We start from the raw sequence: 144,179 nt of genomic DNA, 5'->3' as shown, positions 1-144,179 counted from the left end.
CTGGCTCCTAGATACCGGGACTCTGCTCCCAGTTTGCCAAGCCTCAGCTCAATCCTGCAGCCCGCCAGTGACAACCAAGTTCTCGTCTGATTGGATTTCCTTTTTTCACAGCTCTCTGCTGTCTTTGGTATTGGTACAGTTAGTGGTTTCTGACACACGTAGCACTGTTTAGGCTTAGTTAGTTGGTATTTGCTGACCTCTGCACAGTCGCCGTTTCCTGCTCTCTCCCGCGCCAACCTTTTTCATCGCCCATGCCCCTGCCTCCACACAGCCCAGCCCACCCCCAGAACTACTTATTGAGGCCTCTGGGTGGCTCCAACAGTAGCACAGTGACCCTGGTCTCTGGGCCTGGCTTCTCAATACCGGGACTCTGCTCCCAGGTCGCCAAGACCCCAGCTTCATCCAGCGGCCCTCCCGCTGCAATCAAGGTCTCGCCTGCTCTCTGCTGTGTTTGGTTTTGGTACAGTTAGTGGTTTTCTTGCACACTTAGCACTAGTAGGACTTAGTCGACCCACTCTCTCCTGCCTTTTTCACCGCAAATGCCCCTGTCTCCTGCAAAGCTGCCCCCATCCCAGGAGTACTTATGGAGGCCACTGCGAGGCTGCTCCATCGGTGAGCTAAAGGCAAGACCGTCTGCACCCATCCGTGCCTGTACTGCACCCAGAGCCAGGACCACTGGCCCTTACAACATCCACAGCTACACCACCAAGGACCTCCTGTCCCTGGACCCCAGACACTGTAACAAAAACTGCATCAGTCCCTCACTGCACTCAACCAAAGGGCCCTTCACCTGTCGCTATTGCCACTTTACTTTCCGCACAAGACTGCCAGACTACACCAGACCCTGCGCGAGCAAGGCCATGCCCACCCAACACCTCTCCAGTACATCCTGATCAGCGCTGGTTACCTCTGCAGGCCCTCGTTAGAAGTCTGGGACACCATCACCACCCTTGCTCCTGATGTGGATTTTATTAGCGAAACATGGCTTTGCCCCACTGTGAACCCTAACATCACCCTCACCGGCTAAAAGATGATACACAAAGACAGCTCAAACAAACACGGTGGAGGCATTGCCATAATCTTCAATTAAATCATCTGATGCACCATCACCACTGACGTCCTCACACCTCTCATGGTACACCTGAACTTCCAACTCCATGCAGATGCCAAGACCACAGTAAGAGATCCAGACCAGCCTTCTACAGCGCCATCCCCTACATCATCGCCCCCCCCAGCCATAAATTCCTAGCACTACATCCTGCTTGGTGACCTCATGTTCCACATCAACTACCCCAAAGGTGCCAACACTGCTGCCCTCCTAGAGAACCTCAAAAACCACTGGACTCGCCCAACTAGTCACCACACCCAAGCAAAAAGCCAGACACACAGCCAACGCCATCTTCTCCTCCAGCGACACAGTCAAGTTCACCCACACCACAGAGATCACCTGGACGGACCACGCTATCATCCACTTTACCTTCTCAGGCAGAAATCAACACACACCAACCATGGCCCACAAGATCACCCACCACAGATGGGGAAAAATGACTAAGACTCAATGGACCCAATCCCTGAGCACTTCACAAACCGAAATCTCTGCAGAACTCATCCAAGCCATCCGGAACTTCACCACCTGGATCACCAACTGCGCCGACGAAGTTGCCCCATTGAAACCAGCCAAACCCATAGAAACGAGACAGCTGGTACACTCGAGCTTCAAACCACCAAGCACAGTTGGTACCAACTCGAGAAGGCATGGCAAACTTCCAAAGATTCTGCTGTCAAAGCCACCTACACGGCAGCCCTCAACGAACACCACTGGCACATCAGGGAAGCAAAGAGAGCAGCCACCACCAACCGCATTAACTCTGCAGCAAACCACATGAAGGAACTGTTTAAGATTGTCAAGGATTTGGCTAACCATCCCACCACAAAGACCTCCATCCACCCCTCCCAGGAACTCTGTGACTCCCTCTCAGACTACTTCCACAACAAGATAACCACAATCTACAACAACTTCAACCCCCAACCCTCAGCTACGAGCCCTGACAACCACAAGGGACCACAAAACAGCAACTGTATGTTCACCACCTGGTCCCCGCTCACCGCGTAGACCACCCTCTCTATCATGATGCCCATCCAGTCCACAGCTCCCACTGACCCCGGCCCCCACCATCTCTTCAACCTGGGCACAAACCCAATCAGCACAGAACTCACCAACATCCTCAACACCTCTATCTCCACAGCAGCCCTCCCAGACTATTGGAAATACGGAGAGGTCAGACCCTCCTGAAAAAGCCCTCGCTGACCTCAGCAACCTCAAAACCTACCGTCCAAACGCCCTACTTCCTTTCCTGGCCAAAGTACTTGAGAAGGCAATCAACAGACAGCTCACCAAATTCCTGAAACTCAAACAATTCCTCGACCCATCACAATCAGGATTTCGTGCAAACCACAGCACTGAGGCCTTTTTTATTACCACCACAGACGACATCAGGGCCATACTCGACCAAGGACACTACACAGCCCTGAGCCTCTCGACCTCTCAGCAACATTCAATACCATCTCCCACCATACCCTCATTGATGGACTTCACACCATTGGCATACAGCAAGACGCCCTCAAGTGGACCACCTCCTTTCTATCAGTATTAACACAGAGCATCCGACTGCCTCCCTTCTCCTCCGTACCCAAGGACTTCACCTATGGTGTACCGCAAGGATCCTCCCTCTGCCCCACCCTGTTCCACATTTACATGACCCCCCTCACAAACATCATCAGATTCCAGGGCCTCAACATAATCTCCAACGCGGATAACATTTAACTTATCCTCTCCCTAACTGAGGACTCAACCAACGCCAAAACGAACTTCCGCACCGCCATGACAGACATAGCAAAATGGATGAGAGACAAGCTCAACTCCGAAAAAACAGAAATACTTATCCTTGGTTTGAACGCCTCCATAGAGGACCACAGCTGGTGGCCAGTAGAACTCAAACCCATGCCAACACCAACAACCCAGGCACACAGCTTCGGCATCACCCTCGATAGCCAACTGACAATGAAACAACAAATCAACACAGTTGCCTCCTTAATGCTTCCACAACCGCTGCATGCTCTGTAAGATGTTCAGATCCCTATCAAAACCAGAAACACTGCTCCAGAAGCCCTCATATCCAGCCACCTTGACTACTGCAACACTCTATACACCAGACTCCCTATTCAACTCATCAGAAGACTACAAAACACACAGAACACCGAAGTCAGCCTCATCCTGGACCTACCCAAACTGACTCACATCACTCCGCACCTCAGACACCTCCACTGGTTCCCCATCCAGAAGAGATGTCAGTTCAAGCTCCTCACACACGCCTAAAAGGCAATACAAAATCATGGACCATCTTACTTCAACCACCGGCTGAATTTCAACCAACCTGAAATACACCTGTGCTATGCCGCACTCGCTCCAGCACACTCCCTTCATCTGCCACAGCCGTACCAGAGGCCGTTAGTTCTCCTACACAGCAGCTAAGACCTAGAACTCCCTACCAATTCACCTCTGGACAGCTTCCTCCCTCCCTGACAGATTCCAGAAAAAACTCAAGATCTAGCTTTTAGACATGGCACAAAAGCACCCAGGGACCCTCAGCTGTGACAGCGCATGCTCTACAAATAAACTGATTGATTGAACTTCACTAGTATGGGTGCCTGCATCCGAGGGAGTGCGTAAACACTGAGCAGAGTAATATTAATTCTACCTCAGAAGCCCTGGACCCCCACTTATCTTCCCTGAGGGTCAATCCATGTGTACAGCACTTGGAACGGTGGTGTCCTTTTAGCAATATGGCTACAACCCAGGAACCAGTAGTAAACCCTGCATATGCCAGGCTACCCAGGAATCAGGAATGCGTCCCTAGTAGGTGAGTCCACTGAAGGAGGACAATGTCTGACCAAAGATGATGGATATATTGCACTACTAGCACATGTGTGACCTTGCTCCCCAGCCCATTAATATTTCATGTTAGGACCGAATAGTGTGATGCGGGAAAGGGCTTAAAGTGTGCTATCAGTAAGACTTAGTACAGCATTCTTATGTGAGCCTACAATTAATCCAGTAATGATGTTCCTGTTTGAGATTACCTCTGCAACATAGTGGGACAACACACTCAAAAGTCAACTGAACTTTGTCTGGTTCCCCCACCATAAGCATACAATCCCATTCTATAAACAACTACTCATGTGGCAGGGTTGAGAGTTCTGTCACCTATCCCCCCTCCTCTAAAAACCCCAACAACTACCCCAAAATCACCTAAGAACCATTAGACACTCCTGTGCAGTCTTGCCCACTGAGTGCTACCTGCATGCACCAAGAGCTCTTCAAGTGTCACCCAATGAAGGGGGAGGTGTCAAGCCCCATTCTGAGGCCTCCCAAGCTAGCATTCCAGTCCTCCACCATCTGTATGTCCAGCACCACTTGGCACCTCTGACATTCCAGTGTCTGTTTCCAGTATCAAAGGAGGAGTATCTAAACGTTGATAATCTCCATCATCCGTGTTGCAGGGGGTCTTGTCTTCCCCTGATTTCTTGTGAGTGCATGTGCTGCACACGAGGGGGCAAACCTCCCTCCTAGCTTTTGTTTCCCCCACCGCTGGTGTGGATCACCCATCGATAGTGTGGTGCCCCTGCCAGTCAGCCTATTCCATGACTTCTTTCATTTAACTATGTGCCAGCTCTTGGGGCGAGCCACTTCTGGTTGTCAGTCAGGCTAAGCTGTTCACTCATCAGTGTCAACTGGGGTCTTTCCTCCAGCCACTGCCAGGCCTTCTAGGGAGATTGAAAATTGAAGACCCTGCCCTGGAAGAATACTTTGAGCTTGCCCAGGAATAGTAGCATATATGGCAGGTGAGGGTTCAGAGTTTGGATTTGACTGCATCATAAGGTCACCTTTATTTCTGTACCTCTCAAGAGTAGTCAGGGAAGAGCATGATCATGGAAATATCATATTTAATAGGTAATTTCTGACTGGACACCCTCTGAATAATGTCTCTTTCCTAAGAATATTACAATTGGTATACAATCAGCCGCAGAGAGGCTCGGGCACCGGCCCACCACCCAGGCTCCTGTAGGCTCTTTCAATCACTAGGTGAGTGGAGAAGTTAGCTGGTGAAAAAGAGGAGATGAGTCATTGATCAAGGAAAGATAACATGTCTTCCTTTTTGGTTCCTTCAGGGAACCTCACCAGGTGCAGGTTGGTCCTTTAAGTTCTGTTTTCCACGCCATCAACTCTCCAGGCCAAGCCCTTTGTGATCCCTGTGATTGTAGAGACCTTCAATCAAAGAGTTTGAAATGCCAACTCCAAGTCTGAGATTCTACCCTCTGCAGTGGTCACCCTTTCCATCACATTGCACAGATCCTGTTGGATGAGGGACACCTCAGAGCGTACTTCTCCAGTTTTCATTTCTAAGGGATCTCTAGACGTCTATATCTCTGCCGGTAGTGCTGCATTGTCTAGCATTCCATGGGGGTCACCTGAGTCATCCACTTGAGTCCCAACCACCCACATGTACTTGTATATTTTCCCTTGTCAGGAGGGTCATGACTCTTTATCCCTCGCCATCAGGATCTCTTCTACCCCTTCCATGTGTTCTCAGCACTAGCTGCACCTGGGCTCCTACCAGACATTGCTGTATTCACAGTCAGACTGGAGGGTGGGAGGTGAAAGGCAACTTCCAGTCCCACTGTTCTCAATGTGTTATGGGCTGAGGATGTTGTCATCAGACCAATCACTCTCAGCTCTCCATCCTGCCTCCCCCTCACTGTGCGATTGCTTCCCTTCTCCGGAGGTGCAGCCACCTGTCTCTCCAGGACTCACCCCAAAAAATCCCAGTTCTCCTGATGGGGTCAACCATGATCTTCTCTCCAGCAGGCATCACCACATGTGGCCTGGGCCACGTAATGCTCACTGTGTGGTGGGCAGAACCCAGAAGCCACCGGTCCCCGGGCGGCACTCCAGGCTTGCTCAGCCCTTTCATGGGTGACAATGGAGAGAGAGATGGGGACACTCTCCCCAAGGCCCCCTTGTCGGTTTGGGACTCACCCCGTCCAGGGCAGATCCTCCTGATGGGCCCCGCCTTAAGCTCCTTTCACCATCTGGTGGCCTGCATCCAGATGCCTTTGGACTACAGGCAGTGCTCCAGCCTCATTTGGCCCTTTCATGGGGTTTGTTGGTGGGGGGGAGGTGAGTGAGAGAGATGGGGGAGGCAAAGGACTCTCTCCCTACCAGCCTCCTAGCATGCTCCCTGGTGCCCGCTCAGGGTCTCATCCTGTCCAGGCGCCATCTTGACATCACATTCAGGCTCTGTGCATGGCCCCAGGTCACTCAATCTTGGTCAGAGCGAGGGGTCGGGGTTCCCATTTTTGTCTCAGACTGTGCCCGGCAGCCATCCAAGCAGATTGCATTGGTTTCTAGGGCTGGATGGGTCCATTTGGCAGCAGGATATTTCAGAATCAGTGAAGATGGACACCCAGAGGCTGAGTTTAGCCCACCATCTTGTTCCAGGACACTAAATCGTGTTCTAATCTTGACATATTTGTTGTGCATTTAAAGACAGAGGACAAATGTCAAGCTTTGTCTTCGATGGAGTTTGGTGTTTACTTTTCTTTCTTTGACTTCAAGGTGAGAGGGTTTATGTGACAATCATGCTAGTTTTTGGGGATGTGCTTGAAGAAGGTTATACAATGTTGTTTTTCCTAGTCCACAAGACAATGTACACGGTTGTAAGTGAACTGTGCATATATTTCTGAATAGTTTGGAATTATAAAAGCACAAATGAAGCTCCTTTTTGTGGTAATTCTAAAGTGTGGTGGAAACAAATATTTTAGGATCAAAGCAAAACAATACACTGGGTGATTTAATTTCCACACATCATATGTGTGCTGTACACTCTTCTTTGTACCACTCCATTCTACGCCAGTGCGCTATGCCAATCCACTCTAAGATACTCTAATCTTCTTTGCACTCAATACCACTCTACTCTACACCACCGTACTCTCTGTGCACCACTTCACTCTATTCTGAAACAATTTACTCTGTGCTACTGCACTCTGCATCATTCCACTCTACTCTGTGCCAGTGCACTCTACTCTGCACAACTTCATTTTACAGTGATGCACTCTACACAACTTTACTCAAAACCAATGCACTGTATGCCAATCTACTCTGCACTACTGCATTCTATGCCACTATACTCTACTCTGCAACACTTTATGGCACTGCATTATATGCCACTCCATTTTATTTTTCACAACTGCACTCTACGCCATATCTCTCTATGTCACTCTGCACTGCACTACTCTATGCCACTGCACTCCAAGCCACTCTACTCTACACCACTGCACTCTGTTACAGTCTACTCTGCAACATTGAGCTCTTTACCACTGAACTCTACGCCACTCTACTCACTGCCACACTACACCACAGCACTGTACTCTACACCACTCTACTCCAATGCACTCTATGTCACAACACTCTATGCCACAATACTGTACCCTGTATTACTCCACTCTACTCTGTACCACTCCATTTTACACCAGTCCATTTTACTCCAATGCACTCTACACCACCTTACTCAAAACCAATGCACTCTATGACACTCTACTCTCCCAAAAATATTTTTATACCATTCTACTCTACTTTGCACCACTCAATGCTATACAACTCTACTGCACTCTACATCAATGCACTGTACACCACTACACTGTATGCCACTCTACTATGCATCTCTCCACTGTACGCCACTGCACTCTATGCCAATCCGCTCTAAGCCCCTCTAATCTACTCTGTGACCTTCACTTTAGGACACTGCATTCTAGGCCACTGCACTCCACTCTGAAACAATCTACTCTATGCCACTCCACTCTACTCCACTCTATGAAACTGCAATCAACCCTTCACAACTACACTACACTCTATTTCACACCGTGGCGTTCTACACCACTGCAGTCTATGCCAATGCACACTACACCACTTTACTCAAAACCAATAGAGTGCTGTGCACTCCCCCTCCATGCTCGTCAGAGCCCGTGGCCCTGCCCCTCTTACAATAAAATGCTAATAAACATAGTTTATTATTGTTTTATCATAAAAGTTTGTCTGGGGGGCGACGCTCCGCCACCTTAGCGAAAGAGCCGCGTCTGACTTTATCCACTACACTCTAGGCCACTCTATGACAATCCACTTTACGATACTGCACTCTATGACTTTCTACTCCACTCTACAACACTGTACTCAATGCTATGCCACAGTACAACACAACTTCACTCTACGACGCTCTAATCAACTCCTTCTTTGCCAGTCCATGCCACTTCATTCCACTCTATTATACGATACATTGCAACACTCTACTCCACTCCATTCTATGACATTCTATGCCACTCCACTCTATGCCACTCAATTATACAACTCTCTACTTCACTGTATGCCACTCTACCCTAAGACAATCTACTCCACTTTGCGTCACTCAACTCTATAACACTCTACTCCATACTATGCAACATCCATGTCGCCACTTTGCTCTGCACCACTCCACAATACTCTATGTCACTCCACTCCACAACACTCTACTCCACTCTATGCCACTCAACTCTACCCCACTCCATGCCCTTCTACTCTACTCCACTCCCTCCACGACACTCTGAGACACTCTATACCATTCCACACCACTCCATGACACTCTACTTCCCTCCACTCTACTCCACGTCACTCAATTCTCTGCCACTGCATTACTCCAATCCACACTATTCTCTTTTACCACACAAACTTTTAGCCAATCGGTACAGCAGCATCAATGCTGGTGTACAACAAGGCTAAAACATATTGACTAAGCCAATAGCTCTTTCATAGGCGAGACCTATTGGCTTTGCCAATGCTTGCTACACAAGTGCTCACGGTCTGTAACATGACACGAAAAGAGAGATCTTGAGGCATAAGCGACCATAAAGCGAAGCATAAAAAAACTGTAGGTTGGGGCCAGAGGGTGGTTTTCAGAAGTCGGGTGGGTTATTAGATTTTCGGACAATGCAGTCCTGAAGCCAAACATGCGAACAACACAAAATGTAGTGACAGGCACGTGCTCGATTCACTGCTGTGGAGAAGTACTGCTCCAGCCGTGACAGGTCATGACTCAGGGGGGTATTTACGATGTTCTTTTCATAAGTACGTGCAAAATGCGTTTTTAGCCAACGATTTCTGTGAAAAGATGGTATACATAAACAGGATAGTGCATGTTCTAAATGAATATTAAGGAAATCTTTGATTACAACATTTCCTGGGCACCTTCAGTCCTTACCTCTGTGAGAGAGGGAGTTAGGCGTGTCAGATTCTCTTTTACTACAAGGTGGGGGCTGCTGAAATCCGAGCAATGAGGCAAAGACTAGCCCTGGGCGACCGCCTTTTGTTAACAGAGTTAACGAATTAGTTGGCTGAGCTTCTGAACCCAAGGAATTTAAAGAAGAGCAATGGGGCCCTTGTCAACTTTGACCTCTTCGTCAAGGGCACCGAGCACTTCCTGGGAGGAAAACCGGCTCCGCTGGCAAGGCCAACTGCCAAGAACATAAACGTTGAGCTGGAGTGCGGATGCACCCAGATCCTCCTGAACGAGTCGCCTTGCTTGTTGCCTTTTCTTCTATCTGCACTATGGCTTTCTTCACAACACCGGGTGACTGCTGTGCTCGAGTGCCCCGCCCTTCTATTGTTGCACCCAGAACACTGATAGAGTCATTCACTGAGGATGCTGCAGGCAAGGCAAGTGCTCAGCACAGTACATCTTTTACCGGTTCCATGGTCTCCTCCAGCTGGGACAACTCTTCTAAAGGCGGTAGTTTTGGTCGCTGGCTTGGCAGCGAATCCTCCTCCATCTTTGAAAACAGGAGTAGGCAGACCATGCAAAATCTCAACGAACGACTGGCCAGTTACCTAGACAAGGTGCACAACCTGGAGCAATCCAACGCAGAGCTGGAACACAAGATTCTCGAGCGGTACGACAAGCAGGGAGCATCTGCATCCATCGCTGCTCAACGGAACCATGGCCACTTCTACAAAACCATTGAGGAGCTGCGAGCTAAGGTATAGTGTGGCATGCAGGAAGTATGGCTCATGTAGCTGTAGAACTTCCATTGTTCAACAATCTTCCCAGCTTTTTGGTGGAAGTTACACCACCAGGGACCAACTGTTAGACGGAAAAATGTGAGTGTCAGCAGTGAACATGTACTAATCTGACTGTGCTGGTATTCACTTTGTAAAAAGGGCGGTGAAGATTGTGTCCTACATTGTTTTGTGGTGAAGTATTAGCTTCACAGGAGCATGTGTTTGCAAACACGTGTTAAGATACATGATAGGATGGCGGTCAACAGATATGTGCACATTGGTGTAGGCCTGAAATGTCTCATGAGAATGATGTCACAGGATATGAGCTATCACGCTGTGCTAGCCATGTTCACCGCATGAGTTACAGAAACTGCAAGGTAGACAGTCATGAGGGAGAGGTATGCAAGATCACTTATGCTCATAAATAGATGGTGAAAACAGGGATCTTGTGAGGAAAAGAATTGAAAAAAAGTATTGATTTTTACATATATACTCACCTACACATAGCATGAATAAAATGTGAAAAAGCTATGAAACTGTGTTCACCTCTACTGAGAGCGACCTAACTCTCTTCACAGTTTGTCTTCCATTTCTAACTAGATTACAGGGTTGGTGTGATACCTCCTGGATTTTCGCTGTGTGCTTCCGGAAAAAAACTGTATGTGAAGTATTCCGCCTTTGTACATTTATGGGTGAGAACGCATGCATGAGAGTAGGTGAACTGAACAGCACACACCTACAACCAACTCATGTATGGGGGTATTCATCATTAACATTATGCAGGCAGTTTCTTACTCTGGAAACACTAGTAAAACTACAGCTTTGAACGGTGGCACTGAAAGCGTGTTCTTAACGAGGGAAAAGATTACCCTATGCAAAAGATATAAGAAAATAACTTGCTTTGCAACATTCTGCCATGCCTGCTACTATGGGCTTACTATCAATAAAACAATTCATTGGAATACACAAGGACAGGAACACAAATGTTGTGGTTTTATGTGGATACTCCGTTACAGTTTTTGTGAACTGATAAAACCTCATACATTTGTGTAAATAGTTAATGTGAATCTATCATGTATTGATGTTTGCAGTTTTTTTCTAAATCCGGCCACCTACGTATATATTCATATTGAGTCTCTAACCCTCTGCACCAGTCTTTATGTAACTTGTAGTCAGGAGATCTCCCTAGATTTTTTAGAAGCTCATAGATACATTTGTAAGAGAAGATTTTATTTCACTGCACATGTTTAACACATTCAACCACTTAAGTTCGAATAAGATTGATGTGAAAGCCCACGTTGAGAGCACTATGCACATTCCTATGCTCAGGCAAAATATTGCTTACACTGGTGTATTCCTGCGTAATTTGTGGCATTTCACATTAAGGTTGCTACGCAAAAAGCCCGAGATTATGTCATTATTCCACCTTAGGGAGCTGAGATGTTAACTGGGTAACTAAATAGGGCACATAGAACATAAGCGGCTACTGCTCTAGTCACAAAAAACCTTTGTGCTGTGTTTTTTGGAGCAAGATACATTCTCAAATCTAAAATGAACATGTCTCACATCCAAAAGGTACGCAAGGATGCACTTTATGTTAGAGAATCAAAATAACGTGGGGATGCAATTTGCTCTTAAAATTGCACAAAATGGCTATTTGGAATTTCCTGCCATTAATCTTTATTGGAACACTGGAATGTTGAGAAATGGCACAAGGGAGTGGTTCGTGGAAAACAATAGCTTTTACAGCCTTGTGCTCCATCATTTCAGAGTTTGTTTTTCTTGCTCTCTATTTTTATTTTAGAGGATTCTACCTTCAGCGGGTGGAATGTTCTAATAGCTTTATAGTTATTATTGTACCAGTTGTTAAAGGCCCTCGATCTGGTTTTAAACCCTGGCTTGGAGCTCAGTACTATAAATGGAGTCCAGGGACTTGAACAACCATTTTAGCCTTCCGAAAAAGCTATAATCTTATATTAGGGCAACAGAATGTCAGTTGCTCATTTAAGACAATGAAGTAGGGTAGGGCCAAAAAATAGATGGTATCATTCCAAAGTATGCCTTTCTGTTTCTCAGGTTGTAGTTTAGAACATTCTATCCCCAGTGAGTGGAATGTTCTAATAGCATTGGTGTGCTTCTGTCTTGGACTATATCCATTGTTAAAGGCCCCGACCCTCGTTAAATGCTCTTGCCTGTGACTTGGGCCTAAAACGTGGTGCCAGGGCCTTTAACCCCTGTTATAGCCCTCGGCAGCATTCTATAATGCTGTAGTCAGCATTTGTTTTTAAAGTAAGCCCTCTTTTTAATATTTTTAAAATTGGAATTTCTATCGTTAGGACACTTTTAGGAGAAATGTGCTTTAACCAATTGAGTGAAGCAGAAAATGTGCACGTGTAATGTGTTTATTGCATCATGACATGAAAAAATAGTTTTTCATTTTTACATTTTGATTTAACGATGAGGTCCAAACCAGAAGACTACAGGTTTAACGACTATAAGGTAAAGAAATGTTAAATGCATAAATGCTCAGAAAGTATTTAAGGTAATAGGAGCCTGTTCCTCAATCGGACACAAAGAGTCCCAGCTATAAACAGTTTCTCCTAAAATGTAAACATGCTATGTTGATAGAGAGCCATACCAAAGCATAACCCCAGCGATGCATATATTCCTGTCATGCAAAATTACATTGCAGGCCACCACATATTACATCAGATCACTTAGCACTGCATCATATAATATCTCCTACCATGGGGTAACATAGCAACTTTTAGCAAAGTGTAACATCTCTCTGCATAGTATTGTATCATATATCTTCTCACAGAGTGAAATTGTTCATATCTCATTCCATTACATCACATTATATAACATAGTATCACGTCACATCAAATTTCTTAGAATAGTATCTCACTGAATTGCATCTCTTGGTTTAACATCACATTTCTCACACTGCATTGCATCACAAAAAATTGCATCACATCTCTTACCATATTATTTCATAAAATCACATAACATCTCTTGGCAAAGTATCATATTACGTATCCCATCATATTATCAAATCATGCATCATCACGTCCCATCTTTTAGAATTCCACCCCAACTAAGAACATAGCATCTCTCATCATACCATAACATTACATGACGTAGCATCCACAGTGAGACATTGCATCACATCTCATAGAAAATCGCTCATTTTCACACAACATCTTAGGTCCAGGAGGCCTTGGCCTGGATTCGTGGATTCTGCTGATGGCTTCTGCTTCAGACTTAACTGGTTGACCTCCTTTTCATTTGGTGCTTAAAGGACTACATTCTGGTCATCTTTGCTTTGGCTCAGGGGTCTTGTGCTGGTCCCATGCCATGCGAGCTCTGTTCTTTGGTACCTTGCATAGGTACAAGCAGGTTTGTCAGCGGTTTTTGAAAAGTCTGGGGCAAAAACGTAAGGCAGAGTTCTCTGGGGGCCTCTCCCATTTTTGGCAGAAGCACTTGGTAAAATGTGATACTATGCTAATAGATGCAGCACAATGTGGCTATTACTTACTGGTGATGTTCACTGTTCAGATTATCCATCCTAGTCCCAGTCCTTGATGTGCCCACCTCCTCTCAAGGCCCACGTGACCTAGCAAAAAATGTCCCTGCATCTGGCCTTCCCGCAAGCCCCTCATTCTTACCAAGGAAATAAAGTAGGAGTGGGCGGAACTCCTGTTCCAAACTCTACTTGATAAAGGAAGGAGACGAAAGGATTTAAGAACTAGAAAGATTAACGGTATTCAGAGTAAAGATTACAGCCAAGTAATGACATAGAGCTGTACCACATTGTCAATGTTATTGCATTTACGTACTGCTTTGGAGCCTATAGTGTGGTGTTAAATTTGGTACAGTCTGGTGTTAAGTACTGTTACCTTACCCGAGTATGAAGATACATGTGGATTAAAATGGCGTTCTCTGTGTGTATAGCAGAGCAATGCAGAAGCATAACATAGCTAGTGAGTGTGATGAAGACTGTCTAAAATGGCTGTGCAGGTCATTGCATAGCAATGGAAAGCCATTATTGGGCTTGTGCATAATAGAGGGGTGGGCTATCTTTGGGGAATTGTCCCATGTGGTCCCATTGTAGTGCATGGAGTGGTAGACACAAGTGACTTGGGTGAAGCATATCATGCCTGCTTGAGGCTGTACTTTGAGTTAGTTTCAATTACAAATCTTGCCCTAGAACATTAGTTGAATGTAGCAGGGTCGCTTAGTCGTCTGTGATCATCAGTCCTCTAAATAAAATGAGCTGGGTTAAATTACATAAGGTGCAACTCTATTAATATGTCCATAGAGGAATGGCTATATTGCTGAGTGGGGGCATTTCATGGCTTATATTACGGGGGTTACAAACTAGTATGGGAATAAACATTCAAAGTGTATGTTTTGGAATTAAATAATCAATATGGGATTATTAATTAATCTTTAATGTGATGCAAAAGCACATGTGGTCACTAGGTTCCTTATATGATATGAAGTAAATTCTGAGGTTTGGCTGTCAGGATGTAGAAGTATAATCTTCCAATTTATGACTTCCATATTGATATTGAGATTCAAAGCTGCCTCTTTGAACAAATGGTTTGCCTTTAATTATTGGATTGTATTTTCCACTTAATGAAGGATGGTCCTGTCCCATATAGAACACAATGGGTGATGCAGAGGCCCTTGCAAGAGGTTCATTCACAACTTGTAGCCTATGAAACAAGGATTGAAGTTCATAAATACAGAGGTCATTGAGGTAGGACAGATCTGATAACACTAAGGGCATCATGTGTCCCAGGTGTCTCTGCAGTTGAGTATTTCTGTTGTCCTTATCCAGCATTTAGTGTCAGATGTTTTCTGGTCATCCAGTCAGGAAAGGTTGAGTGACAGGATCTGAATGTAGCACAGCTGACATCTGATATCCAGTTTCAGCAGTAATTGAATGTTGTCTGCATACTTGTGAAAGATTAGGCAGAATGATTCAATTCAATAGGGCAGAGTTATGAAGTAAAGAGTAAACTTGATTGAAGCAATCATAGAGGCCTGTGGAATGCCACGTTTTTTTTAGATTTAAGATGAGGTGAGTGGTGAAGTTCAGTCTGTATCTCTTTTAAGGGGTGGGAGGAAATTCATTCTATTGCCTTTACATGAATCCTGATGTCTAAGAGGTATCTAAAGATAGTGTGGTGACAAACTGCATCACAAACAGCAGAGAGGTCCAGAGGTAACAGGCTGGCAGTTCCATTCTTCTTCACTTGAGTGTTCAGGGCTTCCCTTGTGTGACAATGGAATATTCTATTCTGTGGCACAAGCCAAAGGCACCTGGAAATCATCTTGAAGCTTCTGGCCCTTAACATAGTTGATAAGTTGAATGCATGAATTGTCTTATCATTTTACCCAAGAATAGTCCATTGGCAGTTGGTCTGTAGTTGTCTTTGTTGTTTGGATTGAGCATGGACTTCTTTAGAATAGTATTGATGTGTAACATGTGTTAGAAATGGGTCTTTGGTTGCCAGTCAGGTTACCATCTGTTCAAGCAAGGACCCTCACTCTAGAGAGAATCACTCTCAGCTAACCCCTGCTTACCCCCTTGGTAGCTTGGCAGAGCAGTAGGTTTAACTTCAGAGTGCTAGGTGTAAAGTATTTGTATCAACACACACAGTAACTTAATTAAAACACTACAAAATGACACAACACAACAAAAATCCGACATACACAAGTCAAGTTATGAATTTTTAAAGATTAAACTAAAAAATAGCGCTTAGAAGCACAAAATGCTTCGATGAGGTGTTAACAGGGCGTCGTGAAGGAGTAGTTCCCAAGAAGCCGACACCAGTGGCGCCGGACACGGAGTCGCGTAGACCCCCAATTACACTACCTTTGGTGAAGAGTGGAAACAAGTTGATGCGCGAAGTCGGGGATCGCAGCGTCTGTGCGAAATGTTGAATCCGAGCACTTCGAGTGGCGTCGGTCACGACGTGGTGTGGAGACTTCCACGGAGTTGCAGACTTCAGCGGGTCTGCAGCGGCGTCGGGCCTGTGAAGGTTGTCGCGTTCCAGCGAAGATCACGGAGTCAGTTGCAGGCGGCGTCACCGGATTCAGCAGCGGCGTCGGTCCGAAGTCATCCAAAGTCGATTTCCTTTAATTTCCACCAGCTTTCCTTTCAAGGGCCCAGGGACTGGATAGGGCACCACTTGTCAGAGCAGGAATCTCTCCAGAGACTCCAGGTGCTGGCAGAGAGACGTCTTTGCTGTCCCTGAGACTTCAAACAACAGGAGGCAAGCTTTAAATCAAGCCCTTGGAGATTTCTTCACAAGATGGAAGGCACACAGATTCCAGTCTTTGCCCTCTTACTATGGCAGAAGAAGCAACTGCAGGATAGCTCCACAAAGCACAGTCACAGGCAGGGCAGCACTTTTCCTCGGCTCTTCAGCTCTTCTCCAGGCAGAGGTTCCTCTTGTTTCCAGAAGTGTTCTAAAGTCTATGGTTTTGGGTGCCCTTCTTTTATCCAATTTCTCCTTTGAAGTAGGCCTGCTTCAAAGTAAAGCCTCTTTTGAATGTGAAATCCTTCCTTTCCCAGGCCAGGCCCCAGACACTCACCAGGGGGTCGGAGACGGTATTGTGTGAGGACAGGCACAGCCCTTTCAGGTGTAAGTGACCACTCCTCCCCTCCCACCTAGCACAGATAGCTCATCAGGAAATGCAGACTACACCCCAGCTCCTTTTGTGTCACTGTCTAGTGTGAGGTGCAACCAGCCCAACTGTCAAACTGACCCAGACAGGGAATCCACAAACAGGGAGAGTCATAGAAATGGTATAAGCAAGAAAATGCTCACTTTCTAAAAGTGGCATTTTCAAACGTACAATCTTAAAATCAACTTTACTAAAAGATGTATTTTTAAATTGTCAGCTCAGAGACCCCAAACTCCACATGTTCATCCACTCCCAAAGGGAATCTACACTTTAATCAGATTTAAAGGTAGCCCCCATGTTAATCTATGAGAGGGACAGGCCTTGCAACAGTGAAAAACAATTTAGCAATATTTAACTGTTAGGACATATAAAGGGATAGGTAACAGAACTCTCAACCCTGGCACATGAGTAGTTGTTTATAGAATGGGATTGTATGCTTATGGTGGGGGAACCAAGCTAAGTTCAGTTGACTTTTGAGTGTATTGTCCCACTATGTTGCAGAGGTAATCTCAAACAGGAACATCCTTACTGGATTCATTGTATGCACACATAAGAATGCTGTACTAAGTCTTACCGATAGCACACTTTAAGCCCTTTCCCGCATCACACTATTCGGTCCTAACATTAAATGTTAATGGGCTGGGGAGCAAGGTCACACATGGGCTAGTAGTGCAATATTTCCATCATCTTTGGTCAAACATTGTCCTCCTTCAGTGGACTCACCTACTGGGGACGCATTCCTGATTCCTGGGTAGCCTGGCATATGCAGGGTTTACTACTGGTTCTTGGGTTGTAGCCATATTGCTAAAAGGACACCACCATTCCAAGTCTGTGCACATGGATTAACCCTCAGGGAAGATAAGTGGGGGTCCAGGGCTTCTGAGGTAGAATTAATATTACTCTGCTCAGTGTTTACGCACTCCCTCGGCTGCAGGCACCCACACTAGTGAAGATCAATCAATCAGTTTATTTGTAGAGCATGCGCTGTCACAGCTGAGGGTCCCCGGGTGCTTTTTTGCAATGTCTAAAAGCTAGATCTTGAGTTTTTTCTGGAACTCTGTCAGGGAGGGAGGGAGCTGTCCAGAGGTGAATTGGTAGGGAGTTTCAGGTCTTAGCTGCTGTGTAGGAGAACGAACGGCCTCTGGTACAGCTGTGGCAGATGAAGGGAGTGTGATGGAGCGAGTGCGGCATTGCACAGGTGTATTTCAGGTTGGTTGAAATTCAGCTGGTGGTTGAAGTAAGATGGTCCATAATTGTGTAGTGCCTTTTAGGCGTGTGTGAGGAGCTTGAACTGACATCTCTTCTGGATGGGGAACCAGTGGAGGTCTCTGACGTGGGTAGTGATGTGAGTCAGTTTGGGTAGGTCCAGGATGAGGCTGACTTTGTGTTCTGTGTTTTTTGTAGTCTTCTGATGAGTTGAATGGGAGTCTGGTGTATAGAGCGTTGCAGTAGTCAAGGTGGCTGGATATGAGGGCTTCTGGGGTGGTGTTTCTGGTTTCGATGGGGATCTGAAGTTCTTACAGAGCATGCAGCGGTTGTGGAAGCATGAGGAGGCAACTGTGTTGATTTGTTGTTTCATTGTCAGTTGGTTATCGAGGGTGATGCCAAAGTTGTGTGCCTGGGTTGTTGGTGTTGGCATTGGTTTGAGTTCTGCTGGCCACCAGCTGTGGTCCTCTATGAAGGCGTTCTAACCAAGGATCAGTATTTCTGTTTTTTCGGAGTTGAGCTTGTCTCTCATCCATTTTGCTATGTCTGTCATGGCGCTGCGGAAGTTTGTTTTGGCGTTGGTTGAGTCCTCAGTTAGGGAGAGGATAAGTTAAATGTTATCCGCGTTGGAGATTATGTTGAGGCCCTGGAATCTGATGATGTTTGTGAGGGGGGTCATGTAAATGTGGAACAGGGTGGGGCAAAGGGAGGATCCTTGAGGTACACCGTAGGTGAAGTCCTTGGGTACGGAGGAGAAGGGAGGCAGTCGGATGCTCTTTGTTAATACTGATAGAAAGGAGGTGGTCCACTTGAGGGCGTCTTGCTGTATGCCAATGGTGTGAAGTCCGTCAATGAGGGTATGGTGGGAGATGGTATTGAATGTTGCTAAGAGGTCGAGAGGCTCAGGGCTGTGTAGTGTCCGTGGTCGAGTATGGCCGTGATGTCGTCTGTGGTGGTGATAAACATGGTCTCAGTGCTGTGGTTTGCACGAAATCCTGATTGTGATGGGTCGAGGAATTGTTTGAGTTTCAGGAATTTGGTGAGCTGTCTGTTGATTGTCTTCTCGAGTACTTTAGCCAGGAAAGGAAGTAGGGCATTTGGACGGTAGTTTTTGAGGTTGCTGAGGTCAGCGAGGACTTTTTCAGGAGGGTCTGACCTCTCCGTATTTCCATTAGTCTGGGAGGGCTGCTCTGGAGATGGAGGTGTTGAGGATGTTAGTGAGTTCTGTGCTGATTGGGTTTGTGCCCAGGTTGAAGAGATGGTGGGGGCCGGGGTCAGTGGGAGCTGTGGACTGGATGGACATCATGATGGAGAGGGTGGTCTACGCGGTGAGCGGGGACCAGGTGGTAAACATACAGTTGCTGTTTTGTGCTCCCTTGTGGTTGTCAGGACTGGTAGCTGAGGGTTGGGGGTTGAAGCAGATTGCATTGGTTTCTAGGGCTGGATGGGTCCATTTGGCAGCAGGATATTTCAGAATCAGTGAGGATGGACACCCAGAGGGTGAGTTTAGCCCACCATCTTGTTCCAGGACACTAAATCATGTTCTAATCTTGACATATTTGTTGTGCATTTAAAAACAGAGGTCAAATGTCAAGCTTTGTCTTCTATGGAGTTTGATGTTTACTTTTCTTTCTCTGACTTCAAGGTGAGAGGATGTATGTGACAATCATGCTAGTTTTGGGGGATGTGCTTGAAGAAGGTTATACAATGTCGTTTTTCCTAGTCCACAAGACAATGTACATGGTTGTAAGTGAACTGTGCATATATTTCTGAATAGTTTGGAATTATAAAAGCACAAATGAAGCTCCTTTTTGTGGTAATTCTGAAGTGTGGTGGAAACAAATATTTTAGGATCAAAGCAAAACAATACACTGGGTGATGTAATTTCCACACATCATATGTGTGCTGTACACTCTTCTTTGTAACACTCCATTATATGCCAGTGCGCTATGCCAATCCACTCTAAGATACTCTAATCTTCTTTGCACTCAATACCACTCTACTCTACGCCACCGTACTCTCTGTGCACCGCTTCACTCTATTCTGAAACAATTTACTCTGTGCTACTGCACTCTGCATCATTCCACTCTACTCTGTGCCAGTGAACTCTACTCTGCACAACTTCATTCTACAGTGATGCACTCTACACAACTTTACTCAAAACCAATGCACTGTATGCCAATCTACTCTGCACTACCACATTCTATGCCACTATACTCTACTCTGCAACACTTTATGACACTGCATTATATGCCACTGCATTCTATGCCACTACACTCTACGTCACTGCACTCTATGCCACTCCATTTTATTTTTCACCACTGCACTCTACGCCATATCTCTCTATGTCACTCTGCACTGCACTACTCTATGCCACTGCACTCCACGCCACTCTACTCTACACCACTGCACTCTGTCACAGTCTACTCTGCAACATTGAGCTCTTTACCACTGAACTCTACGCCAATCTACTCACTGCCACACTACACCACAGCACTCTACTCTACACCACTCTACTCCAATGCACTCTATGTCACAACACTCTATGCCACAATACTGTACCCTGTATTACTCCACTCTACTCTGTACCACTCCATTTTACACCAGTCCATTTTACTCCAATGCACTCTACACCACCTTACTCAAAACCAATGCACTCTATGCCACTCTACTCTCCCAAAAATATTTTTTTACCATTCTACTCTACTTTGCACAACTCAATGCTATACAACTCTACTGCACTCTACATCAATGCACTGTACACCACTACACTGTATGCCACTCTACTATGCATCTCTCCACTGTACGCCACTGCACTCTATGCCAATCCGCTCTAAGCCACTCTAATCTACTCTGTGACCTTCACTTTAGGACACCGCATTCTATGCCACTGCACTCCACTCTGAAACAATCTACTCTATGCCACTCCACTCTACTCCACTCTATGAAACTGCAATCAACCCTGCACAACTACACTACACTCTATTTCACACCGTGGCGTTCTACACCACTGCAGTCTATGCCAATGCACACTACACCACTTTACTCAAAACCAATACAGTGCTGTGCACTCCCCCTCCATGCTCGCCACAGCCCGTGGTCCTGCCCCTCTTAAAATAAAATGCTAATAAACATAGTTTATTATTGTTTTATCATAAAAGTTTGGCTGGGGGGCGACGCTCCGTCACCTTAGCGAAAGAGCTGCATCTGACTTTATCCACTACACTCTAGGCCACTCTATGACAATCCACTTTACGATACTGCACTCTATGACTTTCTACTCCACTCTACAATACTGTACTCCATGCTATGCCACAGTACAACACAACTTCACTCTACGATGCTCTAATCAACTCCTTCTTTACCAGTCCATGCCACTTCATTCCACTCTATTATACGATTCACTGCAACACTCTACTCCACTCCATTCTATGACATTCTATGCCACTCCACTTTATGCCACTCAATTATACAACTCTCTACTTCAGTGTATGCCACTCCACCCTAAGACAATCTACTCCACTCTGCCTCACTCAACTCTATAACACTCTACTCCATACTATGCAACATCCATGTCGCCACTCTGCTCTGCACCACTCCACAATACTCTATGTCACTCCACTCCACAACACTCTACTCCACTCTATGCCACTCAACTCTACCCCACTCCATGCCCTTCTACTCTACTCCACTCCCTCCACGACACTCTGAGACACTCTATACCATTCCACACCACTCCATGACACTCTACTTCCCTCCACTCGACTCCACGCCACTCAACTCTCTGCCACTGCATTACTCCAATCCACACTATTCTCTTTTACCACACAAACTTTTAGCCAATCGGTACAGCAGCATCAATGCTGGTGTACAACAAGGCTAAAACATATTGACAAAGCCAATAGCTCTTTCATAGGCGAGACCTATTGGCTTTGCCAATGCTTGTTACACAAGTGCACACGGTCTGTAACATGACACGAAAAGAGAGATCTTGAGGCATAAGCGACCATAAAGCGAAGCATAAAAAAACTGTAGGTTGGGGCCAGAGGGTGGTTTTCAGAAGTTGGGTGAGTTATTAGATTTTCGGACAATGCAGTCCTGAAGCCAAACATGCGAACAACACAAAATGTAGTGACAGGCACGTGCTCGATTCACTGCTGTGGAGAAGTACAGCTCCAGCCTTGACAGGTCATGACTCAGGGGGGTATTTACGATGTTCTTTTCAGAAGTACGTGCAAAATGCGTTTTTAGCCAACGGTTTCTGTGAAAATGTGGTATACATAAACAGGATAGTGCATGTTCTAAATGAATATTAAGGAAATCTTTGATTACAAAATTTCCTGGGCACCTTCAGTCCTTACTTCTGTGAGAGAGGGAGTTAGGCGTGTCAGATTCTCTTTTACTACAAGGTGCGGACTGCTGAAATCCGAGCAATGAGGCAAAGACTAGCCCTGGGCGACCGCCTTTTGTTAACAGAGTTAAAGAATTAGTTGGCTGAGCTTCTGCACCCAAGGAATTTAAAGAAGAGCAATGGGGCCCTTGTCAACTTTGACCTCTTCGTCAAGGGCACAGAGCACTTCCTGGAAGGGAAACCGGCTCCACTGGCAACGCCCACTGCCAAGAACATAAACGTTGAGCTGGAGTGCGGATGCACCCAGATCCTCCTGAACGTGTCTCCTTGCTTGTTGCCTTTCTTATATCTTCTCTGCACTATGGCTTTCTTCACTACACCGGGTGACTACTGTGCTGGAGTGCCCTGCCCTTCTATTGTTGCACCCAGAACACTGATAGAGTCATTCACTGAGGATGCTGCAGGCAAGGCAAGTGCTCAGCACAGTACATCTTGTACCGGTTCCATGGTCTCCTCCAGCTGGGACAACTCTTCTAAAGGCGGTAGTTTTGGTCTCTGGCTTGACAGCGAATCCTCCACCATCTTTGAAAACAGGAGTAGGCAGACCATGCAAAATCTCAACGAACGACTGGCCAGTTACCTAGACAAGGTGCACAACCTGGAGCAATCCAACGCAGAGCTGGAACGCAAGATTCTCGAGCAGTACGACAAGCAGGGAGCATCTGCATCCATCGCTGCTCAACGGAACCATGGCCACTTCTACAAAACCATTGAGGAGCTGCGAGCTAAGGTATAGTGTGGCATGCAGGAAGTATGGCTCATGTAGCTGTAGAACTTCCATTGTTCAACAATCTTCCCAGCTTTTTCATGGAAGATACACCACCAGGGACTAACTGTTAGACGGAAAAATTTGAGTGTCAGCAGTGAACATGTACTAATCTGACTGTGCTGGTATTCACTTTGTAAAAAGGGCGGGGAAGATTGTGTCCTACATTGTTTTGTGGTGAAGTATTAGCTTCACAGGAGCACGTGTTTGCAAACACGTGTTAAGATACATGATAGGATGTCGGTCAAGAGATATGTGCACATTGGTGTAGGCCTGAAATGTCTCATGAGAATGATGTCACAGGATATGAGCTATCACGCTGTGCTAGCCATGTTCACCGCATGAGTTACAGAAACTGCAAGGTAGACAGTCATGAGGGAGAGGTATGCAAGATCACTTATGCTCATAAATAGATGGTGAAAACAGGGATCTTGTGAGGAAAAGAATTGAAAAAAAGTATTGATTTTTACATGGATACTCACCTACACATAGCATGAATAAAATGTGAAAAAGCTATGAAACTGTGTTCACCTCTACTGAGAGCGACCTAACTCTCTTCACAGTTTGTCTTCCATTTCTAACTAGATTACAGGGTTGGTGTGATACCTCCTGGATTTTCGCTGTGTGCTTCCGGAAAAAAACTGTATGTGAAGTATTCCGCCTTTGTACATTTATGGGTGAGAACGCATGCATGAGAGTAGGTGAACTGAACAGCACACACCTACAACCAACTCATGTATGGGGGTATTCATCATTAACATTATGCAGGTAGTTTCTTACTCTGGATACACAAGTAAAACTACAGCTTTGAACGGTGGCACTGAAAACGTGTTCTTAATGAGGGAAAAGATTACCCTATGCAAAAGATATAAGAAAATAACTTGCTTTGCAACATTCTGCCATGCCTGCTACTATGGGCTTACTATCAATAAAACAATTCATTGGAATACACAAGGACAGGAACACAAATGTTGTGGTTTTATGTGGATACTCCGTTACAGTTTTTGTGAACTGATAAAACCTCATACATTTGTGTAAATAGTTAATGTGAATCTATCATGTATTGATGTTTGCAGTTTTTTTCTAAATCCGGCCACCTACGTATATATTCGTATTGAGTCTCTAACCCTCTGCACCAGTTTTTATGTAACTTGTAGTCAGGAGATCTCCCTAGATTTTTTAGAAGCTCATAGATACATTTGTAAGAGAAGATTGTATTTCACTGCACATGTTTAAACACATTCCACCACTTAAGTTCGAATAAGATTGATGTGAAAGCCCACGTTGAGAGCATTCTGTACATAGGCTCAGGCAAAATGTTGCTTACACTGGTGTATTCCTGCGTAATTTGTGGCATTTCACATTAAGGTTGCTACGGAAAAAGCCCGAGATTATGTCATTATGCCACCTTAGGTAGCTGAGATGTTAGCTTGGTAACTAAATAGGGCACATAGAACATAAGCGGCTACTGCTCTAGTCACGCAAAACCTTTGTGCTGTGTTTTTTGGAGCAAGATGCATTCTCAAATCTAAAATGAACATGTCTCACCTGACATCCAAAAGGAACGCAAGGATGCACGTTATGCTAGAGAAACAAAATAACGTGGGGATGCAATTTGCACTTAAACATTGCACAAAATGGCTATTTGGAATTTCCGGCCATTAATCTTTATTGGAACACTGGAATGTTGAGAAATGGCACAAGGGAGTGGTTCGTGGAAAACAATAGCTTTTACAGCCTTGTGCTCCATCATTTCAGAGTTTGTTTTTCTTGCTCTCTATTTTTATTTTAGAGGATTCTACCTTCAGCGGGTGGAATGTTCTAATAGCTTTATAGTTATTCTTGTACCAGTTGTTAAAGGCCCTCATTCTGGTTTTAAACCCTGGCTTGGGGCTCAGTACTATAAATGGAGTCCAGGGACTTGAACAACCATTTTAGCCTTCCGAAAAAGCTATAATCTTATATTAGGGCAACAGAATGTCAGTTGCTCATTTAAGACAATGAAGTAGCGTAGGGACAAAAAATAGATGGTATCATTCCAAAGTATGCCTTTCTGTTTCTCAGGTTGTAGTTTAGAACATTCTATCCCCAGTCAGTGGAATGTTCTAATAGCATCGGTGTGCTTCTGTCTTGGACTATATCCATTGTTAAAGGCCCCGACCCTCGTTAAATGCTCTTGCCTGTGATTTGGGCCTAAAACGTGGTGCCAGGGCCTTTAACCACTGTTATAGCCCTCGCCAGCATTCTATAATGCTGTATTCCGCATTTGTTTTTAAAGTAAGCCCTCTTTTCAATATTTTTAAAATTGGAATTTCTATAGTTAAGCCACTGTTATGAGAAATGTACTTTAACCAATTGAGTGAAGCAGAAAATGTGCACGTGTAATGTGTTTATTGAATCATGACATGAAAAAATAGTTTTTCATATTTACATTTTGATTTAACGATGAGGTCCAAACCAGAAGACTACAGATTTACAAGCTATAAGGTAAAGAAATTTTAAATGCATAAATGCTCAGAAAATATTTATGGTAATACGAGCATGTTCCTCAATCGGACACAAAGAGTCCCAGCTATAAACAGTTTCTCCTAAAATGTAAACATGCTATGTTGATAGAGAGCCATACCAAAGCATAACCCCAGCGATGCATATATTCCTGTCATACAAAATTACATTGCAGGCCACCACATATTACATCAGATGAGATCACTTACCACTGCGTCATATAATATCTCCTACCATGGGATAACACAGCAACTTTTAGCAAAGCGTAACATCTCTCTGAATAGTATTGTATCATATATCTTCTCACAGAGTGAAATTGGTCATATCTCATTCCATTACATCACATTATATTACGTAGTATCACGTCACATCAAATTTCTTAGAATAGTATCTCACTGAATTGCATCTCTTGGTTTAACATCACATTTTTCACACTGCATTGCATCACAAAAAATTGCATCACATCTCTTACCATATTATTTCATAAAATCACATAACATCTCTTGGCAAAGTATCATATTACGTATCCCATCATATTATCAAATCATGCATCATCACGTCCCATCTTTTAGAATTCCACCCCAACTAAGAACATAGCATCTCTCATCATACCATAACATTACATGACGTAGCATCCACAGTGAGACATTGCATCACATCTCATAGAAAATCGTTCTTTTCACACATCATCTTGGGTGCAGGGGGCCTTGGCCTGGATTCATGGGTTCTGCTGATGGCTTCTGCTTCAGACTTCACTGGTTGACCTCCTTTTCATTTGGTGCTTAAAGGACTGCATTCTGGTCATCTTTGCTTTGGCTCAGGGGTCTTGTGCTGGTCCCATGCCATGCGAGCTCTGTTCTTTGGTACCTTGCACAGGTACAAGCAGGTTTGTCAGAGGTTTTTGAAAAGTCTGGGGCAAAAACGTAAGGCAGAGTCCTCTGGATGCCTCTCCCATTTTTGGCAGAAGCACTTGGTAAAATGTGATACTATGCTAATAGATGCAGCGCAATGTGGCAATTACTTACTGGTGATGTTTACTGCTCAGATTATCCATCCTAGTCCCAGTCCTTGATGTGTCCACCTCCTCTCAAGGCCCACGTGACCTAGCAAAAAATGTCCCTGCATCTGGCCTTCCCGCAAGCCCCTCGTTCAAGTACGAGTGGGCGGAACTCCTGTTCCAAACTCTACTTGATAAAGGAAGGAGAGGAAAGGATTTAAGAACTAGAAAGATTAACGGTATTCAGAGTAAAGATTACAGCCAAGTAATGACATAGAGCTGTACCACATTGTCGATGTTATTGCATTTACGTACTGCTTTGGAGCCTATAGTGTGGTGTTAAATTTGGTACAGTCTGGTGTTAAGTACTGTTACCTTACCCGAGTATGAAGATACATGTGGATAAAAATGGCGTTCTCTGTGTGTATAGCAGAGCAATGCAGAAGCATAACATAGCTAGTGAGTGTGTCGAAGACTGTCTAAAATGGCTGTGCAGGTCATTGCATAGCAATGAAAAGCCATTATTAGGCTTGTGCATAATAGAGGGGTGGGCTATCTTTGGGGAATTGTCCCATGTGGTCCCATTGTAGTGCATGGAGTGGTAGACACAAGTGACTTGGGTGAAGCATATCATGCCTGCTTGAGGTTGTACTTTGAGTTAGTTTCCATTACAAATCTTGCCCTAGAACATTGGTGGAATGTAGCAGGGTCGCTTAGTCGTCTGTGATCATCAGTCCTCTAAATAAAAGGAGTTGGGTTAAAATACGTACGGTACAACTCTAATAATATGTCCATAGAGGAATGGCTATATTGCTGAGTAGGGACATTTCATGGCTTATACTACGGGGGTCACAAACTAGTATGGGAATAAACATTAAAAGTGTATGTTTTGGAATTAAATAATCAATATGGGATTATTAATTAGTCTTTAATGTGATGCAAAAGCACAGGTGGTCACTAGGTTCCTTATATGATATGAAGTAAATTCTGGGGTTTGGCTGTCAGGATGTAGAAGTATAATCTTCCAATTCATGACTTCCATATTGATATTGAGATTCAAAGCTGCCTCTTTGAACAAATGGTTTGCCTTTAATTATTGGATTGTATTTTCCACTTAATGAAGGATGGTCCTGTCCCATATAGAACACAATGGGTGATGCAGAGGCCCTTGCAAGAGGTTCATTCACAACTTGTAGCCTATGAAACAAGGATTGAAGTTCATAAATACAGAGGTCATTGAGGTAGGACAGATCTGATAACACTAAGGGCATCATGTGTCCCAGGTGTCTCTGCAGTTGAGTATTTCTGTTGTCCTTATCCAGCATTTAGTGTCAGATGTTTTCTGGTCATCCAGTCAGGAAAGGTTGAGTGACAGGATCTGAATGTAGCACAGCTGACATCTGATATTCAGTTTCAGCAGTAATTGAATGTTGTCTGCATACTTGTGAAAGATTAGGAAGAATGATTCAATTCAATAGGGCAGAGTTATGAAGTAAAGAGTAAATTTGATTGAAGCAATCATAGAGGCCTGTGGAATGCCACGTTGTTTTTAGATGTAAGATGATGTGAGGGGTGAAGTTCAGTCTGTATCTCTTTTAAGGGGTGGGAGGAAATTAATTCTAATGCCTTTACATGAATCCTGATGTCTAAGAGGTATCTAAAGATAGTGTGGTGACAAACTGCATCACAAACAGCAGAGAGGTCCAGAGGTAACAGGCTGGCAGTTCCATTCTTCTTCACTTGAGTGTTCAGGGCTTCCCTTGTGTGACAATGGAATATTCTATTCTGTGGCACAGGCTAAAGGCACCTGGAAATCATCTTGAAGCTTCTGGCCCTTAACATAGTTGATAAGTTGAATGCATGAATCGTCTTATCATTTTACCCAAGAATAGTCCATTGGCAGTTGGTCTGTAGTTGTCTTGGGTGTTTGGATTGAGCATTGACTTCTTTAGAATAGTATTGATGTGTAACATGTGTTAGAAATGGGGTCTTTGGTTGCCAGTCAGGTTACCATCTGTTCAAGCAAGGACCCTCACTCTAGAGAGAATCACTCTCAGCTAACCCCTGCTTACCCCCTTGGTAGCTTGGCAGAGCAGTAGGTTTAACTTCAGAGTGCTAGGTGTAAAGTATTTGTATCAACACACACAGTAACTTAATTAAAACACTACAAAATGACACAACACAACAAAAATCTGACATACACAAGTCAAGTTATGAATTTTTAAAGATTAAACTAAAAAATAGCGCTTAGAAGCACAAAATGCTTCGATGAGGTGTTAACACGGCGTTGTGAAGGAGTAGTTCTCAACAAGCCGACACCAGTGGCGCCGGACATGGAGTCGCGTAGACCCCCAATTACAGTACCTTTGGTGAAGAGTGGAAACAAGTTGATGCGCGAAGTCGGGGATCAGCGGGGCTGCAGCGGCGTCGGGCCTGCGAAGGTTGTCGCGTTCCAGCGAAGATCACAGAGTCAGTTGCAGGCGCCGTCACCGGATTCAGCAGCGGCGTCGGTCCGAAGTCATCCAAAGTCGATTTCCTTTCATTTCCACCAGCTTTCCTTTCAAGGGCCCAGGGACTGGATAGGGCACCACTTGTCAGAGCAGGAATCTCTCCAGAGACTCCAGGTGCTGGCAGAGAGACGTCTTTGCTGTCCCTGAGACTTCAAACAACAGGAGGCAAGCTTTAAATCAAGCCCTTGGAGATTTCTTCACAAGATGGAAGGCACACAGAGTCCAGTCTTTGCCCTCTTACTCTGGCAGAAGAAGCAACTGCAGGATAGCTCCACAAAGCACAGTCACAGGCAGGGCAGCACTTCTCCTCAGCTCTTCAGCTCTTCTCCAGGCAGAGGTTCCTCTTGTTTCCAGAAGTGTTTTAAAGTCTATGGTTTTGGGTGCCCTTCTTATATCCAATTTCTCCTTTGAAGTAGGCCTGCTTCAAAGTAAAGCCTCTTTTGAATGTGAAATCCTGCCTTTCCCAGGCCAGGCCCCAGACACTCACCAGGGGGTCGGAGACGGTATTGTGTGAGGACAGGCACAGCCCTTTCAGGTGTAAGTGACCACTCATCCCCTCCCTCCTAGCACATATGGCTCATCAGGAAATGCAGACTACACCCCAGCTCCTTTTGTGTCACTGTCTAGTGTGAGGTGCAACCAGCCCAACTGTCAAACTGACCCAGACAGGGAATCCACAAACAGGGAGAGTCACAGAAATGGTATAAGCAAGAAAATGCTCACTTTCTAAAAGTGGCATTTTCAAACGTACAATCTTAAAATCAACTTTACTAAAAGATGTATTTTTAAATTGTCAGCTCAGAGATCCCCAAACTCCACATGTTCATCCACTCCCAAAGGGAATCTACACTTTAATCAGATTTAAAGGTAGCCCCCATGTTAATCTATGAGAGGGACAGGCCTTGCAACAGTGAAAAACAATTTAGCAATATTTCACTGTTAGGACATATAAAGGGATAGGTAACAGAACTCTCAACCCTGGCACATGAGTAGTTGTTTATAGAATGGGATTGTATGCTTATGGTGGGGGAACCAGGCAAAGTTCAGTTGACTTTTGAGTGTGTTGTCCCACTATGTTGCAGAGGTAATCTCAAACAGGAACATCCTTACTGGATTCATTGTATGCACACATAAGAATGCTGTACTAAGTCTTACCGATAGCACACTTTAAGCCCTTTCCCGCATCACACTATTCGGTCATAACATGAAATGTTAATGGGCTGGGGAGCAAGGTCACACATGGGCTAGTAGTGCAATATATCCATCACCTTTGGTCAGACATTGTCCTCCTTCAGTGGACTCACCTACTGGGGACGCATTCCTGATTCCTGGGTAGCCTGGCATATGCAGGGTTTACTACTGGTTCCTGGGTTGTAGCCATATTGCTAAAAGGACACCACCATTCCAAGTCTGTGCACATGGATTAACCCTCAGGGAAAATAAGTGGGGGTCCAGGGCTTCTGAGGTAGAATTAATATTACTCTGCTCAGTGTTTACGCACTCCCTCGGCTGCAGGCACCCACACTAGTGAAGAGCAATCAATCAGTTTATTTGTATAGCATGCGCTGTCACAGCTGAGGGTCCCCGGGTGCTTTTGTGCAATGCCTAAAAGCTAGATCTTGAGTTTTTTCTGGAACTCTGTCAGGGAGGGAGGGAGCTGTCCAGAGGTGAATTGGTAGGGAGTTCCAAGTCTTAGCTGCTGTGTAGGAGAACGAACGGCCTCTGGTACAGCTGTGGCAGATGAAGGGAGTGTGATGGAGCGAGTGCGGCATAGCACAGGTGTATTTCAGGTTGTTTGAAATTCAGCTGGTGGTTGAAGTAAGATGGTCCATAATTGTGTTGTGCCTTTTAGGTGTGTGTGAGGAGCTTGAACTGACATCTCTTCTGGATGGGGAACCAGTGGAGGTGTCTGACGTGGGGAGTGATGTGAGTCAGTTTGGGTAGGTCCAGGATGAGGCTGACTTCGTGTTCTGTGTGTTTTGTAGTCTTCTGATGAGTTGAATGGGAGTCTGGTGTATAGAGAATTGCAGTAGTCAAGGTGGCTGGATATGAGGGCTTCTGGGGTGGTGTTTCTGGTTTCGATGGGGATCTGAAGTTCTTACAGAGCATGCAGCGGTTGTGGAAGCATGAGGAGGCAACTGTGTTGATTTGTTGTTTCATTGTCAGTTGGTTATCGAGGGTGATGCCAAAGTTGTGTGCCTGGGTTGTTGGTCTTGGCATGGGTTTGAGTTCTGCTGGCCACCAGCTGTGGTCCTCTATGAAGGCGTTCTAACCAAGGATCAGTATTTCTGTTTTTTCGGAGTTGAGCTTGTCTCTCATCCATTTTGCTATGTCTGTCATGGCGATGCAGACGTTTGTTTTGGCGTTGGTTGAGTCCTCAGTTAGGGAGAGGATAAGTTAAATGTTATCCGCGTTGGAGATTATGTTGAGGCCCTGGAATCTGATGATATTTGTGAGGGGGGTCATGTAAATGTGGAACAGGGTGGGGCAGAGGGAGGATCCTTGAGGTACACCGTAGGTGAAGTCCTTGGGTACAGAGGAGAAGGGAGGCAGTCGGATGCTCTTTGTTAATACTGATAGAAAGGAGGTGGTCCACTTGAGGGCGTCTTGCTGTATGCCAATGGTGTGAAGTCCGTCAATGAGGGTATGGTGGGAGATGGTATCGAATGTTGCTAAGAGGTCGGGAGGCTCATGGCTGTGTAGTGTCCGTGGTCGAGTATGGCCCTGATGTCGTCTGTGGTGGTGATAAACATGGTCTCAGTGCTGTGGTTTGCACGAAATCCTGATTGTGATGGGTCGAGGAATTGTTTGAGTTTCAGGAATTTGGTGAGCTGTCTGTTGATTGCCTTCTCGAGTACTTTAGCCAGGAAAGGAGGTAGGGCATTTGGGCGGTAGTTTTTGAGGTTGCTGAGGTCAGCGAGGACTTTTTCAGGAGGGTCTGACCTCTCTGTATTTCCAATAGTCTGGGAGGGCTGCTCTGGAGATGGAGGTGTTGAGGATGTTAGTGAGTTCTGTGCTGATTGGGTTTGTGCCCAGGTTGAAGAGATGGTGCGGGCCGGGGTCAGTGGGAGCTGTGGACTGGATGGACATCATGATGGAGAGGGTGATCTACACGGTGAGCGGGGACCAGGTGGTAAACATACAGTTGCTGTTTTGTGGTCCCTTGTAGTTGTCAGGACTGGTAGCTGAGGGTTGGGGGTTGAAGCAGATTGCATTGGTTTCTAGGGCTGGATGGGTCCATTTGGCAGCAGGATATTTCAGAATCAGTGAGGATGGACACCCAGAGGCTGAGTTTAGCCCACCATCTTGTTCCAGGACACTAAATCGTGTTCTAATCTTGACATATTTGTTGTGCATTTAAAAACAGAGGTCAAATGTCAAGCTTTGTCTTCCATGGAGTTTGATGTTTACTTTTCTTTCTCTGACTTCAAGGTGAGAGGATGTATGTGACAATCATGCTAGTTTTGGGGGATGTGCTTGAAGAAGGTTATACAATGTTGTTTTTCCTAGTCCACAAGACAATGTACACGGTTGTAAGTGAACTGTGCATATATTTCTGAATAGTTTGGAATTATAAAAGCACAAATGAAGCTCCTTTTTGTGGTAATTCTGAAGTGTGGTGGAAACAAATATTTTAGGATCAAAGCAAAACAATACAATGGGTGATGTAATTTCCACACATCATATGTGTGCTGTACACTCTTCTTTGTACCACTCCATTCTATGCCAGTGCGCTATGCCAATCCACTCTAAGATACTCTAATCTTCTTTGCACTCAATACCACTCTACTCTACGCCACCGTACTCTCTGTGCACCACTTCACTCTATTCTGAAACAATTTACTCTGTGCTACTGCACTCTGCATCATTCCACTCTACTCTGTGCCAGTGCACTCTACTCTGCACAACTTCATTCTACAGTGATGCACTCTACACAACTTTCCTCAAAACCAATGCACTGTATGCCAATCTACTCTGCACTACCACATTCTATGCCACTATACTCTACTCTTTATGACACTGCATTATATGCCACTGCATTCTATGCCACTACACTCTACGTCACTGCACTCTATGCCACTCCTTTTTATTTTTCACCACTGCACTCTACGCCATATCTCTCTATGTCACTCTGCACTGCACTACTCTATGTCACTGCACTCCACGCCACTCTACTCTACACCACTGCACTCTGTCACAGTCTACTCTGCAACATTGAGCTCTTTACCACAGAACTCTACGGCACTCTACTCACTGCCACACTACACCACAGCACTCTACTCTACACCACTCTACTCCAATGCACTCTATGTCACAACACTCTATGCCACAATACTGTACCCTGTATTACTCCACTCTACTCTGTACCACTCCATTTTACACCAGTCCATTTTACTCCAATGCACTCTACATCACCTTACTCAAAACCAATGCACTCTATGCCACTCTACTCTCCCAAAAATATTTTTTTACCATTCTACTCTACTTTGCACCACTCAATGCTATACAACTCTACTGCACTCTACATCAATGCACTGTACACCACTACACTGTATGCCACTCTACTATGCATCTCTCCACTGTACGTCACTGCACTCTATGCCAATCCGCTCTAAGCCACTCTAATCTACTCTGTGACCTTCACTTTACGACACCGCATTCTATGCCACTGCACTCCACTCTGAAACAATCTACTCTATGCCACTCCACTCTACTCCACTCTATGAAACTGCAATCAACCCTGCACAACTACACTACACTTCATTTCACACCGTGGCGTTCTACACCACTGCAGTCTATGCCAATGCACACTACACCACTTTACTCAAAACCAATACAGTGCTGTGCACTCCCCCTCCATGCTCGTCACAGCCAGTGGCCCTGCCCCTCTTAAAATAATATGCTAATAAACATAGTTTATTATTGTTTTATCATAAAAGTTTGGCTGGGGGGCGACGCTCCGCCACCTTAGCGAAAGAGCCGCATCTGACTTTATCCACTACACTCTAGGCCACTCTATAACAATCCACTTTACGATACTGCACTCTATGACTTTCTACTCCACTCTACAACACTGTACTCCATGCTATGCCACAGTACAACACAACTTCACTCTACGACGCTCTAATCAACTCCTTCTTTACCAGTCCATGCCACTTCATTCCACTCTATTATACGATACACTGCAACACTCTACTCCACTCCATTCTATGACATTCTATGCCACTCCACTTCATGCCACTCAATTATACAACTCTCTACTTCACTGCATGCCACTCCACCCTAAGACAATCTACTCCACTCTGCGTCACTCAACTCTATAACACTCTACTCCATACTATGCAACATCCATGTCGCCACTCTGCTCTGCACCACTCCACAATACTCTATGTAACTCCACTCCACAACACTCTACTCCACTCTATGCCACTCAGCTCTACCCCACTCCACGCCCTTCTACTCTACTCCACTCCCTCCACGACACTCTGAGACACTCTATACCATTCCACACCACTCCATGACACTCTACTTCCCTCCAATCGACTCCACGCCACTCAACTCTCTGCCACTGCATTACTCCAATCCACACTATTCTCTTTTACCACACAAACTTTTAGCCAATCGGTACAGCAGCATCAATGCTGCTGTACAACAAGGCTAAAACATATTGACAAAGCCAATAGCTCTTTAATAGGCGAGACCTATTGGCTTTGCCAATGATTGTTACACAAGTGCACACGGTCTGTAACATGACACGAAAAGAGAGATCTTGAGGCATAAGCGACCATAAAGCGAAGCATAAAAAAACTGTAGGTTGCGGCCAGAGGGTGCTTTTCAGAAGTCGGGTGAGTTATTAGATTTTCGGACAATGCAGTCCTGAAGCCAAACATACGAACAACACAAAATGTAGTGACAGGCACGTGCTCGATTCACTGCTGTGGAGAAGTACTGCTCCAGCTTTGACAGGTCATGAGTCAGGGGGGTATTTACGATGTTCTTTTCAGAAGTACGTGCAAAATGCGTTTTTAGCCAACGATTTCTGTGAAAAGGTGGTATACATAAACAGGATAGTGCATGTTCTAAATGAATGTTAAGGGAATCTTTGATTACAAAATTTCCTGGGCACCTTCAGTCCTTACCTCTGTGAGAGAGGGAGTTAGGCGTGTCAGATTCTCTTTTACTACAAGGTGGGGGCTGCTGAAATCCGAGCAATGAGGCAAAGACTAGCCCTGGGCGACCGCCTTTTGTTAACAGAGTTAAAGAATTAGTTGGCTGAGCTTCTGCACCCAAGGAATTTAAAGAAGAGCAATGGGGCCCTTGTCAACTTTGACCTCTTCGTCAAGGGCACAGAGCACTTCCTGGGAAGGAAACCGGCTCCACTGGCAACGCCCACTGCCAAGAACATAAACGTTGAGCTGGAGTGCGGATGCACCCAGATCCTCCTGAACGTGTCGCCTTGCTTGTTGCCTTTCTTATATCTTCTCTGCACTATGGCTTTCTTCACTACACCTGGTGACTGCTGTGTTGAAATGTCCTGCACTTCTATTGTTGCACCCGGAATACTGATAGAGTCATTAATTGAGGATGCTGCAGGCAAGGCAAGTGCTCAGCACAGTACATCTTGTACCGGTTCCATGGTCTCCTCCAGCTGGGACAACTCTTCTAAAGGCGGTAGTTTTGGTCTCTGGCTTGACAGCGAATCCTCCTCCATTTTTGAAAACAGGAGTAGGCAGACCATGCAAAATCTCAACGAACGACTGGCCAGTTACCTAGACAAGGTGCACAACCTGGAGCAATCCAACGCAGAGCTGGAACACAAGATTCTCGAGTGGTACAACAAGCAGGGAGCATCTGCATCCATCGCTGCTCAACGGAACCATGGCCACTTCTACAAAACCATTGAGGAGCTGAGAGCTAAGGTATAGTGTGGCATGCAGGAAGTATGGCTCATGTAGCTGTAGAACGTCCATTGTTCAACAATCTTCCCAGCTTTTTGGTGAAAGATACACCACCAGGGACCAACTGTTAGACGGAAAAATTTGAGTGTCAGCAGTGAACATGTACTAATCTGACTGTGCTGGTATTCACTTTGTAAAAAGGGCGGTGAAGATTGTGTCCTACATTGTTTTGTGGTGAAGTATTAGCTTCACAGGAGCACATGTTTGCAAACACGTGTTAAGGTACATGATAGGATGGCGGTCAAGAGATATGTGCACATTGGTGTAGGCCTGAAATGTCTCATGAGAATGATGTCACAGGATATGAGCTATTGCGCTGCGCTAGCCATGTTCACCGCATGAGTTACAGAAACTGCAAGGTAGACAGTCGTGAGGGAGAGGTATGCAAGATCATTTATGCTCATGAATAGATGGTGAAAACAGGGATCTTGTGAGGAAAAGAATTGAAAAAATGTATTGATTTTTACATGGATACTCACCTACACATAGCATGAATAAAATGTGAAAAAGCTATGAAACTTTGTTCACCTCTACTGAGAGCGACCTAACTCTCTTCACAGTTTGTCTTCCATTTCTGACTAGATTACAGGGTTGGTGTGATACCTCCTGGATTTTCGGTGTGTGCTTCCGGAAAAAACTGTATGTGAAGTATTCCGCCTTTGTACATTTATGGGTGAGAACGCATGCATGAGAGTAGGTGAACTGAACAGCACACACCTACAACCAACTCATGTATGGGGGTATTCATCATTAACATTATGCAGGCAGTTTCTTACTCTGGAAACACTAGTAAAACTACAGCTTTGAACGGTGGCACTGAAAGCGTGTTCTTAACGAGGGAAAAGATTACCCTATGCAAAAGATATAAGAAAATAACTTGCTTTGCAACATTCTGCCATGCCTGCTACTATGGGCTTACTATCAATAAAACAATTCATTGGAATACACAAGGACAGGAACACAAATGTTGTGGTTTTATGTGGATACTCCGTTACAGTTTTTGTGAACTGATAAAACCTCATACATTTGTGTAAATAGTTAATGTGAATCTATCATGTATTGATGTTTGCAGTTTTTTTCTAAATCCGGCCACCTACGTATATATTCATATTGAGTCTCTAACCCTCTGCACCAGTCTTTATGTAACCTGTAGTCAGGAGGTCTCCCTAGATTTTTTAGAAGCTCATAGATACATTTGTAAGAGAAGATTTTATTTCACTGCACATGTTTAAACACATTCAAACACTTAAGTTCGAATAAGATTGATGTGAAAGCCCACATTGAGAGCATTCTGTACATTCCTAGGCTCAGGCAAAATGTTGCTTACACTGGTGTATTCCTGCGTAATTTGTGGCATTTCACATTAAGGTTGCTACGCAAAAAGCCCGAGATTATGTCATTATGCCACCTTAGGTAGCTGAGATGTTAGCTGGGTAACTAAATAGGGCACATAGAACATAAGCGGCTACTGCTCTAGTCACACAAAACCTTTGTGCTGTGTTTTTTGGAGCAAGATGCATTCTCAAATCTAAAATGAACATGTCTCACCTGACATCCAAAAGGAACGCAAGGATGCACTTCATGCTAGAGAAACAAAATACCGTGGGGATGCAATTTGCACTTAAACATTGCACAAAATGGCTATTTGGAATTTCCGGCCATTAATCTTTATTAGAACACTGGAATGTTGAGAGCGGCATTATGCCCAAGGGAGTGGTTCATGGAAAACAATAGCTTTTACAGGCTTGTGCTCCATCATTTCAGAGTTTGTTTTTCTTGCTCTCTATTTTTATTTTAGAGGATTCTACCTTCAGCGGGTGGAATGTTCTAATAGCTTTATAGTTATTCTTGTACCAGTTATTAAAGGCCCTCAATCTGTTTTTAAACCCTGGCTTGGGGCTCAGGACTATAAATAGAGTCCAGGGACTTGAACAACCATTTTAGCCTTCCGAAAAAGCTATAATCTTATATTAGGGCAACAGAATGTCAGTTGCTCATTTAAGACAATGAAGTAGCGTAGGGCCAAAAAATAGATGGTATCATTCCAAAGTATGCCTTTCTGTTTCTCAGGTTGTAGGTTAGAACATTCTATCCCCAGTGAGTGGAATGTTCTAATAGCATCGTTGTGCTTCTGTCTTGGACTATATCCATTGTTAAAGGCCCCGACCCTCGTTAAATGCTCTTGCCTGTGACTTGGGCCTAAAACGTGGTGCCAGGGCCTTTAACCACTGTTATAGCCCTCGCCAGCATTCTATAATGCTGTATTCCGCATTTGTTTTTAAAGTAAGCCCTCTTTTCAATATTTTTAAAATTGGAATTTCTACAGTTAAGCCACTGTTATGAGAAATGTGCTTTAACCAATTGAGTGAAGCAGAAAATGTGCACGTGTAATGTGTTTATTGCATCATGACATGAAAAAATAGTTTTTCATTTTTACATTTTGATTTAACGATGAGGTCCAAACCAGTAGACTACAGATTTACAAGCTATAAGGTAAAGAAATGTTAAATGCATAAATGCTCAGAAAATATTTAAGGTAATACAAGCATGTTCCTCAATCGGACACAAAGAGTCCCAGCTATAAACAGTTTCTCCCCAAATGTAAACATGCTATGTTGATAGAGGTCCTTACCAAAGCATAACCCCAGCGATGCATATATTCCTGTCATACAAAATTACATTGCAGGCCACATATTACATCAGATGAGATCACTTACCACTGCGTCATATAATATCTCCTACCATGGGATAACACAGCAACTTTTAGCAAAGCGTAACATCTCTCTGAATAGTATTGTATCATATATCTTCTCACAGAGTGAAATTGGTCATATCTCATTCCATTACATCACATTATATTACGTAGTATCATGTCATATCAAATTTCTTAGAATAGTATCTCACTGAATTGCATCTCTTGGTTTAACATCACATTTTTCACACTGCATTGCATCACAAAAAATTGCATCACATCACTTACCATATGATTTCATAAAATCACATAACATCTCTTGGCAAAGTATCATATTACGTATCCCATCATATTATCAAATCATGCATCATCACGTCCCATCTTTTAGAATTCCACCCCAACTAAGAACATAGCATCTCTCAGCATACCATAACATTACATGACGTAGCATCCACAGTGAGACATTGCATCACATCTCATAGAAAATCGTTCTTTTCACACAACATCTTGGGTGCAGGAGGCCTTGGCCTGGATTCATGGCTTCTGCTGATGGCTTCTGCTTCAGACTTCACTGGTTGACCTCCTTTTCATTTGGTGCTTAAAGGACTGCATTCTAGTCATCTTTGCTTTGGCTCAGGGGTCTTGTGCTGGTCCCATGCCATGCGAGCTCTTTTCTTTGGTACCTTGCACAGGTACAAGCAGGTTTGTCAGAGGTTTTTGAAAAGTCTGGGGCAAAAACGTAAGGCAGAGTCCTCTGGATGCCTCTCCCATTTTTGGCAGAAGCACTTGGTAAAATGTGATACTATGCTAATAGATGCAGCGCAATGTGGCAATTACTTACTGGTGATGTTTACTGCTCAGATTATCCATCCTAGTCCCAGTCCTTGATGTGTCCACCTCCTCTCAAGGCCCACGTGACCTAGCAAAAAATGTCCCTGCATCTGGCCTACCCGCAAGCCCCTCCTTCTTACCAGGGAAATAAAGTACGAGTGGGCAGAACTCCTGTTTCAAACTCTACTTGATAAAGGAAGGAGAGGAAAGGATTTAAGAACTAGAAAGAATAACGGTATTCAGAGTAAAGATTACAGCCAATTAATGACATAGAGCTGTACCACATTGTCGATGTTATTGCATTTACGTACTGCTTTGGAGCCTATAGTGTGGTGTTAAATTTGGTACAGTCAAGTGTTAAGTACTGTTACCTTACCCGAGTATGAAGATACATGTGGATAAAAATGGCGTTCTCTGTGTGTATATCAGAGCAATGCAGAAGCATAACATAGCTAGTGAGTGTGATGAAGACTGTCTAAAATGGCTGTGCAGGTCATTGCATAGCAATGGAAAGCCAGTATTGGGCTTGTGCATAATAGAGGGGTGGGCTATCATAGGGGAATTGTCCCATGTGGTCCCATTGTAGTGCATGGAGTGGTAGACACAAGTGACTTGGGTGAAGCATATCATGCCTGCTTGAGGCTGTACTTTGAGTTAGTTTCAATTACAAATCTTGCCCTAGAACATTGGTGGAATGTAGCAGAGTCGCTTAGTCGTCTATAACCATCAGTCCTATAAATAAAAGGAGTTGGGTTAAATTACGTAGGGTGCAACTCTATTAATATGTCCATAGAGGAATGGCTATATTGCTGACCATGTATAGAGATGCCCGAAATTTCTCTTGTTCCGTGTAAGCGTTTGTAATGCGTCGCAAATGGATAGTCTGGGTTGTTATTCTTAATGGCCCTAATATAAATCATCTTGAAGCTTCTGGCCCTTAACATAGTTGATAAGTTGAATGCATGAATCGCCTTATCATTTTACCCAACAATAGTCCATTGGCAGTTGGTCTGTAGCTGTCTTGGTTGTTTGGATTGAGCATGGACTTCTTTAGAATAGTATTGATGTGTAACATGTTTGTGTTATGTTAATAACTTTTCTCAACGCAGGATGTTGATAGTGGTTAAAATTTCCATGGGGTGTATGAGGAGTGATAAAACTACTTGAACATGCCTGGGTTCAGTGGGTGATCCTGAGTTATGAGTGGAGAAGTTGTACAGCATGAAAATGGTTTTGGTCACCTGAAGACAGAATAGGAAGATGTCATGGACAGAAGGCATAGTTGGAGCCCATAGCTGAGGCTCAGAGGTGTTCACGCTGATTTGTGCAATAGTGAGGTGGGGTTCTAGGATGTGGTACAAGAGTATAGTTGGCAGACTATCATGTGGCACAAGTATTATGTCCTAAATATTGTTTGGAAAATAGTGCCACATTGGGCTTAATTATCGAAAATATATATCCAATGTGGCAATATTTTTATAAATTATATTAAGAACATGATCTTTATATCAGATGCTTTTTCTTTATATGATATACATAGAACTGATTCAATTCAGAAGCATTTTTATCAAAGTGATCGGCCATGTTGGTCATAAATGTTGAGTAGAGATGGGTACAGTGATGCATGCTTCTGGGTTTTAAAATGCTGACATGATCATAAATATATTCTGTGAAAGGCAGTAGAAAATAACGGGACAGGAAGTGTAATTTTTCTTAGCATTGTAGGTGATACTCTTGATAGGTACTAGTTGTATAGTGTTTGTCTGCTGGTTCTAGGCTGCTTTTCCAATTCCATTCCAGAATGTGGGTCTTTGATTTGAGCGTCGAGTGATATTTAATTAACTATTTCAGGAAATGGTATTTAGGTGATTCCCCTAATGTTTGAGTGGTATCAGGAAGTTTAAAGCATTTGTGATTCATCAACAGAAGGAAATAATTGTATTTTATGTTGAGCCAGATGTTTGTTATGTTTTGTCCAACTTCTCCAGAGATTTATTAGTCTCTAGCAGCTCACAGCATTCCAACTGGATTCTGCTGTTAGTGATCTTATTAGTACACAGAGCCTTTATTAAAGGTAAGCGAAAGAAGAATTGTATGTCATAGTGGTCAGGCAAATGGATAAGCAAGGGTAAGGAGGATCTAATTGGAGAAAATAATTTAACTGTAAGTAAGTGTGAGAAATCGATTCGTTGGTTGAGGGGAGTGTGAGCCCTTCATAAGCAACAGCCACAATTCTTGTCAGGGTGGACCACAAAAAGTCACTGAATAACTTGTGCTTCACCCTTGGGTAGCTTGGCATAAACGTGCTCAGGTTTAAATTAGAGGCATTTTGTAAAGTATTTATACATCACACAAGCAGTGGTAAAGTGGACCCAATACACAAGAGAAAGAACCCCACACAAAATCTGAAAAGTAGAGTAAAATGTAATACATTATTTGACACAAAAGCAATAAAAATCCAATTAGTGTAACAGGAGATATGCAGTTTCAAAGAATTAGGTAAGTATAGCATTTAAAACCACAAATGCCACTCACGGTTATCTGGTTGTGCTAGACTGGGGAAGAGTCATAAGTTCAGTCCAACCACAATGGATTGCTATTCTGATATAGGGACCAGGTTAGCCCTGCTAAAAAAGTTACCTTTTCGAAATCTGACACAAAGAGTTCAGTTCAGGGTAAAGGAGACCACAAGAAGCAAGGAGAGCATTGCAGATGGTTGTCGCTGTAGCACGGAGACCAGGCCAGACGCTGCAAATGGTCATCTCCGTAGTGCGAAGATCCTTTCAGGTGTTGCAGGTGTGGATGGTCTTTGCTTGCACCTCGTGTTGGCGGTCACCACAAGCTGTCGATGCTGACTGAAGTGCAGATCTTGCTTTGCCGATTGTAGTTGATGGTTGCTGTAGCGCAAAAAGTTGGGTTCAGCAGAGTTTCACATTGATGGTCAAAATTGTGGCGTGAATGGACCCATTTACAGGTGCAAAAAGCCCAAAACATCAGGATGTCTGATTTGTAGTCAGAGATCTTCTCTCTTATGCCAACCAAGGGCCATGAACCTGGGGAGGCACATCTTGAGGATTAGGGGCTCACTCTTGCCGGGACCAGCTGCGCTGAGTCTAGCTGTAACATGTCAGCTGGACAGTTGGAGGGAGGCCTCTGGAGTTTGTTATGTCCATTTAGCTCTGAACAGGAGGTCAGTCAGGTGACACTTGGATTATCTTCAGGTAGCCTGGGATAAAGGGAGCCGGTCTATCTTCCTTCTCAAACAGCAGCAGCCCTCAAGGAGGAGGGCAGTCTTCTGGCAGCAGAGCAGTCCTTCCTCCATAGTATCCACAGGTCGAGGAGTGCCTGAAGAGTTGGTCTGAGGGTCATATATGGTGCCAGCATTGAAGTGGGAGAAACTTCTACACTTACCTCGACATCTGCTTCTGGAATTGTCTTCCTTTCTTTGACCTAGTTCAAGATTGTCTTGAGTCACAAATGGCTAGTGTGAAGTGCTTTGTATGTGTGCTGAGGCAGCTCCTTTGAAGTGCAAGTGTGGTAGGTGGCAGATCCACCCCTCCCATCAGGTCAGGATGACCCAGCCTGAAAATATTCAGACACACTTTTTGATACTGCCTGGGAGGACACAAGGCTAACTGTCAGCTACACCTAGTGATGATGTGACACGGAATATAGGCTGCAGGCACCAAAACATTAGAACAAGACAAAGGCTATCACTCATTAGATGTAATAAGGTAACCCAATGTTATCCTATGGGAGAGCTGGGTCTTTAAGAGATTTTTAGTACCAAAACATGTCAAATGTGAAAGTACATGTCCAAAGTATTAAATACCTTGCATCCTATCCTATGGGCTGTTTGGAGCCTACCTTAGGAATGACTTATAGGTAGTAAAAAGAAGACTTTAGGCCTGGAAAAAAGGTCTGTTGTGTCAGTTGGAAGTGGCAGTTTAAAACTGCGCAGAGGCTGCAATGGCAGGCTTGAGACGTGTTTAAAAAGGCTACTTAAGTTGACAGAGTAATAAGCAGTAACATTTAAATCACAGGCCCTGGGTACATGTAGTACCACTTTATTAGGGACTTATTCATGACTTAAATTTGCCAATTGAGTGTAAGCCATTTTCACCATGTTAGTGGGAGAGAGCACAAGCAATTTACCACTGGTTAGCAGTGGTAAATTGTGCAGAGTCCTAGGGTCCCAAAAATGAATTCAGCAAAACAGGAGGAGTGAAGACTAAACGTTTGGGGGAAAACGGCAGCAAGGATGTCAGTTCTAACAGTAAGCATAATAAGTCCAGGTAAAGAGACATGCTGGTGTTGGTTAAGGGATTCAAGAGAGGGATGGATAGAGGTTGACATGCGGTGGTCTCGGATATGAAGATGATGTTCAGTGAGAGGTGGCAAACCACTACTGATGATTGGGAAGAACTGCTCCCGTCATAGAAATGTTTTGCATTCAGGGACAGATCGGACAGGGAGTTGAGAGCTGAGAATGTGCTCACTCTGCTATTAGGCTCACAGTTCCTTCACCTGAAAATCCAGGCTGGATACCTGGGGAGGGCTTTAAGTAGGTGGAGAGGAAGTGAACCTCGAACATACCACTTCAAGGAGCTTGTGATGCTGAACGATGGCTAGTAAAATATACCGGCCGTGTGTTTACGTTTTGCTGTTCTGAAATGGCCAAGAGCTGGTGGGTTAACAAATTGTGTGTACAATTGTCAGAATTATTTTGTAACATTGCTATTACTCTTCTTTTGCTCTCTACTAGTAAATCTCAAATAATTTAGGCAACTCCCAAACACCTTTTAGTTGATTTTTGTTATGTGTTTGCTTTTTTTAGGTTTATGTTTCAGAAGGGAAAAATAAAATCTGTTTCACAGCTTTTCATAATATTTTTACTGGTCTGGATTTAAAAATACATGCTAGTAAAAACTGGGCCAGGTAGCAACATTTACCCTAGTGTGAGGGGGCATAAGACAGGTGACCACGCCCCCCTCACCAGAGTGGAGATAGGTCAAGTGGTCCCCCTCACTCTGACTCAGTGGATGCAATTCAATTCTAGGACCAACCCAGTTATTCTTATTTTTTTCCTATCAAACCAGGGAATGGAGGGAAGTTTTCCTTGCTTACATTAGGCCCCATTGCACCCTTGTAATTCAGTGCACTTGCTCATGTTGGTGTTGTACCAACATATCAGTCCAACATGATCCTAGTTTGGTGGACCACCGACATACGTGGCGGCGGGAATTCCAGAATTCTAGAATCCTCACTTATGCTCCCCTATATTATTGGTTAACTTAGGAGTGCAATGTTGGACCTTGTTGAAGTGCGTTCCGTTCGCCATTCTCAAAGGTGTTTAAAGGTTTCAGTAAGCGCATTAGTGCTTTATGCTAATGCATCGGGTTAGAAATTTAAAGACCTTTTTTTTAGCCTTTCATTCCATGGAAAATGCTTTCCCTTGAAAACCATTTTGTTGCACACACTGCTGGTAAAATTTGGGAAGATTGCTTTGACTTTCTCAAATCTCAAATCTTAAATCTTGTACTCTAGAACTACACATTTCCATTGTATCTCTCTCATACATTCAGCATCTAGGAATTGTTGTGCAAACCTCGAATCCCATTGACTATGTCACCGTGACCATAGAAACACTCACATCTCACACAGTTATTCAACAGGTCTTGCAAATAAAAAAAAATCCAAATCCATAAAAAACATGACTCTGCCCAGGCCTACTGGTACGTGTGTTTGTTGATATAGTGCAGATATAGGACCAAGGGTGCGCTGTCAGTTTCCTTAGTGGGGATGCTGAATCAATGTTACATCCCTGAAGTCATTCGGATAGTTAAATATCCAAATGTTACACAAAGAATACGTGTATTAAAAGAGTCATGCCCTTGAGCCAGAAAATAGTAGGGGAGCTAGGGTTCATTTTGGAACAAACTGTCCCCAACAAATGGCTAAAGCATGATGCGGTAGGGTACCGTCATTGAGAAATAGCAAATTTTTCATTGAAATGGCCTTCAAAAATTAGACATGTAGGGCCATATTTACAAGGAGCTTGCGCCACGGCATCATTTTTTATGGCACAGCGCATTCAGTGCTCCATATATACAAAGTGACGCATGCACCACCTTTCTCTTCCGTGTGTAATTTTTTACCTGCATTACAACCGGCTGCAGCAGATTGAGTTAATCACATGCAAGGTAGGAATTCCCTCTAAAAATCCCACTCAGAACTGATGCATCCATATTTACAAGTGATGCATTCTGTTAAATGTCCAAAATGTTTTAAAATTCCTATGCCTGCTTAACCCAGGTGTAAACATGACTCAGTGGCTTTTCATTAGTAATCTGAGCAGCTGAAGACAACTGTTAACTCAATAAAAGCAATAGTTAAAGGCCTCGTTCCCACTTGTTCTCTTCCTGACCTGCTACAAGGTTCTTTTGAGTACTGCTTCACTTCCTGGCCCCCTACTTCCAGCGTCCTGGTGTATAGAAGCAAAGGACGTTATCATTCTAAGGGGGCGATTAAGAAATTCATGAAGCGGAGGTACAGAAACTACTGGGAATGAAATCACCAATTCCAGGGGGTAATTGTACCTTGAACCATGCAACTACGAGTTGTAGTCCAAAGAAGCGGAAATAACCACGTGAGCATAACATTGCAGGGTCATGTTACACCTAATTATCCCAGAGTGTTTGTGTGTGCAGTACACCCCCCAGATGTATTGTGGTTTTACCAGATGCAGACTCCCACCTGCTAAGAATACGTCCAGTTTTGCTAGGAGTAATTCTGGGTCAGGTAACGCTGGACCTGGAGGGTGCATCCGGACAGGCCAGGCTCCTGGGATGCTGGAGTGAGCCTTGCATGCCCTGTCTTGTTATATGAGGAGACCAGGCATGGATTGATTGCTGCTGGTGCCATGATCCTCCACCCAGAGATGCTGCAGTTTTAGTGAGTGAGAAATAGCACCAAGTAAAACCGGGTCCGGTAACACCAGACCACTTGGTGATCGGGCGGTATGACCCAGGAGAGACCGCCATACCTGACTTGTAACCAGGCTCTACATAGGGAAGACTGGCAAAAATAAATGGCCTAGGGCCATATGTACGAACACAATTTCCCATAGACACAGAATGGGTAAAAACCATTGCTACATCTGGCCCCTAGTTCCCCACTCTAAAGGCCTGGTCTCGCTTTTCCATCGGAAGCCTTGCAATGGCCTACCTCGCAGTATGCCACGTGCTGGTCCAAAACGTCAGAGTGGGCTGGTTTTAGTGCCAACACAGGCTAATTATGTGGCATCTGCAATTTAGGGTTCGAGTAGCTGATATTCGGGGTGTAGATGGTCTGTCAATGGGTACAGTAACATTGCATCGCAAATGCCTATTTAAGATCCAACAGAAGAATCCGCTGAAATTGTCTGATGCGTATTTTAATAGTTCAACGTGTTTAGTCTTTCGGAAGAAACAAACAAATTAATCGAAAACGCTGAATATTTTAATGTCGATTGAGGTACGTTATTGATGATGATCCTTCAAACTGTTCAAGTACTGGACTAAGCTCAAATGTATGAAACATTGCAATTTAAAAAGAATAAAGTGAGGAAGGGAATTAAAATATGCAGTTATCTTTATGGATGTGCAAAGTTGCTGCTAGCATGGTCAAATTTTTAAAGCTTTTTAACTCGTCACCAACTGAACAAAATAAGTGAAGCTCTTGAAATAAATGGCTTACAACACTTTAAAAAGTTAATGTTGCTAGAAAATTCTCCAACAATAAAGTTTCTGCTGGATAAACTTTCCACAAAAACATTGTTTGCAAAAAATGAAACGCACAGTTGAAGTAGCATGATGGTGACAAACATCGCAACTTCGTGATTTTGCAAAGATTGTAAATTGTCAAAATTTCAAATTTAAATTTTACAACAGCTACTTGTTACTCCTGTTTTTAAAAAAAAACTTTTTTTTTTTCAATTAGAGTTATGGGGAAAGAGCACACGTAATTCGTTTTATCATCATATTAGGAGTGTACATGTATTTTATTACATCTTTATTTTAACTCTCTAAGTTATCTCCTAGGACCTTTCGTTTCAGAAGAGGATACCACAGTGTAATCCGTGATGTCTATCTTCCTTTGATTTGTGCCCTGCCGGTCGAGGGCAACCCTATAGAAGTGAGATCAGGGAAGGATCTTCCCATCCCCATGTGCCCTCCCCATACACGTGAGGCCCCGGTCCTAGCAGCTGAATCAACTCCCTCTGGCAAGGGCACACTGTCTTGTCCCAAGACCTATTATCAGTGCTTAATTTGAGCAAGTGGTTTCCGGTGGGGGGCACCAGCATTTATTTTTGGGGGCTGGTGCTTATTTTTCTGCTTTGGGCATTTACTGTGAGCAAAAGACTCATATGAGAAAGACGGAGGAAGAGAGACTGAAAAGAGCACAAGGGCAGAAAGCTGCAAAAGTGAGCTGAAGGTGCAGGGAATGGCTGTACATGGATTGAAAAGGCCTGAGATGGTTTTATGATTACGCTTCCTCAGTATTTTATGCACGCAAAATTAATTGCAGCAGCCGCGTGTTTCAGGCAAGAGCTTTGGGTACCGGCACGTTTCTATTTACAAATTAAGCACTGCCTGTTGGGCTGCACTAAGCTACAAGCAGAAATCAAGTTTGCTTCCTCGATTCCAAGTCGGAGAGTGGGTGGTAAGAGGCAGAAACTGCTTCGGTCTAGTCATGAGCCCCTATGGAAGCAAATCAGATGTGCAGCGGATGGGATAATGCAGTATTGGAGCACTTTATTCAGGCGGCCATTCTGGTCAGCCTCGTGGACTAGTTATTACTAGAGGTGTGCACTTTTTGCATACTGTGTTTTCACATATTAGTAGAAATGGACGAAATTTGAACTACATCGGAGTAATCAGAGTAAAATCAATAATCATGCATTACTCTTTTTGATGCAAAATTACAGAAATCACGCGATGATGCCAGGTGGAGTTATTAGGAGTATTATGGGGCAAAAATCCTACCACAGGAGCACAAGAAAAACAAACCGAGAGAGAGAAAGCGGTTGCTGTGTACTGCAACTCATGTCGTCTAACAGTGAAATGTTCTCAGCGCAAAAGGCATCCTGAGGCCCATTTTGGAATGAGGATGCATGTTGCACTAAGAAAATGGTGCTAAATGCTGTATTGCACTTCTCAAGTAATTAAGCATAATTAGAATTACGTTTGTAGTGATTATGAGTAATTACACTAGAGAGATTCCCATCAGTTACGCCCACCTCTAATGTTAATCTTCTACTTCAGACCTAAATTAAATGTGTTTAAAGTCATCTATAAACTTGCTAAATCACAAGATTATGAGTTTGAGTAGAAGTGTAAAAACATGGCACATTTTGGCCACTTTGAGGCCTTTTGGATGAGGATCATCATCACTTTTAAAGCAAAAAAAGAATCCTTTTATGCTTTCAATAGGCCAAAGCTCACTGTTTAGCGTATGAGTAAAAGCCTATGGAAAAGGCCCATTTGCTCACATAGGGGTCTTAAAAAGCGTTTATTCACTGTGGGGTGTGATGTAAACAACATTTAGAGTCCTTTTCTTTTCACAAATTCAGATTTTGATAACAATTTTGCCTTCAAAAGAGTACAAAAATATTCTGTTTTCAAAGGATGCATATTTCGACTATTTATGACTCTCAGATTCTGAGTTAAACATCTTTGAAGTCGTTTTCATGCTCTAAAAAGGCTAAATCACAAGATTTTGAGTTTGAGTAAAGGTGTACTAATATGGCACATGGTCACCGTGAGGGCTCTTGGATGTGGAGCATCACTTTTAGATCCAAAGAACGAGTTCTCTTCATGTTTTCAGTCAGCCAAAACTCACTATTTGGAGTCTGAGTGTAAGTCTATGAAAGTGACCCCTTTGCCCACACTGAGACCTTACAAAGTGTTGCTTTCACGGCAGGTGCAATAAAAACAACATGAAGAGTACTGTTCTGTTAAAAATGACGATTTTGATGAAAATCAATGCCTCAAAAAAGTAAAAAACAGAATTTTCTGCTTTCAAATGATCCATCTTTCAACCACTTATGACTTTTGGATGTCAATCTTCAATTTTGGATCAAAATTAAGCATGTTTAAAGTCATTTTCATGCTCTAAGAAGGCTACAACACAAGATTATGAGATTGAGTAAAAGGGTACAAACATGGCACATTTTGTCACTTTCAAACCTTTTGGATGTTGATCATCACTTTTAGAATCAGAAAAAGAGTTATTTTCATGCTCTCAATCGCCCAAAAAACTCACTGGAATATGAGTAAAAGTAAAAAAAAATTACCCATCTGGATCACACTGGGCCCTAAAAAGTGCTTATTCACTATAGGGCGTGATATAAACAACATTTAGAGTCAATATCTGTTAAAAAATACTGATGTTTGATGACAATTGATGCCTCAAAAGGTAAAAATATTACATTTTCAAATGGTGTATCCTTTGACAGGTTATAACTATTGGACGTCGATTAGCGCTGGGATAAATTTTTACTAAACCAGAGTAATTTGAATAATTTAAGAAATTACGCTTTACTCTTGTGATGAGAAATTACAAAAATTATGTAAATAATGCCAGGTTAAGCAATTAAAAGTAATTTGGGACGAGAATCCTACAGCAAGAGCACAGGAACAACACACAAATAAGGAGCGAGTGGCGGCTGGCTACTGCTGTTCGTGCTCTGTAGTATTTAGTGCTATTTTCTTAGCTCAAAATGCATCTCCGGGACGATTTTGTACAAGAGGGTGCACTTTGCACTAAGAAAAGAGTGATAAATACTGGATTACGCTTCTTGCAAAACTAAGCATAATTGTGAGTAATTCTGTGGCAATTACAAATAATTACCCTAGAGAGAATTACACCAGTTATTACTTGAGATTTCAGAAAAATGTCTGGGAGGGTACCAAAAAGGTGCCCTTTAAGGAGCTCCAGTGGTACTATGAGCTGGCAGATAGCCAATTCCAAGAGTTACTTGCAATTGAACTTGAAACACACACATGGAGAGCACACTGAGAAAGTGAGGGAGCTGCAAGATACAACCCTGTTACATTATATAAAGCTGGTGGCACCTACACACAGACGTGCTATACCTGAAATCCACAAGACTGCTGTGTACTTGGCAGCACCCGCTGGATCTCCTCACAGAACAATGGGATCTGGATAGGATGGAGGATGACGACTGGAGAGAGGCATGTAGGCACCCTAGAGACGGAGTGATAAGTGCAGGTTCCCGTTAGTACAATTAAATATTTTGCATTGTGTCAATTGTACACAGATGAGTTTATATAGGATGGGTAAGTTAGAAAATTATAAAAGCCTGTGAGGGTGAGTGGAAGAGGGGACACTAGTGCAAGCACTGTGGAGGTGTCCACAAATTGAATCCTTCCGGGAACCGATATGAACCGATCTGTCAAGAATCACAGGGGAGAAGATCAGCCAAATCCCCAGCATGTGTCGGGCATTTGGAGGGACCAAATACTGTAAATATTTACACGGCTCCTCTACAATGGGGCCTTCATAGTGGCAAGGAGAGATACAGAGGCTCCTTACAAGTCTGGCGGTCAGACGAGCCAATCGCCAATTTCACGGGGATGAGGCAGCCATCAACCCAGCTGCCTCACCACCACCGTATTACAATGTTCCCACCAGGCTGAAAGGTCGGAACATCGTACTACGACATTCCCATTGGTCAGCCCGGTGCGAACTGTGCTATGGTGTTGGTGTTGACTTCCTTATGGGAGCCGAGGCCAATACCGTAGCACCGCAGCAATCTCAGAATGCGCACTGTCTCCAAGGAGACAGTGCGCAATCCAAGAGTGCTGAGCAGGGGCCCCCATTTGGCCCCCTGCACTGTGTTTCCACTAGTCTTTTCATGGCGGGGTCTCCGCAATGAAAAGGCTGACGGAAACTGGACTCGTGATCAGCTCGACGGCAATGAACTCAGAGCCCCAATGGCTGACCACAACTCCGACTGCCGTCAGCCTGTCAGGATCCATGTTCCTGGCGGGGACTACAGTCCCCTGGCGGTATGTACGACTGGGTCGTAATGGGTGAGTTGGACTGCCTGGAGTGGAGCGGTCCAACCGCCAACACAGCATTGGCAGTCCTAGGACCGCCAATGTCATAATAAAGCCCATGGTCTGACAATGGGGAGTGGTGTTTTCAGTAAGGATAGAACAATGGCACAGGAGCATAGACTAGCACATGCCAGTGGAAGAATCTGTTTAAAAGGGGAAGGGGTGCCCACGGAAGCTTGAGAAAATATAGGCAGTATGGAGGAATCGTCAGAAGAAGACATGCGGGGTATTGGTGGGGCATTGGTGGTGGATACTGAATGGATCAAGAATCCAACTGAGTCTCATCACAGTCACCTGGTAGGACTGTTCCTGGAACTAGGAGAACTAGAGAAGAGGGTACATTGTCTGTCATACATAGCTGTGAACTGGATGGAATACAAACTGTGACATGCAGGGGGGTGGCGTGGAACATACTGATGAAGTCTGCTATGTTTCAATTAACTGTGAAGTTGTTGAAAATTATTAATAACAAGATTTAAAAAAAGAATGTGGAATAATTGAAAATAATCTGATGAACTCCTATTTTCATTGCTGTACGATCTTCTCATATTAGCTGCCAGTACTGTTTGGTTCTGTGATGGCTTGCTTGCATTTACTTTCACTGTTAATGTTAATATAAATATGTATAACATTTTCCTTGTTGTTAAAACATGTTTATCCATGATATGCTCATTATGTTGTACATACTGTTCACACTTGTACCATTTGTGTAATTATTCTGCTACATCACTGCCTTGGGTACATGCTACAAAAAACTACAAATAAATGACAATAAAAATACAATGGCTTTGACATTTTGAGATTTTATCTCAGTGCAGAAAGATAACTACTCAACCTCAGGTTCTGTCATACAGAAGCGAAGGTTCAATTTGGGAGCATGCTGTGGCATTGACATTTAGTGAAAATGTGTTCTTAAATTTTGTCCTTATTTCTAAAGGAGCACTGTAGGAAACTGGGTTACCAGTGAGGAGGGTGAAACCTTACACAAATAGTAACCACAATTCTTCTCAGGGTAAAATACAAGAAACCCCCAAATTAGCTTGTGCTTAACCCCCTGGTAGTTTAGCACAAAAGCAGTCAGGCTTAACTTAGAGGCAATGTGTAAAGTGTTTTACCACTTTAAACAGTAGTAGAGAGAAAACAACACAAGAAAATGTTCATATCAATTTAGAAAGATATACTAAAATTCTATATTTTACACCAAAACAACAAAATCCAATTGGAAGATCCAGAGATATCCAATTTTAAAGTTTTCAGGCATGTATAGCGTCTTAAAGCACAAAGCATCACTTGCAGTTATCTGGTTGTGCGAGACTGGGTCAAAGTCACAAGTTCAGGCCATTGAGATGGAGCACGGGCTGCATACAGGGACCAGGCTAATCCAGCTGAAAAAAGTTCAGTTTGGGGCAGAGGGGGCCGCAAGGAGCACGGAGAAGGTCACGGATTATTGCCACTGTGGCATGAAGAGCAGGCCGAGTGTCACAGATGGTCATCACTGTAGCATGAAGATCCTTTCAGGCATTGAGGACGGTCGTTGCTGGAGATATGCATTGGTGGTCACCACAGGCTGTTGATGCTGTAGCACAGAGAGCAGATCTCACATTGTCTGTCATTACTGGGAATTGCAGTAGCACGAAGAGACATGCTTCTATATGTTAGCAAGCAGCAAGATCTTGGCATGAACTGGCCCGTTTAAGGTTGAAACAATCTAAACTTTCAGGATCTTTCCTTTTTTTGGACAGAGAGCACAACTGGTGGCACAGCAAAGGTACAAGGCCTGGGTGCAGCTCTTGGGGATTAAGAACTTTCTCCAGCAGAGGCCAGCAAAGCTTAGGCAGGTCCAGCTGCCAGTCCAAGCAGCAGGCCAGCTGTACTGATGACAGAAGGCCTCTGGAGCTTGTTATGTAGGTCAGTCTGCTGATGGTGGGAGTAATTTTAGACTGAGATGAAGGGTGCAGGTCCAGCCTTCTTTCTTAGTAAGCAGAGCAGTAGGCAACAGGGCAGCAACGTATATACCTTCTGCCAGCAGAACAGCACAGCCGTTCTTCTTCTGTAGTATCCACAGGAACAGAGGTGTAATGAAGAATTGGGTCCGATGGTCCATTGGTGCCAGCTTGGAAGTAGGAGAAGGTTCTGGAGGTTTCCACCCCACAGGCGCATTGAATTTCCTACCCCCTGCCCTAGGCCCCAGCTTGTCTGGGGGCACAAACGACTAGAGTCAAACCTTTGTGAGTGTGCTCAGTCAAAACCTTTGTCTGGGGGTACAAATGACTTAAGTCAAACTCTTTGAGAGTGTGTTCAGTTAAAGCCTTTGTGATGTTCAAGTGTGGTAGGTGACAGCTCTGCCTAGTCAGAGATTGCTCATGTTGCCAAAACCTATTCCCCTTTGTCTCGCTGTCTGGTTTGGGAGCAATACAAAAAGGCCTAGGAACAGGCTGCAGGCACCAAATAATTAAGGCAGGAAAACACCAGCTTTCTAAAAGTGGCACTTTCAAAATTGTAGCTTAAAATCCAACTTTACCATTGAGCGAATTGTAATTACAATTTCTCAGACATCAAACATGATATTCCTTTCTGTTCCCAATTTAAAGTTACCACCTATTAAGTGTAGTAAGATAACCCAATGTCATCCTATGGGAGAGGTGGGAGAGGTCGGCCTTGCAGTAGAAAAAACGTATTCAAGAGTTTGTCACTACCAAGACATGCAAAACTCAGCAGTACATGTCCAACTCTTTAAATACACTGCACCCCTCATGGGCTTTTTAGGGTCTTCCCAAGGGGTGACTCATATGTATTAAAAAGGAAGGTTTGGGCCTGGCAAAATGTTTAATTGCTAAGTCAAAATGGCAGTTTAAAACTGCACCCACAGGCTGCAAAGGCAGTCCTGATATGTGTTTGAAAGGGTTCCTTAAGTGGGGTCCCAATAAGTGCTTCAGGCCCACTAGTAGCATTTACATCACAAACTCGGGGTACATGCAGTACCACTTTATTAGGGACTAAAATGTAAATTGTATTTGGTGATTCTGTGTAAGCCAATTTTACCATGTTTAGAGGAGAGAGCACAACTACTTTAGCATGGATTGGCAATGGTAAAGTGCACAAATTGAATGCTGATAGTGGGCTGGCAGCCTGCTGTCATGCTTACCGAGAAGAAAACTGGAGCTGCACCCTCCATCACAGTCTGAAGTGACTTCAACAGTCAGCTGGATGACCTCCTGTTCTGAACTACAGGGACATAAGCTTCAGAGGCCTCCCTGGGTCTGCCCAGCTGGCCTACTGCATGGACTTACAACTGGACCTACCTGCCTGAGATCTGCTGGCCTCTACATCGCAACACTGCAGCCTCTTTGGAACTGCCTGTGTGTGATTCATCTTTGATGCAGGACTTTGCATCACAAGCCTCTCGACTATGGGATTCTGGACGATGATGCAGAACTCCACATTGTAGCCTCACAGCCCCCTGGGACTGCCGCTGGACACCACATCTTCGACACGGGATGGCGCAACACTCCACAAACAGAAATTAAGGTACTTTGTACAGTTGGGCCTAACGTGGTCTCTGTATCAAGCCCATGCTCCACCGTGGTTGGCCTGAACATTTGACCTTGTCCTGGTCCAGTAAGACCAGATAACCATAGTATGCACTAAGTGCTCTTGGCACTTTTTTCACTTAATCATTTAAAAGACCATAGTCCTGGTTCTACTGATTAGGTTTTTGTCATTTTGGCCTCAAATAATGTATTAAATTGTATTTTATTTTTCTAAATCAGTGTGAGATTTTTCTTGTCTTGTGTTTCACTTTATTACTGTTTGAAGTGCTGCATAAATACTTTACACATTGCCTCTAGGTTAAGCCTGACAGCTCTTTTGCCAAGCCATCAGAGGGTTGAGCACAGGTTATTTTGTGGCTTGCTTCTGTCTGACCCTGACAAAGATTGAGGTTGCTGTCGCAGTAAACCAATTTCCAATGCTTACTAAAAGGTAAAGTATTGTAATGTATACAAACCCAAATATTATACAACCTAGTATGCCAAACAGCAATCAAAAGAACAGTGAGAATAGTAAGCTGACATTTTTCCTACAAAGGGCCTTGCATTTAACGAATGAAAAGTTAACCCTACAGTCTTTACCAAGTTGGCTTATGATCAATATTGAAGGACTACTGCCTTTGGCATGACATCCTAAAATGTAAGTGTGTTTACTTTTACAGAACTATATTATTATCAGCAGTTTTTTATACTCATTACTCAATACAATTAACAAGGCCCCTAAAACAAACATTTTGTAGAAGTACCTCTTTTTTGTTTCACTCAGTTATACAAAAACCTCTGAAAAAAACCTCACACTTCCTCACATGGTCTGCAGCAGGCCCCTGGGAGCTCTTGAATACAAACCCTTTTCTCCCTACAAGGATCTCATTACAAGTTGCCCAGTACTGGCTTGGTGTAAACTCAACGTCTGTAACTGGTACAGTATGATATCACCATAGTTCTTTTCAATTATAAGTTAAACTTCCAATAGGTAGGTAATAAATGAAAGCAGGGCCTTCTGTGAGGGGAATGAGGAAAGTGTGGGTGCTTGGAAGGGTAGAAGAGGGATAGAGAAGCTCTCTGCCAGAGAAGGAAGTCAGATGGGGCTAGGGAAGCGAGGCCTGGCTGCTGTTGGAGCTGAAGCCAAAAGCAATTTTACCAGCTTGTTTTAATAGCTCATAGTTTGTTCCAAAATGGTATCTCAAACAACCATCAATCAGTCAGTCAATCAGGATTTATGAAGCGCAGCAAATCACCTGTGAGAGTCGCAATGCGCCATCAAAAGCCTGTTTTTTGTCTTTCTTGCACAGCTGACCTGTCCTTTTTCTTTCAAAGTTTCCTGCAGGCAGGTGCAGCTTCTCCAACAGATTGGGACAAAAATTCCCTTGCAGAGCTACGTAATCGCCATATAGTTAGACTTACAGCTCCACAAGATAGGCATCTTCTACGGGGATGCAGCCCAGCCACCCCCATTTTGCAGCAGGCAGTTTCTCCCTTTCTCCAGGTTGCACTTCGAGTATAGGGCTTTCCCAGGTTGCCCTCTCCTTGGAGGAAACCAGCAACCAAGGAAACTGACTTTGGTGCTCTTGTAAATCCCATTCACTCTTCTGGATGGATTCTGTCACTGGTCCATAAGACTACCAGTGCCTTCGCCAGGGTCTTTACCTATTTTGGATGTATGCAATGATGTGCATTCCACTGGTCTACCTCTCGCAGAGTTTGAATAGGAAGGGGGGGCTGTGGGTTACCTATCTGGGAGACCAAAACCAGATGCAAATAAGAGGCAGAAGCATCCCCAAGCAGCTACCTCTCAAACTGTTGGGGTTAACACTTCTGAAGGAACATGGAGCAAGAAAGGGCCAAGGGCTGACCTTCCCTTTCAAAGAGAGAGGTGCCGCTTCGATGATTTGGCAATATCATAATAGAAGAAGGGGAGGTAAGTTCCATTGGTAGTCAGTAGGTGTAAATCATTGTGTCTCAGAGATCTGTAGGTAGGCATTTCTATATTAGATTAGTGACAAATGATTTCTAAGCACAGCAAACATAACGTTTGAAAAGAATGTAGTGTCCTAAGTATAATTTACAAAAATAATGTCATTGTGTGTAAATTATGTATAATTAGCAGCAACGTGGCATATATTTTATAAATGACATTTAAGATATGATAGTTGTTAGAAATGGGGTCTTTGGTTGACAGTCAGGTTACCCCCTGTTCAAGCAAGGACCCTCACTCTAGTCAGGGTAAAAGAGAATCACCCTCAGCTAACCCCTGCTTACCCCCTTGGTAGCTTGGCAGAGCAGTAGGCTTAACTTCAGAGTGCTAGGTGTAAAGTATTTGTACCAACACACACAGTAACTTCATGAAAACACTACAAAATGACACAACACCAGTTTAGAAAAATAGGAAATATTTATCTAAACAAAACAAGACCAAAACGACAAAAATCCGACATACACAAGTCAAGTTATGAATTTTTAAAGATTAAACTAAAAAATAGTGCTTAGATACAAAAATGCTTCGATGAGATGTTAACACGGTGTCGTGACGGAGTCGTTCCCAACAAGCCGACACCAGCGGCGCCGGAAACGGAGTCGTGTAGACCCCTAGTACAGTACCTTTGGTGAAGAGTGAAAACAAGCCGATGCGCGAAGTCGGGAATCGTGGCGTCTGTGCGAAACGTTGAATCCGTGCACTTCGAGCGGCGTCGGTCACGACGTGGTGCGGCGACTTCCACGGAGTCGCAGACTTCAGCGGGGCTGCAGCGGCGTCGGGCCGGAGTCGTCCGAAGTCGATTTCCTTGGATTTCCACCAGCTTTTCTTTCAAGGGCCCAGGGACTGGATAGGGCACCACTTGTCAGAGCAGGAGTCTCTCCAGAGACTCCAGGTCCTGGCAGAGAGAATTCTTTGCTGTCCCTGAGACTTCAAACAACAGGAGGCAAGCTCTAAATCAAGCCCTGGGAGATTTATTCACAAGATGGAAGGCACACAAAGTCCAGTCTTTGCCTTCTTACTCTGGCAGAAGCAGCACTGCAGGAAAGCTCCACAAAGCACAGTCACAGGCAGGGCAGCACTTCTTCCTCAGCTATCAGCTCTTCTCCAGGCAGAGGTTCCTCTTGATTCCAGAAGTGTTTCTAAAGTCTGTAGATTTGGGTGCCCTTCTTATACCCATTTTAGTCTTTGAAGTCACCTTTCTTTAAAGGGGACTCACACCTACTTGTGAAATCCTGCCTTGCCCAGGCAAGGCACCAGACACACAGCAGGGGGTTGGAGCCGGCATTGTCAGAGGCAGGCACAGTCCTTTCAGATGAGAGTGACCACTCCACCCCTCCCTCCTAGCAGAGATGGCTAATCAGGAAATGCAGGTTACACCCCAGCCCCCTTTGTGTCACTGTCTAGTGCGAGGTGAAAAACAACCCAACTGTCAAACTGACCCAGACAGGGAATTCACAAACAAGGCAGAGTCACAGAATGGTTTAAGCAAGAAAATGCTCACTTTCTAAAAGTGGCATTTTCAAACGCACAATCTTAAAATCAACTTTACTAAAAAATGTATTTTTTAATTGTGAGTTCAGGGACCCCAAGCTCCACATGTCCATCTACTCTCTAGGGGAATCTACACTTTAATCATATTTAAAGGTAGCCCCCATATTATCCTATGAGAGAGACAGGCCTTGCAACAGTGAAAAACGAAATTGGCAGTATTTCACTGTCAGGACATATAAACCACATTACTATATGTCCTACCTTATCCATACACTGCACCCTGCTCTTGGGGCTACCTAGGGCCTACCTAAGGGGTACCTTAGATGTAAGAAAAGGGAAGGTTTAGTCCTGGCAAGTGGGTACACTTGCCAAGTCGAATTTACAGTGTAAAAATACACTTACAGACACTGCAGCGGCAGGTCTGAGACATGATTACAGGGTTACTTGTGTGGGTGGCACAACCAGTGCTGCAGGCCCACTAGTAACATTTGATTTACAGGCCCTGGGCACATCTAGTGCACTTTACTAGGGACTTAACAGTAAAACAAATATGCCAATCATGGAGAACCAATTACGTACACATTTTAAACAGGAGCACTTGCACTTTAGCACTGGTTAGCAGTGGTAAAGTGCCCAGAGTAACAAAAGCAGTAAAATCAGAGTCCAGCACACATCAACAACCTGGGGAACAGAGGCAAAAAGTTAAGGGAGACCACGCCAAGGATGAAAAGTCTACCACGTGTCCCCCCCCAGCTAAAAGTGGGGAGCAACTACCCAACCTCATGGGAGTTCTCATCACTAAGGCAGAAGAACCTGGACAGACCATCAGCATTGGTGTGCTCTGCACCAGGACGATGTTCCACCGTAAAGTCCATCCCCTGTAGGGAAATGGACCACCTCAACAGTTTTGGATTCTCACCCCTCATCTGCATTAACCATCTGAGGGGCCTGTGGTCGGTCTGAAGTCGGAAGAGTGTCCCAAACAAGTAGGGTCTTAGCTTCTTCAGTGCCCAGACCACAGCAAACGCTTCACATTCTATGGCACTCCACCTACGTTCCCTGGGTAGTAACCTCCTGCTAATGAAGGCTACGGGTTGATCTAGGCCCTCTTCATTAAGCTGTGAGAGTACTGCTCCAATACCATGCTCTGAGGCGTCTGTTTGCACAACAAACTCCTTGGAGTAGTCAGGTGCCTGCAGCACAGGTGCTGTGCACATGGCAGCCTTCAGGGCATCAAAAGCGTTCTGGCAAGCCTCTGTCCAGATCACTTTCTTGGGTTGCTTCTTAGAAGTCAAGTCAGTTAAGGGGGTAACAATGGTACCATATCCCTTAACAAACCTCCGGTAATATCCTGTGAGACCTAAAAAGGCTCTCACTTCAGTCTGGGTCTTGGGAGGCTCCAAAGCCAGAATCGTGTCAATCTTAGGCTGTAGGGGTGCCACCTGGCCACTCCCCACCTGGTGTGCTAAGTACACCACAGAACCCTGCCTTATTTGGCACTTGCTTGCCTTAATAGTGAGGCCTGCCTTCTGCAGGGCCTCTAACACTCTCCAGAGATGTTGCAGGTGTTCCTCCCATGTGGAACTAAACACAGCAATGTCATCTAGGTAGGCGGCACTGAACTCATCCAGTCCTGCCAACATCTGGTTGACCAACCTCTGAAAGGTGGCAGGGGCGTTCTTCATCCCAAAGGGCATCACATTGAAGTGGAAGTGCCCATTTGGGGTAGAGAATGCTGACCTCTCCTTTGCCCCCTCAGTTAAGGCAATCTGCCAGTACCCAGATGTTAAATCAAACGTACTGAGGTACTTGGCAGCTCCTAACCGATCAATGAGCTCATCAGCTCAGGGGATGGGGTGTGCGTCAGTCTTGCTGACCGCATTGAGACCCCGGTAGTCCACACAGAACCTAAGTTCTGGAGTGGCACCAGGAGCAGCAGCCTTTGGGACCAAGACCACTGGGCTGGCCCAAGGACTGCTGGAGTGCTCAATAACCCCTAGGGTTAACATTTTGGAGACTTCCTCCTTAATGCAAGCCCTGACCCTGTCAGTCACCCTGTAAACCTTATGTTTAACAGGTGTACTGTCCCCAGTGTCCACATCATGTGTGCACTGGTGTGTGACTCCTGGGATCAGGGAAAACAGCGAGGCGAACTGTCCCAGCACGTGGCGACAGTCCCTCTGCTGTTCCTGTCAGGGAGGGGGAGAGGATCACTCCCTCCACAGACCCATCTTTCTCTCCTGCAGACAGGAGGTCAGGAAGAGGCTCACTCTCTTCCTCCACCCCATCATCTGTTGCTAGGAGCATGGACAGCTCAGTCCGCTCAAAGTGTGGTTTGAGGCGGTTGACATGTAGGACCCTCAAAGGGTTCCTGGGGGATTGCAAGTATGCCAGATAGGTGACCTCGCTCTTTCTTTCCACCACCTCAAAAGGCCCAGTCCACTTATCTTGGAGAGCCCTAGGCTCCACTGGTGCCATGACCCACACTTTTTGTCCAGGCTGAAACTCAACCAGAGTGGCATTCTGGTCGTACCACCGTTTCATATCCTCCTGGCTTGCTTCCAGGTTCTCCTGAGCGAGACTCCTGAAGCGGGCAGTTTGGTTTCTTAGTGCCAGCATGTAGCTAAATACAACCTGGGGTGGTTTACTAGGAGCTTTCTCCAAAGCCTCCTTCACCAGACTGAGCGGTCCCCTCACAGGGTGGCCATAGATGAGCTCAAAGAGGCTAAAGCCAAGTCCCTTTTGAGGCACCTCCCTGTAAGCGAACAGAAGGCATGGCAAGAGGACGTCCCACTCACGCCTCAAGGGCTCTGACAGGCCCTGAATCATGCCTTTCAAGGTGCGGTTGAATCTCTCAACCAGACCGTTACTTTGGGGGTGGTAAGGTGTGGTGAACTTGTACGTTACACCACACACCTTCCACAGAGACTTCATATAAGTGGATATGAAGTTTGTACCTCTATCAGATACCACTTCCTTGGGGAACCCCATGCGGGTAACAACTCCCATCAAGGCACGTCCCACCACGGGGGCAGTGACCGTCCTTAGAGGAATGGCTTCTGGGTACCGTGTGGCATGGTCCACCAAGACCAAGATGAACCTGTTGCCCATGGCTGTCTTGGGATCCAGAGGCCCAACAATGTCAATTCCTACCCTTTCAAAGGGAGTACTGACTACCGGTAAAGGTTGGAGGGGAGCTTTGCATTTCCCCCCACTCTTGCCACTTGCCTGACAAGTCTGACAAGACCTACAATAAGCAGCTGACTGCTTGTGCATCAAGGGCCAGTAAAAGTGGGAGACAAGCCTCTTATAGGTCTTGTCCTGCCCTAGATGTCCTGCCAGAGGCACATCATGAGCCAAACCCAGTAGGAAGGCCCTGAAGCACTGGGGTACCACCAGCATACGAGCTGACCCAGGCTCAGGAACCTTAGGCTCACTATACAGGAGGCCATTCTCCCAATATATCAGGTGAGTACCTGGCGCCTCGCCAGCCGCCTGGGCTGCAGCCTGCTGCCGCAGCCCCTCAAGAGTAGGGCACTCCTTCTGCACTGTGCAGAATGCTTCCCTGATGGGCCCCCCTTCCTGCTGCCACTGCGACAGCTCAGGGACCTCCCCCAGTTCAGCCACCTGTTCCCCTGTAGGCTCCGGGGCATCACCCTCAGGCTCTGCCTCCTCCCGGACCGTGGGAACTTCTGGGGCCGGTTTCCCACGCCCCCTGCCCTTCCTCTTCTTGGAGGTCCCCTGGGCCACTGTTTCAGGCTCCAGGGGCTCTTGACTACCCTGATTGGCTGCCATAGACCGGGTGGATACGCATACCCACCCAGGCAGACCCAACATCTCCAAGTGAGACCTGTGTTCCACCTCCTTCCAAGGGGAATCCTCCAGGTCGTTACCTACTAAACAATCAACAGGCATGGTTGGACTCACAGCTACTTTCCAGGAACCTGAGACCCCCCGCCATTCAAAGGGAACCTGCGCCACTCTGCAGAGGCGCTCAGAGTTGTCTACCGCAACTACTTGGTGAAGTACCGGGGGATCAATCTGCTCTTCAGACACCAGGTGACACCTCACTGTAGTCACACTGGCTCCGGTGTCTCTCAGAGCCTCCACCCTCTGTCCATTGATGGTCACCCATTGCCTGTATTTCCTAGTGTTATCAGGCACTAGGTTTCTCTGGACCATCTCACTGTCCCCTAGTGAGACAAGGGTCATTTCTGCTGGTTCCCACCCACCTGAAACCAACTCCTCTCCAAGCGCTACACTGGCCAAACCCTGGGACGGTGCACCAGTGGGTGCCGGTGTACTTTTGGGGCATTTGGGGTCCCACCTCACATGACCCACCTGGTCACATGCATAGCACTTACGTGGGGGACCACCTGCCACTGGCTTCCCTTTGGACAACCATGGCTTCTTTTCACTGGGGGGTTGGGAATCCTTACCCTGGGAATCAGTTTGGGGCCCTTTAGAGAACTCCCCCTGTTTGCCCTTACCCCCCCCTTTCTTTTGAGAGGGACCCTGCCCACCCTTGGCGTGGTCTCCCCATACCTCTTTTGGACCCTGGTGCTCCCCCAGCGGTCCGCTTCCTGCGCAAGCTTCCTGGAGTCAGTCAGCTTGCTGTCAATGAGGTGCTGGCGCAGCTCTGGAAAACATAAACTGTACAAGTGCTCCCAAGCAATTAAATTGTAAAGCCCCTCATACGTGTTTACCTTACTGCCCTTCACCCAACCATCCAGTGACCTGCAAAAGAATCAACACATTCCAACCATGTTTGGGATTCCTTTCTCTTGTAGGATCTAAACTTCTCCTTGTACTGCTCAGGGGTGAGACCATACCTGGTGAGTAAGGCCACCTTCATGACAGGGTAGGTGAGACTCTGAGCATCCCCTAAGGCCGTCAGTGTGTCCCTCCCCTCTGCCTCAAAATGCTTCCACAGGGCCGCCCCCCAATGAGCTTCAGGGACCAGGTTCATGTGGAGAGCTGACTTATAACCCTTGAACCACAAGTAGATATCATCCTCCCTCTTGTAATCCCTCACAAGGTCTTTTGGGATGTGTACCCTTCTCTCCGGCTGCACTGTAGGATTGCTGCCACCATCCCTACTGGACTGGCTCCTCTGATCTAACTCCTTTAAGTTAAGCTCATGAGCCAGCTGCATCTTCCTTTCCTCAAGGACTGCTCTTCTCTCATCTCTTTCTTTCTCCAGATTGAGCTTCTGCAGCTCCAATTGGTATGCCCTCTCTGCCTGTCTGTCCTGCAACTCCTCAGGTGTCAGACCCTTGGATGAGACACTGCTACCTGCCCTGGAGACCTTCTCCCTGGACATAACAGGCCCACCCACAATACCATTGTGTACTGAACACTCTTCCTCATCCTCCTCATCTCCCTCATCTTCTGTGTGCCCTTCAGTGCTCTTGGCTGTCACCCAGGCCCTCAGCGTCTTTTGCAGCTCCTCCTTCCTGGATGAGCTCTTAATGGGACAGTCAAAACTTTTACAGAACTGCTTCAACTGAGTTTTGGTATAACTCTCCAATTTCTCAAGGTAAAAGTCAGCTCCAACTGATGCATCTCCAAGTAGAGACATGATGAAAGGTAAAAAGAGTGCAAAGTTCCAAATGCAGAAACAAGTTCCCAAATGAAGTTCAAAGTCAATCAAGGATCAGCGAAAAAAAACAAAGTGGACGTAGGGAAAAATGCACAAAAAGAGAAAAAGCAAAAATCTCAAGATGAGCAGTATGTGGTCACGTAGTGGTCTGAACTCAAACAGTAGTGTAGACTTAATTACTGTATGTCAAGTACAAATACAAGTCCAAATCCCAACCGCTGATCACCAATGTTAGAAATGGGGTCTTTGGTTGACAGTCAGGTTACCCCCTGTTCAAGCAAGGACCCTCACTCTAGTCAGGGTAAAAGAGAATCACCCTCAGCTAACCCCTGCTCACCCCCTTGGTAGCTTGGCAGAGCAGTAGGCTTAACTTCAGAGTGCTAGGTGTAAAGTATTTGTACCAACACACACAGTAACTTCATGAAAACACTACAAAATGACACAACACCAGTTTAGAAAAATAGGAAATATTTATCTAAACAAAACAAGACCAAAACGAAAAACATCCGACATACACAAGTCAAGTTATGAATTTTTAAAGATTAAACTAAAAAATAGCGCTTAGAAACAAAAATGCTTCGATGAGATGTTAACACGGTGTCGTGACGGAGTCGTTCCCAACAAGCCGACACCAGCGGCGCCGGACACGGAGTCGTGTAGACCCCCAAGTACAGTACCTATGGTGAAGAATGAAAACAAGCCGATGCGCGAAGTCGGGAATCGGGGTGTCTATGCGAAACGTTGAATCCGTGCACTTCGAACGGCGTCGGTCACGACGTGGTGCGGCGACTTCCACGGAGTCGCGGACTTCTGCGGGGCTGCAGCGGCGTCGGGCCTGCGAAGAGCATCGTGTTCCAGCAAAGGTCACGGCGTCGGGACACGGCGAATGGACAGACGGCGTCACCGGATTCAGTAGCGGCGTTGGTCCGGAGTCATCCGAAGTCGATTTCCTTGGATTTCCACCAGCTTTCCTTTCAAGGGCCCAAGGACTGGATAGGGCACCACTTGTCAGAGCAGGAGTCTCTCCAGAGACTCCAGGTGCTGGCAGAGAGAAGTCTTTGCTGTCCCTGGGACTTCAAACAACAGGAGGCAAGCTCTAAATCAAGCCCTTGGAGATTTCTTCACAAGATGGAAGGCACACAAAGTCCAGTCTTTGCCCTCTTACTCTGGCAGAAGCAGCACTGCAGGAAAGCTCCACAAAGCACAGTCACAGGCAGGGCAGCACTTCTTCCTCAGTTATCAGCTCTTCTCCAGGCAGAGGTTCCTCTTGGTTCCAGAAGTGTTTCTAAAGTCTGTAGATTTGGGTGCCCTTCTTATACCCATTTTAGTCTTTGAAGTCACCTTTCTTCAAAGGGGACTCACACCTACTTGTGAAATCCTGCCTTGCCCAGGCAAGGCACCAGACACACAGCAGGGGGTTGGAGCCGGCATTGTCAGAGGCAGGCACAGTCCTTTCAGATGAGAGTGACCACTCCACCCCTCCCTCCTAGCAGAGATGGCTAATCAGGAAATGCAGGTTACACCCCAGCCCCCTTTGTGTCACTGTCTAGTGCGAGGTGAAAAACAACCCAACTGTCAAACTGACCCAGACAGGGAATTCACAAACAAGGCAGAGTCACAGAATGGTTTAAGCAAGAAAATGCTCACTTTCTAAAAGTGGCATTTTCAAACGCACAATCTTAAAATCAACTTTACTAAAAGATGTATTTTTTAATTGTGAGTTCAGGGACCCCAAACTCCACATGTCCATCTACTCTCTAGGGGAATCTACACTTTAATCATATTTAAAGGTAGCCCCCATATTATCCTATGAGAGAGACAGGCCTTGTAACAGTGAAAAAACGAAATTGGCAGTATTTCACTGTCAGGACATATAAACCACATTACTATGGCCCTCATTCTGACCTTGGCGGGCGGCGGAGGCCGCCCGCCAAAGTCCCGCCGTCAGGTTACCGTTCCGCGGTCGAAAGACCGCGGCGGTAATTCTGACATTCCCGCTGGGCTGGCGGGCGGTCTCCTTCAGACCGCCAGCCAGCCCAGCGGGAAAGAGGCTTCCACAATGAAGCCGGCTCGGAATCGAGCCGGCGGAGTGGAAGCTGTGCGACGGGTGCAGTTGCACCCGTCGCGTATTTCACTGTCTGCGCAGCAGACAGTGAAATACATTTAGGGGCCCTCTTACGGGGGCCCCTGCAGTGCCCATGCCAGTGGCATGGGCACTGCAGGGGCCCCCAGGGGCCCCGCGACCCCCCCTACCGCCATCCGGATCTCGGCGGTCCGACCGCCGGGATCTGGATGGCGGTAGCGGGGGTCAGAATCCCCGCGGCGGTGCAGCAAGCTGCGCCGCCGCGGAGGATTCAATGGGGCCGCGGTACACTGGCGGGACCCCGCCAGTGGTGCCGGTCCGACCGCGGCTTTACCGCCGCGGTCGGAATCCCCATTGGAGCACCGCCGGCTTGTCGGCGGTGCTCCCGCGGTCCTCCGCCCTGGCGGTCAAAGACCGCCAGGGTCAGAATGAGGGCCTATATGTCCTACCTTATCCATACACTGCACCCTGCTCTTGGGGCTACCTAGGGCCTACCTTAGGGGTGCCTTACATGTAAGAAAAGGGAAGGTTTATTCCTGGCAAGTGGGTACACTTGCCAAGTCGAATTTACAGTGTAAAAATACACTTACAGACACTGCAGCGGCAGGTCTGAGACATGATTACAGGGTTACTTGTGTGGGTGGCACAACCAGTGCTGCAGGCCCACTAGTAACATTTGATTTACAGGCCCTGGGCACCTCTAGTGCACTTTACTAGGGACTTAACAGTAAAACAAATATGCCAATCATGGAGAACCAATTACGTACACATTTTAAACAGGAGCACTTGCACTTTAGCACTGGTTAGCAGTGGTAAAGTGCCCAGAGTAACAAAAACAGTAAAATCAGAGTCCAGCACACTTCAACAACCTGGGGAACAGAGGCAAAAAGTTAAGGGAGACCACACCAGGGATGAAAAGTCTAACAATAGTTCTATTAGATTACATTGTGGTTACACTATTCTGGTAACATACCTTATGTGCAGTGCAGTTGACTTGTCAATGGGGTTCCAGTGAATGAGGAACTGGATGCTGGTTGCAAAGCTGGAGCAGGTTGCGGGAAGCAATTCAAAGGTATTAAATAGGATTGCAGCAATCACAGACACCTATCACTCCACAGATGATTCAAAAAGAGGATCATATGGATTAGGGATGTGTGTACTTTATGTAAATTGCTTTTGCATAATTCGTGAAATTTCAGAACAAAATTGTGAAATTACAAGTAATTAGGCGAAATGGAAATGTGTTATGGAAATGTGGAATTTTGTGCAATTTGTAAGCACTAAAAAGCACCCTTGCATCGATTTTTGGTGCACAGAGGCATTTAAACAAAGTACTGCAAACAACATCCACTCTCGGTATGTTTTTCACATGCACTTGCTGTAAATGTTTTACTGCAAATGGTGCGTAATTACACTGTATTCTAATGGTGTAATTTGGGGGATCTCAAGAGTAATTGCATGCATATTGCAAAATTCCCAAAATTATTCAAATTATGTTACCGTAATTTAAAGTTCACCCGTCTTAATATGAATGTGGTTTCGGGGGAAGGAGGTCATCAAAACTAAGACTTTATCCTGGATCCCGAACTCATAAGAGTTTGAGGAGAGTGGGCGGATCAGTCACATCAAAGGCAGTGGAGAGATCCAGAGAATCAGAAATGCAGTTCCATTCTTGTCCACTTGAGTTTTGCTGTCATCCATTGCGATGATGACAGGAGTTTCTGACCCATGCACAAGGGACACACATCTGACCATCAGCTAAAAACTCGTTAATGTAGTCTCTGAGCTAATGGAATGCAATTTGTACAATTAATTCACTCAGGAAATGACTTGTAGAAGTCCTTATTGTCTAGGGCGACCAGAATTTTAAAGTAAAAAACTGGGACATTTTATAAAAATTGAAAAATGGACTACAATTTTACTTCAATCCACCGCAAGGAATGACAGCACTCATCAGCATAGAATTACTGCAGAGGCACTAAGAACCAAAATAAAATGCAATTTTTAATGCTAGCATCAAGCCTGTTAATTCAATTGCTTTCTTATAACACCTGCTAACTATCCCAGCTTTGCAAAACATAAAGCGGCACCTCCCACCTTTTTCAGTAGACCATCTCTAAAAACCGGGACATGAGCTAAATTTCCTATAATCTGCCGGGACAGGTTATGAAAATCGATCTGTACCGGCAAATCCGGGAAGCCTGGTCACCCTATAATTGTCTGAGTCGATTGTCGACTTCTACAAAAAAAAAAAAATATGGCACATTTTCCTGTTACTAGGGTAGAAACCCTCAAAAATGAAATATTGTGCATGATAAACTGATGGACAGTGGGAAGTGAAAAAAATGTCTTGAAAATAATGTTTGGGTAACTGGAGGCATCAAGCTTCACAAGATAAATGTCACAAAGCTGGAGAAATGATCAAAGAAAGGTAGCAACAAGAGACAGAGGTGGAGTCAAGCTGCGACCCTGGGAGCAGGTTAATGCTTTGGTGAAGGGGGATTAGAGGCCAAAAGCTTTTATGTCAAAGAGGTCCCTGATAGTGAATGGTTCAAAAGTGTTGAGTTGAGATGGGTTAATCCATGGTTGTTTCTGGGTTTTGTAATTCAGACAAACTCTGGTGTTGACCAATGAGTTTGAAAGAAAAAAGGATAAAGTTTGCCTCACTGCAGTTTCGGAGATCAAAGAAGGTGTTTCCTGAGAAGTGACAGGAGACAAATGATGACTGGGGAGAAATGTCACCATAATTGAAGGGATTTGCATTAAGGGGCAGAATCAGCTAGGCAGGTGAGAACTGAGGGTGCAGATGTGGAGGTGTTTGTGAATCCCCAGACATTGTGTTCAGTCTTCCCTGAATAATGATTTTATGGCATTGTAATTGTTAGAAATTGGGTTTTTGGTTGACAGTCAGGTTACCCCCTGTTCAAGTAAGGACCCTCACTCTAGTCAGGGTAAAAGAGAATCACCCTTAGCTAACCCCTGTTTACCCCCTTGGTAGCTTGGCAGACCAGTAGTCTTAACTTCAGAGTGCTAGGCGTAAAGTATTTGTACCAACACACACAGTAACTTAATGAAAACACTACAAAATGACATCACACAGATTTAGAAAAATAGGAAATATTTATCTAAACAAAACAAGACCAAAACAACAAAATTCCACAATACACAAGTCAAGTTAGGAATTTTTAAAGATTAAATGAAAAAATAGTGCTTAGAAACACAAAATGCTTCGATGAGGTGTTACCACGGCATCGTGACGGAGTAGTTCCCAACAATCTGACACCAACGGAGCTGGCCACGGAGTCACATGGACCCCCAGGTACAGTACCTTGGTGAAGAATGAAAACAAGCCGATGCTCGAAGACGGGGATCGCAGCGTCTGTGCGAAATGTTGAATCCGCACACTTCAATCGGCGTCAGTCATGACGTGGTGCGGCGACTTCCACGGAGTCGTGGACTTCGGTGGGGCTGCAGCGGTGTCGGGCCTGTGAAGGTCATTGCGTTCCAGCAAAGATCACAGAGTCGGTTGCAGATGGTGTCACCGGATTCTGCAGCGGCGTCGGTCCGGAGTTGTCCGGAGTCGATTTCCTTGAATTTTCACCAGCTTTTCCTTTCAAGGACCCAGGGACTGGATAGGGCACCACTTGTCAGGGCAGAGATCTCAGCAGAGAGTCCAGGTGCTGGTAAGGGGGATGTCTTTGCTGTCCCTGAGACTTCAAACAACAGAAGGCAAGCTTTAAATCAAGCCCTTGGAGATCTAGTGCACTTTACTAGGGACTTACTAGTGAATCCTGAAGTATTGTTAATTACATTATCAATACCCGGCTTAGGGATGACACAACCCCCTTTATCCATGTATCATTACTGTTAGACTTTTCATCCTTGGCGTGGTCTCCCTTAACATTTTGCCTCTGTTTCCCAGGTTGTTGATGTGTGCTGGGCTCTGATTTTGCTGTTTTTGTTACTCTGGGCACTTTACCACTGCTAACCAGTGCTAAAGTGCAAGTGCCCCTTTACAAAATGTTTATGTAATTGGCTTATCCATGATTGGCATATTTGATTTATTAGTAAGTCCCTAGTACAGTGCACTAGAGATGCCCAGGGCCTGTAAATCAAATGCTACTAGTGGGCCTGCAGCACTGGTAGTGCCACCCACATAAGTAGCTCTGTAATCATGTCTCAGACCTGCCACTGCAGTGTCTGTGTGTACAATTTTAACTGTAAATTCGACTTGGCATCTAAACCTTCCCTTTTCTTACATGTAACACACATCTAAGGTAGGCCCTAGGTAGCCCCAAGGGCAGGGTGCAGTGTGTGGTTAAGGTAGGACACATAGTAATGTGTTTTATATGTCCTGACTGTGAAATATTGCTAAATTCGTTTTTCACTGTTGCAAGGCCTGTCCCTCTCATGGATTAACATGGGGGCTACCTTTAAATCTGATTAAAGTGTAGATTCCCTTTGGGAGTGGATGGACATGTGAAGTTTGGGGTCTCTGAGCTCACAATTTAAAAATACATCTTTTAGTTAAGTTGATTTTAAGATTGTGTGTTTGAAAAAGCCACTTTTAGAAAGGGATCATTTTCTTGCTTATACCATTTCTGTGACTCTGCCTGTTTGTGGATTCCCTGTCTGGGTCAGTTTGACAGTTGAGTTGCTTGCACCTCACACTATACAGTGACACAAAGGGAGCTGGGGTGTAGCCCGCATATCCTGATGAGCCATCTATGCTAGGAGGGGGGGGAGGAGTGGTCACTCACACCTGAAAGGGCTGTGCCTGCCCTCACACAATGCAGGAGTCTCCAACCCCCTGGTGAGTGTCTGGGGCCTGGCCTGGGCAAGGCAGGATTTCATATTCAAGAGAGACTTTGCTTTGAAGTAGGCCTACTTCAAAGGAGAAATTTGGTATAAGAAGGGCACCCAAAATCACAGACTTTAGAACACTTCTGGAAACCAAGAGGAACCTCTGCCTAGAGAAGAGCTGAAGAGCTGAGGAAGAAGAGCTGCGCTGCCTTTGACTGTGCTTTGTGGAACTATCCTGCAGTTGCTGTTTCTGCCAGAGCAAGAGGGCAAACACTGGACTTTGTGTGCCTTCCATCTTGGGAAGATCTCCAAGGGCTTGATTTAGAGCTTGCCTCTTGTTGTTTGAAGTCTCAGAGACAGCAAAGACTTCTCTCTGCCAGCACCTGGAGTCTCTGGAGAGACTCCTACTCTGCCAAGTGGTGCCCATCCAGTTCCTGGGACCCTAAAAGGAGAAGCTGGCAGCCTAAGAGGAAGAAATCCATGCACAGAACGCCGTGCAGGGAAAAGATCGACATGACTCCGATCTGCGGCTGGGAAATCGACTCGCCGTTGGCTTTGTGGCTAAAAACCGACGCTCTCCTGCAACGCGACCGAAGAATGGACGCATGGAGCTTGAGAAACGACGTGCAGCATCACTGACGGAGGCTGGTGAGATCGCAACCCACGCTGCGTGGTTTTCGGATCATCGTGCGGCTGGATTTCCGATGCAAGTACCACTGGGTGTGCAAAAACAATGCAAGGCCTGCCCGGACCCGATAGTGCTGACCGGATCAACGCATCGCTCTCCTGCAGAGAGCAGAAACGATGCGCCCCGACCCAACGAAAGGAGATACGATGCAAGGTCTCGCTTGTGAGTGAAATTGACGCATCGCAAGCCCTTTTTGATGCACACTCACCCATGCAGGGTTATTTTTGAGCACCCAAGGTACATTTTCACGCTACCAGTGTTAGTGTGTGTGTTTAAACTACATAAAGACTCTTTTTGCTTTTTAATTGATATCTTGACTTGTGTATTGTGGAGTTTTGTCGTTTTGGTCTTGTTTTGTTTAGATAAATATTTCCTATTTTTCTAAAACTGTGTTGTGTCATTTTGTAGTGATTTCATTAAGTTACTGTGTGTTTTGGTAGAAATACTTTACACCTAGCACTCTGAAGTTCAGCCTACTGCTCGTGCCAAGCTACCAAGAGGATAAGCAGGGGTTAGCTGAGGGTGATTCTCTTTTACCCTGACTAGAGTGAGGGTCCTTGCTTGGACAGGGGGTAACCTGACTGCCAACCAAAGACCCCATTTCTAACAAAGCTGTTTGCTCCCATCCTATTACACAAATTGCAAAAATGGTGGAGATAATTTTTCCAGGTTTTTTGTCACAAGTGCAAGTTTTCAGAAATATGGCTGAGGAAGACATGGTTTGAAGTTGGGAGGCTGGGGAGAAAGAAGTATGCACTGGTCATGCTGGAAGCAGGGGAAACTTCTGGAATGCTGGGGTACAGAGAGTTGCGTTTCGGCAAGGTCAGACTGGCCTGTAGCTGGGCAGTGCCCAATGGGCTGGTCTGACAGTTCAGTATGTCAGCCGATTTATTTAACAGCTGCCGGGCTGGTTTTCGGGGCAGGTGGCCATTTATTTACTGTTGATGTCCCTGATATTACCACAAGTGTTGCCTGCAGCAAAAGCAAATTCATTCATTCTCTCACACCTTGCCAATTTCCTATGCAGTGTGTTTTTACAAGTTCAAAACTAGCATGAATTGCAAATGTAGGCTAATTTTTTCACCATCTGGTTCGCTAATGGAGTCAATTTTATTTTGATTCCTGGGCCTATTTTTTGTCCCTGTCTGACCCTGCTTTCAGTGCTAGTATCCATCAGCGGCGACTCCTCCATTATGCCAAAGGAGTGTGGCCTCACTGCTCTCTCAGGAGTGCAGACACGAAAAAAAGAAAATGATAATAAAACAATGTTATTATCATTTTATTTTTCATCACGGAAAGCCGAGTCTAAGGTGGGTCAGGCCATCCTAACAGACGGAGCAGGGAAGAGGAGCAGTAGACAACGTAAGTGTGCATGTTGGTTTGGCTGGCCATGTTAGGATGGCCAAACTAACATGCGCACTTAGATTTCTCCAACCCAAGCTGTGTTGCACAGCTGGGTGGAAAACAAAAACAGGCTCCCAGGCCTTGACTGAATGCCAAACCAGCCCAATCAGACCAATAACGGTGCTTTTGTCATGCTGGGTAATAGTATTACCAGCATGAGAGGAGAGTCTAGCTTGGCATAGAGGAGTCTGGGAGCCCAGGCACCAGTTCATGGACTGCTGGGATTTGACGCGCACAGAGGAGCAGGCGGCAGGTAAGTACTCACATTTTTTTGTGTTTTTCTCCCCCATGCTGCCCCGCTACTTTTCTTTTACAGCAGCCGCCTCTGGTACCCATGTAGCCCTGTAGGCAATAATTAGGGACACATTTTACATGGGCAAACACGATTTTCTGCTGTGAAAAAAATAATTCTCCTTTGTAACCATGTGACACACCATGGAGCACTTGATTATTTCATCATCATCACTTCAGATCTACACGCAAAATATTTTTTTATCCCAACACATTTGGAAAATTGAATAATGAATAGGGCCACTGGAATTATATTAGCTGCTGCATTCTCTGTATAAATATAGGTTGGACGAGTTTGGAATATAATCCATCATCTGAATGATATGCAGATTTTAACAAGTTTTTTTTGTTTCTAGTTTAACCTGATCAAAAGTTGTACGAACAGTGGCAGGCCCTTTGTAATAATTAACTGGTCAGGTTTCAGTTGCTGATTATTTTATTTAAGTGTTAAACTGAGGTGAAACCTTTCCCAGTGTTAAACGCGTGTCAAATCAAATGGCTTTGGGGAAGTGGGTGCGTCACATAATAATGCAGACATGTTGGAAGGCGCAGGTTATACGTGTCAAACCTCCAGCCCTGGGCAGTGTACGTTTTGTAAACAGGGTTAAACAATAAGATGGCCGTGCATCTGTCTCCAAGGAATTTCTAGAACATCAACGGGACCTCGTCAACTTTGGCCTTTTTGCCCTGGGTGCAGAACAGCTCTTGAGAGCAAAACCTGCTCCACTGGCAACGCCCCCTGTGAGGCGCATAAATACATACCTGGACTGCGGATGTCCAAACCCTGTCGCACGCGCTGCATTACATCTTGGTGTTATCCTTCTTCGCGCTATGGCTTACTTTTCACGACCGGGCAATGCCTGGGTCAGAAAGCCTGCCAATCCACCAGAACATTTGAAAACAGTTTCAGGGAAAGTATTTGAAGATACTACCCCGCAGGGCATTATCGGACATGCCTCCTCTTCCTCTGCTTCGAGGACCTCCTTTAGTGGGGACTACTCTCAAGGCTTTAGCAATGGTTTTGTTGCTGGGTCAAGCAGCGCCGATTCCTCGTCCGTCTTTTCTTTCAACGACAAGCAGACAATGCAAAACCTTAACGAACGTCTGGCCAGCTACCTGGACAAGGTGCACACCCTAGAGGAGTCCAATATAGAACTCGAGGTCAAGATCCTCGAGTGGTACGACAAGCAGGGGGCATCCGCGTCCACCGCTACTCAACGAGACCACGATCTCTTCTACAAGGCCATCGATGAGCTGCGGGCCAAGGTACAGTGCGGCAAGGGTTGAATGGCTATAGCGCGACAGTATATCCGGTACTCTGGAGGAATTGTCAATAGGAAGAAAGTGCTAGCAATAAGAATGTCTCCTGCTTGTTCACACTACTATGTTTCTTAGTGCATAATTTGAAGTGTTGTTTAGGGATGGGTGGTAAACTGCGCTCCACCGGCGGAGTTTTGCCCACACTGCGCTGTGCTTGGAACACAGAGTTTGCCAAAAACTCCGCCAACCGCTGCGTGACGGCGGAGTTCTTCTTTCGCACAGTTCACTAAGATGGCTACTGTGAGGGGTGAAAAACAAGCGCTTGAAAGCCTCCGAGTGAGATTTCTCATTGTGGGCAGTTGCAGAAGGTGGCCACTGCTCACGATGAGAAAGTTGCCACTCATGTTGCAAAAGCAGCCTCTTGAGTAGAAAATCTGCTTGAGAAGCATAAATAAGCAGTGCCCTCTGGAGCGCTGACTGGTACCGTTCATGCTAATTTTACAGTGCTGGACAAACTCTGGGTGATAAAAATCAGCACAAGCAGTGCGAAATTCTGCCAGTTGTAGCACTCCGCGGAATTTTGTTGAGTTTTTAGGTATCTATGCGGAATCCCGCAGAGTAAAACTCAGTGAGTTCCACCCACCCCTGTTGTTGTTTGACCCAACCTCTTGGAGGAGCACATTGGGGGATGTCTGTGTACCAGGATCCCTTTGTTAGCATTGACCTCATAGAGTTGATGTGGAGAACTTTCTTAAGGCATTCATTCTTTCATGCTATAGACACTACACAACCTGTCTCTGTCCTCCATTTTTTGTCTAGAGCACAGCATTCATATCATACAAGCCCTGGGTTAATTGAGGAGTTTATCCACTGAAAGTGTCCTTACTCATTGCTTTGCCTTCATACCACTTGTCACACCTCTAACGCCCCAATTATGAGTTGGGCGGGGAACTATCACCATGTGGAATTCTGCCTCACCTGATGACAAGTGGGTTGCTTTCCCGAATTAGATTTTCCGGGTGCAAGAATGCTGGACCCGATTTACTGCCCATAAAGTTAGATGATAGAGTCACTTGATACTTTGACTGCAATAACAGTCAATGCTGTGCTCCCATTTCTGCCCAAGCATATTTTTCAGCAAAGGCACTTTTTTCACTTTCCACTTCTACCCTGCCAATCCTCTTCTTTCCACCCCTGTGCAGCACCTGCTCCCAGCTCACTTTTACTGTCTGCTCATCAGTGCTTAATTTGTAAAGAAATACATGGCAGGGCTCTCGTGAGGAGACCACTGCAGCTTACACCACCCATTGCACCTGCCAGCGCTGCCAATCACAGCACCAACACAACTACTAACCATCACACTCCCACAAGTGTGACAGTTATAGGTCCCCAAATCTATAAGAACGGTTTGGGCTGCAGGTTTTAGTCATTTTAATGTATATTGAATTAATAAATAACTGTTGGTGTACTCATCTCTATAGTACGCAAACAGAGCCACCATGTGGCAGACTGTCAAAAGTGGGTGTTCACAATTAAGTGCCGGGGCTGAGCACTGGTAACCACCGGCACAAATTAACTACTGCTGCGCACAGCAAGAATATAATGTGATTTTTAAGAATACTTTTGTAATGTAAAATAGTAATTTTGTGATATAAAATAGTCTTTTATGGATTGCAGTGGAAGGACTCCACAAGAAGTAGAATGATATAGCAAACAGCCAATAAAATGAGGTAAGAAAAATTCTTCCCTTGTGAGAGTCAAGGTCCACTATTTTATAGCCCTTTGTTGTCAAGCTAGACCTAAAACCCTAGCAGAGATTGAAATTCACTGATTCACAGAATTATGATTAGAAGAATTAGCAAAACGCAAGGTGCATTTTCTAAGGGAGAGTGAAAATCTGCCAGAAATTTAAAATTTCATCTTTGTGTACCGTTGTAAGCTTGACAAATAATCTATGGAAACATTAGATGTAAGTTAATTGAACCATAGTCCTCATATGAGAGCCACCTTTCACAGACACACCAAGGCGTTGTAAATCCAATAGGTCTAGCCTTTTTGACATATTGGCTTTGTTAGTGCTTTTAGCCAATACTGTGCAGCTTAATAAATAAGAAAAAAACAAAATGAAAGAAATGGTGCAAGAAATGAGTGCTTATGAGTCATGATACTGCTGGCGGCCACGTCACTGGGTGGGCATGTGCGTGGAGGGTGATGTATGCACACACGAGCGTCACAATCCATGCATGTGCGTGGGGAGGAGCACTCTCATTGAGTGCTTAAGGAAAACGAAAAAAACAATTATCTAATGTGAAAAGTGGAAGGATAAAAGTCATAGAATCAAAATGATAGTCAAAAACCTATGCTGCAGGGAAGGGAATAACACAAGAATAAGAGGAAAAGCCATAGAATAAGATGCAATCAAATGAAAAGAAAAACAACCCATGGGAATCAACGGGTGGACTTTAATGCCATTGTGAGTTTGTGCTATGGTTCACAAGAGGCCTTCAGTAAAAGTAATCTCCTTACCTGTGCACACTGGGACGAGTTGTGACCTAGTAGCTATAGCTGCTGACTTTGGAACTGAGGAATGAGGTTCAAATTTCAGTCTTGGCTAACATCCTGTGATCCAGTGACACATCATTTAGATTCACATGGGGCTATATTGCTTTGCATAACACCTCTAACCATAGTATCAGATCATGTCATATCACACCGCTGGATTTCAAATGCATACCATCATATCACATTTCTTAATATAGCAATGTATTGCATCTTTTAGTATCAAATCACCACAAAGCTTTGAATTGTATGAATTATTTTATAAACTGTGGAATTCTAACTGTGCCCAGGTGGCCAAACAGAGAAACATTGCATACCATTGCATCACACATTTTAATAGCATACAAATCAAAGAGCAATGTATATCTTGAAAACATCACGTTATGCAGTATCAGAATACAAAGCAATACATGGTATTGCACAGCATCAGATCATACTGTTACTGCATTATATAGAGCATGCTGCTGTCCTTAGTGTTGTTCTAAAGCACAGATATCACTCTCTGTAGTCATACAATTTTATGCAAATTTGGATTAGAAGGGTGTCGAATGGTGAAGCCTACATTTAAAGAAGCATGTTACCAGAGTACACAAGAATGCTCTATTTGTTTTGACGGGAAACACTGTGCATAGCAAGGAAAGAGTGTGTGCATGAGGCTTTGTAAAAATGCTGCATGGGTACCCCAACATACTATGAGAGGGACAAACCAGAAATGCAAAGGTGGATCGGTCATGCCTTTCTCTGGGAGCTTTAATGCCTTTGCCATATTCAAACAAAAGTAAAAATAAAAACAGACCAAGGGCCCCATTACGTGGCCCCTGTTGTGGCAGGTTGACTGCCACATTAAGACCCTGGCGGTCAGACCGTCAGGGTTCCGCCATATCCCCCGGGTGGGATGATCCGATGGGTTGACGGCGGGTGGAGGTCGCAATCATGCAGCGCAGCCCTGCTGATTACGACCTTGTTCTCTGCCAGCCATTTCATGGCGGTTGTATGTCCATGAAAAGGCTGGCGAAGAACAGGTGTAGGGGGCCACCCACTCCCCTTTCCGCCAGCCTTTTCATGGTGGTTGAAACCGCCATGAAAAGGCTGGCGGGGGGGGACTCGTAATCCCCTAGGCAGCGCTGCAAGCAGCGCTGCCCTGGAGGATTCCTCCCGCCGGGCCAAAAGTGGCGGGAAACCGCCGGTCCCGGCGGTGCGACAGTCGTAATCCCCCTTGGAAGCACCGCCAGCCTGTTGGCGGTGGGTTGTAATGACCCCCTTTGTCCCTCCCAATTGTCTCAAGAGATTAAAGATCGCTTTGAAACTTCTGAGTCTAATCAGAATGGAATTCAATGTACCTGTTCTAACTTAGAAGCAAAAATCGAGTATCTGACCCAGAGTACATTGGATTTAGAAGTGGGCTTTCAATCGCTTCAATCTGGGGGGCAGGAAAACTCACAGGAGCCTAAAGTCCAAACTTAAAAGATTTGAAAATAATGCAAGACGAAACAATGTTACGATCCTAGGGGCGAAAGAGGGCTTGGAAGGCTCAGATATCAAAACGTTTGTGATTAGCTTGCTGGAAAACTCCTTTCCCCCAATAATTGGATGGACAATCTGGAAACAAAAATACAGCGAGTACACAGAGATCCATTTAAGCAAAATCCATGGAGGAAGAATCCCTGGAAGATTTTTGTACATTTTCCTTCATATTCAGTGAACGAAAACCTACTGAGTTTGGCCTTAAAATCTGGCACCCTACAAGCGTTGGGGGCATCTTTCAGGATCCGATCCGATGTCTCAAAGGACACTGCGGATAGACAGTGGGAGTTTGGGAAGAGGCTGGAGGAGCTGAGGAAGCTGGGTGCTACAGCACAACTAATGTTTCCTGCTAATATGAAAGTTATGTGGAAAAATAAGATGCATAACTTTTTGGAGACTGCAGCCTTGGATATTTGTATCGCCCAGATAACAAAGGAGGGGCTCCCTGGCAGTAGTTAAGAGTAAAGACGAGATGTGATGTCGGTTTTCACCAGGGATGGGTGGAACGGGCCTCAGGAGATGCCCAGCAAGAGGGAGGGTTCCCCGGGGTGGGAACTTGTGATAGGGAGCAGTGGGAGAAAAACAAAACACACATTGTATGTCCTCTATTTAAGTCAGATGATTTTGCAGATAATTCACAGGAAGACTAATAGCAGGCTTGATGTACATATTGGGTTGTTTGGGGGTAGAACTCAGTTGAAACCTATTTGGTCTGAATGGGATTGCCCGAGAGAAACATGAGGAAATCGTAGGCTATCCTTTGCTGGAATGTTGACGGTCTTCGGGTGGTTAAGAGACTTTGATTGATCTTGCAATACTTAAAAGATAGTCAAGCCCAGATAATGATGCTTCAGGAGACCCATCTTCTGAGGCAGGAATGTAGGGATCTTTTTTCTAAGCTGGGATGGGTGGAATCCATAACTGCCACTGATCAGGTGTGTTGTTCTAAAGGGGTAGCTGTGTTTATTAGAGCAAACTCAGGGGTATGCTTAGTTCGGTGTAAGATGGATGGGAGAGGGCATTGGATAATCGCTGAGATAAAGGTCCTTGAGGCTGTCTATACATTAGTTAGTTATTATGGGCCAAATGCGGATGATATCACTCCATTGTCCAAAATATTTGATTCCCTCATCGAGTTTAAAGCCCCAATTCTTTTGGGGGGACCTAATTGTTTTATTGGATAATATCTTGAACAGGTCCTCTGAGAGAATACAAATTAATTCTCCAAAAATGAGAACTTACTTTTGAATTATGCAATGCACTGCGGAAACAGAGGGGGGGAAAGTAGGGAATATACTTTCCACAGTAAAAAGAATGGGCACTATTTGAGGTTAGACTATTTTCTTGTTGAAAGACACAGTTTTGAGAGAGTTGTTGATTTGGTTCAGATGCCTATCCATTTATCAGATCATTCAGCCTTATTGTTAAAAATCCAGCAGAAGGAAGGGAGGGAGGATAGGAGGTGGACAACTGATAGAAGGATGTTAGCATAGCCTCAACTAGTTCATAAGACATTACAGCAGTTGCAGGAGTTGTTTTGTTGCAAATGGCTTCTGCCACAAGTTATGTGGTATGGGACACATACAAGGTGTGGTTAAGGGGGACGATAACTAGTTTAGCGGAGCACTGGGTGAAGCACAAGAGGGCTCTTCAACTTTAATTGGAGGGGAAGATTGCGAGGGTAGAAGAGGTGTTAAAATTAGGCACAGTTAGTGAGGCCGGTAGGGGGGCAGTGCTAGAGCATTTAGCAGACCTTCAGGCAAGATTCCGGGCTATGCAGGAGTTAAAAATGGAACAGAAATGGGAAGCTAGTAGCACGCATAACATTATTCACAGCGAAAGTTGTGGAAAACTGTTAGCTTGGAAGAGCAGATTGGAGCTGCGACAGAATAATATCAAGAAGGTTATGGATGATGATATAGGTGTAGTGGTTGAGGATAATCATGGGATAATCCCTGCATTCAAATCCTTTTTCCAGAAGCTTCATAAAGAAGATCTATACCCAGATGTTGGGGTTATAAATGCATGGCTGGGACAGAAGCATCTTCCAAGATTATTACACGAGGAAGTACATTGTATGGGCCAAGCAGTATCAGGCTCTGAGATTTTAGCTGCCATCAAAAGAATAAAGAAAGGGAAAGCGGCGAGTCCTGATGGGATCCCCAGTGAGCTGTATGTGGCATTGGAAGAAATTATTATTACAGTTTGCGTGCAGTTGTTTAATGCTATAGTGTTGGAGGGTTCTCCTATCCCAAATTCTTGGAATGATGCAGTAATCACATTACTGTTTTAACCTGATAAGAATCCCTTGGAATGCCAATCCTATAGACCGATATCTCTGCTAAATAGCGATTATAAGGTTTTTTCTAGTACTTTGGCAGGGCGTCTGAACAAAGTGGCTGGACAATTGATACATCAGGTTCAGCAGGGATTCCTACCGGGTAGGAATATGAGATATCTCAATCATAACCGAATAGGCTCTATTGATTTGGCTTAGACTTAAGATATTCCTTTGGCTTTTGTAATGGTGGATTTGATTGAGTGAACTGGAAATATCTTATGGCTACCCTGGCCCACTTTGGAATAAGTGAGTCTTTAATTTATGTGTTAATAAAGATAAATGGTTCACCCTCTCTGAAAATCTTGGTTAATGGTGTACTGTCACCGAATGTGGAGATAGGAAAAGGCACTAGACAAGGATGCCCCTGATCCTTTTTGATTTATATATTGAACCCTTTGTAGAAAGCTTGAGGTCTAATGATTATATAAGACCTTTTGTGGTTGGCGATTTCTGTAGGAAAATTGCGTTGTACGCGGATGATTTGATGGTTTTCACCGCTGATGTTATGTCGGCGATCCCAAATCTTCTAAAAGAAGTAATGATTTTTTCAAAATTGGCAGGTTATGAAGTGAATGAAGGGAAAACAGAGATAATGACATGGAATCAAAATTATGAAGATCCTAGAAAGGTTTCATAGATGAGGTACTTGGGTATAAGGATAACACAGGATCTAGAAGAGTTAGCTTCTAAGAACCTAGATAAGGAGGGTACGGAGGTTGGGGCTTTCTTGAGAAAGTGGGGAAATTTGCCACTTACAATTTATAGTTGTGTTAATCTGATTAGGATGTCCATTTTATCGAAGATTACTTTTTTATTTGACAACATCCCTTTACATTTTGACAAAAAAGCTATTTTAAAGTTACAGGCAAAGATTACATCTTTTATCTGGGCCAATAAAGGTGTTCGCCTATCCTGGAAGAAACTGAGGAGAGGGCTGGTGTGGAGACGGAGGGTCTTTGTCCAGATTCAAGATTTTCCAGGTTAATGGGTGGCTTATAAATCAGGGAGGTCTCGGTCCGGAACCAACTCAATTGAAGCAGGACTTATTGGTAACTGCTGACATAAAGAAAGAAGTCTCTCGATGGTACCAACATTTTTTGTCAAGAGTCGAGACTGTAACTCATCCTCTATATAGGAAATGGAGCGGATGCCTACCTGAGGAGGAGTTGGAAAATCGTTGGCAAACATCTTTAGCCACTCTGTATTCGGTGGTTAAAGCAACAGCATTAAGGTGAAAATCATCTTTTTACCCTTCTTAGGGCATATTGGACCCCAGAGAGGATGGCAAAGATAAAGAGAAGCAGCGTAAGTTAAAAATGTAGGCAGTGTGGCAGCGTCGAGGCAGATGATGTACATATGTTTGTCTTGTGTCCGAATTTACAGGGTTTCTGGTCAGTGGTGGGCAAGACAATACCCAATTATTTGGGTATTGTGGTAGAAATGACCCCCCTGGTTAATCATATTTGGGGTATTAACTATCAATACTGACGTACCTCCCTCCCTACTCCTCATTCTCCCTCCATCAAAGCCTAATCTCTATGAAAGAGGGCTAGTGTTTATCCTAACATTACTTGCGAGAAGGGAAGTGTGCAGAAGTTGGGCTCAAATTACCCCTCCTAATAGAAAGGAATGGAGAAGATCTGTTCTTTTCTTTAAAGAAGTAGATACAAGAGAATCAAGGAGGCTTGGAAATCGGATATGGGATCTCTTAAAGATCTGAGACATTTATTGTTCAGTGTCCATTTATTATCCACCCTGATCTGGCTAGGTATGAGGACACAAAAAAAAACAAAAAAAAAAAAACATTGACATCACAGCTATATATAAAACAAAACACCAACACACAACACAAGAGCAATAATACAACAACCCAAAGCAGCAATACAACACACAAAACAGCACAACATGCCCCATGGCAATACAGCCACAAAGAAAATGCAACAGCACATTAACAGCACAACGACTCATTACAATAACAGCAATACTAAAAGAGCATAGTAAAGCACACTAATAGAGCACCACAACAAAATACAACAATGTAACTTCAACACAACACCCAACAATAACAAGTCAGTGCACCAAACCAACACCACAAACAACTATACATAACCAACTGTAACACACACCAGAACGGACAACAAACACCAACACAATAGCTCGACTGACACATAACATAAACAACAACACAGCACACTAAGAGCACACTCAGTAGTAACACATCAACAACAACAGACATGCACACACAACAGTACAGTACAACACAGCACAACAACATACAATTACAGTGCATAATACATAAAAATGACAGCACAGCACACAATGGTATTCAAAAACATAACTCATTTTTGGGATAACATGACTACACTTAAAAACAATGCAAAGCACAGAAATGCATGAACAATTACAGAGTGATACCATAACAAAACAAGAACACAACAACTAAGCACAAAAAACAACACAACAGAGAGGAACACAATCTGAGCGATGCAACACCAACAACCATACACACTCAAAAAACAGTACTACACACTACTACAAAAATAACATGAACAAAATAAAAGAAAAATAATATCAACATAACTCAGGGTAAACAAATGAACAAAAAAACAGCATATTGATTCAATTCTATTGTGTGTTTGTGTAGTGTTTTGTGGTGTGCTTTTTATGGTGCGCTGTTTTGTGGTTGTGTTTTTATAATGCCCTTGGCCCAGCATGTGTATTTTTGATGGGCTGGGCATCTTTATTTGAGAAAATGTGTAAATTAAACTGTTACGTGATGGTGGCATCTATAGTATGATCTTGGCAAAACATTGCATAATACAGGAACTGACATAATGGCGTTGGTTCTTTACGTTCTTAGTTCATCCGATGATATATGATGGTAACCACTGCTGTCATGCCACTGGCATTGCTTTGGCAACATTCTTAGTATAATGGTGGTGATTTTAGAAACAGTGATGAATACGCCCCCACTGGGAGCAGAAAGCTGGCAAAGTTATTATTGCAGCCTGCTTGACATAAGGTTGGTACCCACGTGATGAAGCCAATTCCTGCTAATGCTCACAGTGACACTTTGATGGTAATTTATAGGTCGAGCCTAGGCAGCACGCATGCGCTGTCTCTCGACATGCTGTAATCTATTTCTATGGGCTTTCACCATACCCATCACTTTCATTGGTTCCTTGGCTTACCTTTTGATATTCTTTTGGTTTGTTAGGTGAATGGTTTGCATTTGTCCCACCTCAAGGCTGTTTTTTTACTGCCTTAGAGTCTGACTCTGTTACATGGAGTAGTGGATGACTGGCCATATATCTTACTGTTGTGCATTACATTTTTCTTTTGCTTTGCACTCCATGGCGGTATGTTGTTTGGGCATGTCGCTGTTTCTTGCCTCTCTTTCTTTGCGGTGTCTGTGCCCTTCGACCAAAGGTATTAGAGCACCTTACATGAGCACCGGTTACATTAGAGAAGGAGACATTCTTTTTGGTACATTTAGGAGTTCACCGCAGGGCCAGCGGGTGGAAACAGAGTTTCTGCCGGCCCTTCAGTGAACAGAGCCTTAACATTGCAGCTGGCTCTAATGGAGCCGGCTGTACTATGGTGGTGCAGCAGCTCCCGTCGCGCATTCTACTGCCTGTAAATCGGGCAGTGGAATACGCAATGGGGCTGTACATGGGGGCCCCTGCACTGCCCATCCCAAGTGGCCCCCAGCCCCCGGAATCCCCTATTCCGTGGTGTTAACCGCCAAGGACAGGCTGGCGAATGGGGACTTGTAATCCACCAGTGCAGCGCTGCCCTGGTGGATTACAACCGCTGGGACCGCCAGTCTGCAGGCTGGCGACAGTCTGGCGGTGTCGGAGGATGGACCATGGTGGCTCTGCCACAGACATAATGTCGTGGTCTGGTGACCGCCAGGGTCATAATGAGGCCCCGAATCTCACTCCGTCTTTGGTGGTAAGGATAAGCAGACCATGCAAATCCTGAATGACCGCTTAGCCATCTAACTGGAAAAGGTGCTGTCACTGGAGCAATCCAACAAACAGCTTGGGTGCGAGATCCGCCAGTGGTACAAGTGGGCAGCATCTGTGGCAACTGCTGCACGTCAGGACTATGGCCACGTCTACAGGACCCTCGAGGAGTCGAGAACAATGGTTCCTGTATGAAATGCAGGCAGTGTGGCTTGTGTAGGGATAGCGCTTTTTATGTTAGACAAGCTGAGGGACATATTTGGCACAAATGACGCCGGCAGGAATACCCTGCTAGCTTTAGGTATGTTTTACATTCCTTTCCACAGCAAAGTGTGCATTTTGGGGATTGAAGTGTTGTTTGATTCTAACTCATTTTAAGGAAGTTTAGGGTAAGTGTGTCCTAACCTGGTAATCTAGTCACTCCAAACAGTTGCTGAATGGCAGAGCTCTTATGTTTTGAAAATTTATAGGAGTAAAATCTAATTAATATATTTGGTGACATGATATAAATTTAAGTTACACAAACGTTGACATGGATTTTAACATGAGAAGTATCATTGGTGGAATGATAAAAAGTAAATGCCACATAAATAAAATCCCTGCAAATCTTACCTAAAATGGACTCATGCCCTACTCCATTGCAATTATGTGATTTCGTGGCTGCAGGATTTCCCTCATGACTGTGCATGCAGCAGTGTTCACATACTCCATCACCAGCTGCATCATTTTCAGATTTTAACAACAAATAAAATTGTTTCTATCTCAGACAGATCAAAAGTTACTAAACATGCAGTGTCACGTGCTGCCACACATTAGAAGGCCCCTCAGAAAGGTTGACTGGCTAGCTTTCTGTTGCTTAATGTTATATTCGAGTATTAAACTGCTACTAATGAGGCAAAATCTTTATCCAGACAGTGTTAGCGTGTAAAAATGACAAAATAATAGTGTCAGAAAAAGTACTGCATTATGCTGCATAATTTGCGCCCTGTTGCAACACAATTTAGTCAACCCCCCTCCTCCACTGTTCGTGTCTTTCTGTTTTCAATAGGTATTTTCACTTTATTGTAGGCCGTCTGCACGAGTCCTACCATTGTAGTTTAATTGCTTTGTGGAGGCATTACAGCTGGTCGGTTTTGCACACGGCAGAGCTTTGAAAAGAGTTGCATTGTCAGTTCTTGATCTAACCTTTCTTATGAGAGGTGGCATTTTACTGTTATGAATGAGAGCTCAACTAATCCTCCAAATGTGTGAGCCTCACTCACAATGAGTGGCACTAGAGGCCTCTGCTATATAGGTTTCAAGAAACAATGCTTTATCTGCAATATAGGCACTACACATGCTGCCTGTATAATCTGTCTTTCCTTTCTAAAGTGCACCATTGATGAAATAATGTGTTCTTCCGAGGAAAGAGGCCTTGGGCGTTGCATTGCATGCATACCTCTTATCACAGCACTCAGTCAGCAAGTGATAATTCATACATACCTTCCTGCTCCTTTTGCCCTGAGCAAATGCTTATGAAGAGTGAATGACACTATGTAAATGCAGTCAATAAAACTTTTTTCGGTGTCTTGTTTCTCAAGAATCTGAAGTGTGGTGGTCCTTGCAGCCAATAGAAGAATCCCCTGCAGGATTCACATGTATTAGCATACCATGACTCTCCTTGGCATAGCATAATGTCACTTGCCACAGCATCTCATCGCAAACAATCTCTTAGTATCACCCACATCGCATGTACTTGAGGTTGGTCCACATGCATCTCTTAGCAGTGCCGAAGCAGAACATAGCGTGGTATGGTGGTGAAGGCCATGTAGGCGGAGCAGTTAATCATTGTGTAACTGTGGGGGACCGTCAGTTTGTTCTTCAAGTGTGTATGCGTGTTCGAGAGGGCTACAAGTCGGTATAAGTGATGCTTAGGAGGACCAGGCATGTGCTTCTATCATGGAATAGAAGCTAGAAGACATACGTAGCTAAGTTGAAAAAAGTTTCTCAGACAGCATAGTTTTCGGTTAAACAGGAAAAGACAGAACGCGAAATGGTGTCCAGTAGGTGACCTTGGCAGAGGTGAAAGTGTATTAAAAAAGGATGGGAACTGTGATCCTGAGCACATTTGGGGGAACGGTCAACGAGTGTGGGACTGAATAAGACGCATCACTCAAAGGAAGCAATATTCTGTAACTATATTGGTTGGCTTTGCTTAGACGTAAATGCGTGTATAATGGACACACTTTAAATGAAAACCAAATGCAATTGAAAATGCAATGTAAGCGAATCTCCACACTGTAGGAAACCTCTTTCTTTCCTTTTAACCCGGAGCAGCTGATGGTTGTCGTGAACAGTTCAGGAACGATTATTCTTTACCAATAAGTACTGGAACTCTTTTGATAAAAGTAAAAAAGCTTGGGAACATTATTCCCATTAGAACCTGCCCACTTCGACCACTGGATTTTGGACATCCTGTTAAAATGTAGGGCCTGTCCCCCTAATTTACAACCTCAACTACCATCTTGTACTTTCTAAAATAGCAGAGCGAGTGGAGGTGTCAAAGTAGTAGGCCTTTAGGTACAATTGTTTTCTCACCTAATGGAAGTGCAGGGACAGTGTTGGTGGTGTTTGTGGTCAGCTGGGGAATGCACAGGGTTCTTGTTTCTGATTCTTTTTACTATTTGTGAACAACCTCTTGTTCAGCTTTTTCTAGATATCAGCATTCGTTCTTATTATGATGCTGACGATACTGGTGTTTTTACTGACTAGTTTCCCAGAGCAAAAGCTTTTTAACAAATAAACACATATTTAAATATTTAAACACATATTTCAAGACATTCATTCACGAACGAACTACTGGTTATCCCACACTGAGGACAAAAACTAATTTTTATTAATCTGTTTGATATATAAAACAAAAAATAAACCTCCGAGGAGACTGAATCTATTTGGGTAATGTTGTTATCTCACCAGTGGACAAAGTTGCCTTGGGCACTGATTATAGGTTATGAGATAATTCCAAGTAGAGAATTGCCATTCTTAGCGGTTTGCTGTATAAAGAATTGAGATTTTATTCAAGAAAAGGAGGCTAGCATTATGCATAAATCTTTTATTCACTCTTTCTGAGCAGCCATATAAAAGCTTCCAAAATGGAACATTAAAAAACATCTCAATAATATAGAATGTTCAGTCCATAAAAGTACTACATCCACCATTTTCTCCCACTTTTGTTTGAACTTCAAGTCATATGTTTGAAAATACCAAAACTTCTCCATGCATTATCCGTAAAGCAACACGATATCTATGAAATAAAAAACATGAATGAAAATAAATCTTGCATTTATACGTCAAGCTTTAGAAACACCTTACAAACTTGATAATATACAAACTGTAACCTTTCATCTCATATAAATTGTTCCATAATTAAACTCCAACAATATTAATAAAACAAAGAATCATATAACCCATAAAACCTCATTTCACAGGAAAGGGAGGTTGAGATAATGCTAGCCTCCTTGCCTTTAACATAATCTTGAATCTTTACACAGTAAGCCTCTAAGAATTGCAATTTTATGAGAGGAGGCAGTATTATGCATGTTCAAAGCTTTTCAAAGCACAGCTTGAAACATGTTTCTGCTTTAAAATAGAATTATCAACATTCTACCAATCTGCTGCCTTTACAAATCTTCTAAACGCCCTCCAGATATTAAGACTTTGTTTGCCATCACACCCCTTGTCACACAAGCTGTAAATTTAATCAAATCAACACCTGCTTTCTTCATTACATACTTTACCCATCTATCAATTGTAGAATTTGAAACGCCTTAATAAGGTTTATCATACCAAATAAATAATTTATCTTCTCCCGGATATGTCTTATCCAGTACTCTAGTCTCACACTCCTTCAAACACAGTACAACAAATAGGGGGTGATTACGAGTATGACGGTCTATAGACCTCCACATTAGAACCCTGTGGTTGGACTGCCAAGAAACCACCAGCTCCACCAGGATCTCAGATCCTGGCGGTCTGGAGGATGGTGGCAGTCCTAATGCACCAGGGCGGGGCTGCAAGCAGTGCTGCCCTGGGGATTACGACCCACCTTCTCTGCCAGCGGTTTCATGGCAGTAGCACCGCCATGAAAAGGCTGGCTGAGAACAGGTGCAGGGGGCCCCAGGGGGTACTTGGCATGGGCAGTGCAGGGCCCCCCCTGGCCAGCATCCTCCCAATGTTCACTGACTGCTTGCAGACAGTGAACATTGCTTGGGTGCTGGTGCACTCTGCTGGCTACAGCACTGCCGTAGGCTCAATTACAAGCCGGAGACAATGCTGTAGGAGGAAACCCATAATAGCTCAGGCGGGCTAGTATGACACCATTAATTTTGAACTGGCATAAAAAATTGGACAAAATACAGACTTAGACATAGTTTGTGTTCTTTTCCCAATCTCAAAACGTACACCATGTGGTTGATAATACCTCTTTGAAACCTCCAATGCACATACATCGATACCCTTCTAACTGAAATTAAAAATAACAAGGCTGGTATTTCCAAGATAGCGCTTGTGTCCCTGGATACCTATTGCTTGGCCAATCTTGAAACAATTTCAAAACTACATTAACCTCCCATAAAGTACGATATCTAGACTTTGAAGGCCTTCTAAGCCTTATTCCTTTCATTACTCTGCACACAAAAGGACTCCTACCAATGGAAATTCCCTGAATTAAACAATGTCCTGCAGCAATTGCTGATCTATAACGATTAACTGTTAAACCTTTTTGGAATAGGTCCTCTACAAAATTAGCCACCTCTACTTGATCAGCGTGTATGGGATCCAAATCCACCAACACACCCGTTCACCAACATACCCACACTGTCCCTGCTCTTAAATATCTTTTCCTGGTACCTGGTGCCCATGATTCATTGAGTAAATATGAAGCTGTTACTGAAAGGCCTGAGAATCTCCCTGAACACCTGATATTTTCCATAGCAGTAGGTTCAGTAAAGCATTTTGAATGAAAGGATGATCCTCTTGATCCATTCCCTTCAAGAGTCCTTCCCATGACATTATTAAATACAGAATCTCGATCAACATTTCCAACAGTGTGGGAAACCAAGGTTGTGTTTTCTGAAGCAGGGTCAACAGAACAATCTGACATCCCTGTCTCCTCACCTGACCCAACACTCTCTATATCATTGAAAAGTGGGGGAAAGCATAACCCATCAGAATCTGTGTACCTGCGTATCAGAATACGTTTATCGCTATTGCACTCGAATCTGGCCTCCAACTAATATAACTCTCTAACTGATAAGTTAGTCTAGATGCAAAAAGGTCTACTCCAAAGGGATCCCATGCTACTTGAATCTTCTGAAAGAGATGCACCCTCAACTTCTAATTGCTGAAATCTCTCAGAATTCTCGAATTCCAATCTGCCATCACATTTGAAATTCCTGGAAAATACTCTGCTTGTAATGTTATATTGTGCTCCAAACAATATTCCCACTTTTCTTGTGCCAAATCTGACAGTTGCCTTGACCTTTTTCCACCTAACTTGTTGATATAAGTTACTGCCGAAATATTGTCCATCTTCAAAAGTATAACATGACCCTCCAACTGTTTATTGAAACTCTGAATGGCAAACAAACCTGCTCGCAACTCTAAGCATTTAATGTGGTTTCATCTCTCCTCTGCATTCCACAAACCTCCAGTTCCTTGTCCTAAACAAAAGGCTTCCCAACCTAAGTTGCTCGCATCTGTTTCCAGAATGAAATGTACTTTTCCCCCTAAAAAATAGCTCTTCCATTCCACGCTTCCAAATTTCCCTTCCACCACTCTAATTCTAGTCTGGCTTCCTGATCCAATTCTACTTTGTCTCAATACCAAAGACCTCTGGCCAAACCTTAGGTCTTTAACCTTTAAAGTGCCCAATAATAAAACATGCCTGAAAATATCGCCTGTATTGAAGAAGATAACAGACCAATGATTCGAGCTAGACCTCCCACTGGATCCTGTTCTTCCTCAAAATGAAGGATGCCTCTTGTTTTATCTTCTTTATATTTTTATGTGGTAACTGTAGTTGACACATCTGTTTTTCCACCATAAAATCTGATACTCCAATCTCTGGGTTGGCACTAACACTGACTTCTCTAGATTCAATATGAAACCTAGATATTCCAACAAATTCTGTACAATCACCATCTGTTGTTTTAAATTGTTCACATTCTGTTCCATAATCAGAATGTCATCCAAATAGATAATCAATCAAATATCTCTCTCCCTAAAAAATCCTACTACTGGTTTCAAAACTTTTGAAAAACACCAAGGAGCTGCGGATAAAACAAATGGAAGACATACAAACTTATACAGGATTCCTTTCCATCTGAATCTTAGGACATTTTAACTCTCTCCCCCATAAGAATTGTGAAACAGGCACCTATGAGATCCGTTTTCACCAACTAGTCTTCTTCCTGAAGTAGATCCCACAAAAAATGAATGCCCTCGATTTTAAAATGTCTGTAAATTATGAATTAATTTAAATCCCTCAAATGTATAACTGGTCTCCACCCTCTGTCCTTCTTCCTAGTAGGAAAAGAGTACTTACAAGCCTTTTTCTTCTGAGAATGCCACTTTCCGTATCACACCTTTTTCTAACATTTGTTCTATCTCTTCTATGACAATGCCCTCCAATTCTGTGTGGAGCACCAATTGCTTTGGTTCCTTTTTCTTAAAGAGGTATTTCTATAAACTCTATTCAAGAACCGAGAACCACCTCTAACAGCCATGCATCCTATGTGATTTCTTTCCAACAGTTTTAAAAAAGCCATAACCTTGCTCCTACAATATTTAAATTATAAATATTCCGAAATTTCCAAAGTATTTAATTGAAAAAAATTTAATGAGCTCGCTAAAACCCCACTCACTATCTTCCCTGAGGCGGCAACCTCACTTGAAAAAAACGTTCCCTAACATCGCAGCTCGCAGATTCAATTCCTTTAAAAACAACAGCTGGTGGTTTTCTAAACTAGCCCAATCTCCTGCAGCAATCGCAGCAAGCAGCCCTGTTCCTAAGCAACAAGACTCTTTTATGTGAACGCATCTCTGAGCTGAGAAATCTCAACGGCAGGAAACTACCATTGACTCTGGCCCCGATGCGCTCGCCCAAATGGAAGCGGTGTTGCGCGCAGGATCAACAAAACCAAGTGATCCTCGGTTGCGGGGCCACGTCCACAGAGCTTCAAAACTAAATCAGTATGGCCAATAGCACAAAAAATAAAAATATTGCAGAAAGCATACTGAAGCGGAAAACAACTCCGCAAGAAAGAAACTGCGCCAATTCAAATATAACCTTTTTAAAAAAAAAACAAATCGTTCGGTTTTAAAGAACAATAAATGTAAAATTTGACAATGACTATTAGAAAAAACTAAAACTTACAAAACTATCTCTACTCTAATAAATACCACTAGTTATCTGTGTATTACAAGCCATACATTGGATTTAGGAATAATGCTGCAGACTACATTATCTTAGTAAAGAAATTATAGACACAATCCTAATTAAACAGTATGTCACAGCCAAAATATACATGTACTGATCTGCTCAATAGCAGCACACAAAAGAGGACGAAAATGGTGTATGGACTGCTTTTATGGACTGAACATTCTATGTTATTGTAATGTTTTTCAATATTCTATTTTATACTGGCAGATATTTATGATGAATAAATCAGGTCAGAAGATCTGGCACCCAAGAAATCTGGGTGGAGGAACACCAGGCCACGAGTGGTCAGGCAGAGCTGTATCTTACTACTCTGCCTGACATAATCAGCTCCACAGTGTGTTCCAGAACTCAAACATATCCCCAAACAGTGACAAAACTCCAATGTAGCATCTACTACCTATGGCCTGCAGCTCATAAGCATTTGAAACACCTTACAGCTGCCATTGCTAGAGCTACTGTAGGTTCCAAACTTTAAAGAAAGGTTGTTGTTAGAAATGGGGTCTTTGGTTGACAGTCAGGTTACCCCCTGTTCAAGCAAGGACCCTCACTCTAGTTAGGATAAAAGAGAATCACCCTCAGCTAACCCCTGCTTACCCCCTTGGTAGCTTGGCAGAGCAGTAGGCTTAACCTCAGAGTGCTGGGCGTAAAGTATTTGTACCAACACACACAGTAACTTAATGAAAACACTACAAAATGACACAACACCAGTTTAGAAAAATAGGAGATATTTATCTAGACAAAACAAGACCAAAACGACAAAAATCCAACATACACAAGTCAAGTTATGATTTTTAAAAGGTTTAAAATAAAAAGAGTCTTTAGGTAGTTGTAACAACACACTAGCGCTGCTAGCGTGTAAATGTACCTGGTTTGCGTCAAAAATAACCCCGCACGGGCTGTGCGCGTCGAAAATAACCCTGCACGGTTATATGCGTCGAAAACAACTCGGCACGGCGATGCGCGTCGAAACAGCCAGCCACGCGACGGTCCGAAAGTCCCGCGGCGCAGGTTGCGATCTCTCAGCCTTCGTCAGCGATGCTGCGCGTCGTTTCTCCTGCTCCGGGCGTCGATTCTTCGGTCGCGTTTCCTGCGGCGTCGTTTCTCAGCTGCGGAACCGGCGTCGCGTCGTTTTCTCAGCCGCGATCGGATTCGCGTCGATCTTTTCTCCGCACGGCGCTCGGTGCGTGTATTTTTGTCCTTAGGCTGCCAGCCTCTCCTTTCAGGGTCCCAGGAACTGGAAGGGCACCACAGAGCAGAGTAGGGGTCTCTCCAGAGACTCCAGGTGCTGGCAGGAAGAAGTCTTTGCTATCCCTGAGACTTCAACAACAGGAGGCAAGCTCTACATCAAGCCCTTGGAGATTTCTTCTTCAAGATGGAAGGCACACAAAGTCCAGTCTTTGCCCTCTTACTCTGGCAGAAGCAGCACTGCAGGAAAGCTCCACAAAGCACAGTCACAGGCAGGGCAGCACTTGTTCCTCAGCGATCAGCTCTTCTCCAGGCAGAGGTTCCCCTTGATTCCAGAAGTGTTTCTAAAGTTTGTAAGTTTGGGTGCCCTTCTTATACTCATTTTAGTCTTTGAAGTCACCTTTCTTCAAAGGGGACTCACACCTTCTTGTGAGATCCTGCCTTGCCCAGGCAAGGCCTCAGACACACACCAGGGGGCTGGAGACAGCATTGTCAGAGGCAGGCACAGTCCTTTCAGATGAGAGTGACCACTCCACCCCTCCCTCCTAGCAGAGATGGCTAATCAGGAATGCAGATCACACCCCAGCTCCCTTTGTGTCACTGTCTGGTGTGAGGTGAAAAACAACCCAACTGTCAACTGACCCAGACAGGGAATCCACAAACAAGGCAGAGTCACAGAATGGTTTAAGCAAGAAAATGCTCACTTTCTAAAAGTGGCATTTTCAAACGCACAATCTCAAAATCAACTTTACTAAAAGATGCATTTTTAAATTGTGAGTTCAGGGATCCCAAACTCCACCTGTCCATCTCTTCTCTAGGGGAATCTACACTTTAATCATATTTAAAGGTAGCCCCCATATTATCCTATGAGAGAGAGACAGACCTTGCAACAGTGAAAACGAAATTGGCAGTATTTCACTGTCAGGACATATAAACCACATTACTATATGTCCTACCTTATCCATACACTGCACCCTGCCCTTGGGGCTACCTAGGGCATACCTTAGGGGTGCCTTACATGTAAGGAAAGGGAAGGTTTAGGCCTGGCAAGTGGGTACACTTGCCAAGTCGAATTTACAGTGTAAAAATACACACACAGACACTGCAGTGGCAGGTCTGAGACATGATTACAGAGCTACTTATGTGGGTGGCACAACCAGTGCTGCAGGCCCACTAGTAGCATTTGATTTACAGGCCCTGGCACCTCTAGTGCACCTTACTAGGGACTTACTAGTAAATCAAATATGCCAATCATGGATAAACCACTTACATACAATTTAAACAGGAGAGCATATGCACTTTAGCACTGGTTAGCAGTGGTAAAGTGCTCAGAGTTGAAAAGCCAACAGCAACATGTCAGAAAAATATAGGAGGCAGGAGGCAAAAAAGTCTGGGGATGACCCTGCATAAGCAAAAGTCCAACACGACCCCCTACCAGCCTAAAGCCAGGGGAGAACAATCAATACCTTGATGTACTTCCCTGATTGGGGCGATAGAACAGGGACCCAGGCCCACAACAGCAGGGGCATGCTCCAGTTCTACGCCTTCCTGACTCCAGTTGGATCCCTCTGTCCATACTCTCAGGGCCCACTAAGCTAACCCATGGGGAACCCTTCTCCACATCTACAGACACCATCTGTGCAACACCTAACTTTACTTTGCTCACAGATGTATTGCAATGGGCAGATAGTACCACCAGGGCCAACACAGTGGTGTTGCCCACTCCACCCCCGGGGTGTGACTCTCGTCCTCCCCCCCCCAGGGGCAACTCTGTCCACCAGGACAGCAAGCCACAGTGGCCCCAGACAACTGTCAGGGATGAGAGCCCGACCTCAGGCCTCTCTAACCACTGTGACTGTGGAGAGTGGGGGGTGGTAGCCCCAGGTGCCTGGCACCCTTTGACCACTCTCTCTTCCACCAGGTCAGGGATGACAACCTGACCCTGGTCCTCCCCTCTGGGGCTCTGTACCCTCCCTGCAGAAGCGGCACCCCCAGAGTCAAAAACTGTCAGGGTGCTTGTAGAAGCAGTCCTGCACAATTCTTCCATCAGTGCAGGGATGTTAACCTGCAACTGATCCTCCAACCTGGGGTCTGTACCTTCAGGTTGGACCAGGGCCAGGGGTGAGGCTTCCCTCCCCCGGCCCTCTCTTCTGGGGTCCTGAACCACCCAACTAGGAGTGGCCCCCCCAGAAGACAACATGGCAGGGGCACTGTTAGCAGTAGCCCCTTTCTCCAGGTCAGGGGGGACACCCTTAACCTGGCCTCCCAATCCAGGGTCTGTACCCACAGACTGGATCACTGCCTGGCAAACCAGGACTTCCTGGGGGGCATACCTACCCCCTACCAGGTCAGAGTTTACCCTCTGAACCTGGTCATCCAACCCAGGGTCACCACCCTGCGGTTGAACCACTGCCTGGCACACCAGGACTTCCTTGGGAGCACACTTACCCCCCATCAGGTCAGAGTTTACCCCCTGAACCTGATCATTCAACCCAGAGTCACCACCCTGCGGTTGAACCATTGCCTGGCACACCAGGACTTCCAGGGGGGCACACTTACCCCCCTCAAGGGACACACTGTCCCGAAGGGCCACACAAGAGTCTGGCTGGCGCAGGTCTCCTGACCTCTGCCCATGTGACAGAGTCTGGATTCCCCCCAGCCCAGAAATGGTCTCACCAAGGTCATTCATGGGGGGCTCTGCTCTCAGAGCTGACCCCTGACCCTCCAGGTTCTCCACTGGGGTCCGCAACCCCCTCTCAACCCTCTGTCTGGACTTCTGCACCCCCTCACTAGGAGTGGTACTGCCAGACACCAGAACTGGTGGGACGCTGGCTACAGCCGCCCCCCCAAGTTCTCCTGACACTGTGGGGTCTCCCTCAACAGATGGCCCTATGGTACAGGCTAGGCTCCCCTCCTGGTGTTCCCGCAGGGAACCCTCCAGGACCTGGGACCGGATCTCGGGCACCTTGGGCCTCAACCCATCCCCATTCCCTCTCCTCTGAGACTGGACATGGGGTCCCTCACCCATCCCACTACACTGGGACCTACCTGGGACACTACAATCCTTCCCTACCTCACCTGGTTGGGAACTACCTAGACCACTCCTCTCAGGAGCACCCCCAAATGCCTCTTCAGACTCTCTGGTACTCACCCAGAAGTCTGCCTCCATTGTAAGCTCCCTGGGGTCAGAGAACTCACACTCCACCTGGTGTTGGCATAGCTCTGGAAAATAAGGACTAGACATATGCTCTCCAGCAATTACATCACTCAGCCCCTCACATGAATTAACCAAAGTACCCTTCACCCAACCATCCAGTGACTCTGCTTTGAAAAAGCACCCCACATCACCCTCCTGAGACTGGTGAGACAGTACCTGACTGTCCCTGACACTCAACCCACACTCTTCTGGGAGGTCTTCACACTCCATAACCAGGACTTCTACCTGGGGGGAACCCCTCTCCCTGTCACTCTCAACTAGAGTCAGTAGAGTGTCCCTCCCACCAGTAGGAATATGACTCCCCATGCCAGTTCCCCAATCCACCTCAGGGACCCTGTGCATCACTGGAGCTACCTCATACCCCTGAACCTCCTGGCGTGTGTTAACTCCCTCCTTCAAGTAGGGCACCACCTCTCTGGGCATGTGTACTTCTGCAGCATCACTGGATATACAATTGTTGCTGCCACCATTCCAGCTGGACTCAGCCCTCATGACTTCCAGCTCTTTCAATTTAAGCTCGTAAGCATAAATCATTTTTTTAATCTCTAAGTCCCTCCTCTTTTCTGCCAGGACTAAGGCTCTCTTCTCCTCGGCCCTCTTAAGCTCTTCCAGACTCCGGATTCGAGCTAGGAGCCTATCATCTCTTTCTGTTCCCTCCTCAGGGCCACTGCCCTCCTCTTTGGAGTAGTCCTCCTCCTCAGAGTAGTTATCCTCCTCAGACTCATTTGGTGGTGTTGCCTGACAACGTTTCAATTCATCCTGAAACAGGGCTGACTCAAGATCCTCCCTTCTGGATTCCTTGTTCACAGCCAGTCCCCTTTCCATGCAGAATGCTTTAAGCTGCCACTTTTTATACATAGATAGGTGCCAGAAATTGACTTCCATTTCTGCAAAGGCTTCACAACCAAAAAACAAAGTCCAAAAATATCATCAATACTTCCAGGAGGACATCAGAGAACAAAAAGCAGAATCACAAGACAAGTAGTATGTGGTCACGTAGTGGTCTGAGATCAAAACAGTAGTGTACACTTATTTACTGTATGTCAAGTACAAATACAAGTCCAAATCCCGACCGCTGGTCACCAATGTTAGAAATGGGGTCTTTGGTTGACAGTCAGGTTACCCCCTGTTCAAGCAAGGACCCTCACTCTAGTTAGGATAAAAGAGAATCACCCTCAGCTAACCCCTGCTTACCCCCTTGGTAGCTTGGCAGAGCAGTAGGCTTAACCTCAGAGTGCTGGGCGTAAAGTATTTGTACCAACACACACAGTAACTTAATGAAAACACTACAAAATGACACAACACCAGTTTAGAAAAATAGGAGATATTTATCTAGACAAAACAAGACCAAAACGACAAAAATCCAACATACACAAGTCAAGTTATGATTTTTAAAAGGTTTAAAATAAAAAGAGTCTTTAGGTAGTTGTAACAACACACTAGCGCTGCTAGCGTGTAAATGTACCTGGTTTGCGTCAAAAATAACCCCGCACGGGCTGTGCGCGTCGAAAATAACCCTGCACGGTTATATGCGTCGAAAACAACTCGGCACGGCGATGCGCGTCGAAACAGCCAGCCACGCGACGGTCCGAAAGTCCCGCGGCGCAGGTTGCGATCTCTCAGCCTTCGTCAGCGATGCTGCGCGTCGTTTCTCCTGCTCCGGGCGTCGATTCTTCGGTCGCGTTTCCTGCGGCGTCGTTTCTCAGCTGCGGAACCGGCGTCGCGTCGTTTTCTCAGCCGCGATCGGATTCGCGTCGATCTTTTCTCCGCACGGCGCTCGGTGCGTGTATTTTTGTCCTTAGGCTGCCAGCCTCTCCTTTCAGGGTCCCAGGAACTGGAAGGGCACCACAGAGCAGAGTAGGGGTCTCTCCAGAGACTCCAGGTGCTGGCAGGAAGAAGTCTTTGCTATCCCTGAGACTTCAACAACAGGAGGCAAGCTCTACATCAAGCCCTTGGAGATTTCTTCTTCAAGATGGAAGGCACACAAAGTCCAGTCTTTGCCCTCTTACTCTGGCAGAAGCAGCACTGCAGGAAAGCTCCACAAAGCACAGTCACAGGCAGGGCAGCACTTGTTCCTCAGCGATCAGCTCTTCTCCAGGCAGAGGTTCCCCTTGATTCCAGAAGTGTTTCTAAAGTTTGTAAGTTTGGGTGCCCTTCTTATACTCATTTTAGTCTTTGAAGTCACCTTTCTTCAAAGGGGACTCACACCTTCTTGTGAGATCCTGCCTTGCCCAGGCAAGGCCTCAGACACACACCAGGGGGCTGGAGACAGCATTGTCAGAGGCAGGCACAGTCCTTTCAGATGAGAGTGACCACTCCACCCCTCCCTCCTAGCAGAGATGGCTAATCAGGAATGCAGATCACACCCCAGCTCCCTTTGTGTCACTGTCTGGTGTGAGGTGAAAAACAACCCAACTGTCAACTGACCCAGACAGGGAATCCACAAACAAGGCAGAGTCACAGAATGGTTTAAGCAAGAAAATGCTCACTTTCTAAAAGTGGCATTTTCAAACGCACAATCTCAAAATCAACTTTACTAAAAGATGCATTTTTAAATTGTGAGTTCAGGGATCCCAAACTCCACCTGTCCATCTCTTCTCTAGGGGAATCTACACTTTAATCATATTTAAAGGTATCCCCCATATTATCCTATGAGAGAGAGACAGACCTTGCAACAGTGAAAACGAAATTGGCAGTATTTCACTGTCAGGACATATAAACCACATTACTATATGTCCTACCTTATCCATACACTGCACCCTGCCCTTGGGGCTACCTAGGGCATACCTTAGGGGTGCCTTACATGTAAGGAAAGGGAAGGTTTAGGCCTGGCAAGTGGGTACACTTGCCAAGTCGAATTTACAGTGTAAAAATACACACACAGACACTGCAGTGGCAGGTCTGAGACATGATTACAGAGCTACTTATGTGGGTGGCACAACCAGTGCTGCAGGCCCACTAGTAGCATTTGATTTACAGGCCCTGGCACCTCTAGTGCACCTTACTAGGGACTTACTAGTAAATCAAATATGCCAATCATGGATAAACCACTTACATACAATTTAAACAGGAGAGCATATGCACTTTAGCACTGGTTAGCAGTGGTAAAGTGCTCAGAGTTGAAAAGCCAACAGCAACATGTCAGAAAAATATAGGAGGCAGGAGGCAAAAAAGTCTGGGGATGACCCTGCATAAGCAAAAGTCCAACAGTTGTAAACTATGTACTTCAATGTGAGCTTTAGGTTCTGAAGGAAACTAGAGATATTGTGTGGATAAAAACATCCGGTGCAGACAACAGTTCCTCGTTATTGAGTGCTGTGAAATTCAAGTGCCTGTTGTACAATGGTAAAGTCTCTGATTCTACAGAAGGCAGGGTTTGTGATCACAAAACCCTTTTCCATATGTATTCATCCCATTTTGCGAATCAGAAGTATTTTTCTGAATTGTAAAATGAGTTTAGAAATAACTACTAAATTGCAAGTTTGAAGGAAGTGATATGGGGCATCCTTTCCAAATTGTAGTTCATTAATGTACGTATTTATGGTTTGCGACTGTAATTCTGGTTGGTGATTACCAATCCAGGTTGCAGCAATAACTGATTCACAAAGGAGAAGGATCGCTGTTGGACCTATTCCCCTTTTTGAATCGAGGCAGCAGCCTCATGGGGAGCTCTCTGTGATCTATGGGACCACTGTCTCCTCACTCTGAAGTTTTCCAAAACTGAAAACTCTTCTTTACTAAATGCATCCACTGTTCCTTTAAGGAAGTCAGGTTGCTTTTGGAAAAATGTTTATAAGACAATCTCAGAAATGGTAGTAATGCATGTCACCATCCCTGCAATTACAGCCAATCTCAGAGGGGGTGACATATTGTATCTTACCGAATGAGTGTTTATTAAACAAGTCATTCTGCGAGCATCCTGCAAATCATTACTACATAGGGTAGTGAGTCAAATATTATAATGCTTGCAACAATTCAGCATGCAATTTGCAACAGTTTGTTTGCAAACTCTGTTATAATACCTCTAGACCCCAATTCCATTCCTTAACTAGAAAATTATAGCTGAACTCACAAACACCAAGAAACACCAAGGAGGTCATTACGAGTTTGGCGGGTGGAAAAGGACTCCTGCCAAACTCCAGTGGTCAGGTTGCCGCCAGTGCAGCCGTCTTCTAGGGGATCCCATTACAAGGTCCCCGCTGGGTCAGCGGGCGAAAATGGTGTGTCTGCCCGCTGGCCCAGTGGGGAACAACCCACAACATTGACGTCGGCTCATAATTGAGCCGGCGGCAATGTTGCGCTGTGTAGGGTGCAACAACACCCATCACGCTTTTCACTGGCTGCAGTGATGACAGTGATAAGCACGATGGGACTGTTTTTGGGGGCCCCCTCCACCCCATCTCCCCCTACTTTTACATGATGGTGCAACTTCCAAGTAAAAGCTGGTGGAGATGGGGGTCGTAATCCCCAGGGCGGTGCTGCATACAGTGCTGCCCTGGTGGATTAGGACCGCCAGCACCGCCAGCACCGCCAGTCCCTCCAGTGGGGGGAATCTGGGGTTACTGGCAGTCCAACCGTGGCCCAACCGCCACGGTCATAATGTGGCGGTCTGACCATCACCGAAGCGCTCGAACCACTGCTTTGGCGGCAGTCAGACTGCCACCGCAGTCCTGGCGGTCTGAAGAACACCGGGGTCGTAATGAGGTCCCAAGTGATTTGCAGTTTCACCTTGGTACATGGGGTCCTAAGCGTCATCTACAAGTTGTAAACAAGTTCTGCCAAAAGATTCAGCAGAATGGAGATGGTGGGTGAGGTGAATGTGAGTAAAGAAACTATTCAAGTGTAATAAATTCATAAATGGGTATAGAATAGATGTCAACAGGGATGGTAAGGCAGAGAAGGGCGGTATTGCAGACAGGCTGTGGAGTGTGTGAGAGTGGTGGTTATAGTGTTCCTGTAGACAAGAAGTAAAGGTAGACATGCAACATCATAGTAGAATAGCAGTATTGGTGTGTGCAGTTGACTTGAGGAGGAGTGGCTCAGTAAGTTTATGAAGTTTATGAAGTCTGTGGGGGCTGGCAGAGAATGGTTCAGAGGGGTGCAGCACAAAAGAACAAGGGAGGGTGTTGGTCATGAGTGAGGGCCTCAGTGATGATCCTTGGGAGAGGGGAAGCTAGAGGAACTTGATGAAGATGGAAGTAGTGGCAGAAGAGGGTGACAGTGACAATATGGGAAAGTTAGATTGTTGTTTGTGCAGTGTTGTTTAGAGCAGAAAGATGGCGGATTTTCAAAGTTAGAGAGAGGATAGGATCGGGTAGAAGATAGGATGTTTTTGGGTGAGGCAAGTTTGGAGAAGAAAATGGAGAAGGAGTTTGAGGGTGCAGAATGCTAGGAATGTTAGAAGGGAGTGGGTAATGGCTAGCATGGCAGGTTGAGAGATGTTGGTGTGTTTTTCTGGATTAAATGGAAGGAGAGAACAAGTAAAAGGTATTACCACAATCAGTAGATATGCATCGATTTGAGTGCATTTAAAAGCCATATGCTCCATATAAATCTGATGAGTTAGAGACATCAAGGTTTTGGCCTCTCACTATCTGGTCCATCAAAGTGTGGTGTGTGAGTGAAAGAGGGAGAAGCAGCTCTCCGGTGGTCACAGGTGGTGTACACAGATATCTTTGGGTTGCACCTTAGAAGCAGCATACCTGTAGCTCAAGATATCAAAGTTAATTAATGAACATTCTATGGGGTCCACCCAGTTTTGGTGTTTGTGTAACCTACGAGGTTACCAATGATTTAACGCACAGTCTGTAGGGTCCGCTCAGGAGCAGTAGTCATGGGATTCCTTTTGTCCGCATTCCACATCCATGTGGGGAAATGTGGAGTTCCCTGTGACATAGCTACCAGAAGCTCCGCCATCAGGAAGTTCTTTTTAACAACCCCACTGTTGGTGGAACTGGCATCAAAGTAGATACCCGATGTTGGGAATCCTTCTCACCACATTTCCACAGACAGCCTTTCAGATTGGGACTACAATGTAAGTTATTTAGGTTTGGCAAGGAAAAATCCGTGCTATAGCCCTCATGCGTTTGGAAAAATCACAAAGTGCTTGGTAGCCACTGGGAGTCATTACCTAAATTATTCATAAAGGTGCCCCCTCCCCCACTTTGGGGGGGGTGTAGAGGTCTGCCTATAAGCATACATGGACAATAGGCCCACCATGCCACCCTGTCTTGGAGCACCTGCATTCCTGGAATATTTTTCCATTGAAGGGAATCTTGCCACAAATGAGGGAAAAATGGCAATGGAAAGAGCAACGGGCTTGGCATCCTGGGCAATATCTCTGCCAAAGCATTGGTTTGGCTACCATATTACCTATTTGTAAAACAAAACCCATAATGTTTAATCAGAGGAGCTAGGATATTGCCAAAATAAATGGACCACAGTAAAAATAATGGAATGGAATAAACATTAAGATTCAATGTGGATACTCAAAAGTGCAATTCATGACCTATTTAATGTGTATAAATATGAAAACATATGAATGATGCAGAGTTGAATGGGAGCAGAACTTTCCATTACTTAGGATGGTTGATCAGACAATAAACAGAGGGTTATGAACCTCTAGATTACTTAATTTATGTTTTTAGAAGTTGTGTAATGTCAAATGAAGTTTCCATGATTAGAGCAAACGTACCATGAATATATATTGTGTGCCAAGAGTGAAGTGGCTTTATTTGGGGAATATCCTAATTTCATGAAGCACCCACAGATTGTGACGTCCTATCTCATACTCCACCTGAACTTGTAGCTTGAATGAAAGTCACTTCCAAAAATCAGTATTCATCTCTATTTTCTGCTTCTTTTCAGATTTTTGAAGCGACTGCCAACAAATACAGGTCAATTCTTCAGGTGGACAATATTCAGCTGGCTGTTAACGATTTCAAGCGGAAGTGAGTATATCATTTATGAATTCTCATGAATTTCACATAGAACTGCCAAAAATCCAACAAAAAGGATGGTGCTGACTAAAGAATATTTGTGCAGTATCAACCATTATGTTTATCCACTAGAACTATGAAGTGCAACATGCAGCAAAATTAAACCCCGTATCAGGCTAGGGGTGGGTGGAATTTTTCATTCTGCCTGCAGAATTGGCAGAATTTACCGCAGAGTTAAACCCAAATTACGACAATCACCACGTGGCAGAATTTTTTCACAAAGTTGAGGCTGCATGTTTTTCCATTGATCTGGATGCAGAGTACTCTCCTGGGTAGTTTATTCATGCAGACACTCCTAGACTAGCTCAAGGGTGGTGGAGTTAAAATTAAACCAGATACAGAGTAGCACAATTATTATACACACAGTCCAGCTAGAGTTATTATTTATCAAAAAATACCACTTCAGTAAACATCTTAGTATAGTATATATTGAGAAGACTGGTGTGAGGTTTTGTAACAAATGGCTATTAGGAATAGTGAAGATTCCCTGTTCCACGGATTGCGGGCGCTGTGCTGCATCTCAAAATGTCTACCATTATAGAAAACAGCGTTCCAACGTCATTCAAGTAGAACTAACATTGAGAGCTGCAGATGAGCCATGGTTTACTAGTTGCAAAAGAGGCTCTCTACCGACCATCTCACAAAGTTGTCACTCATACTTTAGGTTTTATTTTTTTGCAAAATAAGTTAGCATTTAAATTATTCTTACTTATAGTTAGATAACAGTTGGATAAACTGCTAACCAAGAAGTTTTGATCACAACCACAAGTTAGACAGTTCTGGTCAGGCCCCAATATCAACTCAACTTGATTTGGGGGTTGGTCCATTAGTTTTGGACCTTCTTAAATTATTTCTTCAGTGTTTGAAGGTGGATCACAATTTGGTGCAAGAATTACTTCTGTAGTTCCCTAATGTGTCCAAGGATTTGAATAAGTGGCAAATCTACATTGGGTATTAATTAAAAAATATGTATATACTGGCACATTCTGGCCCACATTAAGACATTGGTGGTAACTACCACCTACCACCATGGCGACAGCTGCCAAAAGACCATTGACGCAGCTCACATCCATCCGCCATAATATGACCACAGCTGGATTTCCACCACAAGAAGGGCAGAAATCTGAATGTGGCCATGCTGGCGGACGGTGTTAAGGTGGCGCTGCACTGCCAGTAGACCGCCACCAGCCGTATTATAACAAATAATACGGCCTGGCGGTGTTCTGCTGGCAGGCGCTGCTGGTGGTAGCAGCACCCCGTCCCCTGTCAGAAGACCCCCTGGATTCATGTAAGTCGAGTTTCCAACAGGGGAGGGAGGTGGGGGATGTTTTGTGTGTGTGTGCATGAATGTGTTGTCGCGTAGGTTCTCATTATTCTAATGAGACTACTGGATTTTGAGCAGCAGAATCGTCAACGTGGGAGACTGAGTCTAACCCACTGCGGGTGACACTTGTCTTTCTAATCCGGGTTTTGCTCCAGCTCACTAGCAGTGCCTCATCTCTACCAAAGGAAGGTGATGATTGGGTAGCCGAGCACATGTCATATTAGGCTTCTCAGGGAAGTCGTGGTCACTCAGGTCGCATCCAGTTCTCTCATTTACAATTCAGTGTCATATATAAATGACAAACATAGGCAGTATATGTTTCAATAATGAGTTTAATAAAAAATTGCATCTTAGATAGCAAAGCGTGAGCTGCAAGAACCAGGATGACACAACATGACTATTTCCTATCTAAGTTATAATTTGAGCACAGCATGTTAAGCTCTAGTTCTGCCTTTCAAATTCCCCTGGGAAGACATCATCCCCCATACCTGAGCAAAGGCCTGTGGTCTGCGTTAGCATCTGTAGCGAAGCATTCAGCAATCAGCATACAGTCGTGGTTCCCTGGCTGGAATCTCCCTCTAACGTGTAAGGGACAAGGAAGTGTTTATATAATAACACAGCTGATGTTCTGAGAAAATGTCCCTACGTAAGGATGTGTATTTTCTACAGATGTTGGAGACTAAACTTCTACCACGTTCACTGGCAATGTACTGAACTGCAGCCTTGAATGAAGCACAGAGTGATCAAGAATGTCTTGTTTAAAAACAGAGGCCCTCATTCTGACCTTGGCGGTCTTTTCGCAAGACCGCCGAGTTACCGCCGCGGTGAAGACCGCCGACCGCGGCGGTATGCCGCTGTGCGCATTCTGACCGCTGGGAGCGTTCCGCCGGAAAACCGCCAGCAGCCACACTGGCGGTCGGCGGGAAAGTGGAGACTGGTCAACCTCCACCGCCACGCCAGCAGAACACCGCCCACAGAATTACGACCCACATTTCTGTGTGGCGGTCTTCTGTTGGCGGTCTTCTGTTGGCGGTCACCTCCCCATGGCTCCCGTCGCCTCCCGGAGGACCAACGCACAAGGTAAGTTGACCGTCCGTGAGGGGAGGGGGTGGGGGGGTGTTGTGTGATGTGGGCGTGCATGGGGGTGTGCGTGTGAGTGTGTAGAGGGGGTGTGTGAGTGCGTGTATGCGGGCGGGGGGTGCTGCTGTGTCTATGGGTAATGTGTGCTGTTCGGCAGGTGCGCATGTCTGCATGTATGTGTGCGGGTATGTGTCCCCGTTGTGTATGTGTGTGTAGGGGGTGTGTATATGTGCATGTTGGGGGTGTGTGCATGTCGGGGTGCATGTATGTGCATGTCGGGGTAGGGGTGGGGAGGGGGTTCGTACCACCTCTGGGGGGTGGCAGGGGGGTGGAGGGTGTGGGGGGAGGACTCGGGTGGGTAGTGGGGGGTGGGGGAGACCCCTATCAGTGCCAGGGAAGGAATTCCCTGGCCCCGATAGTGCTTACCGCCATGGTTCGCACGGCGGTTCCCGCCCGCAAGAAACCGCGGCGGTAGGCAGGGTCATAATACCCTTGGCGGTCTTGGGACGACCGCCGGGCCGGAGTGCGCAAACTCCAGCCCCGCGGTCATGACCGCCGTGGCGGTCGGAGTGGAGAAGTGGCGGTCGGTCGCGGCGGGGACCGCTGCGGTCAGAATGCCATTTTTAATACCGCCGGTCTGTTCGCGGTCCGACCGCCGTCTCTCCGCCGACCGCCAGGGTCAGAATGAGGGCCAGAGTGCTAGCCTTGGCAAAAACAGTTAGATAGGTGAAAATAAACAAGACCGTAAAAATGGTTATTGTGATAATAATAAAGTGAAGCTGAATAAAATATATCTACGTTAAAGTGCACAGCGGCCTAGTGTGCTAAAATAACGTGCATGGAGCTATAACTAAAATGGCTACACAACAGTGTGTGTGTGTGTGCGTGCATGCAAATGAGTGTGTAATCTTGCTTTCGTGTGTGTGTGCATGTGTGAGAATGCGTGAATGAATGGAAATGTGAATGCGTGTCTGCGTGTAAGTTTGGATGTGTGTACGGATGTGTGTGTGAATGAATGGATGCATGCATGTATGAATGTGCGTATGCCTGTGAGTGAGTGTGTACATGTGTGGTGTGTGCCTGCGACTGTGCGTGTATGGGAGGGAGGAATGGAAGGGGGGGAGCGTGGATGGAGGGGTGTGAGGGTTGTCTGGGAGAGTTGGGGAGTGGGGGTGCCTCCTACCAGTGACAGGGAAGGGGTTCCCTTTCACTGGTAGGGCCTACCGCCATGGTGGTAGGCAGGATCATAAAGCCACTGGTGGGACAGTAGTTGCCGCCGGGTTGGAGATTGTCATCTCCAGCCCGGTGGCCGCTACCAACATGGCCGTCGGTGTGGTACATTGGCAATGTCATAATGTGGCGGTATGTATTTTCACCGACCGCCGGGGTCATAATGATCCCCTATGTGTATAGTGCTTCACATTAAAGGCTCTCAATCTGTTTGGCTTGGTAATCCCCACTTGTGTGGAAACAGGGGTTTGTGAGTAAACAAGATTGTGCATGGAATTCCTCTACACAATGTTTTTTTTAAACAGCTAAACATAAGGAAATTTATATGGGGAAATATTCAGTACTTGAGGTTTACACCTCACAACATGGAAACATACAGAACACTGCATTACCCCCTTTCCAGTGTGAAGTAAATTCGGGTGAGGTAATACTGCATGTATTAAATGTTGCACCCCATGGTCTCAGGAATACAGGATTAGCAGGCCTCTCTGAATGAGGCCCAAAGTATTTCTACAAAGTTGACTTTACGGAGAGTGGAGGACAGGTTCCTGTAGTCACACATTATGAATGCAGTTGAGGAGAGGAAATGGGCAAGGAATAGGCCAATAGAAGGCACACTTAAGAACTCTGTGGCTGGAGGGGCATGTCCTCTGCTCTCCTTAAGAAGCTTGACAAATTCTGATAATAGGGCAGCAATGCATGCTCCTTCGAAATACTCAAGGACCAGTATGCCTAGTAGAATGCTTTATATGTATATGTTGTTCGTCCAGAATGTTAAGACAGGACAATCAGAAAATAATGTTCCTGGGACAGAATATTAGTCCAGATAAAAGCCTGGGACCCATTGCGGGTGAATGGATCCATGCTAAACAGAGGTTGTAGGAACATTATTTCCCACTAACACCCACATGTACTAGTTTTTAACCATACCAACTGTATTTAAGGGAAGTCTGAGTAACCCTGAGGTACATTTCTTCTATAAGACTCTGGTTAGGAAATATCAAAAGCGCTCCCTGGGACATGGTTGAGCTAATTCTGGTTGATAGAGACCTAGTTAAGACCCAGTCATGAAGCATGCCATTACTAGAGTGGGTGAGGATCTGAAAAAACACACCAAATGTTTCCTTTGTGCCATGTTATCATTTCTGCCACTTCTGGAAGAACCCTTCTGCCACCAGACATGGCTGTCTTCCACTCCTTAGCCACTCTGCTATTTATATGAGATCTTCTCACACCTGGCAGGGTGGTGTTTCTCTCTCTGAGTGACTGGAGCCTGGCTGTCTAGAACGATTTGGGATTGAATATGAGGAGCCCTCCCTGGCATCTCCAAATCAAAAGAGGTAGTGCTAAAGCTGACCTTTATTCTTGTTCTTGTCTTCTCCAAGATACCTTACCCTATCTAAGTGGTCAGCAGTCAACACCACCCCGTCCTTCCTGGGCTCAGAGGCCGGCCTTTGTCTTCAGAGTCAGGGTCATTAACTCTTTCAGCTTAAGATGTGTACTCTAAGTCTGCAGGTGTCATGAGCGGCAGAACTGACATAAAGCCAATTCTGGATGTTTCAAAAATGACAGAACATTATCTGTGGGGTACACAGTAATTTACACATTTTAGAAAACTGCAAAATTATGATTTATGCCAATATGGTGGTTCAAATAATTTTTTCATATGACCATAGTTTTGGCATGGATAAAAAAAATAAAGGACTCAAAGGGAAATACTTCCACTGTGTATGGGAAGAATTTGTGGTAGGTCAAAAGATTAATGCATCTACTACTAATAATATTACCAATACTATTACTAACACTACTACTACTACTACTACTGCTGCTAACAACACTACTAACAATAATAATAACAGTGATGATAATAATAATCATAACAATAACAACAATAATAATAATAATAATGCTAGTAATAATAATAATTATGATATACCATTAAGGACCAACTAATTCTTCCATTATGCATAGTCACTAAAATGAACACAATGATTACAGACTATAAGGGTAATTTAGAGTTTGGTGAGTGCGCGGGATCTGCCACAAAGCAATAGTTGCCCGTCCACCAAACTCTTAGGGCCTGATTTAGAACTTGGTGGACAACTTACTCTGTCACAATGGTGTCAAATTTCCTGTCGGCCAAAATATAAATCTCATTATATCCTATGGACTTTATATTTCAACGCATGGGATATCAGTCACCGTTGTGAGGGAGTAACTCATCCGTCAAGTTCTAAATCAGGCCTTTAGTTTGCTGTGCCATTTGGAGGTGGGAGGAGGGGTATGCTTCCAGTGAGGCTTTGATCAATGTACTTTAGACAGTTTGGGAAACCCTGGCCGTTCTGAGTAGGAAGCTAGTGAAATGACCCCCATGCACTGGTAGAAATCTGTTGTGTCAGGGCCATATATTTGTTTCTTTTTCAGAAATAAACCCCCTGCAGACCAAAACATTCACAGTGTTGCTGGAAATCTACTTAGCATGATGGGCGGTCTTATTCCAGGAAGAGGGAAGTGATGTCATTTGCCAACTTGGTGACTTGGCAGGACACCCATCATACGTTATTTAATCCCATATGACAAAAGCAATATGTGCAGGAATGTTTATTGTTATTAACACCAATTCTATGATACCTGTTTTGTCATCTATATTTTCTCTTCTTCACATCTAGTAAGCCTTTTCTGCTATGATCGACCCATTCAATGGGCAGTTTTTCCTGTTATAGCCTGCATTCTGTTCGTCATAGTAATAGTTAGAAACATTACAAATGATCAAAAGAGATGTTATCTAATGGGAAATGAAGCTCAGAAGACAAAAGAAAACAGGCAAGCAAAGTAGAACTTTTATGTGACAAAATGGGTGTCCATGGATAAGCATTTTCTTTTGTTTTACAAGGTATGAGATGGAGCTGGACATGCGCCAGAGCATTGAGGCTGACATCACTGGATTGCGCAGAGTCATGGATGACGTCACCCTGTCCAGATCTGACCTGGAGTTGCACATTGAGAACCTGAAAGATGACCTGGCCTACCTCAAGAATAACCATGAGGAGGTAATGTAAACAGTGTGTCTGTACCATGAAAAGCAAACTATTTAACAAAGAAGGTCTCTAGAGTTTACTGTAGATCATATTAAACATGCATCTACTTTACTCTGTTTCTAGTGAGCAACTTTTATATTTTCCTCATATGACAGATGTTGCAGGTTAGAGACCAGCCAGTATTGAATGCTGAGTCTTGTTTAAATGAAGGGATTTTCTGCATTAATAGTCTCCACTGATTTTTGTGGCTTCCTGGCGGTTAGGTTCTAGGTTTTGTGTTTTACTGGAGCCTGGAATCCAAATATCTTCTCTCATGTTCTCAATTGTGTGACTTTGTGCTCCAGCACAACCAGTGATACATGATGTTTGTTTTACCTTGCTTCCAATAAAATACACACTACTGTTTAGTTAAAGCCCTTTTTGGAGAAATCTTTCTTGGGTCAACATTGCAGTGTTTTAAAATGCGAATTTCTGTGATATCATTGCCTAGTGTGATCCATTTGAGTCAATCATGTGACCATGCTGTACAATTATTTTCGCATTTCCCAGGGTGCTCTATTGTACAGGTGTCCGCCAGTGAAGGACATTTGTGTTAATGGGCAACTCTTTGTGGTGTCTCCCCTGTTTCACCATACATGGGCTTGGTGGGCTTAGGGCAAAGTACTCTGCCCATTCTCAATAACCTGTATCAACCTCCTGCCCCTCTTTGGTTTTATTGCTCAGGAGTTAGCCCTATCTCCATGCTTGGACTTCCCTGAACTGCCTCCCCTGTGCTGCTGTTTGTAATTTGCAAAATATATTCCTCTCTTCTTAAAAAGCATTCACTCCGAACCTTTTAATTTACTAGTAATTCTAGCCACTTTCTCCAATGAGCATTACATTTCCAGCCCTTAGCCTTCTTATTGGACCTTCCCCTTATTGCTATTCTCTTCCTCCTGACCTGCAAATTATGGGTGGCAGGGATGGGGTGGGGTGGTATGGAGGGCTCTCATAGCCTCTGTAAGCCATTGAACCAGGTTTTCCTTCAGTCAAGTAGCACATTACTTTTCTGCACTTCATAATCTAATGCTTAAAACTGATGTGAATAGCACAAGGATGTATGTCTACTTGGTTGTACGTGTACTATTCTTAGCTGGGCCTCTTAGTCTCCGGGGAAAACCCGGTCTAAAAGAGTTCCACGCACTTGTGTCACACTACGGAGGACATGGTTGACTTGTGATGTGTTTGAGCTTGTACCTTGCACAACTATGCCATCATATTCAAGTCAGATACAAGTGTGTCAGCACCCTCTGGGACGCCATGCATAGAATATTTGGTTTTCACCTAATTAGAAACGGTAATCATTCATGCAAGCTCTGGCTTACATCAGAAGGGATGGCTGGCATTAATGAGTGTAGTGTGTGTTGCCCTATCAATATTGTAGAGAAAGAAAAAACCCACAAGCTGCTTTAACAAAAGGCTCAGTGGGTAATCAGTCTCAAACAGTAAATTGTAAAAGTGCAAAGAGCGTGAATTCACACTCTTGTTCAATGGACCTTTTTCATTGTTTGAGAGTCACATGAGAGTTACAATAACAGGCAATTCAATTTACAGTGAAGCCCATTTGGCCCACAATACAGACCAAGATTTGGAAATTTAGATAAGTTGATTTATTCCAAGTCAATAATCAATCGGGTGTATATGCATGTCATTAGAATATTGAATGGGCACAGGATTGCAGCTGGCAAGCTGAAATGTCGCAATTGATTCAGTCTCAATAGATTAAGATACAGAACAATTAAAATAACGACAATTCGGAAGTTGAGAATTAGAAACAGATGTTTCATAAACAAACTTCTGTTCTTCTTAAACGTGAAATGATTCAACAGTCATTTAGTGAGATCTCTAAGAGAGGAATGAGGATGGTTCAGAAATAAATCATGAGAATGGTTGGAATAAAACTTTAAGGCAATTTGGAATTTGCTTAGGGCAAGTTGGGAATGTGAGAAGGTGTCAGCATAGTGAAGACTTCAGTAGAAGTTTTCCAAAAGGATAAGTGTTTAGCATAAAGTCTCACACTTGCAAGAATAAAAGAAGCACAGTGATCTGTACCCTTCAAACGTCTAAGGGAATCTGTCCTAAATTCTAACAATACAAACGTTAAGTAAAACAAACGGAACCTTCAACATGGAGCTTATCTTTCTCGTCCCTCCAGGCACCAATGATCTTCGAGTCTGGCTTGTAAATTGTAACATCATCCAGGTTTCTCATCCCACAGAACTCAAACAGTCTTGGTGACCTTGAGCATGTTCCTGGCGCACGATAAATAGGAGACTTCAGCTGCTCATTAAATCTTCACTTTCATTGCAAGATTTTCTTTTCTCAGGCCTTACTATCAGTGAAATTAATACACATGTTATACTCCTTTCCTATAGCTACCAAAGCCTTGGAACACATCTTCAAAGAAAGAACACACTAACCAAATAAATAATGCATTTTAGTATTAAGGGCTTTAGTCAGTTAAGTTAGACTCACTTTAAATATACATGTTAATATGCATTTTAGATACATTGTTATACATATGCACCTATATTATATGCAACCATAATTTTAAACATAAAAAAATACATGCTTCTTCAACAAATGCAACTTAAACTGGAAATATAAAATGTGAAAATAGTGCTCTCATTTATAAAGCTTCGCTCTTTCAATGGTTACATTTTATAAATGCCTTAAGATATGCACATGGTAATAATATTAAAGCACACAGCAAATATAATGTGAAATATAAATGTGTATTTGTGCAATGAATGACGTATAAAGGATGGAGTCTAATTTTGTGCTACTCCTCCTGAAACTCTTTTTTTTGGAGTTAGAGAAGGGAATGCAGCTGTGCATGTGCCAGGCCGGGCGAGAGTTTACTTGCCCTGGAGGCACAAGGCAGTGTTATGACATCAGAGTGGTGGGCGCTGCATTTTTTAATGCAAGTGCAGTTACTTCTGGGCGTTAAGTCCTGAGACCCGGGGCAGAGTACCCACACAGCACCATGGGCATGAGAGGCAGTGCTGGCCCTGTTTCAACAAAAGTGCGAGCCCCTCCCCTGCCTGATGCTGGAATGCTTTTGATTGTAGGCGGATGAGCTGGATAATGTGTTTGCGATATTTCACGCGAGGTGAGATGCAATTGGGACACTTCACGTTGCTCTGGGTCCAGTGTTATTTTAACTAAGTAGTGAATGTTTTGCCCTGGTTCTTGTCTCTGCTAGGCTCCATCTTTGTTTTGGAGCAGCAGGAATCGGTGGGTGCCAGCCCATTGTCCACCCTTTTCCAGCTGTATTTCAGGAGTGGGCCCTGGCTGCACTACATGAACCAGGCTCCCTTCAACTATGGCAATCACAGTAATATAGTTCAGATGAAGAAACTGAATCCTTGTCAATAGTTGTTTTAATGCACAACAATTATTTTTTAAATGTTGTGTTGTGGTTTGCAAAGGTCTTTTTAATTATTGCTAGTGCCTTTTTGAAGTGCTCGTAGAAACTCACAGACACAGCACTCTTACCTAGATATCCAAACCACACTTTTAAAATGGAAAAGAAAATCAGGAAAAACATTTTCAAAAACCAGCTCGAAATGGGTTACAAGGTAGAAATGAAAACAAGCAGGGAAAATGGAGGCAACTGTATTTCCGGCCGCAAAACTAGGTTAATATGGTCCTCACCTTATGGAATGTCGCTGACCAATGGGGCACAGAACATGTAAACAGAAATAAAGTGATTATCATGGAACATGCTAGGAGGAGGGTGTTTTTTTAAGTGTATCTTCACTTAAAAAAACAAAAGTTACAGGGACATTATAGTTAGATTCTGAATTTACTTGCACAAAACCACAGAAATTCAGCAGTTAGTGTTCGAGTTATTTCAAGTAACTATAACTCACCCCCTAAGGTAATTATAACTTGCACCTTTTTTGCACAGTTTTTTATTCAATAATTTGACTGCTAATGTTTCATATATATTTTTTATGACAATATAGAAGTTGTCATGAGTGCTTTAATATCTGGGGTAATTAGCAGTGCTCTGGATCTGGAGTTCCTTCGCAGATGTACACGGAGGTCACACTGAGTCTCGTGGCAGACTGGAGGATACGTGAAATGGCTGGGAAAAAAAATAATTGCTTGCCTGTCCTATGGGGTCAGGATACCTCTATCATGATCCCTTATTTCACTTTTCACTGTTATTTTTCCACCACTGCATTGTGCTGCTAAACAAAATGTCAGCCACAACTTTTCGCTTGGATTATGACCAGCCAATCAGGGCCTTTCTTTGGTGCGGTGAATCTAAGGAGGATCCCCATCCCTAGATATCTATATTATTTTTTCCCCTCAATATCTCACAAAGTGTGATGTGGGTACCAAGATCTACCTTCCTGACAAATTTGGTGTAATTCCGTTCAGCAGTTCAGACTTTAGTCATGTCTAAAGATCCTATGGGAAAATGCATGGGAAAAACGCATTTTAGGACCCCCTTTTTTTCTCGCCCCCACTTGATGGATCTCCCCAAAACTTTCAAGACAGCAGCTGAAGTGCCTGTTGTGCTAGTTTTAATAATTTTGTGAAGATTCTTCAACTGGTACCAAAGTTATTGCAAAATGCAAACCTCCAACAGGTGATATATATATATATATATATATATATACACACACATATACTTGTGGTCGCTAGTATTTAGAACTAACTTTTCCCATAGAAAAAGTATCGCTATTCGACAAATCTTCATGAACTTTTTAAAACGAGTTTACCACTCACTTCAGCTGCTGTTTGGAAAGTTTTGGGGTGATTTATCAAACAGAGACTGAGCTAAAGGAGGGCTTCCAAAATGCTTTTTCCCCATTCTATGCCTGTGAAGATTTTGCAGTTTTTAGACACAACAACCGGAACTGCTGAACGGAATTACACCAAATTTGTCAGAAAGATAGCTCTTGGTCCAGAAAGAGCCCTTTTGTGATTTGGTATCAATCTGTTCCGTACTTTTAGAGATATTAAAAGACAAATAATAAAGATAGCTAGGGATGTGTATCCACTGCGATTGATCCGCGGATCGTCACAGGATGTCAAGGCCCTGATTGGCTGGTCACAGCCTGAGAGAAAAGTTGGGGCTGCCATTTTGTTTATTGTCTCGGTGCGGGGGGGGTGGAATAAAAGCAAAAAGAGACATAAGGGGTAAGGATAGATGTATCCTGACCCCATAGGACAGATGGAGGGTTCAATGGGCAAACATTTGGTCCAAATTTGTATTTTTTTTATGATTCACGGGTTCACCGTGGGGCTCAGTGCGACTCCCAATGTAAATCTGGGATGGATTCGCAGATCCAGAGCCCAATTTAAAAAAAAAAAACTGCACATACTCACCAAGCCGCGTAGGGTTGGCAGGACATGGGGGTTGGCCACAGATCAGGCCCTGCAGCCAACCACCTAGCAGTGTGCGGCATGGGTTTGGATGCACATGGGGGTTGACTGCAGGGTTTGGTTGAAGAATGGATGCACCCTGCATCCAACCCCCCACTGTGTCCCCACCTCACTGACAGGAGCGCAAGTTATATTTCTCTTAGGGCACGAGTTATAGTTACCTGATATATCTCTAACTATAACAGATGAATTTCTATGGTCTTGTGCGTGTAAATTCAGAACCTAACTATAACGTCCCTTTAACCTTTGTTTTTTTAAGTGATAATCAAAGGTTACAGTGAATTTCTATATTTTTTTAACATAGTTAACAAGTAATTTTAATTGCTATACGTTATTCCAACCCCTGCCACGCACATCCTTTGGCCAAGCCCTTATAACCACCCAACCCTGAAACACGCACGGCCTTTGACCGTGCGCAGCGCGGGTTGGTCATAGGGTCTGTCTCTCTCAGTGGATCTGTGAGTGGGTGCATGAGTGTCTGAGTGGGTCTTAAAGTGGGTGTGAGTCTATGAGTGCATATATGAGTGGATGAATTAGTGTATAAATACGTCTGCGGTTTTTACTTCAAATCTTTTCACAATCGCAAATATTTTAAGAATAATTTGCAAAAATTAATGAAAATTTAACAATTTCCATGAATATCGTGCATGGTGATGCAAAATTATTTTAAACCAGTACCTTCACCCTGACCACTTATGCCACTTTCAATTAGGATATTCACCCCTGGGGGCTGTGTCCTGTGAAATAAAATGGTGGCTGCAAATTACTAGTCAGGTTGCGGTGAGGCAATTACAGTGCTTCGCTTTGCACGTGCATTCGCAAAAAATTCGGAATTTCTGTGAAATATTCGCGAAATAATCGGGAAGTCGCAGCGGCCAGACATATACAAATTTGGATTTAACTAAATTTCCCAAAAACTATAACAGATTTGCACCAAATAAGCAAAAGCACAATTCGAGTACCGAAAGCTAGCTTTCTACCAAATTTGGTGTAATTCCATCCAGCGGTTCAGGCTATAGTCATGTCTAAAGGTCCTATGGGAAATGACATGGGAAACACAATTTTTTTAACACCCCCTTTTTCTCTGCCCCCACTTGACAGATCACCTCAAAACTTTCTGTGTGCAACAAAAATCACCATGGCACTTTTTTTTGGAAACATTTGTGAAGATTCGTCAAACGGCATCAAAGAGAAAACACTTTCTCTATTGAAACATGGTCATACTGTAACCACCTACTTAGTGGCGACTTCCAATAGGAAATATATTTATATGTGTAGGGGGTCGCACTAATTTTATAATTGTGGCCCAATGTGTGACTCACCTAAAAGTCAATTTTAGAGAGCCACTACCCCATAGGAAACATGATAACCACAGGTGTGAAGAGGACAACGGGTAGAAGTAAGGTTACAGGAAAGGAAGTAGTGATTGGAGAGGGAGTCTTCACAAAGACAGTAACTAGGGCATAGAAGAGAGCTTGAAATAATGATACAAGGTTTGTGAGTTACTATGTAGAGCTGAAAGAGCTTTTGGTAGGCGACTGTCTCTTTACCCGTAAATCTGCCAGTTGCATCTCTGATTTAGTCTCTCCCTAATGTGCACAATTGCCCATTGGACAATTGCTAAAGTGCAAGTTAGCGGGGGACCATGTGGAGCTATACATAGTTGGCATGGCACTTGAGGAAGGCAGCATCATGGTCTTCCCATAGGACTCACCAAGCCAAGGGAAGCCTCTCTTGGGCTTTCAGTGCTCAATAACTCATACTGGGGTGCCTGTGTAGGAATCATGCCTACAGTCGTGGCTATTCTCCACTATGTCTTAATTTGCTTTTCTCAGAATTATTGATCTCCTAGTCATGGTCACCAGCTGTGTGAACTGGAATGTCTTCCATCTCGCTGCCAAGACCAATGGCAGTCATTTGCATTCTGTAGCTTATTTCACCCATTGCCGAGGTTATTAGACATTAAATCAAAGCATGACCTCTAGGGCAGCTCCAACAACCTTCTATGTAAAATGAATGCTTCTTACGTAATTGTGATTCTCCATAATCAGCCATAGGCCATGACTTATAATGCTCATTGTTCTTTCTACCTTATATTCGCATTGAATCACCACATTTCCCTGTTTGGCGCATTTAAAACATTTCCCTTCGTACCACTGTGCTTTACTCCTCGGTTCAAAGAGAAAACATATGTCACGATAGTGTATATATTCACTTGTTAGGCAAATACTCAGTGAGCATCGAATGTAAACACCGTTGCGTGTTTACATCCGAACTGTATGTGCCTCCTCACTGCCCATTGGGTTTACATTGCTCAACTTGAACAGTCTCAATGAAAAATAAAGTGTAAGTGGCTTTGCACCTTACTTATGCCTGGGTGGACACCAGGCAAGGAGTAATGCGTGAGTCTTTTCAATTTGCTTTCCTCTGTACTCCCACGCTCCTATAATGTACAGCATATATGTGTGTGTTTTGTGTGTGTGTGTGTGTGTGTGTCTGTGGACACGGAGGGCTTGATTTATACTTTTTAGCGCCGCATTTACGTCATTTTTTGACGCAAAAGCTGCCCTATAACAGTATAAATCAAGCCCTGATTTTTTATATGTACAGATTAAGTAAACCATATAATATATGCAATATACACCTCAAAAGCACTTTTGGAGTTATGTAACAAGGTTTTATGCAGAGGTATCTTATCTATCTGCTCATAGTCTGCATAAAAATAAAGATTCGGCATATTAAATTGACAGCGCGACCTGTGATTTTTTCCAAAAGTCATTACGCCCTGAGAGAAACCATTTAGAAACTCTGCATAAAGCGAGACTTTCAAAATAATTTTCATCCAGTGAGCCATTGCAACTTTCCTGAAAACTCCATATTAATTCTTAAAGGTTTCGGTAATACTGAATATTGGTGTTATTTTTAGGAAATAAGGGAATTGCGAACACATGCAGCCGGCAACGTCACTGTGGAGATGGACGCTGCCCCAGGCGCTGACCTCACCAAGGTCCTCGCAGACATGAGAGAACAGTACGAGTTCATGGCGGACAAGAACCGGAGAGAAGCCGAAGCGCGGTTCATTGCCAGAGTACGTTGGCCAAATAAACTTCTAAATAATGTACTCTAAATTAGATGCCTTCCCAGATGATGCCTATCTTATTTGCTTTTCACTCCTATCTTCAATCTCTTTGGTTTATAGAGTGAACAATTGCAGAAGGAAGTCGGGGCCAGTGTTGAGCAGGTGCAATCCCGAAAGAGCGAGATCACTGAAATAAGACGCAGTTTGCAGGGACTGGAAATAGAACTGCAGACAGAGTTCAGTAAGGTATTCCACATTCTGCCTTTCTAAAACTAAGCTGATCTTTGGTCTTGCTATGAAATGTCTGCTTTAGTTCATTCTGCCTATACCTAGGGCCTGATTTATAAAAAGTGGTGCATCATGTCATGATGCGCCACTTTTCTTGCGTCCCATTGCGACCCCGAGTGCCACCATGTGTGTGCACTGTATGATTGAACTGGCGCACCATGGCACACGTTAGGGAACTAACGTCAAAACATTTGATGCTGGTTTGGTGCTTTGCAGGATTAGGTCCACAAATGTTTACACTAATGCCGCAAAGTGAAAAGAGGCCCATTGAAAACAATGGGAGCGTCATTTTAACACCTGCCTTAGGCAGGCTTTAAAAATGACGCTGAAAATGGCACAGTGGAATCTCATAGATCTCATAGATTCCACTCCGCCATTTGTCTTGCCCTCGTAACGCCGGTATTCCCCCTTGCATACATTATGCCTGTCTCAGGAAAAATGTGATGCAAGAGTTTACAAAGTGGTGCAATGCGTGCTTTGCGGCACTTTGAAAATATGGCGTGGTGTTCTTGCAAACCTAATGCCACATTAACTACAAAAAAATTACAGTAGGTGCTTCTTAAATCTGGCCCCTAGTGTCAATAACCAGGCTCAATTGTAAAATATGCTGATTAAGGAAATTAAACATTATTTACACAGACTTTCTTTTTACAGTACCACAGTTTCTTCTTCATGTTTTAACTTTACCTACAAACCAAAAGCTTCTATTGTCTATATTGCCTGGATCCTTAAATTAACCATAGAAGTTGCTTTGTTTTGAACAAGGTCATATCAGCATATCTAAATTTACAGACTGACTCTAGTAAGTAAGAACATTGTTTACCTTGTCTTTTAGTTTAATGTGTTGTGTGTTTCAGTACTGAGATTCCTATTAATTCAAATTGAAACATCTGAGCCCCTCACTATCCGTTCTGAGTAATGCTGTAGTGCAGTGGTCTCCAGACTTTTTAATGTTGTGCCCCCCTAGTTGGAAAATAAAAATAAAAAATCATTGGGCCCCCCTCAGAATTTTTTTAAAAAAATGTCTTCTAAAGTTGCCAATGTTTAAATATGTCTAGAAGTATTTAAACATTGCAGTTAAGTACTGTTGCCTTTTTAAAAATGCATTAAGTTTCTGCTTAAAACAAAACACTGTTATCTGTGTCATGATTATTTTGGCCAGAGCCTGGTGCTCTCCCCCCCCCGATCACCTGAGCCCTCCGTAGGGAACCCCCCCAGTTTGAAGACCCCTGCTGTGTGTTATTGCAAGAACAACAGATTTGAATGGAAATATTTCAGTTTTTTAGTCAGAATTCAGAAGACAACAGTGGTTTTGAGAAGTGTATTTCTGATTGCTTCAGTCAAGAAATCACTAGAAGAGGTTCTGTAATCTAGTGCGTGCCTATCAGTAAGGGCCCTGATTTAGAGTTGAGTGAAGTGTGCAAATCGTCTTTTGGAGTATTTGCTACCAATGAGGAACCCTCTGCAAGAATTTAATTAACTATGTGTATAGTAGGGTGGAAGCAACTCTGATGGATAATTCACCACCAATAAAGAACCGTTCAAAGAAGCATATAACACTGCTCCCCAAAAAACAAGATTTTTAATTGGTCCCTTGATCTATATTTCTTTCTAGTGATGAATGAAACCATTTATCGCTCATCAATAAGTAACTGTGCTGGACCTGGAAGACAGACATTTCACCCTCTTTGACTGTCTGACGTCATGTGAACAGAAATTAAATTATCAATTTCATTTTTGAACCATCAGAAAAAGGGCCTAGAAGCTTTGCTGAGTGACGCAGAATGCCGCTATGCAGAACAGCTCCTCCAAATGCAGTCTAAAATCAGCCAATACGAAGCTCAGCTCATAGACCTCCGAGCCAACATGGAAAATCAGAACCTTGAGTACACGATGCTCCTGGATGTGAAGAACCGCCTAGAGATGGAAATTAACAAGTACCGACAGCTACTAGAGGGTCAGGATGTCAAGTAAGTGACAGTGCGATTGCTTTTCACTACCGAATCCTAGATTGCACCAAAAAGAGAAGTTTATGTCTATGATGGGGATTTGCATAGCACAAACATACGTACCTACAAAGCATAGACATGCTCTTCAGTAGTGGGAACCGGGAGGGATTGGAAGAAGTCTGAACAACGGAAATCAATTTGGGAACAGTTGTGTGGTTATGTGCGTTTTTTACTGTTTGAAGAGGAGGATTTTCACCGCCTTCCTTAAAAGCACTAGTGAGAGATTTTGTGAACTCTGGTGGAGAAGGGAAGTACAGATCTTACAAGAATAACATGAGAACGTTTGACATCTTGACTTTAAAGCATTTTGTGTCTTATTCCTAATGTGGTTACAAGTCTTTTATAGTCTGTCCACGGATTTGATCTTATTTGCCACGTGTGGAATGTGCCCTGTTGTTCCAGAGCACATGCACTCCATGCATAGTGTGCCACACATGCAACATTCATGTCCCACACAAATCGACTGAAGACCCCATGACAGGGGACTGACAAACCCACTGAAATAACAGAGACAATTTGACCTCCCGCTCAGTGCAAGTGTCAGCTACAAAGGCCTGCCCTGGTACTAAGAGCAGTCAGTCCTCAATGTGCTCATGGTAGTCACAATCAGTGGAGAGCATACCTGGTTTGCTACCCTGGTCCACTGAGCCCCGCTATGAGTTACACTCTATGTCACAAAGGGCCCTCTGCATACATGCATGATTCTTGTGTGTGCTGGTGGCTAAAAATTCAAAATCCTTTTCAGAGCTCACCATGGGGATCTCAGGGAAGGAGTATACAGTCTTGCAGGTCATGCAGGGGACCCTTTCTGTTCCAACATTTGTACTTCCATAGCATCGTGATTGTGAAATTGCCGCAGCATGATATATTTACAAAATAATAATTGCACTGAAGGTTACAGACCTTAAGACTCAGACAAACCTTTCTCCTCAGTCACAACGTTTCATAATACTGACACATTGTTATTCATATTGGGTTGCAGAAGAAGCAGGTAAAACTACACAAAGTTGGCATTTAAGACTGTCCACCTGAATTTATACCTACCAGTGGTACGTAATAATGTTTCTGCTGTCAATAGGTAATTTGCCAAAATGTGTCAAAACAGTGAAAATAGTGAAGCTTGGTATAAAAAAACTGATCAGGATAAACTGCGAAATACACATTAGTATTCACTATCTCGCCAGAAATTTACTTCACTAGCTTTCTGAAACTCCCTGATCCTTATACTTCTGCGGTGAAAGCACCGTTCAGTGTAAGGTGAGACCTGAATACAAGGTCTGAAGAAAACGACATTGCATTTCCTGTACATGCAAAAACATGCTTTGACAAAGGGAACTACTTTCTAAGACCTACCACCACCTTACAGACGGTGACTCTCATTATATTTTGCTGACTTGGATGCAGGCATAGCCAGGCAGTGCACGCACACAAGTCCTCCCTCATGGCCATCAATAAGGTGCAGTCAGGGGCAGCAGCTAGCACTCCCAGAATGTCCTATGGTACCATGCTTCCCACCTCTAGTCTCAGGGGTCATGAAGGCAGCAGCAGAAGCAGTAGTAAGGTGGGATCTAAGAACCCTGTAAGTGTCTCTGCTTTTCACTCATTGAACTTCCGCTGGCTGCTTGTCTGCAGACGCAGCTGAGGGGCTAATGTTCATCGAAAGGGTCAACTCTGTGATGTGATGCTACTAAGACTGCCATTTTAGAGTATCACTGCCCTGGGCCACTCATGCCAATGTTGCAAAAAACACAAGCCTATCATACATTTTTGTCCTTTAACGTGTGTGCCTATGGTTAGCAGTTTTGTTTGGTAAGATATCTCAGTAGGTTCATGCAACTGTTGTAAATAATAGTTTAGGACCTTAATTGTGCACACAACATGCAACTGCATCAAAGATCTTAGCTATGCCTTCTAGGTTGCAGTCTTGAGTGCCTGTACAAAAGCTCAATGGACTGATATATCTGCAGCAGAGACTGTGAAGTAGGTCACATGTTACAGTTCCAGCAAGGTCAATGTAGGCTGCTAACTTTAGATATTAATAACAACTATTGATAAAACAGCTCAGTTTATGTGTGTTGCCTGAACAGTTAATACATTGCATTATAAATGGGTAACAGCAAATTACAGGGATGTTTTTCATCAAGGGGCTATGAGTGACATCAAGTAAAAACTTAGGTTGTCTATGATGTCATTCAGAGTCTCGAGGTGAAAAACATCCTAGTAATTCACTTTCCATACATTTATGTTGTGTATGGCCTTCAAAACAATCTGGCCCTGCTTTCAACTGTTACACTGGGGCAGAGGAGTAACGAGGAATCCATATATAACATGGCCTCCCTCCTTGACCCGAATGTGGAAAAATACCTGGAATCCTGCCACCCACCCCCACCATTCACAGTGCCTTCCCTTTATTCTTCTCCAGAAGCTTTGCTCACTGCTTTCCTGCACTGCCCAGCACTCAAAGAGGCCCACCAGAGCAGCTTGGAATTTGTTTATGACCTAACAGTGGATAACAGCTTTTGTTAACAACTGTGGCTATGTCATTGCCGTAAATTACTGGAATTTAGAATCAAATTATTCACTAAAAGAGCCATACATACGTAATACTATTATTAATAATAATGGCTTATTAGTAAAGAACTTTGCTATCATACTGACTGCTCCTCCACTTTGAATTTATAGAAAGCGTAACTAGCTCTGTTTTGCAAGATGTTTCATTATCTTTGCTGATAGTTTATATAAGTTTGATAATGGTGATTGTTAGCATGAGAGGCATATTTGAGAGTATTAAAGTCCCACCATCTCTCTGGTGTGCAGTAAAACATTTGCTGTGAACTTTTTAAAAATATTAAAGCTTAAAAAGTTAGAAGGTAATTTTTCTCCTGATTCACTATGTCCAGTACTCTATTGCGTAATGTGTACAAAAAACAGTATAGGTAAAGGTAAGAAGCAATTACAAATTTTAAAATTAAGGGACTGATTATGAGTTTGGCGGACAGAAACATTCATCCGCCAAACTCCCTATGGGAAGGTTGCCACAGCGCTGGTAGGGATCTCTGATCCTGGCGGGGACAGCAGTATGTTGACGGTTCTGCCTGCCAACCTCGTAATGTGGCGGTCAGACCACTACAGCCGCAGCGGTCCAACCACAAGCCTGGCAGTTTACGTACCCACAGCCTCGTAATAAGAACATAAGTGTGCAGACAATGGGTAGACACGTGATGATAAAAGGTACATAATTAAATTCTAATTCAGTGGAAAATATGATTTCCTTTCAGAGCTAATCTAGACAATAGCTAGAGTAAGGCAGGCAAATAAATATCAATATTCATGCTGTGGCTTTATCAAACCAATGAACAAAGGAATATAAGCTGGGAATACAAACATACATGAGCATATTTAGAGGGTATTTGGACTTGAGCAAACATATTTGAAAGTATTTTCCAATCTCCTGAAATGATTCTTAACTAGTACCTTAGATTGCTAAATTAAAGTCATATTTTTTTAATATGATTGAATTTGGATCTGTATTTCAAGTATGAATACGCAAATATATGGACAGTGGCCATTTAAATTCTTTGGGACTGCTACATTTTTTAAACATTTATGCTTGGAATTTTAAATTGATTCTCAGTTATTGAATTGGTCGCCCGATCTCCAATTGATTACTACAAATTTTAATCAGACATTCAGAAGTATGATTGGTTGCTCAGACTGCTGATTGATCTCTCAGAATTCTGATTGGTGGACCAGTTTTCAATATGATGCCTATTTACTCAAATGAGCTTTTGAAAGTATGATGGTCAAATTGAAATTAAAAGCACCATTCGGAAGTGTTCGAATTTGTTCTGAATCCTGCAATTTATCATATCTAGACCACAACAGTTATCAATGTCATCTTTAAAGCTTTGCCAAACTAGTTGACAATGACATATTAGGTGTTATAAAAGCAAAGCTTCTGGAATAGATAAATGTTTTTTGATTCAACTTCAACACTAAGATCATCTTTTTCACAGATCTGCAGCTTAGGCTTCTGCATCTTTAACAGGAGGTGAGCTGGTTCATTCAATAACTTGTTAGTGGCTGCAGGGATATAGTGGGTTTGGCAGAATCTATCTGCCCACTTTATATTGGTACATTTTCTAAGAATGCTGGTGCATCTTCAGGGCCAGCAAGGCTGCTGACCTACATATTTGTCTTGACAGATAAATTACTTAAGCTCCCCATTTCTATAGACTGTTCAGAGTCACCAGACCATCAATAAGTCTACCAAAAGCTTAGTCCATCTCGCTCTAATAAAGGCTATTGAGCGATCAGTGATGTATCTACAGAACTATGTTTAAATGCCCCAATTTCAATTTATGTTTCTCTTTAAATGTAATGTCAGGAAAGAATCTTACTATAGATTCATAAATCAGTTTCATTTTGACATACTTGCATACTTACTTTTTCACCTGTTGCAGTCACTCCAGTGACTAATGCGATCAGAGTGTAATAATTTCCTAGTGACCAATGCAATCAGAATGTAGTAAATTACTATGAATTTAACATCAAAGATAAAATAAAAAAATAACGTCTATTTCGGCTGCAGTGCCCTAGGTGAAATAGAACGGATTTTTAATTTCAGAGTAATAGGTTTGTGGGCTTGCTTGTCACCTCACATAACTACTTTTTATCCATGCATAATGGTCAAGATACTAGAGATATGGACAGTTCCAGGAAAATGATTGAAGTCCCATCAATTGAATGTAAACGAACATAGGACATTATAATTACATATGCCACGATTTGCAACGGAACACCTACCCATCTCCAGAATAAGAGCAGTTATGGAGATACCTCTATATACAGTACTTATACTTTCATTACAGTGATCCAGCTATTTATATCCTTATTATTCCTTTACTTGACTAAATACAGGGATTGTCAAACTAATATATTTGTAATTGCAAAATGATGGAATTTATGTAATTTAAGAATACATTTAAGGTTAATTCCAGTTGTTCTAATTATAAATATTAATACTATTTTAAGGAAATAATTTGTACACCTACATTGTAGTTAGTTAAATATTTTCTTTTTTTCTTAGGATCTAGCTCCACCACGAAAACCAGCATTTCTACTTCCCAGGACTGAGGAAATTGATGGAAAAGTTTTTTCATCCCAACACAAGCAATACTAAGTACATTTAACAGAGGGCATGTCAGCTGAGCCTAAACCAAAAGACGATGCAGTAGAAGAAAATGCAAACTTAGTCATAAAACCGTTCCACTGGAACCATGAAATGTATTCCACTTAGGTAATTGTGAGCACCCATCAAACTGGCTCTTCAAGTGCCCACATGTAGGTCGTGGCTTTACTACAATTAGTGATCATTGACACAGTCAAAGGACCTTTTGGTGTGTGCACCACATGGATCTAGACTTGACTGTAAACCAACTATTTTCATTGTCCACAGACAGTTTGCTGATTCCAATTTTGAAAACACATTGAGTGGGATCTAAATGCTTGTTCAATTGGATTTAAAAGAACAGTAAAGAATTTCAGCACAAGTTTAGTGGCCTTGGGCAGATAGGTGGTTTATACTGTGATTCCGAGCCTCGCGGTTAGAAGTAAAATATCTATGAGAAGACAGCCTTAAATCTGGACCCCCCTCTTTTTTCATGCTTTAGCTCTTTCATGTCTTTCAAATGATGTCATGCTGAAATCTTCTACAGGTGCGTCTGCACAATGAGAGTTAACATAGTAGTTTTAGGCATCAATGTCAAGCTGCCAAAGAAAGACCTTCTTTTTAATAGTTATATTCTAAAATATATAGAAACTATTAAATAATACATTATTGACAACATTTAAACAACCAGAAATGAAAACAAGATTGAATACCATCCTTAACATCATGCCCTGATTCTGGAAAAGAGATGACTAAATCTGCACGTGAAGGTTTAAACCATCATGGGGGTATGAGATTTACTCATATCATGAACTCACCAAACATTATCAGGTTACCCCCGGAATTTGTTTTACTTATGCAAGATTAGACACCACCACATATGCATTCCCATGTAAAAATAAAAAATAACAAGCAAAGTCAAAAGTATTTGCTAACTTTTTCTTTTTTCTCACAGGTAAAGCATTTAAACCATGGAGAAACCCCTCCCATTAGGCCCAATCTAATGTTGGGGCACCTCACTACTGCCTGTGATCTGGGAAATATTTGACTAGTTCCAGTGCGTGCAGGCATCAGGTTTGGGACATTCCCGCCTTGATAAGCCCTCTTCTGACCCACATTAGTGGATCTAAACACAAAGAGGCTCCACCGTTAAATTTATGAATGAGATTCCACATGCAGATAACTTCAGGAATTAGGCCTATATAGGATTGCCCTAATACTTTGAAATATTATTCAAAATACCCTCAAAGTCGGCGCATAGTTGAATAAGTATTATAAAGTATTTATGACTGACTGACTGGCACATGCTATCTATACAACTCTTTATCACACATGAACACATCTGAGCCACTACCATGCTCACGCTACAAAAAACTGGAAAGCTGTCTACTGAGTGTCATTGACTATCATATACATAGTAGTTGTGTAATACGATGATATGTGCAAAGTTTAAGAGTTCAATATATCTAGCACACTCTTATGAAGGTCACTGGGTTGAAGCAAATGTCTAATAGCAAGGTTTTATTCATTCTATTGTCTTTGCAGATGTTTTCACTCCTTGAAAACATTTCTTTGAAACTGCCAAATGTTCCTGAATTAATTTCATCTTCGTATGTCTAATAAAGAGTTGTGCTGTCTTAGGCCAATTAAAATCACAAGTGTGTTTTATTTATTGTATACTGCGTTCTGAGTTTTATTTTTCTGGATTCCAGTATTCTACTATTTAGATTGACAGATGGCATTGAACCCAGAGATTGGTTGGATAACAAAGATCCAGTAAACATTGACATGTAATCGGGTTGCACTAATCAAAAGAACTCTATCATTAATATTGATATTAGTAATAGTGTTAGTGTTAATGTATTTGTAAGGCCAGAAGCACCAGCTAATAGCTAATACCAAGTTCTATGTGTCGACAAATACAACATGGATAATATTTAAAAGAAAACTCCATAAATATATCATAATTTTAAAAATAATCACAAGGTCTGATAGCTTCACATTAGAATCATGAAATGCAAGCAATATAGGTTAGAAGTGTAGATTTAGGGCCTCATTTACAAGCTCCTAGTCATTTTTTTTTTAATGCTCTGGTGGCTCAGTGTGCCCGCACATATTTACAAGACCACGCAAAGCCACCTTGCGTGGCTTTTCATGGCCTTGTAAATATGGCCCCCTTTCAACCATAACTCTGCGTGAAAGGGGCGTTCCCTGGGTGTGGCTGTGGGTGTTCCCACATAACACCCATTGAAACTGACGCATTTCCAGATATACAAAGCTGTGAATGCGTCAGATTCCTATGCAACCTCAGGGTGGCAATAAAGTTGCACAACGGGGAGAAGTAACATTGGGGGTCATTCTGACCCCCGCGGGTGGCGGTCGCCGCCCGCGTGGAGGGAGCCGCCATATGGCCGCTCCGCGGTCGAAAGACCGCGGAGGCCATTCTGGCTTTCCCGCTGGGCTGGCGGGCGACCGCCAGAAGGCCGCCCGCCAGCCCAGCGGGAAACCCCTCCCCACGAGGAAGCCGGCTCCGAATGGAGCCGGCGGAGTGGGTATGTGCGACGGGTGCAGTGGCACCCGTCGCGTATTTCAGTGTCTGCATTGCAGACACTGAAATACAAAGTGGGGCCCTCTTACGGGGGCCCCTGCAGTGCCCATGCCATTGGCATGGGCACTGCAGGGGCCCCCAGGGGCCCCACCACACCCCATACCGCCATCCTGTTCCTGGCGGGCGAACCGCCAGGAACAGGATGGCGGTATGGGTTGTCAGAATCCCCCATGGCGGCGCAGCAAGCTGCGCCGCCATGGGGGATTCCCAGGGCAGCGGAAAACCGGCAGGAGACCGCCGGTTTTCCTTGTCTGACCGCGGCCAAACCGCCGCGGTCAGAATGCCCTGCGGGGCACCGCCAGCCTGTTGGCGGTGCTCCCGCATCCCCGGCCCCGGCGGTCCTTGACCGCCGGGGTCGGAATCACCCCCATTATTTCTCCCAGTTTTTTCCTCTTTCTGTAGGACCCATAGAAAGGAGAAAACACTATTAATGATTGTTTATGTGCAGAAAGGTGTCCCTTTCTGCACATAAACAATTATACCTGCAATTCAGACACCCTTGCACCATGGCACAAGTGTGCCTGCATTGGCGCTAGGCAGCAGTTTGTAAGCCAGTGCAGAGGAAAGTACAGGAATGTGTTGTATTTCTGTAATTTCTTTAATTTCTGCACTTTCAAAATGATGCAGCATGGTGCACAGGGCTATAACCACATGGGGTCCCGCAGGGACCTGGCAGCCTGTATTTTTATCCGGACCCCCTAAAATGTTAGAGTCTTGTGGTTTTAAATTAAAGAGGTGCTGCAATCACCCTTCTGCTTTCTGCAGTCAGGCCTGAACATAATCAGACCAGCTTGGGCAGGTCATGCATAAGTCAAGAGCTCTGGTGGGGAGATGCCTATGGGGCACACATTTCCAAGCTCTTTTAGCTTGGAAAACGACAATAAAAGTGAAGACAGAAACTGAGAAGTGTGTGTGCCCTGCACGCGCCTACCCTGCTTCATTTGCTTGCCCTTAAATAACAACCTGTTGCTGCCCCTGAAGCACCTGACGCCTGCACAAGAATTGCTTCTGTGCAGGGTAATACCTTCTATTCCTGCTTAGACCCCACAGTTTCACCACGCAGGGTGGTCTTGCTGGTGTGGGCTTCAAATGAGATTAGCCCCACATCCTGATCTGAGCAGTGGCAGCTTGTAGGAGGGAAAAGGGGCAGCGCTGTGTGTGGCAGGTGGAGAAATGAATATAATAGAAAAAAAAAACCTTAATGCTGCGCTGCTCTGCTCCTCCATCCTCGAGTGCAGGCACAGGCTCCCAGCCTGCCCTGCGACCAATCCTGACGCTGCTCAGAGCAGCCTGCCAGGCCACTCCAAGGCAGACTGGGAGCCTGGGCCTGCTCTCTCCAGCCCGGCAACTCCAGTTTTTGGCTGGCCTGAGACAGCCCGCCAAACACACATGAGCTCTGAGGGGAGTGCACAGTGCACTCCCCTCATCATCGTGACAGTCCGTGGCCCGCCCCTTTTAATACAAAAGGATAATATTTTTGTATTAAAGGGTTTGCAGCAGCTGCTTGCTGAAAGAGGGGAGAGGGGCTGGGGGAAGGGGGGTGCGCTCCTCTGCCCTAGCGGAGGAGCCGCCCCCGGATCTGAGAGCTGAGGTCACTTGCTGTTAAGCTTCCTTCCTTACACCTGTGCCAGGCTGGCCCCATCATGGGGGAATGATTCTTGTAACTTCTCTTAAATTCCTTTCTTTAATACTGTTTGTTCTTTTTTAAAGACTTTTTTAACACAGTGTACTTTTGAGCTCTGCCAGAGCCAGATAGAAAATACTATCCTTTGGTTTCAAAAGTAAAATGTAAAATGCAAAAGCAGTCCAGTGGCTTAATTACACAATATATAACCAGGAAGACTGGGTTTGATATTCGGGCTTCCAGTCCTGACCAAAAAATGTGGTCTTCTTTAAGTTAACAAATTAGTGACATGGCTGGGGTGCTGCTTCCAATGCACTGGGGTCCAGAATTTCTAATGCTTTGACAGAAACCTGGTGTAAATTGATAGTGTGGAATTTACCATCCAACGCAAATCAGGAATTGCATTGGATAGTATCCCACAGCATGGCGGGCTTTAGGGCAGTGCATCTGGTATGCCCTCACTGGGCGCTGACCTGGGGAGGGGGTGCTGACCTCAGGAAGGAAAGCAGTGTTTAGCAATTGCTTACAATTTTAAAACAGTGGCTGCAGGGGTCCTTGTGGTCCAGTTTCACGGAGCAATAAAAATATCAAGATAACACTTGTGATTAATGTTCCTTCTAGAGTAATAAATCTGAGTTTTCTCTAGTGGCAGTTTTGACTCACCATGGAGTAGCGCACTGGGTTAATACGCCTGCTGGAAAGAACACGTAGCTTGCAGATCTGTATTTTATATGGATAGCTGAGAGGAATACTGCTTTTGTCACCAATATACTTTTGTTACTGCAGGTTATAAGATACAAACCTAATATAGAACAGTGACTGTTACGAACTGTCATCAAAGAGCTTCATGCAAATTGCATAACATAGATTAGGATGTTATGTTTTTTTCCCCAGTCTTCCGTAGTCTTTCATTATCTATTCTTAATATTGCTAAAAAAAATGTTTGGTTAGATATCCAGCCTTTACCAGTGCTTTAAAATAAATGAAATGTATGTGAGAGAGGGGCTATGGAGAAATGAGGGACACACTTGCCCTGTGTCAGTGACGGACTCCAAGGAAGAGGTATGTCTGGACCCATCCCAACATGGGTTTAGAAAAAATCAGAGCACTGAATCTGCACTGATTGCCACCACAGGCATCATTGGCAGACAGGTAGATCAGATGAGTGCCGATATTCTAGTATTGCTTCACTTATCAGCAGCTTTTGATACCATATCACTCCAGCTTATGGTACAATGACTGCATCAGGCTGGTCCAAGGGACACGGCCCTGGAATACTTGAGACATTCCTCCATGGTAGATCAATCAAACTTAGCTGCAGTCACTTTAGATCTGCCCCGTTTCAGCTTCCCTATGGAGGCCTCCAAGGCCCGTCACTCAGTCCGACCCTTTTTAATTTATATGTGGCCGCCCTGGTAAAACCTGTTCACACTTTTGGATTCCAGGTTTCCTCATATGCGGATGACACCCAGCTTATTGTTTCCATCAGATGTGACTGGGAATTAGTGGCTGACGGATTTCAGGCCTGCATGAGGGAAGTTAACCAATAGTGAATCAGAATTGGCTGAAAGTGAATGGGTATAAAACTGAGATTCTGATATTTTGGGCCAATGCTTCCATTTGGAGCTGCCATTGGTGGCCTGAGTCATGTGGGACTTTGCCTATCCCCATCACAGCAGCAAAGAATCTGGGGGTCATGTTTCACTATTCCTTGACCTTTGACATGCAGGTCAACAGAATTACGAGTGCATGTTTCTGGATGGTTAAGATATCAAGAAAACGTGTTGGCTCTGACCACATCCAGACTGGACTACTGTAATGCATTGCATTTAAATTTAAATCAATCTTCTCTGAATATACTTCAGCTTATTCAGAACGCAGCTGCCCGTCTGATGCTTGTCTGACAAAGTTTTCCTCTGTTAAGGAGGGTCGCAAGAATTTACATTGGCTGCCTATTAGGAGGCGTATCTCTTTTAAAGCTCTGTACCTGACCCACAAAGCCCCACATTCTTAAGTATCAGGATATTGGCAAGAGGTCCTTAAATGGCATTCCCCTCGCTGCCCTTTAAGGTCTGCAGAACTTAGGTCGGCCCTGGCACCTCGCTGTAAAAAAACAAAATGGGGTGATGGAACCTTTTTGATGGCTGTGGCAAAATTATGTAATTCTTTATCTGTTCAGATTAGAGGAATCAACTCTCTTTTTATTTCGAAAGCACCTTAAAACGTGGCTGTTTGCACAGTTGCCTTTGTATGGTCCGCTTTTTATCTTCCGTGGCTCTTCGATACCCCTGGTCTGAATGAGCTTTAGAGAGAGGATTGTTAGGGATATTCAGCTGGGAAACAACAGAACGCTAGACAGAAAGGCAAGAGCCCAGAAATTGTTGAAAACAATGACAGTGAGGCAGAGAGAAGGTGGGTAACTAATAGTGAGGACATAGTAATCTATGAAGAGAGGAGTCTTCACATTCGTCCTGAATTTCGATGGGAAGAACGAATGGAAGTTCTGGAAACAGATATGCAGTCAGGATGCTAATGGGTAGTCTGTTAGCAGATGGGTGCATAGATTGATAAGTCTTGCCTTCTCTTTTTGCTGGTTTCTTTTTCCTGCATTTCCCTATTTTAAGTTTGGCAATGTCTTTGCTCATGGTGTGGCATTGTCCCTCATGATGGCTAGCTTCCTAAGAGGTACACTAGGGTTTTTGTTTTTGGTGAACTTGTACATGATGCTCTGGGTATTAAAGAAGAATCTGCTTTGTAGGGCACAAGTTACTTACTAGATAACAGGGGCGCTGTAGCCCCCCAAGTCCTTATATTAGTTGCTGTGGTAGCATGAATACCCAAGCGCAGAGAGTGTTTGAAACCCTTGGCATGTGTTCAGGAGGGTGAACTGGAACCATAGTTTTCCCTTTGCATCCTTAAACTCTTTGGTATGATCTTACATATGTAGTATTGCAATTCAGTAACTTATGTTTTATAAAGGCATATGACACACAATGTTTGCCAGAACTTCCTATTCACCAATTAAAGAGTCCTCACTTCCCAAAGTTTCAGAAATATGGTGGTAGATTAAAACCAGTTTGATTTAAGATTTTCATATTTCTGGGATTCACACAAGTGTCTAAGAATATTGCAGGAAGTCTTTGCTGCATTCCCTCCTATATAATTGTACATGGTGTACAATAGTGAATGAGAAAAAGTGATCTGTATTTTTTAAAATGTCTTTATTCATTTTCAACAGTAACAGATAACAGTACAATGGACTGGAGCCATTACCGCTCTGCTACGGTTTCAACAAATACATTTGCCTTGCACATCACATAAAATGACATGCAATATAACTGGCTCATTAATCACAGACTTTCAAAATTTGTCTTCTAAGTGTTACATGTTTGTGTGTGGGGAAACCGTATCCAATGTGCTCGCTATGAGTGTTTGGGTGTGATCCGCAGAGTAGATGCATGTGTAACATGGACCTGTGGTGAAGTACAGTTCCATGCATAGTCACAGTCGGTGAGGGAGTTACACACCCTGGACAAGAAATGTACTGCTTAGTCATGCTTCTTAAATGTCTGATAGCCATTGTGTAGTCCACTCCAGCTGCCAGTTCATCTCACACCACCCACTTGTGGTGGCCTGTCATCCTTTTTAGCTTCCAATTTGGCAATATCCACATCCCATATTGGGTCATCTGGACCCCTCCTTCCTCTCTGTCAACTCTGAGTCATGATGTCTATCTGCTCTGGCCCATTTACTGAGGTCCTGCAAGCAGTCCTGCACTTCCAGAGTCTGGCTAGCTTTCCATGGCATTAATATCCATCTCTTATATAACAATATGGCTAGATCTACAAACCTGTGTTCATAATTATCTTCAGATGATCGTGACATCAATCGAAGCAGACATAGTTCAGGGGGAGAAAAAGTGATCTGTATTAGTTTGGTTTCATGTTTCTGCCTCTACAGTAATACTACTTTCCCAAACTGAGAAATGTATTTCTTTACATTCCCTATCATTTTCATTCCGACCCTGGAAAAAGATTAAGGGCCTGATTTAGATCTCTACGGTAGGGTTACTGCATCGTAACTAGTGAAGGATATCCCATCCGCCAAAATCTAAATAACATAGAAAACAATGGTATGTAGATTTCAGCAGACAGGATATCCGTCACCGTTGCAACAGAGTAACCCCTCCGCCGAGATCTAAATCAGGCCCTATGTATTTGACAGGATTAGCTCTCCATGTGTTTATAGGTTGGGGATGGATTGTGCAAATGTTTGTGGGTGTACTAAATCATTCCAGGATTTTAATACACTAGTATGATTGCTCAACACCTATTGGACGCTATTAACTTAGTTTACTGGTGCAGATTCAGTTTTTCTAAATAGCAAAAGTATATCTGATTTCATAAAGCAATTGGGGGAAGGTGCACAATACATATTTTTAAAGTAAGTGACAAAGTCCCACTGCGGGACCGCCAAAGTCGAGGGGAGGACTAAGCCATCATGCCGGCGGCGCTACCCCTCATATTACAATGTTCCCGCTGGACTGACCGGTGGGAACACTGTATCACAACGTTCCCGCTATGCTGACCGGAGGAAACAGTTCCTTAAGGGAGCCGAGACCAATGCCATAGCACAACCCACCATCAGAATGAGCACTGTCTTCACAGCAGACAGTGCGCATTCTGTGGATGCTGGTCAGGTGGCCCCCTGTGGCCCCCTATACTGTGTTTCTGCCAGCCTTTTCATGGCTGGGTCCCTGACATGAAGACGCTGGTGGAAAATGGACTTGTGATCAACGTGGCAGTGCTGAACTCAGCATCGCCGTGCCTAACCACGACTCCGACTGCCGTCAGCCCACTGGGATCCATGTTCCTGGCGGGGATGACAGTCTTCAGGTGGTCCCGCCCGACTGGGTTGTAATGCGGAGTGAGGTGGTCAAACAGTCATGAGAGTGCCAGCCTCGTAATCAGGCCCAAAATTCCTTAACTGTATTAGGATACATGACCTGTTCTATAACTTCAGTTACTTATAGCCATTATGATTGAGGCATCACATATATTTGTGGAAACATTTGGGTTATAATGTGGTGAAGGGATTGTAATGGGGGCTATTGTGATCTACTATGATATGTGACACCTTTTTTTAGAATGTTTCTGTTGTCTTCAGAAACATTTTACTCATAATTTCTTAGGGAAAGAGGATAATAATCCCATGATCTAACAATTCAAATGAAAATGTATTGAATTCATGGAACTCTCACTGAGATGGCAGAATTTTGTTTAAAAATGTGTAAGGGGATAAATCTCACTGCAGTTGCATGTCAGAATATCAATATCAAAATATCTTCTGACATACCTATAGTGGCCAAAATATATTTTGCAAGATGATGCTCTGTTGCATGCATATTTTCTATTTTTCGCACTGAAGTAAATTCTTGCCATGCATTGCTCTCTTGTTTCATTTGCATTTTCTCTCGTCCTCTAAAGCATGGGACAAGTTCTGAAATGGTTGACTTCACTGTGACTGACAGCGTTCTGTTCTTTTACAAGGACCACTTATACACATAAAGTAGTTCACTTCACTGCAGGGACTACTAGGACAATATGTTCTTGAGACCAAAACCTTGATTTGCCTGTAGACATATTTTATGTTTATATTGGCAAGGGCCTGGTTGCTTCCTCTGCAATAACATTTCACAAAAACGACTGCAAAACAAAACGTGCATTAACAAAGCCAAAACACTGGGAGCCAACACGGGGCCTGTTGACTTTGCCAATGCTTGTTACACCTATCAGGCAATTTTCTGCAAAACAATATTTAGAACAATATATGTCTAACAAATTTTACTTAGGCTATGATACCATACCCTCACTACCCTGTACACACTGTCCATGCCATTCCCTTCATGCCATCAATAGGGGGGGCGTGTCCCCCAAAACAAATATTCCTGACTACGGGGATGGCGGTGCAGCAAGTTGGCTTGCAGCATCACGCTTTACCATTTCTTTGTAAATGAGCCCCTAAGTTCAGAGGATCTCATTACTGATGGCCTCCAAGCAGGTACCTGTCCATTCGGAATTACAAGATTCATGGGAACATCAAAGGTCCGGTGAATTATATCCTCATATCTTGGCTACCGAAAGCAGGAAAAGTCTTTTGATATAAAACGGGCTAAAAATGTGGAATAGTTAGTTTAACCGGTTGCGGTATTCCCTAATTCCACACTAATTCCTCCTTTGTAATGGCACCCTCGGGGTCTTATTCATAATCTCAAACACCGAGGCTATGCGTAACTCAAGTGGGAGGTGGTGCTCATATTGATGCTCTAAATAGGTACTTTAAGCAATTCGTTTTTGAAGATTACAGGGAGCCAGCACAATCATACCTATTCGCTGAAAAGGCTTATGTTCTACTAGCTCTTAGATAGCAAAATGAGGCATCATAATGTGAATTGTCTATTTCTTAGAAACAGAAATGCTTTCTAAAACAACTATTATTTTCTATGTTGTGAATTCAAAATTAGTTGCTTCTGTCATTTTGATTGTGAAAACATTGGGGCATATTTACAAGACGTGGCGCATCGGTCCTGATGTGCCACTTTTATTGCGTCGCCCCTGCCCCACCTTATAATGCAGCACACCATGTTGGTCGTTAGAACAATAGTGTCAACATTTTTGATGCAATTGTGGCACTTTTCTGCAATAGTGACCAAATTCTGACTCTAGTGCAACAAAGCACAGGGAGGCCTATTGAATAAAATGGGTGCATAATTTTAACACCTGCTCTTAGAAGCCATCAAAAATGACTGAAAAAATGGCGCAGTGAAATGTTGCAAATTTCACTGCACCATTTTGTCAGGCCTCCCTGCGTCAGAACACCCCCCTTGCATACATTATGTCTGGCGTAGGCATAATGTGGCTCAAGGGTTAACAAAGTAGCGAAATGCAAGCATTGCGCCACTTTGTAAATACGGCGCTGAAGAAAGGCCTCCTTAATGCCCCAGTGTGTATTGTGATTAAGCTAACAGGCATCATTGTGGCTGTGATTAACCAAATATGTCAAATCTACACCTGCCAATTTCGACTTTCCTATGATTGCAGATTTTCAACTTTTTGTAAGTCACAAAAGTTTTACAGGTCTATCCCAGAAACCTTTGACACTTGCGAATTTCCTGAAAAATAAAAATAAATGAAAATGAAAAATAAACATAAATTTCATGTTCTCCTGCAAAAATAAACATACAGATATTGTTGCATTAGTAAATCAGCAGTGTCGTGGTACATGATCTTGCTAGTGATTTTACTTTCATTTGATAATGGGCAAAACCTTTGTTTCTTGTGAAGAATCTCTTTCCCCCAGACTTTCACCAAATTTGGGGCGTTCTTGTTCCCTCCCAAGCGATTTACTCATGTACTTAACAGGGGTATATTTTGAACATTTTCCACAAACACCACCTGCCACTGTCATAGATTTACTCACATCAACATCAACATCTTTGAGACAGAAAATCTTTTTGCGAGTGGAAATCCAATGTTTCCGAATTAGAAAAACAATTTTGCTCTCGGAAATGAGGCTATTTGAGCTTGTGAGTCTAATTTACACATGTATCTTATACAAAGGGTTTCATTTCTTTGAAAAGCATATGAACAATTGAATACCTATCCTTGATGTTGGAAAAGTTGTTGGAAAAACCCCTCTGATGGACTTTTTCGGAAGATATTGTAAACTTGTATCTGAGTGTGCATAATGAATACAATGTGAGTATATCTTGTAGCTAACAAAAGAGTTCTAATGGGCTTGGGGCCAGATGTACAATGCATTTTACGGGTTGCAAATGTGTTTTGGTCTCTTGTTACCGACTCTCATGTTGCTTTTGTGATTCGATAGTAGGAAGGGGCGTGTGAAGGGCGTCCCTTCCTAATAGCACGAGGCACTGGTATGTATGAATTTTGGCAACAGGGAATGGGTTTGCAAAACGTTCATAATTTAACGGCCCAACGGTAACCCATTCACAAACAGAAAGGGGTCCCCAAAGGGCCACTTCCCGTTTGTGAATGGGGGAGGCAAAAAAGTTTCAGAGCAGGCAGTGGTCCCGTTTTCCTTAAGAGAAAATGGGCTGCATTAGAAAAAAGAAATGCTTTATTTACAAAGCAATCACAGACATGGTGGTCTGCTGACCCCAGCAGGCCATCATCCCTGTGAGTGTGGCCATTCTGAATGGGTCTCAAAATGCAACCTGCCTCATGAATATTAATGAAGCAGGTCCCTTGCAACCCATTTGGGAATTGCAAACAGTGTCTCAGACACTGTTGTACATCAATGTTTGCAATTCACAATTTGCTAGTTGCAAAAAAATGCAAATTACGAGTCGCAAACAATGAGAGTTGTACATCTGGCCCTAACTCACTTACCCATAGATCCTCGTAGTATCAATGGAAGCAGCCACACCAAATCCTTACTTCTGCAAATAGGAGCCCTTTTCTCTCACTCTTTTCAAAACACTACCTCTATATTTACTTTCATATTAAAAACTCCTTTCACCAAAGCAGATCGTCAATGAATGCGGTCACACTAGGTTTTATATGCCAAATAAAAAGGAAATTCTGGAATCTTTGTTGTGGATGATTATTGTGGATCAAGAAATGGCTAAGAGCCCAAGACTTCTTTCTTTTCAGTAAAATCCCCTCCCCTTTAAGACATGGCTCATGGCTATCCCCCATTGAACCAATGCTTTCCATGAAAAGGCTGATATGCCATAGAACAACTTGAAAAAAGGACACATAGGACCTCATTAGGAGTTTGGCTGTCCGACCCTTGAACCGCCAGACCTGTGGGGAGGATACTGCTGCAGAGCTGGCGGTCTCCTCACTGGCCCTATTACAAGCTTTCCACTGGGCTGACCGGCAGAAACCTCTGAATCAAGAGGTTTCCGCCAGTCATCCCAGTGGAAACCATGCTATAGCAGACGGTGCGCATTCCAAGGGTTCTGGGCGGGGGGCCCTGGGCAGTGCAGGCCCCGCCTGTGGCCCCCAGCACTGGCTTTCTGCCACCCTTTTCATGGTAGGGACCCAGCCATGAAAAGGCTGGCGGAAACTGAAGTCATGATCAGCACAGCGGTGCTGAACTCAGCGCTGCCATAGCTGACCACCTACCCGTTGGGATCTATTATCCTGGTGGTGGCGGTGGTCCGAATGCCAGGTTCGTAATCTGGCGGTCAGACTGCCATGTTTGCGGCGGTCCGACCGCCACCGCAGGTCTGGCTTTTATGAGCCCGCCAAACTCATAATGACCCCCATAGTGTTCTGAGTCAGGAGATGGTTGCTCATGTGTCGTTTTACATACAAGAGTCCTTAGCCAAGGTGATGTGCATTATATTTGCAGTGCCTTTTGTGTTGCATTGCACCTTATCTAAGGAATATGGCCCTCATTATGACCTTGGCGGGATCTGACCACCGGGTGGCCGCCAATTCAGCCACACTCCCGCTGCGGTCATTATGAGATCCCCCAGAGGCCCCGCGACTCCCCATACCGCAGGCCTTTTCATGGCGGTTCAAACCGCCAGGAAAAGGCTGGCGGTCGGGGACTGGTAATCCCCTGGGCAGCGCTGCGGATTATCACCGCCGGGGCAAATGTGGGGGGAAACCGCCGGACCCAGCGGTGCGACCGCAGCGCTTCCGCCGCGGTCATAATTCCCTGGATTGCACCGCCAACCTGTTGGCGGTGCAATAGCCACAACAGCCGTGGCGGTCTTTGACCGGCAGGGTTGTAATGACCCCCTATATGTCCAACTCTCCATTCTGGCGTCTCTTAGAAAATATTTTTAGTTATCTTTTTCAAAACAAAGTGCCAACAAAGAGGCATCTATTGGGATGCTAGCATAAAATTGTGCATCACTATCTATTATCTAAGTGCTCTCGCACAAATGCTAGGAGAACATTCTTTTTATCCTGGGGCATTTGATCTTGACTACCAATATAATACAATAAACGTATAAAGTACACGGCTGCCTCCAAAAATACATCCTAGCAATAGCAGCCCTAACATGTGTACAGGCTACAGCACCACCCAAATGCCTAGTTATCAAACAGATAGGTCTTCAAGAGTCTATGAAAGGCCTGTCACAAGGAGCAAAATGGAGATGGGAAGGCAAGAAATTCCAAAGTTTGGCAGTCAGGTAGGAAAAAGAACAACCGCCTCTTCTTGCCCTGTAGTTCCTGGGAACCAGGAGAAGACTTTGCCCTTTGGACCTGAGTAATCTCACCTGACAATAGGGCAGCAGCTGCTTCCTCTCTGCTCACAGGCTCTGAAAGCAAACAGAAGAGCTTTAAATTTAATGCAGCTGTTGATGGGTAACCAGTGAAGCCTCCGTAAGGTACAAAAGAATGATAACTACCCTTGTGGTAACTATATTGCTTGCAGAATCATTGGAGCCAATTCACAAACTACATTTTGTAGTATGTTGTAAAATCCTTCTTTATTAGCATTAACAACGTAATACAAAATGCAAATCATAAACCTATGGCTTTAGTCCTCCGGACCGCTGCTTCTCCTGTTTATTTTGTACAGACGTCTATGATGTGGCAGAAATCTCTGCACATGTAGGTATACAATTTTGTAGCAAATTTCCAAGGGATCAAGGTGAGGGTGAGTAGTGAGAAAACAGGAAAAATTACTCAAAAATGGTCAGGGTTTCAAAGCATGCTCCGACAAAAGTGCATGACTGTTTCAGATCACAAGGTACACTTCTAAAGTTACTACAAACCCATAATGGTCAAAAGTAGCTCACATTTACTCTGGCTCAGTCTTGGAGTAAGTCAATCACCACACATATCCAACCACTGATTAGAAAACAATGGAGGCAGGTATTTAAACATACCCCCTATAGGAAGTAATGAAAAATTAATTAGATTAGTTTGATATCTCTCTATCTATATTTTTTTAAAAAAAAGCATTTAAATAAATTAAATGCATAACTTTAAACCAAGGTCACTAATAATTAAATACAAATAAAAATGTAAGTATGGGCGGGTAGTTTTTAAAATTATTGTTTAAAATGTAATATTCATATATTCAATTAATATAGTTAAGTGATTTTATTATTCAATACACATTTAATTTGGGGTCTCAGTGTGCAGTAACATTTTATTTTATGAGTCCCAGGCCAATATTACTTAAGTTACATTATTTAACATGTTTAATACAAGTTAAAATATTTTTTAAATAATAAAGTAAATACATTCAATTACATTTCCTATACTTCTCATAGGGAGAACTCCACCCTGGTGGTATCTTTACACTCATAATTTCTTTTCTGTTGTAGCAGGCTTCAAACTGGCATTCATGAGGGGGAACAAATGTAATTCTACACTTAGGTGTAGATCTCTGCTCAGAAATGGCGAATAGCATAAAAAGTGGGCAGTTACACCAATGAGTAGGAGTAGATCTACATGTGAGTAGATCTTCACATGTATACTTAGCTTAACTTGGTGGGTCAGGCCCTGTGGCTCTGCTGATCTTCCCATACACAAACAGAAATGGATAACATCCAGTTTCTATTGATTTTTCCTTTGTGCACATGTACCTGCTTCACACAAAAAACATAACATTTCAGGAAATAATTTGACTTAAATTTTGTGCACCTGAGCTGGGAATAGAGCAATCTATGGACCAAACATCTAGGAAATGTATAATAGATGGCACAGAGTAATACTAAAATGGAACATTAGATTAAATACAAGGTATACAACAGAAAGAAGGAGATTTTAAAGCCCCCCTAATTTGGCAAAGACATTTGAAATACAATTAGTCAATCCACCAATGGCTCTTCATTATGGCATGCTGAAAGATCATTCTTTCTCCAAAAACAAACATTTAGTGGGTCATTACGAGTTTGGCAGACGGAAAACTCTGCCTAGGGTGAAACAGGCTACAGCGTTGTCTCCGGCTTGTAATCGAGCCGGCGGCAATGCTGTAGCCTGCAGGGTGCACCAGCACCCTCGCAATGTTCACTGTCTGCAAAGAAGATAGTGATCATTGCAATGGTGCTGGGCAGGGGGGCCCTGCACTGCCTATGCCAAGTGCATTGGCATTGTAGGGGCCCTCCTGTGGCCCCCTGCACCTGTTCTCTGCCAGCCTTTCATGGTAGTGTTACAGCCATGAAAAGGCTGACAGAGAACAAGGTCGTAATCCCCAGGCCCTGACGGATTAGGATCCCCACCACCTCCAGACTGCCGGGCTCCAAGATCCTGGTGGAGCTGGCCGTTCCCTGGTGGTCCGATCATTGTAATGTGGCAGTTGGACCACAGCATTGACGGCGGTCCAGACCGCCACTACGAGTGCGGTGGTCTATAGAATGCCACACTCGTTATGAGTCCTTAAATATATTTGTTATCATTTTATTTACACAGTGTAATTGTGTACCAGGCTAACACTGGTGTCAGAGGGATGTGCACAGCACATATTTCAACAAATTAATAGTGTTTCAACAGTTTTATGCGACAAATTGTAGTACAAAATGTGTAGTATTACATGCTTTTTCGTGGAAAATCATCATTAGATATTTCAAACAGATTTAAGGTCACACAATATACATATACAGGGAGTGCAGAATTATTAGGCAAATGAGTATTTTGACCACATCATCCTCTTTATGCATGTTGTCTTACTCCAAGCTGTATAGGCTCGAAAGCCTACTACCAATTAAGCATATTAGGTGATGTGCATCTCTGTAATGAGAAGGGGTGTGGTCTAATGACATCAACACCCTATATCAGGTGTGCATAATTATTAGGCAACTTCCTTTCCTTTGGCAAAATGGGTCAAAAGAAGGACTTGACAGGCTCAGAAAAGTCAAAAATAGTGAGATATCTTGCAGAGGGATGCAGCACTCTTAAAATTGCAAAGCTTCTGAAGCGTGATCATCGAACAATCAAGCGTTTCATTCAAAATAGTCAACAGGGTCGCAAGAAGCGTGTGGAAAAACCAAGGCGCAAAATAACTGCCCATGAACTGAGAAAAGTCAA

The 144,179-nt window shown here is 44.1% G+C and overlaps 1 protein-coding gene across 3 annotated transcripts; it reads left to right on the top strand.

Moving 5' to 3' along the window:
• Positions 1–22,552: 22,552 nt before the first annotated feature.
• LOC138299408 (keratin, type I cytoskeletal 13-like) lies at positions 22,553–128,602 on the top strand. Of its 3 annotated transcripts, none has more exons than XM_069237641.1 (7): positions 22,553–23,193; positions 104,135–104,217; positions 110,793–110,949; positions 119,306–119,467; positions 119,579–119,704; positions 121,496–121,716; positions 126,845–128,602. In XM_069237641.1, exons 1-7 carry the CDS (start codon positions 22,765–22,767, stop codon positions 126,849–126,851), a joined length of 1,185 nt encoding a protein of 394 aa, XP_069093742.1. In that variant the 5' UTR covers positions 22,553–22,764; the 3' UTR covers positions 126,852–128,602. The 3 variants fall into 3 exon arrangements, with proteins under 3 accessions (XP_069093742.1, XP_069093743.1, XP_069093740.1); XM_069237642.1 differs by lacking the exon at positions 22,553–23,193 and adding an exon at positions 35,522–36,161; XM_069237639.1 differs by lacking the exon at positions 22,553–23,193 and adding an exon at positions 74,512–74,999.
• The last annotated feature ends 15,577 nt before the right edge of the window (positions 128,603–144,179 follow it).

Source organism: Pleurodeles waltl, chromosome 6, assembly GCF_031143425.1.
Source record: "Pleurodeles waltl isolate 20211129_DDA chromosome 6, aPleWal1.hap1.20221129, whole genome shotgun sequence".
In the NCBI taxonomy this organism is placed as follows: Eukaryota; Metazoa; Chordata; class Amphibia; order Caudata; family Salamandridae; genus Pleurodeles; species Pleurodeles waltl.
Note: the sequence above shows the minus strand (reverse complement) of the source record. Positions and strands in the feature narration are given on the sequence as shown.

Bases quoted from the DNA above. Each gene is read 5' to 3' on its own strand.
- LOC138299408 (XM_069237639.1), top strand. From the start codon at position 74,565: ATGGCTTACTTTTCACGACCGGGCAATGCCTGGGTCAGAAAGCCTGCC. The intron at 75,000-104,134 runs GTACAGTGCGGC...GCTTCTTTTCAG, and splicing joins TCGATGAGCTGCGGGCCAAG to ATTTTTGAAGCGACTGCCAA. The intron at 119,705-121,495 runs GTATTCCACATT...TTGAACCATCAG, and splicing joins TGCAGACAGAGTTCAGTAAG to AAAAAGGGCCTAGAAGCTTT.